Below are 143037 nucleotides of genomic sequence, written 5' to 3'. Positions count from 1 at the left end.
CGAACAGGGTGGAGTTGAACCGAGTGTCACCTCTGCAACCTGGAGAGGATGCGGGGTATGAAGTGTGTCATTTGCATTTGAAGAGACCGCCCCAAAACGAGTTGCTCTCAGAAGCGCATCAGAAAAGGGGTAGAAAAGGGGCCTGTGGAGCTCTAATAATGAGGAATTCAGACCCAAGCATTGCAGTTCCGCTTTATATAGACCACAACTGTATGATTTATATGTAAAAAGGAAGGATTTAAAAGCATGATATGTCTCCTTTAAGGCACAAATACAGACAAAAAACCAACAAACAATTATTCGACATGAGCAACATATGGGTAAGAGTAGAAAGGAAAAAACAACTTGCTCTTACCAGGAAGAAACCTTTGCAGAGCAAATTACCCACAGTATACTCTGTATGAGTCCAAAAAGACCTTAGAGGAGAATCGATGGAGAAAATAGTGTGTATATTTTATCTAGTCAGTGAAAACCATCAGTCTTGATCATTATTGGGTCTACGTGTCTATGTGACCTTAACACCTTGACGCTCAGACTTGCAACCAAGAACTCCTTTTGCTTATCTTTTTTTTTATTTTTGTTTATTTATTTATTTTACTTTGCTCTGTAAAACTTTATTTAAAAATGTTAGAAATAAAAAGTAAAAAAAAAAACAACATCCAGGATGTATTGGTCACCGACAGTTTGGAAAAGCAGGCTTGAAATCCGAGGTTTGCAGGTTCAACTCCCATGGTCAACAGGCTACCGGTGAGAATGTGAGCAACACCTCTGACCCCCAGCAGCCCACTGCAGCTCAGGTTAACTCTGAGATCAGAGAAGGGGATCTATAAATCTTTCTTTCTTGTTTATTATTAAAGCAAATTAACATTTGTTGAAATAAAACTCCTCACTCAGTTTTAGCGAAAGCGTTGAACTTAACGGAACATATACCGAAGACTACATAAAGCCTTCGTTTAATTGAAACCAGGTGATCAGACTGCTCAAGTGATCACTGGAATCATGGCGGCACGCTGAGGTCAGCAGTCTCACTCCCACAGCGAGATGGTGGCTAGACCCGCTGGCCGACGCGCCTTTCTTTGTAGAATTTGTCCGTTTCTGCCAACAAAGCTACCGCTGGCTAAGTTGACCACACAGAGGTCATGTTCATTGTAAGAGGAATTAAGGTCAATCTGTATTCGAGATTGGCCAAATCCGTCTCAAACAAAGCCACGGCGAGCCAAACGTTGAACGCCTCGTAATGACATCAAGCAGTGGGTTGGCAGGGTGATTGGCCGGTCAGCACTGTCGCCTCACAACTGGGAGATCTCACTATGAGTCTTGGTCAGGACATTTCTAACTTGACCTGCATATGTGTGTGTGTGTCTGTGATAGAGGTTGTGTGCGTTTTGTGTTAGCCTTGTGACGGACTGGTGACCTGCCCAATGTGTTGCCGTACCTTTTCTTTTGGTGTCGGACTGAAAGGATTCAGCTCGCCCCAGATGTACTGTACCGTGTATATGTTTGCACATTGCATATGTTCACAATAAAGATTTTGTTGAAAACATTGAGACATTTTATGCAGATATATGAAAACAAAGGCCGACCACTGACAATGCAATAGTCAAGTATCAAATGTGTTTTTTTGGGGGAATGCTTTTCACTTTTACTTGAGTATGGTGTCATTTATTTTTTTTTTTTACATCCGCCAAGGACACACTAACATCATTGGTGTATATTTGTTTGTCTGTCTGTATGTCTGTTCGCAAGATTACGTCAAAACTACTGCACAGATTTTGTCGAAATTCTCAGATTTCTTTTCTGACTCCAGGTCAACCTTTGGTGGACGTCAGAAATCTGATTGCTCTTGTTTGTTTGACAAATTCACTTTGAATCCTTTAAGTGTATTTGCAGGTCAAACAAGTGTGTGTGTGTGTGTGCGTGTATGCTTGTGTGTGTGGGTGTGTGTGTGTGTGTGTGTGTGTGATTTTCCTGACACATTACACCCTCCCAAACTCCAGAGGGCGACAAACCCTCATAAGCTGAGGATCTTTTTAATAGCTTGTGACCAAACTCTTCATAACCCTCATACTGTGCAGTGTCGTCCGTCCACGTCCTGGATATATTTGTGATCCTCAAACACCAGCAACCGTTAGTCGCTTGTGAAGTCGTAAAATTCCTGCGCGGTGTTTGGCATAAATTCAGTTGACAGAGAGTGAAGTCCTTTTCAAACGATCTTTCTAAGCTTAAAAAATCGGGTCAAAAGCTTCAGCAGGAGGTTTGTGATTATCTGAGGTAATGCCATGTTTCTCTTTCAACTGTAAATGACGAGCGCAGTGTTAGAAACAGAGATTCCGAAACCGCTTGTGAAGTTTAGCTATCTTAGCTTAGAAAGCTACTATATTACTGTTATTGTGAAATTTGCCAGCGTCAGATCGAAGTGTTTCCACTTATGGTTTGGTCGTTTAACCCAATGTATTTCAACTCTCGGTCAGTCATGTGTAGTAATAAAACGTGATCAGGTTCCTCATTTTTATCCTAAAGTGAGCATATGTTGTCAAATGTATGTTAATTGTATTTAAAAGTATGGTTAGTAAAACAGTGGGTTTGAAATCGGTGGCCTCATGTGTAATACATCTAAAGTATATGAGCGTTTACCAGTTTTAATGAAATTGCATTTATATTCCATTATATTCGAATTGATTGTGATGCACCAGTATTAATAAGAAAAATCACCCCAAGTGAGACAGCTGTTCTGTGACCTGAGCACATCCAGGACCTCTCAGAATTATTTCATCCACCCGTCCATCCGCCTTCCATCCACAGGCCTCTTTTTCCAGTGCTGGGTGCTGCAGCCGAGCTCATTGATGGGATAAGATTCACTTTGGAAAAGTCCTCAGTTCATCACAGGGCAAACACAGACAGTCACTCCCATTCACACCTGTAAGCTTTAAGGAAAACGTGCAGACACAGCACACATAAGCCTGGCTTTGACTTGAACCCACAACTTTTCTGTATGAGGCTGAACTGCTGTTTAGAGCTTTCCTAAACACACTGTGCTAGAAAGTTTCTATTAGCTTCTAATATATCATGTGGATAAGTATTTCCCAGGCATTTATTACATGTCAAATGTTCAAAATGCCTTTGACATGTCATTACAGATACAATGTCATTATGAATTGTATTAAGTTCTCTTTATCATTTTTACTATTTAATTATTAGTTGGTACTGTTGTACTTTAACTGGCGATCTCAAAAAAAAAACAAAAAAAAAAAAATCCAGCTTTCCTTTGGTCAAAATGTAACTACAGGCAGAGTCAACTGAATTTGTTCTAGTCACAATGACTTTGCAGTTTTCTGGATTTACGATCCACAAACACATGAATTGTGAAATGAACTGCGTTTTCTGTTAGTGTTGTTGTAGATACTAAAATGGTCATATAAAGGTTGAGTCACTGTTGTTTCACATGCAGGAATGCAGTATATTATGCTATGTTCAAGATTTTGTCTGCTTTAATATAACATGGTTAACGAGTTATATTCTTGAAGCCACTCTAAATCAAAAGCTAAAACCCTCATTATGAAAATCTGTAAGTGCTCTGAAGTGCTCACAACCAATATGTGAAACGGGACCCTTTAAACACTAGCATTTGGGTGGCTGTTGATTGTAAGAATTGTTTTTACTTTGGCCTCTTTGTTAAAAAAAAGAAAAAGTAAGACATCTGAGCTCAATATTTTCAGTTTTGTGTAATAAATCAAACTTTCCTGAGGTTTCACCATTTGAATTAAATCCTGCAAATAATTAACTTTTTTTATGTTTTTTTTTTTTTATTAGATGCAACATTAAATACCTCTAAAAGTTATGTTTTGCCTTTCTTCATTCAGGTGTTGGTAACAATGGAGAATGGTGGTGGAGAGAAGACTGAAGACGTTGAATCCAACCCTGCTCTGAGTACACAACCGCTGTGCCGTTTCTTCTCTCAAGGACGCCACTGCAATTTTGGGGAGAGATGTAAATTCGTACACGCTAGAGGTGATGGCAAGATCCATGAAAGGAAAGCTGTCCGGGCAAACAACCGGACTGAGGCCCCGCCTACAACCTCACCTGGTGGAGAAGTAGGCCATGGGCTGCCTCCCCTACATAAAGCCGTTGCTGCGCCAGCCGCTTCACGCCGACCCTGTCGCTATTTTATCTCGGGCCACTGCACCATGGAGGACAGATGTCGATTCTGGCATCCACCACAGCTCCCCTCAGTGGATGATCAACCTGTTTCTGTTCGTCGTACCAGGCCTGCACAAAAGAGTGCGCCGGTGTCTCGCCCCACCGCGTTTCAGGACGTGAAGCTTTGTGACATGACGGACAGCATCGCCAAGCAGCTTCGAGAAACGGAGATCCAGCAGCTGAAGAAGCGTTTTCCCACCGATCAGCTGATTATTCAAGAAAGAAGTGATGGCAAAGTGACTTACTACCGAGTAACTGTAGAGGCCACTGATCCTGACTGGGTAAACACTGTTTGTTTTTTTTCTTGTGCCGAGTGTTAAAAGCAAACCAAAAAAAAATTAATTTCTTTAATGCATTGGAGCTCGGTTTGGATTTAAGGAGCATCAACACGACACTTATATATTGTAGTACAAGAGCATGGCAGCCAAGAGATTAGAACAATTCATACAACACCATGAGATAAGCTGTACTCATTTCAGTTTGGTTGTGTGATTATGAATTAGGGCAGGATTTCAATCTGTGAAGTTAAATCACAGGAGACTGAACTAAGCTTTTTTCTTTTTTCTTCAAAAAAGAGAAACGAGGCAAAGTGGCACTCTTTTGAAATAAGTCACCCTGTGTAGAATAAACCTCAGTCAAAAGTTCCACTGAATTTCTATGAAGTCACTCTAATATTTCAACTGTAGGTTGACCAAGAACCATTTTTCGAATACTTTTAGTGCTTTTGTTGGTGGTTAGGTTACAGAGACAGTTACTTTTCATCTAATGATACTCTAACTTTGCATTTTAACTTTCAGCCTTTTGATCTGAAAGCAATTGATATCATGATGAGCTTTCCAGACAATTACCCCCAAGAGGTAAAGGCTTCCCTTATTACTTTGGTTTTCTTCATGGACATAAAATAAATGACTGACGTGTTTTGATGTGTTTCTCACAGATTTTTACATTGGATGTCCCACTGGATCAGGACCTACCACCGGTAATGGCAAGGTAGCATCTTTACTTTCGAGATGTTTATATATAATCTTTTATTTGACTGGCAATAAAAGTAATATGCTGTTTTTGTAAATCTTTGACCACGTAGACATGTGCAGCAATCATCACTGGAGTGGCTTCAGGCCAAGCATGCCACCAACCAGCTTTTGGGAAAAGTGGAGCTGCTTTTTCGACCTTTTCTTCGCTGGCTTGATCGCAGCTTGGAGAGGCTGTTCACTGAAGGAGCCAGGCAGGTGAGGCTGAACCCCTGTGACCAGCCTAACCCTAACCCTACCAAGTTGGGATTGTGTGTCTGGCATTTGCTGTTATTGAGATGGTTTTTTTTTTTTTTTTTTCAATCAGTTGAAAAAAGACATTGACTTGGAGAAAGCTGGACTACAGTTTATAACATATCAGGAGCTCCAGTCAACGGCGTGTGAAAAGTCCGAGCCTGCTTCAGACATGGCTGCTGCGGACGCAGATAAAGATGCCTGTGACGCGAGAGAGGCAGAGTGTCCAGATGATGAGGTGCCAGTGGAAGGAGAGGAACAGCAGGAGAGCGTCGAGTGTGATGAAGGGCAGCTGCAGGAGGAAGCGAGTCGTCTGGTGGAGAACATTAAGATTAGGGATCCTCGCAGAGGCACCGAGGTGAAGCTGCTGGGTCTGAGGCTGGGAGAGAACACCGCCACTGTATTCGCCAATCAGATCACCGTCTGTCTTCAGTGCAGTAGGTGAGGAAACTATAAAAAAATAAAAGTTAAGTGATTCATTGTCAAAGTGAAAGAAATTGTCCCTCATCGGTGTCTGCCGTTTTTTCAGGTGCAAGGTGACTGCAGACCTGACGCTCAACGGCAGGACACCCTGTGCAGCTCAGTGTGAGAATTGTAATGCGAGCATAAATGCAGCATTCAGGCCATGCATGCTCCATCATTACAGTGATGTTCTGGGATACTTGGACCTCCACAACGCCACCCCTACCGACCTTGTACTTCAGGACTGTGAACTCAGTGTCGGGTGCCTCAGCTGCTCGCTGGATGGCCCTCTGCAGGTAGCCAAACAGCCCCGTCCTACATCAGCACTGGGTGATAAACCCTGAATTTATCTAAAACTATTTCATTTGTGCCATTTTTTCCAGAATATCTTCTATGGAAAAGCCAAGGAGTTCAATTGCGAACACTGCCACAGCAAACTCAGCATCTTGGCCGAGAGCACCAGATTCCAGTTTATCCAGCCTCACAGCAACAAAACAGGTCAGGGCTCACCTACATTTGCTCTCAAAGGGGTTAGTAGTGGTCTAATTCTATATCTCACAACACCCAGCTGATATAGTTGGCTTTCTGACCAATCTTACAGAATTGAATAACTACCATTCAGTGGCTTATTTCATTGGATTGCGTCAGTCGTGCATTAATCTGCATGTTTGATGTAATTGCTCCATTGTTGTGTGGGTGTGTGCGATTGACATTGTAAAGTGCTTTGTGAATGCTCAAACAATTGAAAAGTGTGCCATGTAAGTGAAATACATTTAGTGTGTGTGTGTGTGTGTGTGTGTGTGTGTGTGTGTGTGTGTGTGTGTGTGTGTGTGTGTGTGTGTGTGTGTGTGTGTGTGTGTGTGTGTGTGTGTGTGTGTGTGTGTGTGTGTGTGTGTGTGTGGATCCATGCGCATACGTACTGTATATACAGGAACATATACAGTAGAAACTTTAGAATGTAGTTCAAACAGTGAAACCTCAGTATGTTTTAATGGTATTGACCGAAACTGAAATTATTAAACCTTTTTTTTTAATTTCCTAAAATCTTATGAAAAGACATTATCTTAAACTTCACAAGGTCAGATGCTCTTGTTATTGTTTTAACAGGAGCACTTAATGATCTCAAGTAAAATAGTTAGTAGTTATAATTTATAATATGGGTTGGATGTACAGATGTTACATATATGCATAGAAAGGATTATATTTCCTTATTTTGTTTTGTAAAACACTGGTGAAGCAATTTCAGATGCATTTTACAGACTGAAATGCGCAATATAGTATCCCAGTTAAGATATGTATACAAATCAACCTGAAAAGCCAAATTTAAAGTGATGTTTTTCTCTTCTTCTTTTTTTTTTGCAGGTCCAACTAATATTAATTACAAGACAATCCGAGATCCTGCTGTGCAAAAGGGGAAGCCACTGCCTGAAAAAGGAACATGCAAACATTACAAACAGAGCCATCGGTGGCTGAGGTATCAGCTTCCACTGTGACCCTTGAGACGTGTGCATATCAAATTTAGGATTGAATGGCGGCTCTGTACCTTTTGCTCTCAGGTTTCCGTGCTGTGGCCGGGCTTACCCCTGTGACGTGTGCCACGATGAGAACCAGGACCACCCCATGGAGCTCGCCTCCAGGATGATTTGCGGCTTCTGCGCCAAAGAACAGGTGAGTTAGAGATCTGCACTTTATTTACATTTAAGGCAGTTCACTGGGGAAAGAAAACCAAACAAACTAGCCAACAATCAAAAAAGCTAAGAGCACATAAATAAATCCAATAAATAACTCAATTTTCCTCAACAAAACTGTCCCCATAAATGTCATTGTAAAACTGATTTATGTGTATTAAAATAATAATATTATAGTAGAAGGAGCTCCTCAAATATTTGAATGTGTTTTGTTTTTTTCCAAGAGATACTCAAAAGAAAGTACAAATAGGAGCTTTTGAAGGTCTTTTGGTTGTGATCCTCCACACCCTCTGTGTTGCAGCCATACGGCAATGGAAAACCTTGCATCAGCTGTGGGAGCATGATGACAAGAGGAGCGCGCTCCTGCCACTGGGAGGGAGGCCTGGGATGTAGAAACAGAGTGAAAATGTCCAGGTACAGCTCTAATGACATCAGAGCAACATCATCCCCCCCCCCCCCCCCCCCCCAGTTGAATTGCTGCTATTTGAGCAGTAGAAAGATTTCAGAATGTGTTGTGGTGATGAGCCTGTTTTTTTTTTTTTTTTTATTATTTCCTCGACAGAAATGACCGACAGAAGTACAGCAACTCCAACAAAACGATTTCCAGGAAGGCAGCCAGTGAGAAGAACTAGTTTGGAGCCGTACTGCATGAATAATGGACAATTATTTCAATGAAATAATCTATTTGCTGAATAAATCATGTCAATGATCGTTCAGTGTGATGACTGTTTTTAATATTTAGACGTGATGAATGTTGGAGAAATTTGCCCCATTTTTTATTTTTTTTTTTGGAGACTGCCATTTAGTTGATTTTCATATTGGGTTCAAGCCCTTCCAAAGCGATAGAGGAAATGCATGCAGGTCATTTGATCCCATTACTGAGTTGGCACCCAGCCAGCTTGTTAAGGTAATCCTCTAATAGGAGCATATACGGTTTAGACGGGAGGGAGATGTTGCCCAAGATCAGTTTCTCTTCACCTTTTTTTCCCCATTCTTGGAAACTTTTCAGTTTGTGGCTGCCTCCCAAAGTCCTGATTAAGCACTTCATACCCGGTCTCAACAGATTTTTATAAATCGATTACTGTACCAGTCTTCCCAAGCAAGTGTTTTCCCCTCATGACTGAAATACTCTTGGGGTATTGCTCCTTGCAGTGGTGCCAGCTCCTCGATAATTCCCAAGTACTTGCTGACTGCACAAATCTGAGAAAGTGGGTTGTGTCCCAGACATCACGGCTTTAGTCCAGAGCTGAAAAAATGATGTTTGCTTCCTTTTGCCACATTTCCCATTTTGTCCTCAATTCTTACTGTTACATCAGATATGAAGGGGGACACCTTGAGTTGGTTTCTTTTTTTCAGGACATATTAGTCCGCAGATTTCATCAAACACTCTTTTATGAGCTCTCTATTGGTGTATTGCTTATTGATTTACTGAGAGGGGTGTCACAAAACTGCTGCTTCATCAAGGAATGTGTGACGTTTGGAAAATTCTTGCTGATTTCTTTGAACCCTTAAACAGCGCAAAGCAAACTTCACACAATAAAATGGAGGGTTTTACCTTTAACCTGTGGAACATTACTATAAAGTAATTAAATTCTACATTCTGAATCAACCTTTTTTAAACTTGGTTTTGAGGGTTAATTCATTATTTATATAGCATACATGGTAACAGCATCTTTATGGGACAAATCATGAAATCATGAGATTGTAGCTTTGTTTAAGGAAAATAATGAAAAGAGATGCAACAAGATAAATCTGTTAATTCAAATAAGAAGTTACGAGAGAGTAAAACAAATTCAAGACAACTTGGCCATGACCTTAATGAAGACATCACCAAAACAGGCTTCACTGTGGACATGTTGACTGCTGTACATGGTCAAACTTTTACGGAAGGCGAGTTTCATCGGAGATGACTCATGAAAAACAGCAGAGCTCATTTGCCAGTAGAAGAAGAAAACAGACTTTGAGGCACTTTCAAATGAAGTTTGGACATCCCAGACCTCAGCATGACGGTGACACACAAACAACATGCTGAAATACCATGCACAGCAACTCTTCAAAACCATCTGACTTAATGCTGCAAGGGTCCGGGGCTTTCAAAAGAAAGAAATCTTAAGTCTCATTATAGAGTTCTTTACAAGCGTGCAAATATGATTTTGTAAACCTCGAATCAAACAAAGATACCAACACCTTTTCCCCCACTCTGTGATATCTGGTAGCCCCCTTGGACACCAGGGTGGGAAGCATCATATTAATGTAAATGTATGTCCCAATGTTTTGTGTTGCATCAGTACCAAAAATATTGATACAACTTTCCATGTAATGTGGATTATTTGATTCATCCATTCATCTTCTACACCTTCATTCAGTCACTTGACAGGACCCTGGGCAAACAATCACACATAGAAGGAGGTTTGTGTCTCAAACTAAGATTGGAAAGCAGAAATATTTGGGGCATTGAAGATTATTAAAAAAATTTTTTTTAAATGTCTGTGTCCTCCTTTCTTGTCGAGACTGAAAAACTAACTTTTCAGCAGTTGGAAAAAGCTCTGTGTTTTGTTCTGTCTGACACATGTTCGTCTTTTGTTAATCTGCTTGTAAGGGTTTGTTTGTAGATGCGGACCTGCTGAAAACCTAAGCTGCTGCTCTGTTTGACTGAGAACAAAGCTCCTTCACTGGAAATCCACTATATAAGGCAAACGTTTGCTTGGATCATTAGAGTTGCAGCAGCAGCAGCAGCCTTCATCGAATTCAGCCGAGATGATGAACATCACAGAGCTACCGCTGGAGCTCCTGCCCTCCAGGAACTCAGACCGTCTCCTGCAGCCTCTGTGGCATTACCTGCTTTTTCACCACCGGGCCCTTGTGTCGTCTCCATTTTTTCCTGTTTTAGTGGCCTTTTCCAGCTACTTCCTCTTCAGTGTACCTTTTGCTATACTGGACCTCTTGGGAGAAAGGGTGCCGCGGTTCCACCAGTACAAGATCCAGCCAGACAGGAAGCCAACAGTGGCAATGATGATGAGGAGCTGCCGAACAGCTTTGTATAACCACATCTTCTTTGTTCTACCCTCTGTAATACTCAGCATGTTCATTCTGCCTCCACCCATAATGCCACAGGATGCTCCCACCGTGTCCAAGGTATTTATTGATGGACTGGCTGTGCTGCTCGTCTTTGACACTCAGTATTACTTTTGGCACTTTGTGCATCATAAGCATCAGCAGCTGTACCGCTGGATCCACGCAGTCCACCATGAATACAACGCACCTTTCTCGTGGTCTACTGAGCACCTCAGCATCCCCGAGCTGATGACCGTGGGCTTCTGGAGCAACCAGGACCCTCTTCTTTTGAAGGTTCACCCACTGACCACATGGTTCATCACAGTCTTCAGCATCTGGATGTCTGTAGAGGACCACATAGGCTACGACTTGCCCTGGACTCTAAACCACCTGGTGCCTTTCGGACTGCTGGGAGGCGCACCGGCTCATGACATGCACCATCAGAAGCCAAGCAGCAACTATGCACCTTTCTTCAGTCACTGGGACAGAATCTTTGGCACTGCCTTGCCTTTGAAGAAAAAAACGGCAAAAAAACAGTGAAAAGCAGTTTTGTAAAAATTGTAAATTGTTCATAATTCTCTCTACACTGTCACATTATTGTCCCTTGTAAAGTTCATTATTTTTGTAATAACTGTTGACTCGTTAATTGCATTGCACTTGCCGGATTCATAGCATGTTTTATTTTATGTCACCTCATATTGAGACTTGTGTTTTCTGTCTTGTCATTCAATAAAAGCACCACCACTGCAAACAATCTGATACTTCTCTTCATTTCTGTGGAATTCCCAGTTGACAGAAACGCACGCCAACAGACTAAATAAACTCCTTAACCCTTTATAGGGCACTCATTGAAATACTTTGAAATTCAAAATTTCAACTTTGGAGTGTTATTTGGGGACCTAACATGACATAATTACTGTTTTAAGATTTTTGACAATTTTTCATTTTCATGGAGTAAAAATGTACATAAATGAAGTTACCATATTTGGGTCCTTGCCTGTTAATGGTAAAAAAAATATCCAAGAAGTTTGTATATAAAAAATACAAGGAAAAAACATACAAGTTGAAAGGAACATGTATTTCTTTAAAATTAGAATAACTTTTAGAACAATACAACATAAGTGCTGATACAGACACCTGCCAACTTACATAGTGTAACTTTAGATAACATTAGGACACTTCTTGAAGTAACGAACAGATATGCTCACTGTCCATGCAGAGGTGGACCTTGCAGACCCTGCAGATCACATTTGACCTGAGAATGTTGCCTTTCCTGCAGCAGTACTTGCATGTCTGCCGTTTGACATGTACAGGGGCATGGAAGAGGAAGAGGTCAAACCGCGCAGCCACATTTGGGGTGTGGCTGCGGCGTCCTGGGACAGGTGTCGGGACATCAGCAGTGGTGGCCAGGCTATCAAAAGATGAAGATGAACTTCTTCTGGAGCTAGGTGTGACTGGCCTCTGGCTGCTGGCTATCTTGAACACCTGGATTCTGAACTCTTTCAGAGACTGGGTATTCACACCAAGGGCCTTGCAGTCCCGCTTGTACACGACCCAGGCATTTGTGAGGCTGACCTCAATGACATATGCAAACAGATGCAGATACCACCTCTTGGACTTCATGGGGGTGCGGTGGAGGTGTACCAGCATGTCACTCTTATCAATGCCCCCCATATTGGCATTGTAACTCTTGATGACAGCTGGACAACTCACTGGCTCTTTCATCTTGGTCTCACTGCAGTCCCTGATAACTGAGGACATCGGCTCTACCCCCATGTCTCTTGACAGCAAAGTGAGAGTTTTGTTGTCCTTCCACCTGATGGCCAGTATCCCATCATCACTGGTGACATAGTCATATGTACCATGCCGGACAACCATCGTCCCCATTTCCTTGATAGACTTGAGTGGAGGAAAATAAGGGTCTGCCACATCTTCATCTTCCTTCTTATCATCGTCACTGATGGCATGATCGGCTGGCATGACAACACTGATCCCCCATTTGCCATAAAACATCTGAGCAGACACTTGCTAAAAATGTATCCAATAGAACTGGTATTAGGTCATAAACTAGGAAAAATCTAACAAATTGCTATTTATACCTTTAGGATTTCTAAATAAATGGGTTAAAATTAAGTCTGAATCACTGTATTGCAGGTATTACTGTTTTAAAAACATTTAGCAACATTAAAACATAATGCCCTAACTTGTATTGCCTTATTTGTAAGGAAAATGTGTTAAGTATGACTGGTTAGATGCATCGGGCATATGTCCAAAAAAGGTCACACCAAGCCAATTCTCATTTTTGGGTGAATCGGGCATATGATCATATTTGGCACCCACATTTTCCATGCTGTAATTTCACTCATTTCATGAAGGTGCTCACAAATAACACTTATTTCATGACTTAGCACAACTACTCAACATTATAATGTGTGAGTTTCATCAACTTACCATGGTTAGTTTTGATGTTTCAACTGTAAATGCACAGTAACTTTTGCCAAATGGCCCCCTTTTTCTGACATCAGAGAAAAGAGGAAATTGGAGGCCTCCCAGGTCTCTGCTGATTGGTCAAATGTCACAATAATGTGGTCTGTGATATAGAGTAATCTCTGCTGATTGGCTGGGTGAAGACCACATGGTTCTTGATCTCACCTAGGCAAAGTACTGGTGCCAAATGTAATGTGTGTGGAAATTACCAAAAATGGTCACTTGCCCGATAAAGGGTTAAAAACAGCGGATCAGTTGTTGGCTCCGAGCTTGTCACGCTGGAGGCGGTGGCTGAGAGCAGAATGCTGGTAAAATTGCTGACAATCGTGGACAGTTTCTCCCAACGCCTCCATGAAACACTGGACAACCTTGAGAGCAGCTTCAGCCACAAATTCATCCAGCCTCACTGTTTAAAGGAACGCCACATGAAATCTCTCCTGCCCGGTGCCATGAATCACACTTTAGACTTCTTCTACCTCTGCCCGACCTATGCTCACTGAACCACAATAATCCCAACGCTGCAAAACACGCACAAGCCACGTTAATTGTATGATTATATAATATGTGTAAATACACCTACAAATGCATAGTTTAGTTTGAACTTTTATAGTTCTATATGAATCCTAGTCTCAGTTTTAACTTGCTTTTATTGTATTATATCTATATATGCGAATTGTATTCTGTATCTGGTTTCAGTTAGATTTGTTGATTTGGTGTATGTTAGCGTAGTCGCATTAATTTTCAAAAGGATTCAGCACAAGGCTAATTTCCATCAGTTGTCCCACACATACAAACATACAGGGTTACAGAATATAAGAACAATAAAAACAATATAGTAAAACAAAGACGATAGTAAAAAAAATTATTCTTCCCTAAAGTGCTTTTATTTAAGTGAAGTGCTTTATAGGTAGAGCCTGTCATACAGTGCAAATAGCTAAAGTGCCTGTTTTTCCTAATGTTGACATGTTTGGTTGTTAATCAGCCATGCGTTATTCGGTCTCTTAAAACCAACAAAGCTTTCTCTGATAGCTGTAGATCATTCATTCAGAGTATTCCAGTTTGAGTAAACGGCAATAGATAAAGGCGTTCTCCGCCAAGGGGAAATCTCAAAATTTGACTTCACAATCCCCCTGATATATGACCTTGTATTAGTGATTCCATTTCTCTTTTTAATAAAATCCCCCAGGGGCAGTGGGGCCATCCCATGCACAGGCTCATATATCAAGCAAGCACTTTGAAATGATTTGAAATTCTCAAAGCTTAGGAGTCGATATTTCTTTAAGAGCGCACAATGATGAAAATGATGACTGTGGCTTTTTGTGATGCCTTAATTACTCTGGGTAAATAAAGTTTCTATCTATCCATCCATCCATCCATCCATCCATCATGTGGTAAAAAAGACCCTAAGACGATTATGTAAAGGCTTATAAAAGTCATTAGCCATCATATGGAGGGAATGGTATGTTCTGTAGGCACTGTAAACATCCTAGAAAGAACAGTAATTAGCTACAGTCTAGGGAAATCTAATACAAACCCTAGTTAACAACAAAAACCTCTTTTTAATGTTCTGGCAATCTTCTTATGAATGCAAAACTGTTGAAAGAGCTTTACTCAGCAACATTTTTTGCTTACAAATTCCTCAAAGTAACAAGGAGCTCCTGAACAACTAAGGCACTGTTTGCCGAGCTTGCTCCACAGGGGTCGAGCAAAGCACAGGTGGAATTAGGGTCATTTGAGCCAGTTCAATACTGATGGAAAAAAAAGTGACACATGAAAATGAATCAATTCCAATGTCAGCCAAAGGGGAAGGCATGGTGGAAGTGGTGAGCCCATGAGGCTCACTGCAAGTGGCTTCTGGAACAAATCCAATCCAGGGCTTTCCTGTAATTTGCGCCCACGTGGATTTTCTCCAGGAACTCTCGCTTCATCCTACAACCCAAATCCATGCTTGACAGAATTCTCATGTGATGGACTCGTGCTTCTCACTATTCCATTGGTTTCATCTCCCCTAGGGCCCGAGCTTGGATAAAGATGGATGAATGAAGATGTAACCAGTGTGAATAATCCGGTTTGTACCTTCAAAGCAGCAAACGGTGGGCCTGTCTCAGGTGCAACTTGATTCGTCAGCTGGGACTGGCTCCATGTCCCATTGACCCTCAGGATGAAATGGATATGGACGATGGAAAAACTCTCCTTTTTACCGTGAGGGGCTGGTGAGCCCTCATAGTGCAAACACAGCGACAAGACAACCACACACAATCACATCTATGGGCAATTCTAGGATCACCTTTTAACCTTAAACACATGGGTTTTGTGGACCGTGGGAGGAAGCCAGAGTACCTGGAGAAAAACTTAACACACACACAGGCAGAACATACAAACTCTACACAGAAAGGCCAAGCCAGTATTTGAACCCATGATATTTTCACTATGAGGAAATAGTACTACTTACTGGACCTAAGTATCGCTCTTCAGAGAAGTTCTGGAATTTGCGTCTCACTTTTTCTAACTTTACTGAAACGAATCTACATGTGGTCCCTTCTTCCAGATGAGCTCCTTCAGCTCCTTCGATGCAATACCCGGTTTTTTACTTGTGATTGTGTTTCACCCATCCAAACAAATCTAAACCTAAAAGACTCCTCATCATTTTTGGCGTGGATCCGCCAGCTTCTAGTGACAGTTGAAAAGAAAAGTTCTGTCAAGGTTCAACAGCTCCGAAACTGACTTCATGCAAACTTTATCATTGACAGAAGCTTCCAGAGGCACAAAGAAACGTATCTGGAAAGTCCTAAGACGGAAAACTCTTTGACAGACGAGAGTGTAAATGGATTAAAAGTTGCACTTATATGACAAATGTCAGAATTTCTAACTTTTGTCTTATTTAATTACAAAGTTGACGGGGAGGAGGGTGAATCACTTTTTGATCTCTCCAGTCCATATTTTCAACAGAAGTACACAAACTAGTCACTGACCTAAAAACATCTCAATAAGAAATCTTTGTGTATATTTATTTGTTCCAGATTAAAAAGAAAACAAGCCATTTCTGTGAAATGTCAGTGGAGACTTTTATTCAAATACTGCACAAACATGTTTGCAATCTGTCCCGTGTTTTCCGTTGGGTGCAACTTCGAGTAGCTGATGAACTGACGTCGGAATTTCCGCAACTCCGCCATGTTGATGCTTCTGGTGAGCTCGATGTTTAACGCCAGGTTAAGGTTAATGGTTTTCCTATCCCACAAACCTGCTTTAGTCAGAAGTACAATTTGTAAAGCAAAAGTTTTTAGTTTTTTTAAAAGGTCGCAGTATCACGCTTCAACCTTTGGTGAGGAGAAGACAACAAAGAGCCACGAGGCTGTCACTGACGTCATTTCAAACTGCAATTATGGTTCTGTAATTAAAGTTTGACCGACTCACTGCCTAATGTGCTTTCAAATAACATTTTGCGCACGTCGACACATTCAAAGGAGGAAATCAAAGTGGTGGTTCTGAGAAGGCACGACACTGCTGCCTATAAACATCCACTCATCTGTCGATTCCGGTTATTTTCTCAATCATCTCACAGCATGCTTTTACAGGCGAGACCTTTCATGCTACTTGGTTGCTGTTTTTTTTTTTTTTTTCATTTGAGCTTCCTGATGGTCTTTTATACTTTGCCTCCCACAGGTGAGGAAATGTGACTTGGTGAAACAGATATCCAGAAAGTCATCAGCGCTCACATACACACACATTGCGGTATGGTATTGACGCCAAACTACCAAAGGACGTGAAAAGATTAATCAAAGCATTATATCAGTAATACATGTGAAGGGGTGTACATTAAGAAGGAAAAAGGATATCTTCTCTGTTGCTCCAGGAATTGAGATCAGATCCCCGGGGACACTCGTCTTCTGTGCATTAAATATTGCCTGAAAGGATTTGACAATAATTTTTCTCTCAGATTACAGAAAGAACATAATGCAGCCACCGAACAACACAACTCCGTAGGCGAACAAGCATCAAAGTAATAATTAAAATACAAACCATACATGCTGATCTCATTTTCATAATAACAATAAATACTAAAAACATTAATTCTCCATGAACATACATCAGTGTAAAGTAGAAAAGTGACCCATTACGAAATGAGCGCACTTGATAGCGAAGACACGGGTGATTTCTTATTGTGTAGCAGCCTTGACACACACACACACACACACACACACACACACACACACACACACACACACACACACACACACACACACACACACACACACACACACACACACACACACACACACACACACACACACACACACACACACACACACACACACACACACACACACACACACACACACACACACACACACACACACACACACACACACACACACACACACACACACACACACACACAGGTAGTTAAAACACTCACTTGCCTGCCTATTGACTTTGTTTATTGCTTTTTGAAGGCTAATTACTGGAAACCAGTAAGTTACTTCTCTGCTTCATTGATTTCTTACTTACGTCACATTCATGTGACGCATTCATGTGACGTGTGTGGTAGATTTGTCAGGCTCTTTGATAACGGCAATCTGCTTACGCAGTAATGGTTTAACATTATTGTCAATATTAAATCGATGGACTGAAAATTTTTATTCTGAATAATGACCCCTCCCCCAAAAAAGGAACAAAAAGACAAAGTCGATAACGGTTTAATTGCCTTAAACAAGTGCCTCTGTTGAGTGGAAGACATCACTAAGTGCCAATTCAAGCTTAACACGGTGCAGATTATTTCAAAGTATTGACCTAGAAACTTCCAGTGAGCAATAAATGCCGGTTACCTTTGTTTTGACGGCTGGAAATCAACAGCATGAAGTCAAATCTTCACACTGCTGAACAAAGCGTTTTAAACATTTGACATCTCAACCGTTTAATTTTGATTTTTGTTCTTTATCACCTGGGTCATCTTGGAAAGTGAAATATCCTAAGAGATAAATTATATCGAAGTTTGTTTTTAAAGGCACATTTAAGATCTTGTCCCACACTCATTGTGCAATTATTGTGTTTTCCTTCTGTTACTGTGTCTAACATTGTTCCTATTGTGCTGAATTCCCTTATTATCTGCTTGTGAAATTTTGACTGTAAAAGAGTGTGACTGCGTGAGTGTGAAGCAGGATGGAAAATGGCTGCATGATAAAAGTAAGAACTGATCTACTGGAATTAACCACTGGTTACAAATAAATACCGACTAATTGAGAAATATGATGGACAGATTAAAAAAAAAGATATATATGTTAGAGATTATTTTAGGGATTGACAAGTGACAAGAAATGAAAAAAGGATATGTAGACGTACCATTAACGCGTCCTGTGTGATCTTGTCCAGCTCGTACAAGAAGTTTGAAGAGGACAATGGTTGCTGTAAAAAACAAAACAAAACAATAAATCCAGTCTTAACGTCCTATTAAGACGAGGATTGCATGATACAACGAAGACTTACACTCTGAGTGGACTGGTTGGGTGGAGGTGCTTTTCTTTTGAGAAGTGCATCAGAGATCTCCTCAAAGGGAAGCGGGTCATCTTTCAGGATGGTGAAAAGCGGGCTGTCCCATCTGTTTCTGGAGTCTGGCGCTTCAAATCTCTGAACTAATGCATCAAAGCTTTAAAACACAACACAGACCAAAAGGTTTTTCCTTTTCCTTTTCCTGTCGGTGTCTTATAATAAGTTGTGTCTGTCGTGCCGATTCTTTTCACTCACATGTCCTGGTTGTACTGCCCAGCAGCGTCTCTCTTGGTGTTCCACGACGAGCTCTGTTCATGTGATGTCAAACAGTACACCTTCATCAAAAAAAACAAACAAAAAAAAAAAACAGCGGGACCTTTGAGTTTGTTTTGCGAGTATAAGATCAGAAAGCCTCTCCATGTAAGTGAATTGTTCAGCGCTCTCACCAGGCAGTGTGGCGTCTGGGCGTGTTTGATGAGGCAGAACAGTTCATAGCGATAACCTGTAACATATCTCAGTTTTGAACAGAAATCCAAATATTTGACCAAGAATCATCATCATCATTTCACTGAGTGCAGGACACTCTTTTAAAATTTACCTTTAATATAATTTAAAGAGTCCAAAATAACAATGTCATCCTTGTTGACCTTCCTAAAAGAAGAAAAAGAAAACGGTATAAGAAAGGTTTTTTGAAAATACTGTTCAAGTGTAATACTTAGACATGAACATTCACCTTTCTACTTCAGCTTTCAGAGATGCTCTGACATTTTTCTCCTTTTGAGAATCTGGAACAAACACACCGAGAAGTGCAGGATTACTTTCTAGAAACCTGTTTCACGTTAGACTTAATGGAGACTGTGATGCTGGAAAATACACATTTGCTCTCCTTTGTTGGGGGTTATCATTTGGTGTAAACATATCTGTTATATGGGAGAACTGAACTGTGTCATTGAAGTAAGAGGAATTCCTCGAAATGATGCACAGTTGTGTGTCAGAATGTGCAGATTTAAAGGGAGACTTCGTATATTGTTAGGTCAAACTCAGTTTAATGTTTCGTGAATTTAGGCTGACACACCCTGGACAGACACATAAATACACTGTCACCTGCTGCCCAACACTTCCTCCTCTTTAATTACCACAGCTCCACCTCAAGGAAGCCAACAGAGTGGTATGAACAGTAAATATATTTCAAAATGTAAATCAACTTGCCTGAGTAAACTGTGTTTCTCTCAACATCCAACCCGCCATCTCCGACAACGTGAACCTTCCGTGGGCCGCTGTTTTCAAAATACCCCTTAAGTTCTTCTGCCCTTTGTGTTTTGCCACTGCAAGGGTAGCCACACATCACTATTAATGGCATAACTGTCGTTTTTTAAAACATTAATCTCTAAAAACACACACAGCGCACGATGGTTCTAATGCCGGAAGCTGTACGCGGTGTGTTTTCTTCTTTCTTTGCTCACAGCTTGTCTTCAGCGTGAAGGTGTAACACTGCCCCCTAGAGGTAGAGGTTCGGACAGCAGCTATATTTCCCTCTCATCAACATGAAACTGAAGACTTTTTACTTAGTGAAAAATATTTCGTTTTCTAAATGTATTTCAACAAATTTCATGAAGCCTTAAAAATGTTTTTAAAAAAATAAAATGTTCATTTATTTTCCTCATAAACAGAACTACGTGAAATGATATACCTCATAAAACCGCAAACATTCTTAAATAAATTGATGCCTCGAAAATATTTAAATACCTATATGAGTATATTTATGCTTCATGTAGCTGGTGTCAGTTGCCTAATAATCTTAACATTTTCTAAACCTTTAATAGAACGTGTTCTTTAGTCTTTCAGTAGAAGTCCGTTTTTTCTATCAAATAAGTTAACATCCAAAATCTTGTTTTAGATGATTTGCATTAAAACAATTCCTGGTAATTGGTTTTTTTTCCCCCTAGTGCAATTCAAATTTTGAGGACGTACATGTCCTCTGTCACGACCGTGTCTTTACTTTTTCTCAGGTATATTACAGGGAAGGTGTTTTGAATTCTATATCCTTAAAATAGTTTTTATAATATTGTTGGCCTTTTTGCAAACTTTTGTCACTTTTATACAAGTCCAGAAAACCTGTGAACCGTCCACATCTGCAAGTCTTTAAACTGTTTAATAGTATAAATGACCTGCTCCAGTTGTTCCTTCTGATTTGATATACATTTGCACATCAGAAATTTGAAGAATATTAAATGGTTATTTCATTTTGCAAGAATTTATACACTCATATCAAGTAAGTTTCACACATTGCTTTAACTTTTAATTGGGTCATGCCCCAGGTTAGAAAAATAGGAAAAAACAACTGATCTCGTATATTTTTTGTACTTTTTTATGACTCATAGGATCAAATCATAATGAATAAAACAAAAAAAAGGCTTCAAATATATTATTCTTTAATAATTAAGTCCAAAAAGTATCAACGGAACATTCCCATCTTTGGACATCCAGTCAAAAAAATGTTCCAAAGTGTAATTTTAAAATTCCCAGTTTCTTTCCCACTCATTTCATGGACAGTCCTTTGGCCACTACGTGTAGTTGCATGAATGGAAATAAAACACAAACTTCAAATGTATAATTTGCTCTTTTTAATAGAATAAAAGTTTCAAAAGACAAAAAGGAAAAAAAAGAAAAAAAGAAAAAAAAGAATACCGTTATCAAACATGTTATATTCGACAAAAGAAAACACTTTTGTCAGAGCATTTTTATTTATTTTTTTTCCAAACAAGATTTAAAACTCTCCTCTTCATCAGTGTGAAATCAGATTATCACAGTTAGGTTGTAACATCTGTTGGATGAAGCGTTCCTCAAGCGGGATGTCCTCTAAATGAATAGAAGAAAAATATAATGAGACATGCAGCTTATCGTTCAAAGGCAAAGATAATATCAACATAAAGAATAACTCACATGTCCAGTGCCCTTTCTCTTGTTTCTTGAGCCGTTTTCAACATCTGGAGGAACTGTGCCTGAAGCTCTTCAGCTTCTCGCAAGGGGTGAACTGCTCTAACTTCACTGTCAGATTGAACATTTTTAAAGGCAGATTCCATAATTGAGCTGTCCACAACACTCTTCTTGCCCATGAAATGACCTTTTAGATCCAAATACACAAAATTAATTTAAAACCGTGGAATGGGTTCAAAAAATTTGTGTTCCATTTTCTTACCTGTTGCCCACAGATTCCCCTTGGGATTGACTTTGAGCTTTGAAACTCTGTTTCTCAGCTCGGTCAGATCAAGAGTGATCGAAGCGGTCATGACGATGTAGGAGATGAGGATGAAAGAAGACAGGAATCCTCCTCTGCAGCGCTTTGTCAGAGTGCCTTTCATCTTTCTAATGTGGCTTTCACAGCTTCTGTCAAGAGTTAATTAAAATCCCTTTGCTCCTCTCTTATTACGGGGAAAAGCAGTTATACCGAGAAAGGACGGGCTAAATATTCTAATGGCAACACGAGTTGCTGCTTATTGGACGCACGGCGCACATTAGAGAGCCATGTGCCTCGCCGACATGCTGTGACGATCGAAGAGTACATGACCTCACTGCGAAACACAGAAATACCATTAGACACCGAAGCCAATGCGCCACAGAAAATCACAAGCGGATGGTTAATTAAATGCTCCATTTTTATTTGTAAGTAAACAAAACAGCAAGGCACATAGGCCACTGCATGCTGAACAAGTGTAATGGTTTAAGAAATGCTGTGAATCCAGGTTTGGTTACTGTATGTACACATTACATTCCTGTACAAGTCCTCAGTTAGCGCAGTATCAAAAGTACAAATATCGATCAACAAACGTTACAAAAAGAACTAATGACGGACAGATAACACGGCCCCTGCAGCTGAACGGCTGCGGCGTGGACATTTATGGACTTGCAGAGAATTAAAGAGCTCATACAGCACTCTCATAGGAAAGTTCACATAGGCAAATAAGTCAATATGACCAGAAGGACGTAATATCATTCCCAAAACAATTTATAAAATTTTTTAAAACGGGGGATAATACATACTCTAATAAACTAATCTCTACATTGCATCGAGAATAAATGCAACTTCTCGAAGGCTTTCAATGTTTGAACAATCACTGCCATTTACCTTGGAGGTAGGAACTGTCACTTCGTCAATACAAAACAAGAGGAGCTGATTCACAAAGCAGAACCTGCTGAACAAGACGGAGCGTCCGCCAAACCCATTCGTCTGTATAGTCGTCGTTCCAGGTCATGATTTACAAAGCAACAGCTCTTATGACTGCTCGAGATTATCCAAAACTATGTACCCTGATTTGACATAACATTGACCGTTGGCTTGCCAGAAAAAAAACAAAACAGGACGAAACAAACAAACAAACCCATTTCTGGCGAGTTGAGGTATTTTCAATACTGCTGCAGCACAAGTGTAATACCTCCATTTCCACCCAAACACACAAAAGGCATAAAAACGCAACACGCGAACTAAAACATGCACTCACAAACATTTAGACGACACATTAAAAATAGTATTTAAATAAACAAACTAAGCTTTTGCTCGTATTTATAGCCCAACCTTACCAGGCTTTGATTGGAGGGACCACTCCATGATAGTATGTGCTCTCGCTTGAGGGCGTAACTGTTTAGCATGAATACAGACATACTGCTTTTAAATGCTCAGACTACACTTAAGTTATGTAATACATGGTGACCAAAAGTCAAGATTTGTAATGCAAAGTAACTACAACAGTTATGGCATTAAAACAAACAACAAAAAAAAAGTCAACGTGAATACAATCCAGGTATGCGTGTGTAGCTAGGATTAAATACTTCAAGCCAAGATTTAGGAGCTTTAAGTTGATTACCAAGGTGAATATCCACCCCATTCACTTATTCATCACAACTAAAAACAGACATTCCTGAGTCTCCAGCTGGGGTGGACGGAACAATTAAAAAAAGAAAAGAAAAGAAAAATCCTTCAGGCGTAGTATAGGTGTATTTGGAAGGCAAGGTTAATATGTTACCAACATGCAAGATTAAATTCATTATGAAAATACTGTTATTAGGATCTGCATCAATATACTGCACTGCCTTCAACTCTGAAAGTCCCAAAACATCTGTACCACCTTTGTAAGAAAACACTGTGTCCTTTGTAAGTTATACTTCGAGAACAGAAGACGACGGAGCAGCTTTTGAAGCGCGTCAGCACCTCAGTTTTGAGTTACAGTCTGTGTTCTTGTTGCAGTGAGGACTTTGTAGCTCTTCCTGCGGCGGCTCCGATTCATTCCGCGCCGCCGGTCCATCGTTCACTGCATCGCCCTCGGCTGATCGGACTGGGTGATTATCCTGCTCCTGCCCCCTGACGTCAGCCTGCTGCTGCTGCTGCTGCTGCTGCTGCTGCTCTTTCCCCGCAGGATCTCGGACTTTGTGCACGATAAAAAGATGTCTATTGAGAGACAGCACAGACGTGAAACACAGGCCACAGTGAAGGCACTGGGGCGTGTTTTCATCGGTTTTATGCTGAGGTATATGCTGCTGGAACTGTGCACTGTCGTCGGTGACAAAACCACACTTTGAACACCGGAACTGGGTTTTCGGGCGCTTTGATGAAGAAGCCCCGAGACCACCAGCAGGCTCCGGACCCTCCGTCTGCGTACCCACAGCCGGAGCTGCTGATTTAAGCCCCTGGGAATCATAAAAACAACAAATTGAATAATAGTAAGGACTATGGAGCATTTATATTTTTTTCACATGCATGCGTTTCGCATTGAACATTTACAAATGGCTACCTTCCCAAAAGCCTTTTTGTAGTCCTGGACGGAGGATTTTGGCATTTGCCTGAGATCAGGGTTTTTAATTCCATGCATAAGACTGATGTGGTTCTTCAACGTTACACTCTTCCTGAAGGTTTTTTTGTTGTCCGTGCAATACCTGTAAAGAGAACAAAAGAAACGCTCCTCAATACCTTCATGTCATTTAATCCACAGTTAGTTGAGCTAAACTTCCAGTTCGTCAAACAAACGCTGAAGTGCATCTTTCACAGCTTCTGTCAGGACACATGGAACCAGCAGACGGCATCATAGGGCGCTCGGTCTTTTTATGGACTTTGCAAATTGCTGCTGCCCACAGTACGTGCAGTTTCTTTTCTCATCTGGAACACTTTCTATCTATGGGGTTTTGATGGAGGAGCCATTTGAGTCCTGTTCCTCCATCCCCCTTCTTTAGCAGCGTCTTATTTCGGCCGTTCAGACAGCAAATAAAGCAGATCTCCCGTCAGCCAATCAGTTCTTCTGTTATGCCTGTATGTAGGTAGTGTTCATGCAGCTCTCAACAATAATAAATCACTCGACCATCAACAAAACAGTTTTTAAAATCTTACCAACAAGTGTAGGTTCTCTTATTCCCATTATGTTCAGTGCGAATGTGCCTCTTCATGCTGGTTGCAGTTTTGAAAGCCTTCTCACAATAGTGGCACGTAAACTTCTTCCCCGACTGTTGACAAAGAAAGTTTAATCAAATCAAAGACGGAGTGGACTTGGTTTGACGGTCTGTGTGTGACGTGAGAATGACTGAATCAATACAAAGTCAGAACTGTTTGTCTCAAAGGCAATGGAAATGTTGCAAAACATTCGCAGCTTGTCCCTTCAATGTTACTGTTTCAAGTTAGATTTATCTGAAATCCCATTGGAATCTGAAGCATTGGTGTGATCGCAGCCTCAGTGCAGTCTTTAACGCGGTTCCATGCGCACACCAAACAAGCCAGGTCTGCGAGAGAAGCGGGTCTCGGGACGCTTGCAAACACACTCCAATATAATTTGCCTTTACCTTTCTGTGATTGGCCTTCATGTGAGCGAGAAAAGAGTCTCGATCAGGGAACTTCTGCAAACACTCGCCACACGTCCAGCAGGTGAGTTTCACGTGAGGCCCTTTGTCCAGCTCGAGCTTCTTCCTGGGACTCTCGGTGCGCTTCACAAGCGAGTGACTCTTCTGCTGTGGGACGGGATGTGAATCCAGTTCCTGGTCCGTTGTGTCCATTTCATGGTTCTTCACAATTTCCGGTGTTATTATGCCGACATGGACAGCCTACAAAACAAAACACATACTTCATCTGATCTTCATCATCGCACACAAGTCGATTAATCGTTCACTTTTAACAGCCAGATGCATTTAACCGCGCAGCTCAGACTCAATGTAAACGCAATCTTTTGCACACAACTTTCACACAAATCATTGGTCTATTTTCAAAATGTTTTGAATTTTTTAACTTTTTTCATTCATCATGCAAGTTTTTATTACGGTTGCCCTAACGAGAAATGTTATTTTTGGTATGAAGATTTGATGTGTTGTATTTGAATGTCCGGATCGTAAGATTAAAAGCATTGTTTTTGATAACACTGCACACAATGTTCCAGCATTTCAGATGTTGAGTCAATTTGTAAACTGACAAAAGAGGAAAAACATCTGATCTTGTGATATATTTCCATGAGATTTAAGTTAAATGAGTCACAAAAAAACCAACAAAAACGAAAAGATTAAAATCTGAAATTTTTACTGTTTGACTGAAACAGAGGAAAAAGAAAAACTTTTCCATTGTCGTCCACATTTTTTTCAGATGCAGCTGTAAAACATCTTGTGACACAGACGTTGAGGCCATACCTTGAAGTGCTGCGTCAGCAGCTGCTTCTGTGAAAAGACCGAGTTGCATTCTGGACATTTGAAAACACAGGACAGACGCTTTGTGACACTTTGGGTGAAATGATCATGCAACGACTGCTTTTTCTTAAAAAGCATCCCGCAGGAACACTGCAACATTAACCTGCAAAATAAAAAAACAAAAAAGAAGAAGAAGAAGGAGACAACTGTTAAACATCCCCAATATAAGTAAATCTATAACTTTTAACAATCTGGTCATGAGACGTCGGCTCACTTGGGAGTTACTGTCGTAACAGGGTGCCGACTCTTCACATGCTCCTCACAGCCGTCAAAGGTCTTGAAGACCGCCGAGCAGATGGCGCACTTATGAACAGTTTCGCAGTGTTTTTCTTCCACGTGACTTTTTTGAGACTGAAGCGTCTTGAAAACGGTGTCACAATGTAGACATCTGAAAGGAAATTGGAAATATAAACACCACATCATTCCAGCGCCGTGCTGTGTATTGGGAGTTATTAACTCAGGCCCGAGATACTTGATCACTTACTTGTACCAGGCCTTGCGAGCATAATGGAGGCAGTTCTCCTTGACGTGCTTCTGCACGTCTGCAGAACGACTCAAGGCACCACACTCGGGACAGCAGTAAGGGGACTTATGGGCATGGAGACGTTGGTGAGCTCCAAAGCTGCACTTGTTGGGTAACAACATTGAGCACATTTCGCAAATCTGTGGTATGAAAGAAAACAAGTAGAAAAAATTTTTTTTTAATAAAATTAACAATGAACTGCATTAACTTTCAGCCTCGTTTCACCATCGGTCATGAACATTATGTGTTTCTGTCCGATAGACTGTCCAGTAGGATCCCTGAAGAAGGAAGGAAGTCAAGTCTGCGGTGTGTTAATTCGCTTGGAGTCTGAAATGATCTTTGATTTTTTCGTTGTTGTTGTTGTTTGCCCTAGAACGCCAAACATTGCAAGCAGACATCCGCCAGTTCTGAGTCTGGAACTTTTTCTTTTCCACTGTGGCTCGTGTGGAATGGTTGGGTTTCTCTCTGCATTTTTTTGGGATGAAAAAGTGGAGTGAGGTGGCTTTGTTCTAGTTGGTGCTACATAAATAAAACTGAATTGAATAGTTTGGAAACTTTTCCTTCCAAACGCAAACTGTTTAAACCCACTCATGAAATAGTGAAACGTCTCAGTTTAATCCTGAATCTGTACACTAAACAGAGAAGACTGTCGCTTCATCTCAAATAAAACAAAACAAAACACTTTCTTAATGCCGAGGGCCACAAGTTTCTTAATACCAGCCTGTAAAACCAAGAATTACAAAAACAGCTTTGTTCACCACCATCAGTGTCGATAACAAGATTTATTTAATCATTATTCATAATAGTTCACGATGACATGTTTCACCACTTTTGTTTTTTAATCAATGTTTAATTTACTCTCTGAACGATTTTAATCTGGTTGTTTATAATTGCTGATTTATTACCTTATGTCCTAAGCACATAATGTGTGTGTTCCTTTTAAAACTCTGAGTCATGTTATCATTCCATTTTATTTTTTAGCAAATGTATTATTTTCTCCACTGAGCATCGTAGATTTCAGAACCTTGGTTATCGAGCCATGGCTCTAATAGCATCTATGTCCTGGGAATAATCCTAAATCTAAACCTAAAGACAAAAGGTATAGTCGAACATTTTGCTTCGGATCTGAAAACTATTGTTTAAGTGCAGCACAGGCGTCATTTTGATCATTGGGTAATGTTACGATGCACGTCTATTAGTTGTAAGCTGTAGCGTTTAGGGATCGATGAACTTCAGCCATTGTTAGAAGATGATCTCAGGCTTTTTGTGGTCACATTATCATGACAACAGCGGTCTCTGTGTCACATAAAACCAAAGACCTCTACTTTGACAAATCACTTTGTCCACTGTTGTGTGATGTAAACCTAATTTATCTGTAAGTGCAAAAAAAAAGAAAGAAAAAAAAAGAAACTGCACCTCAACAGGGATTCTTTGAATTGAATGAGTTGGTGAAGATATTCTATATTTCTGCTTGGGTCAACCCATGATATGAGTGCAGTTAAAGTCACAGGAAACTTGTCACACAATGATGGATTAGAGCATTAGATTTCCATTTCTTCTGTCCATTCATCTTTTAGAGTGCTTCACCAAAGTAAGGCTCCTGGTTTGCTGCAGCAAATCCCAGCAAATTATTGTCAAAGGCAGGGAACATCAAGGACAGGTCACCGGTTCATCACAGTGGTAGTGCTGAACTAACTTCCGTTACATGACTGCAGCACTTTTTTTATTGTGTTTGAGAAAACAAAGTTGTACATCTTGAATCTCAATGATAATAATAATAATAAAAAACTTCATAGAAAACAATATTATTATTGAGTGTAATTCAGCTTTGTGTTGATATTAAACCACAAACAAGAGAGAGAAAAAAAAGCACTGCAATTTCGAAATGCACATTTAAATAGCTGAGTTGAGAGTGAGGCACCGCTTCCTTTGGTTGTTAAAATATTCTGTGTTTTCCAGTATCTCATTATTTGTAACCAAACCTCTTTCACATGATGAAGTCACTCCTCTTTTGGGAACTAACTCCTCCAATGTGATGATATGATCAAGTCAACAAGTCTGAAAGCTGCAACTTTCACAATATTTTTTTCTTTTTCTTTTATAATCATTATAAAATACAATGTTGGCAACAAAGGAACATTGACCTGCATTGTTTGTAAGTAAACTGTACTCACCAGTTTTTCAACATCTCCTGACAGCCTTTGGAAATGGCCTGCGAGTGCATTATGGTCTGGTAACTGTTGGTTACACTCTGGGCAGCAGCGTGGGTGGCGAATGACATTATCTGGATATAAAGGCAGGACGGGTTCACTGAGAGATGACGGGAGTGGTAAGGATGGGAGCAAGGTCAAAGAGCCCACATTCACCGGGTCAGTGCTCATGGGAACAAACATTTGTCCTTCTGCTATTGGGTTCATGCGGAGATGGGTGCACTGCATCATTTTGCCATTGTTCTTGTGCTCCCGTGCGTGTGCCCACAAGGAACACTTGTTGAAGAACACCATGGTCTTTGCACAGTGTGCGCACCGTACTTCGATGTGAACACTCCTCCTGTCGTAATGAAAAGCAAGACTCCTCTCAACAGCAAAGGAATCTCCACACTCGAGGCAGCGGTATCCATGCGGCGGAAGGCTGATATTGCTCTCGGAAGGGGGGTTTAAGTTGGGCACATAAGGAGGCACAGGGTTAGTTTGATGCAATAGTCTGTTTAAGGTTCCCGCTCCCGTGTTTTGGACTGATGCACGGGAATGAGATGCAGTTGTTTTCACCTGATGCACCAGTGGGACGGTACTGTACACTGTAGAGGAGAGAGTGTGTTGACTGTGCTGATGGGAGGTGGAGCGAGCCGCGACGGAAGCAGCCACGCTGTGAGGGACCAGGTTGAGACTGGCGAGGTGCATGGCTTTTGGAAGGAAGTTTGTGCTCGTAGTATGGCCCGTTGTGGCTGATGCGCTCTTTGGTTTCTTCACCTGATTTGAAACAGTTCGCTTGGCAGGACCACCGGTATTATTCAATACAGTCGAAGACCGTTTCCCACCTGTCCTCCTCCTGGGTTTGTCTTCCGACTTCCTGTGCAAATTTTTGGGTGCCGACGTGCTTCTTGGGTTACCTTTAGCCTGTTTCCCGACATTACTCTCTACAGTTTGAGGGTGATGAGGAGACACAGTCCAGTAGGAATCCTCACTAATTATGCTCTGTGAAGGTGATGATTCATAAGCTGAATGCACTTCATCCGTTTCTGAATCAGGTACTACACTAGTGGCTGTGCGTTTAATGCGTCCAGATGTGGTTTTAATCGTCTTAATCCGGACCCTTGGTATAACTGGGGGCGATCCAGATGCCACTGCAGGGGATGCTTTGCCGCTGCTGTCACTGTAGATGCTAACAGGGCTATCAGGAGGCTTCATCATTCTTTTTACTACTTCAAGTGGGCTCCTAGGACTTCGTGGAGATAGAGGCACCTTGGGACTTGGTTTAATGCTATCATTTTGAACCGCTGATGACTCTCTGTGACTAGTTGGCTCACTGGGGTCTTTTCTAGTATTCAGAGCCACCAGTGCTTCAAGACAAGATGAAAATTTAGACGTCTGAGATTTGGCAAGTGAGAAAGAGGTTGAAGCATTCATTGCAGTTCCTGAAATATAGTTGGGATCAGAAGAGTTCTGGTTTTCACCAGGGGGGGTTAAAGCACTGTGCACTGTAACAGTGTTTTCACCTTTGTAACCAACACAGATGTCACTTTGAGTACTTTCTGTACTACTTTGTTGAGTATCCTTGGGTATGACAGAGTCCTTGGTAGAGTTATCAAACACACTGAGGTCCATTTTCTTCTGATTGTCTGGGACTGAAGGTTCCACAAAACCTGAAACCTTCGGGAAACAGGGTCTTCCTTGTATTGGCTGCATTTCATCTGTATTACACAGAGTGTCTTCGCATTCAGGACTGGACACGGGACTGAAATGTAAAAGTGAACGAGAAAATATTGGTGCTCCATCAGGCTTATGTTGTATAGGTGCCTCTCCAGGAAGCTCTCTTGAACTCTCCCCATTCAAGGCAGACACGAATGATTCGGAGAAGTTGGGGTCTGTGGTATTTGAAGAGTCAGCGGAGGCCTCTTGCCCTGTGAATCCATTTTGCAATGGCGGTCCTGAGAGAAGTCTGTCGTCGAAACTTTCCAAAGACTCCTGCCGACTTGTGTTTTTCACAATAACACTTACTGCAGGGATGTCTGCTGTTGTAACAGCTTGGCTGCTCAACAGGCTGTCCTCCAGGCACATCCCTGCGTGTTTCAGCTGACTTTCCGCCTCCTCATGGCTCCCCTGGATGGGCTCTTTTGCGTCCAATCCTGTGGCATCTGGGATGTCAAAGGCTGCCAGAAGATCATCAAAATCTGGGGTTTTCATGTCACCCATGGCTGCACAGTCTCATAAACCTAAAGTAAACACACACACAGCGTTCATTTATTACAATATCCGCTCGAGCTCGATTCCCACATACGGCCTCGTAGGCTCAAATTAAATATCTGTCAACACATAAAAACATGTTTCCTCAACGTGACGAGTTGCTGCCTGAAAGCTGAGAAACACCAAATGCTAGTGTTAGCTTTGGTTAGCATGCTAAAGGTTTTTTTTAACATCTACAGCGTCTTCTGCAGATAAACGTTGTCATCTGCTGCGTGAATGTACACACTTGACGGACATGTTCACGTTAAAAACGGCCACGTCCTGATGGTACCAAACCTCCGTCTGACCACTGGACGACCAAAACAAATCGTGCTGGCTGAGCTAGCAAACAACACAGGCACGTAGCGGAGCCAAGTCAGCAGGTTAGCCGCCTCTATTGGCACAATGCTCGCGCGCAAATAACACAGAATGTGAGGAAAAGTTACAGGGAACGACTCACCATTGGATCCGGTTATGTTTCACAACTCAAATAAGTGAGCTCTGGAGCCATTTACCGTGAGCACTGAGAGTTAGCCAGATGTTTCAGGGCTTCGTAGCTAAGGCTACAAGCTACCAGCGCTTAACCTGCTTTTCCTTCTGGCCGCGGCGGGTTGTTAAAGCCCTCGGCGCTGCCTGTCAGACTCGAGGTGGCGGGCGGCAAACATTTGCAGTGAAAACACCAAAATCTGCGTCCGATGGCTGAAGCGGAGAATCACAAATTCCAGTGTTGTATCTGGTAAGCTGCGGCCGGTGGATGTGTAAAATAATCATGCTATTGTTACAGCAGCATCAAAAGGTAAACCACCAGCCATCACTGCCTGCTCACTCGATCCCCGAGGCTCCTCTTTTCTATGTTGTTTCTCAAGTTTAAAAATTCAAACACAGATAACACAAAACTCATTAGAGAGCAGTGCAAATGGGACACCGATGAGCCATTGCATGCGATTTACTACAACCACACAAAAGTAACGAAATTACTAAAATCTAAACCATACCAGGTATATTTAAGTCATATTACCTATCTACCTGGTGAAAGAATAATGGCTAGTGCTTTGTAGAATTTATCATCATATATGTCATAGAATGTGGCCCCTTTGATTAAGCAAACCACCCCTAGTTAATGCACATTATTGATGCATTTATTTGAAAAATATCAAATATGTGACCACGTGTACTTTACACAGCAAACTCTTGCAAGTGACAGTATTTTAAACAGGTGCTCAATAAGTCTCCTTAGTTGCATTTAATTCACATTATTTGTGTTCTTTGGCACATTAGTGCTCAATGATCATTTACAGGCAGTCTGGAAATCATTTAGCAAAATCTGAATATGCATGTTTTTGGTCAGTTATACACAACTCTACAGTAGAACTGAAAGCTGGCTTTAAAATCTTGACGTATGAATATACTTTTCATCAAAAATATTTATCTTTATACATATGTATTGTGTGCTCTATGAGGGTTCATTCAAAAGTGTATGTACTTGTGTTGTTATCATAGAAAACTAAAGTGATCCTTTATGTGTATTGGCAGATCAAACGTGTGTGTCAGTCATGACTCTGACTGCCACCCTGAGCAGTTATGTTCAGCCTGTTGGAAAATAATAGGATGTTGACAATGAGATTAATTTGGGTGAATGAACCAATTCTCTTTGTACTGTGCTCCAAAATCTGTTTTTCAGATCATTAACTTGTCAATTTCAGAGTCTGCAAGGCTTTCTAAATGCTAACTAGACATTCACTTTGGGTCTGAAATACTTTGTGCTCACAGTCTGCCATGTCTGAGTGTGGTGATCCCTGAATAAACGGTAATTTCAAGGAGTCATAAATCTTTATGTGTGTGACCAGCTCACCTTTGACCTGCAGGGAGTACGATATAAAGCTGCTTTTATATCCATTTCTGAACCCTCACTCTGAAAATAAAAACAGATTAGGCCATTTTCTGATTACTCGAGCAGATAACTGCTGCAAGTTATTTTGTGGATCCTTGATTATCCAGCAAAAAAAATCAGTGTGCACGTTCATCTGAAGAATACATAAAAGAAATGAGTTTGACATCAATTATAAGTTAGTTTCATCCTCAGAGGTACACACTGAAATCATGGTAGTTATTTCTGCTTTATTTAGGTTTATTACGCTCTGTACCTGTGGGATTTGTAAGGTTTCCTGTGTAATTCCTCATTTGGACAAACATATTTTCCAGCTTTAAAAAACAAACTGGAGACTGTTTTAATTCACTTTTAAATGCGAATTCAAACAAGTCTTGTTGAGGGATCCATTAATTAGGGTCCGAGCCCAAGCAGAGCTGTACGAGGACCCTATTGGAAGGCAAACAAAAACAACAACAACAACACTTAACAATAATAAATGTAATCTAATGTAGCAATGATTTATACTTCATATCTTACACTATACGACGATAAAGGATAAAGAATCCCTCTTGCGGCAGTGCGTCTGTGTGATATCTACTCATGCTTCTTCATCATGTTGATGGTTCAGATACTTGTGACAAAATCTATTTTTAGAATGCTCTCTTAGCAAATAATAGACTTTTTCCCAACTTACATGAATCATATGCTGAGAAAAACCACATACGAAGACACTCCTAATTCATTCACTATTTAAGCTTTGTTGTTGATACGGCTAGCTCAGTTGGTAGAGCATGAGACTCACAATCTCAGGGGTAGTGGGTTCGTGTCCCACGCCGGGCGTCACCTTCCCGTGGGCTCACCACCTGCAGGAAGGTTCTTAACCGGTGCATTGTGATCTGGGTGACAGTGCTCGGACTGTCACCCCCGTGACCCGGAAACGGATAAGCGGAAGAAAATGAATGGATGTTGATACATATAAAGTACTGCTATCATAGCTGTTCTGCCAAGCTGGTAAATGGATGAATGTGCAAACTCATGTTTGGCCAAGTGTTGTTAAACAAATCATTCCTGTTGCATGATACTTTTGCCTCCACCGCGTTCTTCCTGTGAAATCAGAGCAGTACGTAACGTGTCTGTTAATTAATGATAAGATATTTCATTGAGGGCAGAGAGTGTTTTCCTGCAGTGTGTTTCACAGCACAGGCATTTGACAGCAGGGTTTGGGAGGACGCACAATGAGTAAGCCATTAGCTCTGCATATCCTTGAATGAAGCTGCTTGTATTGCTGTTGTGGATTGGTATTTCTGTGCACTCCATTTTACAAGATAAATCCAGGACTTCACAGGCCTGTTTCTTAAGTCTTTTTTTTTTAATCTTGGAGTGCATTCAGACTTGTTTGGTATTCTTGATTTTTTAAGTTAACAGAATTTTCTCATTGGCTGCTGGATAAAGGTGAACTCTCATTATGTTTTCCAGTGGAAGAAAACACTTTCCAGCTCAAAAGTGTCACCAATGCCCATGGACACGGCGTGGACAATCAGGGCTTCGAATTAGAGGTTTGTATTTATTTTTGTTATTTTTTAATGTCAGTCGGAAAGCAAGATATTTTCTCTGAAAAACAACTATTTTTATTTCCTCAGGAGGACAATATTAGTGACTCTGGCAGCACGAAAAAGGAAGAGGAAAAGAAAAAAAAGGGATTGGGATCATACTTGAGGTGTGTTAGCTCACAGCTTTTTGCAAGTAAAAATGGTTTTAATGCTTCTAGTTGTAGTAATGCAGTAGGTTCACGTATCTGTATCCGTGTTTGCTCATGTTTACACTTTATTTTTTACTCTACTGCAATTATAATTTGCATACATTCAGCTAAAAAGCCTGTGCATTTCTGTCGATGAGACTGAAATCTCCTTGACTATTAGGATGTGAATGTATTTAATGTGAAAGTGGTGAAAAATTGGATAATGTATGTTTGTATTAATTTCAAAGAACAGCATTCAATACGTCAGTTGTTTTTAAAACTAATCTGACGTTACTTTTGGTTTGCTCTGTACTTTAGCAAAGTCAGTCAGCCGATAAATGCCACAGAAAACTACATCAAAGATCATTCAAGGATATTCAAATGCATTGTCTTGGGCATACTTGGAGCAGGTAATATCAACAGTCTCTTCAGTGTTTATTTTGCACACTTAAGTTTTTTTGAGACTGGATAACTAAAATTTAATAACTTTGACCAACCAAAATGTTCTCCTCTTGTAGGTTACGTGGCGTACTTCATTGCAGCCTGTGTTTTGGATTTCCAGAGAGCCATAGCTCTTGTAGTCTTAACCAGTTTGGCTGTTGCCGCCCAATCCTATGAACTTCTGAAGAAGTACAAAGGAGAAAGCATCAGCCGGTGTTTTAAGCCTGCAGTCAAATGCTTCAAAGCCAACTTGAGATGGCTGAAATGGTGAATGGATTTATTATTTCGAGTTACACTGTAACGATAACCTTATAGAACATGTCATTGAGTTCCTCCGTGTCTTTTGCAGGGTTTTCATTTTGGTGGTTGTGGTTCTGCTTGTGTTGTGGCTCGCTTTAGACACAAGCCAGCGTCCCGAGCAGCTTATCTCATTCGGAGGTGTGTGCATGTTTGTCGTGCTTGTATTCCTCCTCTCTGCCCACAGGGCAATGGTGAGTGTTTCCTCTGACACTGAGTTGAGTGAAGAGTTACTGTGGTGACGCCTGTTTCATAATAGGCACTATCTCTCGGGTTATCTCTGTTCTGTTTAGCTGAGACTTTGGATATCATTTGGCCTTGTGCCCCTATAATCTTAAAACTTACCTGAAGCGCTTCTTTGCAATAACACCGTACTTTATTGGCAGTTACCGATACACTGATGGTCAAGACACTTACTTTCTTTATTTTTTTTTTAGGTGTCATGGAGGCCTGTGTTTTGGGGGCTTGGTTTGCAGTTCTGTATCGGCCTCTTTGTCATACGCACAGAACCTGGATTTATTGCTTTCGATTGGCTCGGAACACAAGTACAGGTATAACATTTCGATGTCTACTCAACTAAGCAAGACAATAAAAATGAATCATTAATAACTGGGTGTTATCCAAGAAATTAAGGAAGGAACTCAGGTGTTGGCACTAAAAACTAGCTCACGTGTTACACTGATAAACCAAGGAACTGATTTCAAAGTTAATGATAATGGTCAGCTCCTGTCAAGTATGACCAAACAACTCAAAAAGAACAATAGTCATTTCCTTTTTTAATAATTTCAAGTAGTATACTGCATGTAATAAATAAATATACACCTTTATCCTTTACTGGGCCAGTGAACATATTTACTAACTTCCAAATAAGTGAAATACATAGCAAATGACTTCCTCCAGTCAGTACACTTGCTTGGTGGAGTGGAAAATGTAAAAGAAACAATAAAATAACAATGTAGCAATAAAAAAAAGGGGTGGTGGTGCTGTCTGTGTACACAATGGTTCACAGAAGTCATACTGAGTTTTTTGTGTGCAAATAATACATTATATAGTACATTAGTGGTGTTGAGTTATGTTAATCCTATCAATCTTATACAGGAATTCACTAAAGGATGGATTCAAATCTCAAATTTGGAAACGTTTACCCCTAGAAATGATCAATTGTGTCATTTTGGTCGGATTAATGCTTTTCAGTGGCATTCACAATTTTTTTTTTTTTAAATTACACTTCAAAGTCATTTAATCACATTTTGGAATTGATATTCTTAATTTCCAGGTAATTCCATTAGTGCCCTTCAAAAGGTAAATGTGGATGCCTGGTGGCAAATACTATCTCTTGATATGAATAGCATCCCATTTCCTTGTGTCTTACCTCAAACTACCTCCACCAGTCAAATGCACATGTCATGATTTCGCTATTGCATATATTACATGCAGGAATGAAAAACAATACAAAGAGAAGACATGAGTACAAAATGTGCAATCCAGTACTTCTTCAGAGTTTCATTATAGATGATTCAAAGCTCCTGGTTGTCACAGCAGACTTTGCTTATGCGTTTCTTATCTACCAGGCCACAGTGTTTTTACCTGAGTGCCTCATTTGTTGTTATCTTTAGAGCTACTTTATTATGCTGTTCATTTATTCTTTAGTCATGCAGGGGTCGGGTCACAACATGTGCACTGAGATTTGCTTCCTTAATCAGTTTTTATTTGTTTAGTTCTGCTCATTATCTCTACCACAGGGCAATTTTAGTTCCTGTTGTAAAATTTAATAACCACTAGTGTAATCTAATAAATATCTCGTATAAATGATGGGGGAAAAATTGAGGATTTAAACTGATTTAATTGAAGATTTCTTTATATCATGTGATTACAGATATTCCTGGACTATACAAAAGCAGGTTCAAGCTTTGTTTTTGGGTCCGAGCTGATTGAAAGCGTTTTTGCCTTTCAAGTAAGTGTATGAGTGTGTAGTTGATTCTTCTTAAAAACAAAAAAAGTTCCCCTTAAAACACTTAACTTTTTATAATTTCCTCTCAGGCTTTGCCCATTGTTGTGTTCTTCAGTAGTGTGATGTCGATCCTCTACTTTTTGGGAATAATGCAGTGGCTCATTTTGAAGGTAAATCATTAACCGCACAACATCGTGTGTGTCTTTACTGGCCTGGGTGTGTAGTGCTTACGCCTGCAGAGTTATAATGTAACCAAGAGCCATGTGTTTTTGTCTTTTCAGATCTCATGGGCTATGCAGATAACGATGGGAACATCTGCAACAGAGACCTTGAGCGTGGCAGGCAATATATTCGTTGGACAGGTACTTTGGTTAGGGTTTGATGTCTGTAAAAACACTTCGTTTTACCTGCAGTGTGAAAACACTTTTAGATAAGTCAAGGCATTAATGAACAAATTCAGAAAATAAAGTGTCTCCCATTGTTTGCGTTGATGTGATTTCTTGTGCATTAGACTGAAGCGCCGCTGCTGATCCTCCCCTACTTGAAGGACATGACCAAATCTGAGATCCACGCTGTTATGACTGGTGGATTTGCCACCATTGCAGGCAGTGTCATGGGGGCATTCATCTCATTTGGGGTGAGATAAAACTCTTTTCATTTCACTTTTTAATGTGTACTGCAAAACTAGTAAAAACTGAATGATATTAATATGAATGATATTATAAGATTGAGTTTGGGATTGGGTTCAAGGAAATTATCAGAAGGGAGCTCTGCCTCACCACATCTAATGATCATTAACTATATTCATATAATATCCAAAACGCAGTTGGTTGACATTAATATTTATAATGAATTCATTAATTAATATTTATTAATAATTTTTGTGTATCTAATTTTCACCTTTGTAAAATGAACTGTTTACTATATAGCACGTGATTTCCTGACATCGTTTGCAGTTTGCTAACAATAATTAAAAAACAAAAACAAAAAAAAAAAACATGGTACCCTGTGTATGTACCATAATGAAAGATCTTCATTGAACGATGCTTTGTCTTTGTTCAGATTGATGCATCTTCCTTGATATCTGCCTCTGTCATGGCTGCTCCTTGTGCTTTGGCCATCTCTAAACTGTCCTACCCAGAGACAGAGAAGAGCATGTTCACTTCAGGGAAGAATATCAAAGTGGCTTGTGGGTTTGTACCTATTACGTTCTCCCTATACAATGCACATTGTTTCCATTCTACCTCTGTGATTTGAATGACTTTCTCAAACTTTCAAGCAACGAGCAGAACATCTTGGAGGCTGCTAGCAGTGGAGCATCTGCATCGATTGGTCTGATTGCAAACATAGCTGCAAACCTGATAGCCTTCCTTGCTATTCTGGCTTTTATAAACCAGGCTTTGAGCTGGTTTGGAGGGATGGTGGGATATCCTTCCATCACATTTGAGGTATGTTTTAGCAAAAGGCAAACAGCTAATGGTAGAGTTTGTTTTGCGGCCCATGTTTAGCAATTGTCATTGTATAATTGATTTATCCTGACATTTGATAATTTCAACTTGAATATATTTTTGGCTATCTTTCACGTGTTTGGCTTTTACCGACAACTTAACATAGTCCGCTTCAGTCTAGTTGAATACCAGTTTCTGTTTGTGTTTTCATAGCTCATCTGCTCATACTTGTTCATGCCTCTGGCCTTCATGATGGGAATACCGTACGATGAGAGTTTCACTGTGGCTGAACTTATTGGCACAAAGCTCTTCCTCAATGAGTTTGTGGCTTATGAGAAATTGTCTGGAATGATGACAAACAGAATCAGTGGAATAGATGAAATTATAGGAGGTGAAAGACAGTGGATTTCTGTGAGTAAATGTTCTTAGTTTACTGATGAACTTCACCATAATGATAACAATGTTTTCACACGATGCAAAATCTTTCCCATTTCAGATCCGATCAGAAATAATCTGCACTTATGCTCTTTGTGGATTTGCTAATTTCAGCTCTCTGGGTATTGTGATTGGAGGCCTGTGTGAGTATTTCATCATGTCATTGTCACATTCTGTATTTCTTTTTTTTTGAGTTGAACCTAAACTGTAAGCTTTTATTTTTTGTTTGAAGCATCCATATGCCCATCAAGACGAGGTGACATCTCAGCTTTGGTTGTGAGAGCCATGCTTACTGGCACGTGTGTATCTCTGGTCAATGCCTGCATCGCAGGTAAATCTATTTTCTGTAGTCAAAATGTATCGCAGTCCTGTGTCACGGAGAAACTAAACTACTTTCTCTTTCTCAGGGCTCCTGTTTGTTCCCCCAGTTGACTGTTTGACGCTTTTTCAACAATCAGCTTTCAATACTACAAATGCAAACATTCAAACCTGTTGTGAGGATCTCTTTCAAAGGTATGCACCATCATTTCTAATAAAAAAACGGTGTTCTGGTGGCTAAATGACCTAAATACAAGACTCAGACCCCTGACGAATATTTCTAAATGTGTGCCTATTGAGTTAAATATCCCTTTGTGATATGGTTCTATTTGTATTGACTTGTGTAATTCATTGGCTTGCAGCACTGTCAACAATGGCACCATCTCATTTGAAGGATCATGGAGCACAGTCGCAAATGCAACAACGTTTCTTAGAGATTGTTGTAAGTGTTGTGGTCTTTCTGAGGCAGTTTGCTACTAGAGGGGAACGGCATGGACTCAAAGACCACATGCAAGAGCATATCAACAAAATTTCCCTTAAAATTGCAATACTTTTATCGAGAAATTTTCCCACAGACATGTTCCTGTGTAGGCCACCCTATGCTCTTAGCTGCTTGAGTTTCTTATAAATCATTTGTATAAGTCCAATAAGTGCCAGCTGTTTGTGTAGAGGTGCACATTTGTTAAACACATTTTGGTATATGGAGCCACCTTTGCCATTTTGATGAGCATCAATCCAAAACCGCTTAGGGTTGTGGCATTGAGCACCACTCAACCAGCTGAATATGGGTGAAGGCAGGGTGCACCCACAGGTCTCCAGCTCCTCAGAGTAGCAAATACAGAGAGACGAACAGCCATGAACACACACACACACACACACACACACACACACACACACACACACACACACACACACACACACACACACACACACACACACACACACACACACACACACTCATTTACACCTTGGGGGAAATTTAGAGAACAGTCCAAACTGTTAAGTATCACTAAACAATTTAATGTGTGGCTTTCATGGAGGATGATGTTTTTGTTAAAGATATTAAAATCAGCTGTCAGGGGTGCGACTGAACTCTGCCTTCAAAATAAAAGGCATTAACATGGCAGCCGATATCTCAAATTACAAAGCGATCCCTCGTGCATGCATTGCTGGTGATGATACAATAAACGGAATATTTATTTTTCATTAAAACAAATGTTTTAATTGGCTGTACTTGACTTACAAAATAATTATGTAAAACTCCACGTGGATTAATACATTGATATGACAAGTCAAATGTGTGCAGAGTATTCAGATGTGCCTTCTACTGTAGCTACATACATTACACTACCCAACAAATTTGTCTGATTCTTTTCACTCCCTTGAAGTTTTTGTTTCGTCAAGAGTCAGCGTCTTTTCTCTCATTCACATTTCTCCATATTTGTATATATTTGTGACAGTTGCCGTATGAAAGTATAAACTATATGAATGTCTTTTAAAGATGATTGTACCTGTCATGTGTAATATTTTATAAAACTTTTAAAATTAGGCTTCTGTGTAAAGCCAAGGAGAAATTAACAGCTATATGAACTGTCCCTCAGGAAATATTCATGCATCAACAATATGATAAATGTAAATACTTTATATAAAGCGGAAAAGAATAAGTGTTTATAATGTTAATAACGATAGTAATTTCATGTAAAAACAATCAAAAATAAATTATGCACATATTTGTTTGAGACATTTATTAAAAAAAAAAAAGTATTGGTGACATGGTGTAACATATCATAGGCAGCACACTTGTTACAACACACATTTATTCGCCCACTCAATCACTCATACACTCCATCATGCATGTGCAATGACTTGTCTCACCATTATTTCAGACATTTAGTCCTTTATATACACCACAACCTTTTCACCTTATTCAACAACTTCAAATCGTATAACTCCATCTGATACAATTTTCCTTAAATTGTTTTTTTGTTTCCATTCATCAGGCTTCATGCAGTTAGTGATCTCATAAATAACGCCAGTTGAGGTTTGTGAGTTTCTTTAGTGGGGCTTGCATTGAACATTAACCAAGAGTCCATGACAGGAATTCCAAAAGAGATGTTGTTCACTCATCAGTATGTATAAAAGGTGACAGAACACCACCGGAATTTGTCATGTAAACCCATGACAAAACTGAAAAGATAACACTGTTATCCCACTTCTAACTGACTATCATGGCTTTAAAATCTATAAAAAAAAAAAGAGACTGATTTAGGTCTTATCAAAATTAACAAACTGCTCTTTTCTACAGGAAATCCTTGTCATAAAAAAACCAACAACCCAAAAACATAGAGATCAATAAGTATCTTAAAGTTTGGTGTCTGCTTGGTGTGGTTATTTCATTTGGTGGCGTGTATAGAATATAGTTCCAGAGGTCAAGTCCCAGCAACTGCATGGACCTCATTTATGGTAAAAGATTTGACTGGAAATCCCCTTGTGGCTCATTGATTTGTCACCATACTCTGAAGATGTCTTAAGAGGACTCATTGCACAGACCGACATTAGATAAAACAGACAGCAGCAAAGATTTTACAGTATTCTCGAGTCACAAATTGGACTTTACATTCATGAACAAAAAACCTATCTAAATGAATCGTAAAGTGTGTACTGTGATTACTGGAATCTATATGTGAACAATTTACTGTTAAGAGGACTCGTTCCATTAACAGAGCTACAATGATAAAGAGACATAAAGTCCTGAAAAAACTAATAAAAAGTAATGCCAAAAACAAAGTGCACACTAACATTTTATATCTAAAGATTGTGTTGCGATAACTCGCAGTATGAGCCCAACTTTGCTGCGTAAAGAAAAGCCAGGCCCCATGTTTTTGATAATAAACTTTCTTCCTTGCACCCTTGCACGCATACTGTTCATCACAGATGACCATGCAATTTATCCCAACAGTACGTTCTACTCATGAAAAATACAAACACACCTTCTGTGGCTGTGGTTAACCTCACTGTTTTTGAATTATTTGGAAGATGTTGCTTGGAGAGTTGTCGACTCATAGAGCTGATAAGACTCTGAGAAAGGGGTTTTTAGTAAGTCAGTGGCCTCATTTCAGCTGGAGTGTGACCCAGTGCTTCTTTTCTCCGCTGGGTTAAAAAAGAAATAGAAAAATCTTGACTTTTGCTGTTTGTTGCTTGTGAGGTTTAAAAAAAAAAAAATGACCTCGCTCCCCACTCCAAACATCATAAAGCTTTTATTCGCCATTGTAAGAAGCTAACTGTCCAGCCAGAGGGCGGACGTCCCACAATCGGAAGTTCACAGTAATTCTTTCTTTCACAATGCTTTATGCTCAGTTAAGAAGTGGCTTTTCCTCCCCCCCGCTCTTAACTCCTTCTCTTCAAGTCCTTGTTGCCTTTCACGAGTGGAAAGAAACAACTTAAACTACACCAATAAAAACAATAAAACGTTGCTTGAAACAAACATTGTTTGAGACGCTTTTCCCCCCTCCTACCTCATTTCAAGAGCATCAGGAGTTTCTGCAGGCTTGGGTTGGGATTTACTCTCATCTGTCTCTTGGACCTTTCTACTAACCTTTGGGCTAGAATTTGTCTTTCTAGACACCTTGGGGCTTTCTCCCTTTCGATGAAGCTGTGGACTGTTAGACCCCAACTTGCGGTTGAGTAGGGGGCTTCTGGAGCCCTTTATCTTAGAGGGCTGCTGCAGACTATCCGGAGACCGGAGTGGACGCAAGCCAAGAAGTCCACAGTAGTAGTTGCACTGATGTTGTGTCAGGAACTGTTCGAATACTTCAGGAGACCCACGCTCAGTCAGTCCTTGGTATCTGAAATGCAGGAAACACCCTTTTAGGACGTTTTATTTTTAATTTTTTTTACTATTTTATAAAAAAAAAAAGGAAAAAACTTTTATTGAATGATTTTTTTACTACAGCTGTTGACACAACAATACATTTAGGATGTAATGACAGTAATACAAACCCTGTTGACTTGGTCGCGACTCTAATGTTTGTAATTTTTGTTTCAACACCTGCAAACATAAAACATAGTTGTTGTTTTTTTAATTGAGTGTGTCTATAGATACATATACACAAAATGCAACCATAACAGTTTCTTAATAATATCATGGCTCACCCTCCAGTTGAGTGACCAGCAAATTGCCATGTGTCCACTGATGGATCCAGTGCTGGAAGGTGCTGCATTTCTGCTCTACCTCCGATACGTTTTGTGTGACCAGTTTGCCCTTAGGATCCATCCATGCATACTTAAGGTAGACACCTGTAAGATCAGCCTCCACTGTTGCGTATGGTACAGAGTTTGCAGGGCGGTACATCAAATAGAGAGGAGTCACTCTGCAGGGATCACAAAATATTAGCAGTATGATGACAATATGTGCTTCATTTTATAGACGAAATAAATGATTTATTTTTTTTAATGTGCTGTACACTTACTCCAGTGAAAAACCAAAGTTGTCATTAACTCTTGCTTCAGCCGCAAAGATTTTGCAGTATTCTCGAATCATATTTTGCACTTTACATCCCTGAAAAAAGATTTGAATGAAGAAGTAAGTGTGTACTGTGATTATTGGAATTTATTGTGAGCAATTTACTTTGGCTTCCGAGACTGTAAAAACATACTCACTTGCTTTGTAATGTCTTGATTTCTCTCCGAGAGGTTTCTCTCGTTCTTGGTTCCATAAGCAATGGGGTTTTGAACCTTGATGATACAAGTGGCTCCTGACTCAAAAACAGGATCCAGACCATAAATAACTTTCGCTTTGCTGGATTTGTGAGCGTAGCCCTCGCCCATGTGCACCGTTTCAGTCATAATGCGGCCAAAGTACTTCTCACCCCAGCCGCCACAGTCGCCCAGGCCTTTAGTGAACAGCATTGGGGTCATTTCTATCTCCTCTCCAACTAAGGGAAGCACAGAAATAGAGTTACAAGCTGTAATTCAAGGAAAGTCTAAAAAAGGACTGATGCAACAAAGGCAGCCAGACAATACCTTCCAACTCATCTTTAAGTAGTATATCAGACAGAACTGGAAAAGAAAAATCACAAACCAAAAAAATCATTAGACTACTGATAGACATTTCACCTGATGTAAAATGCTGATTTGTTTCAAATATGTCAATACGGGCTGTATCTTACCGTCTGCGCTTAGCAGAAAGTCAGTGGTGTCAGTCCCGTACTCATTATTGATGGTACAGCCATACACACCACAGTCTTGGCTGGATGCCATAACAATTGCCAGTGCTACTTGACTTTCATCACCACCACTTGAGGGGTAAAATAAAACATACATACATAAACCATTAAAATGGAGAAATGTATCCTAGTTAATAGATTCACCATCAACCCACAAGGTGTCACTGTGAGACAGATGATCATGCTGTGTGACAGCGGTCTGCTGACGCTGCAACCACGAACACATATATAGACTTTTAATGCTCCCTGGGAAAATATTGTGTCGGGTTACAATTTCCGTGTCTAGCCAGATATCCACCTCACTGTGTCACAGCTGTGGGGTTCACAGTCACATGAGCTGGGCATCTCTGCAGTGAGTATATGAGCATAACACAAGGCCACGCAATGCACCCTGAGGCCCAAATAAATCTTGTTTATCCTTGAAGCATTATCATTTCCTATTTGGATCCCGCCCAGGTTCAGGTTTTACCAGTCATTTTGGCTGGAAATTCCCATAATTATAGTAGTAGAAAAGGTGAATATTGTTTTGCTAATACCAACAACAAACCCCTCCACAAAACCATGCTGTATCAGGTTAAACTAGAATAGCAATAATAAGAATTTATGACTTGCCTTCTCTTCACCTCGAGTATTTCTTCCTCATCTTTGTACCACTTAATGGTGGAGTCACTGAGCACATTGAAAAACTGGCACCAGAGCTTCAGGTGTCCCGAGGCATCTGGGAATGGCTCCCCCCTGATCTTACGGATTACCTGCGGAGCTGGTTGTGCATAGGAGAAAGGCAAAGGATGCTCAGTGTGAACACATGGCCTACCATGCTGAACAGGCATTCTGATGCTTCCACTTTCCCACTTGTTTATCACAGGCCATGTGATACATCATGAAATTTCCAATATTTGTCTGAGGCTTCTCCTTAGGTTACTGAATTCAACTGGCTTATATATTTTTTGGCATTTGGTATCTGTATGGGGCAGGCTTACTTTTAATTGCCCTACATATTATTTAGAAGACCAGTTAGGAATTATTTATTTAATTAAACTTTATCAGACAATACTAAGCAAAAGAGTGAGAGACATTATGTGCAAAAACATGGGAAGCCTGTGACAACATTAGAGTTTATGTGCCATTATTTTGAGTGTTTGTTCAGTTTCTTTTTTTGTGAAAGTATATCACATCTGATTTTGGTAGAGATCAGCCAGTTAAAGTGTATTTCATTGACTCGAGTCCCAATATTGATTACATTAATAATCACTAAAGTGAAAATTCTTAGAGTGTAAACTACTCATTCTATATTAATCCCCTTTAGGAACCCCCCCCCCCCCCCCCCCCCCCCCACCCTATTAACCAATCCTATTTTTAAGGTGTGGAGGTGAAGCCACATTGCGGCACTCCGGGGGGCTGATGGGGGTCAAGGATCTTGCTCAGTGACCCACAGTGGTTGCATGTCAACTGTGGGATTCAAACTTGCAAACTTCCAATCTGAAGTCCCTATACCTCTAGACAACCACTGCCCCAAACAAGATATTAAGTTTCCCAAACAAGCAATTATTTATTTGAAAATGTTCCTCTTTTTCCTGTACACACCATGTTTTGCATGCATGAGAAAAGATAGATACTTTACCTTTCAGTGGATCTAATTTCTTTTCAGCTGGTTTGTCCTCTCGCTTGTTATTGGCTGGCTCCTCAATAGGTGGCTCCTCCATGACTTTGGGCACCTCCAAGGTGGCCTTTCGGCGAGTCAGCAGCGGCGAGCGCCTCTCCATTGGTGGGGTGTTTTGTCCTGTACCAGCCTGGAGCAATGCTGCTCTGCGAGCCTGGCTGGGTGACATATAGGAACTCTCTTTCTTGCCTTGTGCATCTGGCACACCAAACACCGACGCCTCTGCATCGTCTTTAGCTTTTGGCATGAAGATTTTGCGCCTCGCGCCAGAGGCCAACTCCTCAGGGGTGGCGGACCGTATGAGTGTCAGACTGTCTCTGCGCTTCATCCTTGGACTGCTCTCACAGGAGAGGGATGATGTTGGTGTTGAGCCTCCACTGAGATCGTCATCTCCCTTGTCATTCAGGACCGCAGAGGCATTTGTCACAGCCTCATTGTCTGAGTCTGGCGCAGCTTTGGACATAAATTTGCGCAGACTGGCTGGACTCAGTGATGGATATGCTGGGGGCTTGGAGGTGAGCCTTTCAACAGAGCCTCTGTTTTTCTGGAGATCTTCAATGCATGTTGAATTCTCCATTCTAGTATCTTTGACGGATTTTGGTTTCAAGATTTCTGGTGCAGAGCTTTTCTCTGTCCTTTGAGAGACTGACGACACACTGTCACCAACTTTCTTTATTGTAATTTCAGATAGAGTTGTGGGGGCGTTCTCTTTGATAGCATTTTCTGACATTTCATCAAACTCCTGCCTTCCAGCTTGATTTTTTTGTGACGTTGTTATAGTATTGCCAACCTCAGATTTTGTTTCCTGTTTCGTGCCATCTGAAGTTTCTGTTTCTGTTTTCTCACTTTGAGTCGGCAGTCCCAGTTCAGGATCACTTTCATGACAAGTGATAGAGATTGGTGGCACCACAAACAATGGCATCTTTGGAGAGTCCAAATCCTGTTGTGTGTTTGGCATATCGGTGCTTACAGGTGATTCACTCTCCCTATCGTCAGTACACGACACATTTATAACTGGAATTGATGCAAAGTCCAACTGAGGGAGCTGTTTGCTGCTTTTCCCATGTAGATCCTCCCATTCCATCTTCTCTTTCTCATTACACTGAGCAGATTCCTTCACACTGCGTGTGGGTGAGAGGTGATCGTCATCCTGCATAGTTTTCTGTGTGGGAAACAAGTCTGGGGAATCTGCCACGCTCCGATCTTGATTTATTATCGCTGACACATGAGTTGCATCATATTTTTGCAAATATGTTTCCTCTTGCTGGTTTTTGGCCAATATTGTTAAAGGCAAAGTACTGTCTTTAAGCTCTGGCTCCTTTATTTCAATTTTGGGGATTATAAACTGGTCAATAGGGGTGAAATTGGGCTCAACTGGTTTAATATCTGAGCTGTAATCAGTAGCAGAAATTTGAACTGAAGGAATATTCTCTGAGGGCCGACTATCTAATCTCCCACTGTTTTCTTGATGAGGGTTATTACTGGAATCCTCTAAAACATAAGCACTAATCTCATTGCTTTTTGTTACTGAATGGATATTCGATTCATCAAGTTCCCCCACCTTCACTACAGGTTCCCCCTCCGCTTCAGTCTGCAAATGTTCACTCTCCACTTCAACACTCTTACTTCCTGTGTGTACTTGTTCTGTCTTTACACTATTAGACAAATTTCCCTTTAACCCTTTTACTAAAGTGCTACTCCGCACCTTTTCCGATTCATGATCTGATTCATGACCGTTTGAACTCTGCAATGCATCATCATTGTGGCCTTCTTTGATTTTGTCTCTTGAAGCAGGAGCACATTTATACTGCGTTTTTAGGTCACTCGTCTCTAAACTCTCCGAGGCTGCAGTTGCAGAAAATCCTACATTCATTTCCTTTACCAGTGAAGTACATTTGGTCTCTTCATCTGCATAATCTCTGTCAACCCTGCATGCTGCTACACCAGATGGAGGAAAAACGATCTCATCAGATGTTTTAGATTCTGTTGGCTTAATTTGGTCTTCTGGAGAAAATGTTGATCGGACTGATCTGGTAGCCTCAGATCTATTTATATCTGAGCATACCTGTTTGTTTGATTTCACTTCATCTTTCTCTTCCCCATGTAACTTATTAGAAGCAAGGCCTTCCTCTGTGTCTGATTCACATTTTTTGTTTCTGTTATCATCAGTTATTTCCTCCTCGTGTAAAGTTTTGGTGGGTGCCTCACCAACGCTGAGGCTTCCTGCAAGTGAGATAATGGTCTGAGGGGGGGCATTGTAATCTGCTAAACTGGTGATTGTGGCTGAGGGGTGGCTTTCTTTAACATCTTGGGCTTGGGTTTGTGGATAAACGGCATTATCTTTCCATGGTGAGGACTCATTGCTTGCAACTTGATTAGGCGGTGGTGAAACCTTTTGGGACGGTGGTACTTGGTGTGTGGGTGAATCTTTACCAGATGACACGGTTTCAAAGTGTTTCTCTTCACCCTGAGAGAAAGTGAACAAAGACAGTATGTAAGCACTTCAGTGAATCCGCAGCAAGAGCAAACTTTGTCTCTCAAAGTGAACACACTCCTAACCTTTATTTTGGATGAAATTTTCATGAAATGTAATCTAATTTTACTGAATTAAAAACATTCAGTCATATGGTAATAAGCCCAGAGTGTTTTTAAGACGCTTGTTAGAGTTAACTTACAGCAATGACCTTTGACAGTGTGACACATATAGACTGAGACAAATTCTTCTGCTATCAATCAACAAGGGTATGAACGCTGACAGATCCTGACGCACTCGATATGTCACGGCAGCCTTATATCCTCACCTGACAGGAAGAAACCTGAAGTCAGCCGACAAAGTTTACCAGTTATTAGCTAAGTAAACTCTAACTACAACAAGAATTTCCACATGGTTGTGCTGTTCACATACATGCACTGGCAGGCTGTGAATAAACAACAGATTCCATCCTGACAAAAGACAAGCCACAACAAGAATTTTCATACTGAACACACACACACACACACACACACACACACACACACACACACACACACACACACACACACACACACACACACACACACACACACAGACACACACACACACACACACACACACACACACACACACACACACACACACACACACACACTCAACACCATAAACATGTTTTTGCTCCTACAGCTCATATCTTTTGCAGCTCATGCCATTAAAATGTATACAGAATAGTTGTGCTGCCACGTGAGCCCTCGTGACAGCATGTTTGGCTGCTGGTGGCTGTCCCCCCCCCTCCCAAAAAAAAAAGAAGTTGCTGCTTTCGATGGAAAGGAACCAGTGTCACATTCAGTCTAAAAATGAAGCTGTTGTCACAACTACACCTGTGTATGAATAGATGTCACGCTCATGTGAGAAAACATTGTTCATAAAAATGCAGTGACTTCCTCAAGTTAGTCATCGATAAAGCATTAGAATTAATAACTACTGTAGTTTGGTTGTAGTTCCACATTGCAGATATTCAATTCACAGCAGGTGGATATTGAAATATTGTCACTTCACTTTTTTCCCCCACATGTCTTTGAGCACCTCATGACATGATTTAAGTATGAACACTACACACCAGTTCTAAAAAAAAAAAAGATGTCGAAAAGATCCTGACATGACAACAAAATATTGTTACTGTCAACTTATCCATGAAGGAGCTAAATAAAAGAAAAAAACAACAACCATGAAACACTTTTTGAATAGTTGAGTTTTTATAACCACTTAATCACGACATGGTCACACTATATTTCATTGCTCAGTTTAAATTAAGAATTGCTACTTAAACAATTCAAAAGTTTCATTAAAAATGTAAGAACTGCACAGGCATCTCAAAGTTACGGGTTTGCCTTGAAATGTATATATCCAAGTCATGTTTGAAAAGAAAAATGATCATACTGTCAAACCACAATTCAGAATAGTGTGCCAAGATTGTCATCGCTGCATGAACTGAAACAGCCTAACCTTAAATACAAATACAACACCGTTCCAAATTGTTCACACTGAGTTGACAGTGTGTTCCTCTTTCTTCTCTACATCAAGAAGAGGTTTATTTTGAGATAGAAGTGGGGGTGTACTGGAGAATGTTCCCACTGTTACGAGGCGATCCTCCCATGCTCAGACCTGCCACAGGACTCACTCTACTACCGCTTATCTAAACCACATAGTCGTCTGTCATACAAAGCCCTGTTTGTAACGTGAGAGCCACTTCGAACATTCAAGTTTCATCATGATCGCTGATACGCTGGGGTTCCATTCATCACAGCCAACGTGAGATATTCTACATCCTAATCTGACAGTGTGTGGTGTGACATACAACTTCCCCCACCCCCACGTGTATTAAGAGCAAGTTGTCTCGAGGCTCCTTCGACTCGTACAGCGCGTTGCTTCATGAGTCACTTTTGAGTGATGTCAGTGCCATAGAGGCATAGATTCACAGAGCGAACACAGCTCACTCCACCATCGCTGGTCGATCAAATCCAGGTGTACATTGGAAGGAAGCTGCATTGTTAAGCTTCCTTCCCTGCCCAGACATTATTACATTGAATCATGGGTGTCATATACCTTTTATACTGCCACAGTTGAAATAGCTTTTTCACCTAAAGAACCACTTTTTTAAAAAAAAATTTTTGTTGATCTTGCCACACAAATGAAATTCAAAGAGTTGAGACAAACACACAGGCAGCAAGATTGTTACAAACCTACCTGACACACCTCAGTGAGAGCCTGAGTCCCGGATGGTGTTGCTTCTTCACTTGTACAGGTGCTCTCCAGCTCCAAGGAAACCGGCAAGGCCTCTACAGCGTCTTCAGTTTCACACTGCAGCTTATAAACTGGTGGAGAGTCTTTGTCCAGAACGCTGTCTTCATTTGTAGACTGAGTTGGCTCAAGTGATCCTGACAGTTTTTCTGTAGCCACACTATCTGAGGACTCTTCAGATTTATCCACTTCCATCGGCACTGCTTCATCTGTGGAGGGTCTGCTCGACTGCATATGATGTTGGGGTTGCAGCTGAAACGATGGTGGCATTTCGGGTTGAGGAACTTGTACTGAGGTGAGTGGGTGCTCATGATACTGCTCTTCATTGTCATTAAGGGAATTACCAGAGCCATGGCACTCCTTCTTACCCTTGCCAAAGAGAAAATCTTTGACTGAATGAAACATAGAGGAGATGGAAGCATGGATGTTGTGATGGTCATGATCCTTATGACCCTTGTTGTGATATTTGCTTTCTGGAGCATGTTGGCCATGAGGGGCTGAATGAAATGCCACCAACTGCCTTTCTCTTCCTGTTTCTTTCTCTATCATCAACTCTTGTTCTCTTCTTTTCTCTCTCTCGTACTCTTCCTGTAATGCCTTCTCCAGTTCTTTCTTTTTTCTCATCTTCTCCTGATCATTATCTTTCTCTGTACTGCAGTTTACTACAGTTGTATCCATCTCTTGTGGCTTCTCCACTTGAGATGAGGCCTGTTTATCCTCATCTGCCTGGGACTGGAGGGTCTCAGACAAGAACTGGGCCAAACTCATGCCGCCATCATAACAGTTTTCACCTCCATTTCCCATCATCTGGCTTCTGCCACTGCTTGTGCTAGTACTACTTTTGATGCTACTATCTATACCGTTTGACATCTTTATTCTCTTTTTGGCCAACGTTTCTTCTGACGGGGTTTGCTTATCCTGTAGACAACTGTCTTTGGATGCCACAGTGGCTGTTTCCTCGACTCTTGAGCCAATTCCATTAGTTTCTCCAGTGGCTCCCAGCGGCTCCACAGCAGCAGGCTCCTTGACCACTGTCTTCTCTTCTCTTGAAGGAACGAACCGTTTCCTCGGGGGCGGTTCTGGGCTACTCTGTGGTTTCTCATTCCCAATGTTTTCTTTGTCCTTCTTCTTGGTCTGCCCCTCCATATCCTTCTTTTTCTTCTCCGCTTTCTGCTTTAGCTTAGCAAAGAACCGCTGGTGGATCTGGAACTCATTCATAGTGCCAACTTCCAGAACTCCCGAGCAGGAAACGATACCTTTACTGTTGCTGGCTGACACCTGATAGATGGCAGCGTCATCTAGTGTGCAGCTTAAGAAACAGAAAACAGACAGTAAGTGCATACCACAGATATTGTGACAAAAGTGAATCCTTCAGTAAAAGTTCATATTTGTATTAATCTTACTTGTAAATATGAAGAGTATGGGTTTTTCCATTCTTTCGAATTTCATACTTTGGGAGTCCACAGTACCGGTCCATTTCCATATCATCTTTATACCATTTTAGTTCAGGAGGTGGGTATCCTATAGGCATGGATATACTTCACTGAAGTAAGTTCCACTGGATTGTACCACAAACTGCTATTTGAGTATATTTGTCCCAAACACAAGTCCATTAGTGATGAATAAAAATGTACACTGAAGGGTAGTTCGAAACAAAAAAGGAGAAAACACTGTAAACAGGCTTAGGCCTGAATGCATGGTTTGCTGTTGCATCATGTTTGTGTTGTGTCACATGAGAACAGCTGCTGTCGTTGGAAGAGTCTACCCACTGGATTAGCCTGAGGCTGAACACAATTTCTAGAATTTCTTTTTTAAATACATTGCCTCCAGGGTTTAAAGAGATTTTTTTTTTTTTCAAATAATAAAGAAATTAACTGGGTGGGTTAGAATTTACATTTTCATGTGTTTTCAGCTGACTTGGATATCTTCACATCAGTGTCACATAATTCTGACAGATTTCAATAAAAACGATGGGTGATATGATGATAAACAAGACCTACCTGATACCACACAGATGAATTTCACATTACAGTTTTCTGATACTGCCTTGGACTTCAAAGTGGTTTCAAAAGACGGCTGTATGTCCTCAGTCAGCTGAGCCATGACGCTGCACAGTGTGCTCCTAGAAAGAGACACTCGTGCATTAAACAGCAATTTTCTGACACTAAATACAGTAGACAGCGTAACAGTTCACATCATTAACTTGTGTGACTTTTCCACCTTTGAACAGTGCATTCCAATCACTTACTTAAACAGGAAGAATAGATGTTAATGCAAATTTCTAGTAGTGACGAGAATAGGGAAAAAGTGACCACAGAAACTTGTGAGATGTCAAGCAAAACACGGTTTTCAATGCACCAATGAAACCAACGTAGATCACTGAAATCACTGGACAAACTAAACACTTACATTACAGTTAACATTTGTTTTGACATTCTCGGGGTACACCAGTTCGCTTTGTTAACTTGTTAGTTGGGAAGAGCGTTTCAAAGTAGGAATTACCTCGTGGGCCTGCGAGAATACCTTGAATAGCTATTCAGAGAGGAGGCAAATGAAGGAATGTCAGTGAATAATTGAGACCTGGATATAGGTAGACCTCCTAAAAATGTTTTAAAGTTGTCCTCCTCATTGGCGAAAACCGCAAATGTACCGTGTATATGCTGGAAAAATGAACATGCGACATGTTACCTGATCGATATAACGTGATATGTTTACAGTAAGTTGAAAGGCTTGCTTATTTGATGACTTTTTCAGCCTAGTGATTGAAATATAAAAAAGCATTTTGAGAATTTTTTTTTTTAGATTCCAATGACCTCTAAGATTCTTATGGTTCTTTCTTATCCAACATGCACAACAAATTCATATATTTGCACAAAAGGAAAAAAAAAATTATAAATCAACATTCCAAGAACAAAATAATTCCCAGCAAATCAATGACAAAATGAGGTTATCTACCTGTTTTCAGGCCTAACATTTGAGAGGTAGGTGTTGCGGGTTTCTGAACGGCCATTGCTGCCATCTTCGTCACTGAAGCTGCTTGTCCTCCCATTGCCAGAAAAAGAACGGGTCATTGGTCTTCTGGAAGTCATTGTTGTATGATGCAATTCACCAAAAATCTTAAATCCAGGATAAATGTATCAGCCACAGTACAGCACTGCGTTCACGTCCACGTCTTTCAAGGCTCAAAATGAATTGTGGTATCCATGTAAAAGCTCCTGGTGAAGAAAAACAAGAGACATTATGAAAGAAAGACAAAGAGAGTCTAACTGAAAAGCTAACTGAAAATACCTTGTAGAGTATTTGTTCTTACAAAACTCAAGCACACAGACAGAGTCCAAGCTTGTCCTTTTTGACCAAGCAAAGCACTTCATTGGAGCAAGTTAAAAATAGGATTGGTTATCAGCTTGGGCAAAGGCAGTTAGTGGTCAAACATTACCAGAAGACATGTCATTTACTGTTTGTGTTAGGAATACAACAAAAAAGGTTTTTTAAACCGCCCTAAAACTTAGTAAAAATTTTCAACTTACCATTAAGATGTTGCAAATGTTGCTTTGGAGCCAGAGTCTGAGAAGAAAAGCTGTAACCGCCTATCATAGACATGTGTTGCCAGCAGGACCCTATTTATAGCTGGCCCACAAATAGGTGCAAGAGCACATCCAATTTTCCAAAACTAAACTTTAGTCTTAGTTAAGAAGCCTAAAAACCAACGAGAGTTTCAGTAAATGTTAGGAAGTTAAACCACAACACACAATTCAAGAATGCTTATTTCTTGAATGGATTTGATGTGAACATTGTTTTGCTTTGTTCTGATCCAACTTGGGGTGTTGTAAAAACTGTTTTCCCATATTGGTGGGACACTGTAAAAGATTGAATGTGAACCTGATAAACATCTATAAGGTTCATGACGTAGCTGATAGCAGCCAATAGTCTGTGTCCTATGCTTTGCTGGAGTGTTGAAAGTACAGCCCCCCTCCCTCACTTTGTATTGCAACACATGGTTGAATCATGAAGATCCTCTTGCTGCTCATATTTCACTTCAATCAGACACAAACAAGCTTGCAAAAACTTTCCTGGACTGAAAGAATTAAAGAGGAAATATTTGCTGAATTTTTTTTCTTCAAAAGAGAGAATAAAGAGGTTTTGGTGGGTTTTCTTTGCTTTTGTTTTCCTTTCTTTCTTTCTTTCTTTCTTTCTTTCTTTCTTTCTTTCTTTCTTTCTTTGATTACAAAAGTTCCTATAATGTACATTTAACATACAAATATAGGCTCTTGAAAGAACCATATTCCTATAAAGTGATCTAATGACACAAATCTTCAAGAAGTTGTAACGAAATATGCAGTGAATACTTTAAGGCTTCTAAGTGATACAAAAAAGACAAGAGTAAAGTAAAGATATGGTTCAAAGATTTCTTATTCTATGTGCAGCTCATAGGAAATCACAGTCTCTTAACACTTTATAAGAAAAGTTGCCTAATTCTGTAATGTAATCATTGGTCCCCCAATTAAAAATAGCAAGTTAAATCATCTTTGATTTGCTCATTTGCATCAACATTGTATGTCTTACTTTCTTTATATTTTCAAATATTGTTTACAAAGTATTTGATTGATTTGCACTGTGATAATGAAAACAATGCACCGTGTCTATTAAGTGATATTATAGTACTTTTGTTTAAATAACACATTCGAACGTTGGACTGTTGTACTTAATGATGTATGTATATTTCATATGTCATGGTCCTGACAATTACAAACTTTTCTTAGAATATTTCTTATGATATATTCCATTCTTAAAACATTTCAAAAAAGGGTTAAATATGAGAAGATGTTATATTCTCATATTTAACAAATTTGATAAAAAAAAATGTAGTCCGCTCTTTCATTTTATGATACAACATTAAGATACAATTTATTCTGTGATTTTCTTTCTTTCTTTTTCTTTTTCTTTTTTTAATAAAACGTCATGTGCTCTGTTGAGCAAAAGAAAATCAAAGTCTCTTGTGTGAATTTAGTGGAAGAGCTTACAGGATAACCAAGTGAATACACTGTTGAACAACATAAAACTGATTTTTCTGTTCCAGTAACTCCATGTATGTGTGTTTCCAGTTTAAAGGCAGGACTTTGTAGCTCTTCATGCTGTGAAATCAGCCTTGATCCATTAGCATTGTGTGTCAGAGTGCTCATATTATTGTAATATCACCAAAACCTGCGCACCTTCGATTCATATGTCTGTGAATCAAAAGTTGATCATCTTACCTTTAGTGTACTACAAAAGAGAATTTTTAAGCAAAAATATATAAACGAAAATGTTGAAATTCCTTCATTCGTGTCCATAGCGTCGGTAAAATATGTATTTCGTGGTGCTCCTCTATTGTAGATTTTACGGTAATCTGTGCGTGATCTTCCGGGAAAGGGAAGAGTTGTCTCTATAAAACCAAAGTTATACTGGCTGAGAGACAGGATCAAAAACTGCGGCTGCTCCGAGGCTGACGCCAGGTAAAACATACATACTTACAATTATGTCCAACGGTGATTTGAGTTTGTGAATGAGTATATTTCTATTTCCATATTTTATACGGAATGCTGATTACTAGAAATTAGTATTTTGAGGGCATGAGGCGAGACAATACACGCTTGTTTCCTGACTATTAATGTCACAGCGTTTGCTAATTTCACACGATTGGAATGCGGATACTGTTTTTATTGAAATGTATTCCCACAGTCTGTTTTTAGAAGATGCATATGTGACTGGATGCCGACCCAAGCGCTGATAAAATATGATCACAGGTATGTGACATCGTCAAAGCAGCTTTCTAAGTGAAGTACAGCTTCATTGTGATTTCAGATTCCATTTATTTATTTTTTTTAAACTTGATGTGTTTCAGACATTGTCATAGTGCGCCATCCTGTCTCCATGTGCGTACCTGTGAACCATCAGGTGACTCTGCGGGTCCAGGCTGAAGGCACAGGCAACCTCCACTACCAGTGGTTCTCTGAAGGAAAGAAGGAAGTATGTGATTTACACTTAAATGCAAGAAATTGAAACAAAGCATTTCCTTGTAAGGTCTAAAAAAAACCCCAAAAAACAACTTGCACATACTGTTTTTTTTTTTTTTTTGGCCACATCTGTAGTTGAGCATTGTGTTCATGCTCCTTATTTAGAGGCATGTCTCTCTTGAAGGAAATACTTTGATCTACATAATAGACATAAAGAGTCAAATATGAGGTACAATGTCAACTAAAATATTTTCTTTTCTACCCAAGGTGTGCGGTGGTACTCATGCGGAGCTAACCTTCAGAGCTAAAAAGACTCAGCTCTATGTGTGTAGAGTGAATGACCCCTTCTGTAACTATGTGTTTACTGAATGGGTCAAGGTGAAGGTGTTGGACATTAATAAATCAGGTATTTCTTTGCGAGTTTGTGGTCATTACATAGTCTCTAACATAATTGCTGCATGGACTTGACTTGTCATGCTACACTGAAATTGATTTTCTAAATGTTGTTATTCCGTTGCTGTGTGATTTCATCTATTTTCTCCCTCTTTCCAAACACCAGGCTTGCCAGCGGACTGGCAGGGTGAGCCACACATTGCTATCAACCCTAAGCCACAGACTGTTCGATGCGGCACAAAATTCACACTCCACTGTGTTGCCTTTGGCATTCCTGCTCCACAGTACCAGTGGTACAGAAATGGAATTCCATTAACGGACAAGAAAAGCGACACACTGCAGGTAAGCCAACAACTGTTTACTGCTGCTAGGGATTGTTTACACTTTGAATCATACACCTTTCACTGAGCGCGTCATTTATTTAGAAAACTTTGTTAATATTTAACCAAGAGCCTGGTTTATGGTGGAATAAACAAACATGTGAGGGAATATACAGACACCAAGGTAAACAGTTGAATTCCGTGTTCTTTCAGATTGACCGCGCAACAGCTGAGAACAGAGGATCGTATCTGTGTTCAGTATCTAACGTGCTTGAAGAAACATGGTCTGAACCAGCTGATGTTGACATCGGTAAGTCAGAACTGAAACCTTGTTTATCAGCTCTGTAAGAGTCCGTCTTTACCCAGGTTGCAGCTTTGTATTTTCCTCTGATTTGACTTCCTGAAATGTAAGAAGTGTTAAAACAATTGTATTTCCTTTCACACTCCTTCTACACTACTGATTTAACTCTGAGGCTTGCAGTTGTTTCCATTAAACTGGAGGTACTTTCCCATTTCTTGAGCCTAAAAAAGGAAGTTGTATGACCTCAAATAGTACTTGGTCAGACTTAGACACACAACAGGAAAGATGATGTAAAGTGAAACTACTTTGGAGGTGTTACTCTGGGTAGTGATGCATGTTGTGAATTGCATTTTTATAAATAAATTGCACTGTAAGACTTGATGAGGTCTTCTTTTTTTCCCCTTCAGATGTTTGGCAAACTCATAATGACTTTGTACTGCTCTTTCGTTTTTTCTAGTGCAACATGATCAACTTCCTTCTCCAACACCCACAGGTAGAAATCAGTACACAGTGGCATGCTATTTTTGGTGTTGAGAAGAGAAAGCCTCCTACAATGTGTATTACAGGCAGTTCCCTGTATTATGAGAATTACAAATCTGCTTTTATGGTTCTTTCAGCAACTGATAAAGTCGCACTACTGATTGGCAACCTGAATTACTTCAACCACCCACCACTGATGGCCCCTGTCATGGATGTGCACGAGCTGGCCAACCTCCTGCAGCAGCTGGGCTTCAGAGTGGTTTCCTTGCTGGATCTCACAAAGGGCGAGATGCTGGCTGCTATTGACAAGTTTATTCAGCTCCTAGACAGGGGAGTTTATGGTGAGTAGGACTGGTTGACAGAAGATCGATTTGGGATGTATTGTAGTGTCACCTATCAAAATAATGGTTTATACGACTTAAATTCAGAGTGAAGAAATGTGGGTTCCAATGTAGGCGATCAGTCCATTACTTTATACAACTTGGGGACATAAAGAACAAGACTGTCTCAGCTGGCTGAGGGCAAAAGCCCCGTACAACCTGGTCAGCCATCACAAATTTGGTGACTCCAGTTTACGTAGTACACATCTAGAGATTGCAAAAGAGATGCTTAAGAGTACTTATAGATCATGCAAAGTACACACAGACAGGCCTGAGATTAAACTGTAGATATTCTCATTTTGTCATTCTCACTTTAGTCAAGTGCAAACCACTAAACCACCTTTCTGCCCCCACAATGTTTGTTTTTAACGTAGACACGCTCAACTTGTCTTGATATTGACAGAAAAGGTGGTGAGGGTGTGATTCACTCTTAGTTTCACCCAGTCCAACTGATTCACTACGATTTATCTTAAATATAACTACCTAACTACCTGTTTTCAACCTGGTTCTTAATGTCAACTAATAAGTTAGAAGTAATACATTTTTAAATAACTTGAGGTAACATGAGATTCAGGGCTAGTGGGTCGAGAAATGTAGTTTTAAATAATAGCTGGTTAGTGTTTCTGGAGATATTTGCGCAGTTTATTTCCTAGGAATGCTATATCCCTCTGTGGTTACTTTTGCTAGATGTCATGAATTTACTGCCCTTAAAAAAATGCTGATGGGTTTTTTTTCTTTGGGATTTGAAAAACTGTAACTTCCGTCTTTGTTCTGCTATTTGCTGCTGTGTGCTTGTCAGGGTTCACGAGCTCGCGGGTGATTAACCACGTTGAACTTTATACATTCTCGGGGGACCGTGTGGGCAGATAAAGACAAAAAGCGGTCGTCTGATACTTCTTGAGTTATTGTCATACTTTCTGCAATTAGGAAATATTGTGTTTACAGACCGTAACAGACCAAAAAGTAAGCCGCTTTAATTTTACTGTTCAGGACAATGAGCGATGCAATATATGAGCTAATATGCATGACATATTCCTTTACCCACTGATTGCATTGTGTGAGGAAGTAGGCAGCTCCAGTGTACAAATACTTGACAATCACTCACAGCATTTATAGTGCTGTAAAATGAATTAGTGTGGGGTGACTCGACTAAAAGAAGAACAAGTGATGCTGCTGTGATACTGGCTGATGTTGTGAATGGGCTTATTATCAACTTAATGAAGATGGTAGGCTGATATTATATATATGTCCTGAAACAAATTGTGCTGAACACATTTTTTGCCCCTTTGTGTGACGTGTCCTTGTTGAATGTGTTTCACATGATTGCATCATTGTTGCAGTACAAAATTGTACTGATTACAGCTGTTAAGATCCCAAAATGATAACGACACACTACGCTCTGTGACTTCTGACAGGTCTTTTCTACTATGCGGGACATGGGTACGAGCACGCTGGGAAGAATTACCTGGTGTCGATTGATGCTCCACAACCGTACCGGACTGAAAACTGTGTCTGTGTGCAGAAAGTCATGCTCAGGATGCAAGAAAGGCAAACTGCATTGAGCGTGATCTTATTGGACACCTGCAGAAAATGGTAAGAAAGTAGCAATTACTTGCAATAAGATACATTTAATAAAATCACGGCACAAATGTCAACAACCACATGTATTTCAGTGAATTGTATGAAATGCAGGAAATTTCATTTCGCTCTTCAGGTCATGTCTTTTTTTTTTGACTGTCTGCAGGTACAACCAGGATTGCATCCCTTCAGCCATCATGCCATTGAAACCCAGTGGGAACACAATTTATGGTTATGCTACGTATGTACCTTTTCGTGTATTAAAATGAAATCAAGTCAATATCTTATTTGCAGAGAATGAAAGTTATGTGTACTTAAAAACACTTAGATTAAACCCAATTGTGTCCATAAACTTTGCAGATGTGAAGATGCTGAGGCGTTCGAGGTGCAGGACGGGGGGAAAAGTTCTGGAATCTTCACAAAGTACTTGAACAGACATATCCTCCAGCCTGAGAAAATTACACATGTTTTAGAGAAGGTGTCTGAAGGTGAGTCCTGATGTCATTAGTTTTACTTTGGAGAATGTCAGGAAAAGTGGTTTTTTTTTTAATACATCAAAGAAGAAGTAATTTCAGATGGTATGATGGGTGTGGTTTCAGTAGGGAACGGTGGGGCAACCGGTCCTTTTTATGTTTGAGATCATTGCAATCTGAGATACATATAAATGCTTCTGTTTTTATTTCTACTCCCTTTATGAATGATGGTGAGGTGAAGGGAACAAGCGGTTCTTATAGTAGTGCTGGATGGACATCAGACAAATGGCTCGAACCCATGTTAATATTTTTCACTTCAGGACTCGTACGAATAGCAGGGGGCTGGGAATTATCAAGTTGTTCTGTCTTAGGACTGTGTTTGTCTGTGTGATGGGCGTCTGGTAGAATCATTTTTTTTCGAGGTATCATTAGCATGTGACTTCATTCTTTGGAAATTCACACTGTTGGCGAGAGAACAGCAAGAAACTTGAGAGCGACAGAGTCCAAGACAGCTGCTCTGCCGTTTGGGCACATCATGCCACTGCTCTCCAGGGGTCACTCACAAATCAGTGTGAGCAGGACGGGACACCCTGCTGACAGCAATCTGTGTGTAGCCTGACATATTTAGATGAACAAATGTATTATCGGATAAAGGAAGGTTAAAGCAGATTCTTCAATTGTATTTGTGTTTTATTGAGAAGCCACTTATCTCCCGAGCTTCATCGTGACCTTATGATACCGACTATGGAACAGTCACCTATTTCTTATTGGAGGTTTGCATTTAGAAACAAAATAAAAAGGTTTTCAATGCTAAATATTGCCAAAAGCCATCATCAATTTATGTGAGATTCTTTCAACCTGGTTGACTATTATCCTTTTAATGATGGTTTGTTTTGAATTCTGTAAAGAGGGGCTTTTTTAAATTTTTTAAATTTTTTTACAACTTAAGTGAATGTGACAAGCTTTTCCAAAGCTCACATGTTCCCCATCTGTCTGCTATTGCACAATTTTAGGCAGTTTGATGATTCAATAAAAGCGGCGAATTGACTCATTAAAAATTCACACGTATTTACAGTTCTACAGCTTCGCCACTACATTTACCTGGACATTTGCCATTTCGTTATTCCAGATCTCGGCAGAGACCCTCTGGTTACGGGAAAACAGGCGGTGGAGATCAAACACACACTAAAAGAACCTCGATCCCTCGCAGATCAAGTTCAGTCCACTGGCCACACCAAAGAACTGCACTTGCGAGATTACTGCTGGAGACAAGCAAATGGTGAGTGGAGAAAACCTTCTCACAACTGTGAGTTTTGTTTAGATTTTTTACTTTGGGGAGGATTAAATGTTGTCACAGAGAGAAAATTCTAATATAAGCGTATCACCTGAATGTAGATAGATTTTTAATCACATAAACCACTGAAGTAAGACTGAGATCATCCAGGGTTCTTCACACCTCTGACACTGCAACTTGTGACAGCTGTAGACACACGTCGACACTGTGGTCATATTTTCAGTCCCATTTAAGAAGCAACTTATTGTTTATGGAAGATCAAAACGGGAAACTGGCTCATTTTACAATGTTTAACTCTGATTAACTAAAAGAAGTTTTTTTTTTTTTTGACAAACCAGACTTAACCCCTATTATATTTTTTAAAATGGATGTTTAGTGCATTAGACTACATTCATGCCATAACATGAATTACTAAAGCGACAGTTCCTCATGTGGTTCATCAGTAGTTCTGCAAAATAATCATAAAAGTACAGTCAACGAAGAACAATGTTGTACAGATCTTTAGTCGTCTTCATTTTCATGTGTCCTTTCAGAGTTACCACGGAAGAAACGGCTGATGTTTCTTTGTGGAGTGGAAGTGGAAGTCAGCTTTTCAGCTTTGTTCTCTAACGTCATGGAAACCTTTGCCACCATCAAGACTCTCGGCAACAAAACCCAGGACTGCACCGTCGCCCTCAGTAGCATGCCTGTAAATACTTACTTTTATACTTTTACTGCAAAACTATCAGCACTTTTTACCACGAGAATTGAGCAGTGACGTTGTGCAAAGGCAGTTTTATTGGGGAGACAAAATGCAGTGTGTGTGTGTGTGTGTGTGTGTGTGGGTGTGTGGGTGTGTGGGTGTGTGGGTGTGTGTGTGTGTGTGTGTGTGTGTGTGTGTGTGTGTGTGTGTGTGTGTGTGTGTGTGTGTTAATGTCACTCTTTTTCAAAGACATCATTGGGTTTGAAAACTGCAACTTGTATCTGCATCATAAATTCCACTGTGCTCATGGTACAGCAGTCGCTTTCCATTAGCCAGAAGTGATTGCTCAATAATGACCATTCACAGTTACGTTTCACATGCCTGAGGAAGTTCTGCCCATATATAGGCTTGCAGCATGTTTTGAACACAGAGAAAGCAGGAAGTAGCAGTAAAAAAAACTGCTGCACTTCTCTTGCAATACCAGCATTGGTTTGACCACTCAATCTTGGACTATGCTGACCTCTAGTGGCTGATATGTAATTTGTTGCGGCATTATCTGTAATGATTCCATGTCAAACACACAAATACAGGAGTCCTTCATTGTTTTATGGTACTCAAACACAAACAAAATGTAAAATGATAAAACTGCTGATGCTTTGATTCCCTAGGCGATGGAAGACATATTTTCCAGGTCTGGCAGGTCAGAGGAAATGGACTCTCTACTATTGAAGTCATCTGATAACCCAGACTGCACTCTGAGACTCTGCAGTCTTCAGAAGCTCAAGGTAGGCAGTCAAGGATGTAACTGAATCATGCTTCCACTAGATGTATACTTCCATACAGTATTAATGTATTTTTTGTTTTCTTTTGTTAGGAATCGATGATCATTAAGGTGGATTTACACTATACTCACAAAGACAGTAAGCTGCGAATGACAGAAAGCCAGAAGGTGGACATAGGAATGCCTCTTGTGTCGTCCTGTAAACTCTACAGAAGAAATCAAGCCCCAACAGACAAGAGACAAGAAGGAATTTGTGCTCAAAGCATGGACAACATTTCAAACGGCAAACAACGGCTGCATCGGACTCTGGGTGGCCAGTGTCGCCCTTTCACAAGAAAGGCAGAATGTGCTGCTAAAGTTGCAATCGCATGGAGCAATGAACCTGAAGAGAACGATGAGAGTGAACTGCAACACCTCAATCTCTGATTTCAAAACTTTCTGGTCCTACTTTTGTAAATACTTGATGGGAAAATATTTGTACACATGCACATTACTTTTCTGTGATTGATGATGACTAATGTTTAATAGTTATTTTATTGGCTGGTGTAACCAATCCTCATTTCTTACTTCAGTGTTGGAAATACATTAACAATATAGACTTATTTTGCCATAAATTGTTCAATGTTTCTCAAACATTACTCATTTCACTTTTTGTTTTTAATCTGTGGCAAGCTTGATGTCCTCATTTACAAAATTAACTATTTCACTGTTAATTTATCGAATAAAGACATATACATTTCACGTTGTAATATTTGACTCTCAAAGTTCCTAAAAAGAGTTTTGTGTGTTGTTTTGTGCAACTTTCAAGACAAAGGTTTGAGGATAAATAGAGGAAATTTGTAAATTATCCAGTGGGTGAAATGTGAAATACTTAATATCTTGCTAATTGCAAACCAAAACAAATTGCCTTCAAATTAGGGTGTATTGTTACCTTCATCAAGCTGGAGTGAAGCAAATCAGCCTCCATTAAACTGGGACCAGACAGTTACACACACTCCAATGCAAAAGGGCCGGAGTCACTAATTAGTCATATCTTTAAGAATAGCAAACCTTTGGACATTATTAGAAGCTCTTTCCGATCAGTGTATGTAGCGTAACTTAAAATTACGACATCACAAACTGGTGATATACGCAGAGTAACCTCATATTTAGAGGTTTTACGCCTTAACATGATAAGGCGAGAAGAACTGCGTAATTTACTTTTGAATAAATTATTTTTATTTTTCACTGTTACAATTATTCCTTGGTTATTTTGTTGTCATTGGGTTGATCACTTCGAGAGTCACATCATCAAACGTGCTGAACTCTAAAGGCTACTACTTTGCAAGTGCTGCCAAATGATTTCAGAAGACGAGGTTGAATTAAAATGATGGAGACATTTGTTATATATATAAGGTAAGTGTGTCTGAGTGCCTTTTTGCGATCAGTACTGTATTTATGAAGACGTTCAACTGAATTTATTGTAAAGGGTATACCATGAACACAGGAAAAAAAAAATCCCACACTTGATTTTTGGTTTGTTGTATTTTCATCCATATCTTATGTTGATTGCACAAGGTGGCATTCAACAGTGTAATAATCCTCATACTGATTGTGCCAAAGGAATGTTGGTGAGCCAGAGTCCTAAAAGCACAATAAATGTATTACTTAATAAAAAAAACAAAAAAAAACAACCCCTTCCCACAAGTTGCACATAATGTAAGATATAAATGGGGGCCAGAGGAGACCTGGGACTTGGGATCAGGTTCGAATCCCACAGCTGACAGGTCAACACTGTCGGGTCCCTGAGCATGACCTTTCACCCCCATCAGCTCCTCAAAGCGCCCTAATGTGGCTGCCCACCACATTCTTGAAATAGGATGGGTAAATGTGGAGAAAGGAATTTCCCCAATGCCCTTAGGGAACGTGGATTAATGAAATGTCAATAGTTGGTTAAAAAGGGATTAAATTAACTTTTTGGCTGATTTAAACTCAAAAGTGTTTAAGTTGCATCACTTTCCACCACATAAATACTTTGTTTTGTACACGCAAGGGAAATCTGGCAAAATAAATATAACCACATAAAAAAATCAATGCAGTCAACATTTGATCAAGTTATGTTTAAGTAGCAGATCAGGCCACGGTGTTCAACGGCTCTTAAAACTAGACAATGCGTGAGCTAAAATCTGTACCTACGTTTTAGGTAGGGTCACAAACGAAGAAACAATACGTAGTAATTCATAGTAAATACCAAAAATTCCTTCCAGGTATGAAATAGTAATGGTTCACACCGCTGGACCAGTCCCGGTTAGCTCGCCGTGATCGTATAGTGGTTAGTACTCTGCGTTGTGGCCGCAGCAACCCCGGTTCGAATCCGGGTCACGGCAGGGACTCTTCAAGGGACCTGCTTTTTGATCGAAAAAATACATTTGTTATAGACTATACATTGAGTTTTACATTCATTTCATCGATATAATTCTAAAGACAGAGCACAGTGACACTCAGACGACATGTCCCGGACTTTTAACTACCCTCGCAGTAAATCATTATTGCTTGTGGTTTGTGATGTAAATTACCTTACACTATAATAATAATCATTTATTTTTTACCAAGAGCTTTTAACGGTATTTGGTAGCATCTTCCTAACGGCACAACAAAATATTGCCTGCAAACAATTTAAACGCAATGACAAGAACCGGTCTCCAGGTGGCGATATTAGCACGTTAAGAGAAAACGCACAAGGCAGAGGACGAGCTGTCTGAAACCCAGGGCCATGGTTTTCAGGCCATCTCATCGTATGTTTGGCTACTTTACAAAACCGGTGAGGAAAGCTCACAGGTTATATTAGAGAACTAGATGATCGCGACCTGACACTGATTTTGAACCTCCTAAAATTGCTTTTCAAATATTTATCCTACACATGCATTTATTTATATCAGTCAGCCTTGTGAATAAAGGCATTGCTTTGATAATTTGAGAAGTGTCACAGAAACATACTTTTATTTGAAAAGCGCAGCTGAGCATGATAGGAATTTGCTTGGGAGGGGAAAATATATTATATGCATATATATTTGAAGTTAAAAGCCAGAGACAACGCTGCACCCTCCAGTTGGTCGACTTTCACGTCAGTTTTGTTTGGGCTCCGCCCGCTTCGCTGAAGTGGAGGCGGTGAATGGTGGGAGATAATCCTCCGCTCCACCACAGACGCATAACAGGACTGAGCTGCCTCTGGACGTGGACCTGGATCTGGATCTGGATGCGGGCATCCTCCGATTCTACTGTTTGCCCGGGCCCACCGCACCGAAACTTAACGGGACTACAATGGTGCACGCCTCGGCGGCTCAATCCGTGGCTGCTGGTCGCCTCGCGGACCCGGGATCGTGGTCAATGTGACATTCACTTGCAGCGCTGCCGTTGAGTTTTATTGTTCTGGTCCCATAGACGCAGAGCGGCGATTCTCTGAGAAGATGTTGAGCCGATTCATGAGTGGCAGCATCAGGAATCTTGAGCGGGAATACAACTGCACGGTCAGACTGCTGGACGATACGGAATATACGTGCACCATTCAGGTTAGTCACCTGTTTATTCACTCTGCACAGCTCGTGCATTGTGTTGCGATAATTGCGTCTGACCTGGCAGACAGGGGAAGGAAGTGCAGGGACAGCAAGTGACTGCATGCGTGCTGGTGGTGACAACAAAAACACAACCCAGACACATATTAGAAATGTCTTCTTCTTCTTTGGACCATTCAGATTATTTTACCCCCTGGTTTAGGAAATATGCTTGCCTCACCTGATCCCTATTGCTTCGGTCACTAATGAATTTGGTGGCAGGATTTGAGACTCTCTAGTACAATTATAGTAATACCCTGATAATCAAGCAGAGGGCTGCCAAAAACACATTGCAGTCTGCTGGTAATCAGTAATCACTCAGGATGTTTGTTTGTTTGTTTGTATAACTCTTGCCATATAGCTTGTGCTCTGGTGAACTGCTTGTAGGTAGTTTCCATAGTTGCTGTGAAATCCCTGAATCCTTACAGGTGTACGCAATAAAAAGACGCTACCCAAGTTACTCAGTCGTAATACACTGATAAAAACATAGCCACACGTCCATCTAATATCAATACTGCTTTTGATGTAGCCAATCACAGCTAACAATGTTAAAGCAGGATACACCATGGACCGATTGCCAGGGCAAACACAGTGAGCTGGACAACCATATACAAACACACCTACAGGAATTTTCACATAAATTTTGTCCTCCTCTATCAATTAACCTGCTAAGCTTTCTCCTGGACTGTGAGAGAAAACCGGAGTACTCATGCATGCACAGGAAGATCATGCAAACTCCTCACATACTCGCGTCACATTCCACAATCGAACTGTGAGGTGGGAGTGCTGACCACAGTATCACTATGCAGCCCCCCATATGCAAACATGCCATTGCAGATTCACATATAATCTGGATTTGCATATTTTTCTTGTTACATTATTCACACTATTGCTATTCTCAGCAAAGGGTACATTGTTTTGAAGTTTGAAGCATCACCTCGGTCCTGTTAATAAGATGTATTCTCCTCCCTTTTGTCTCACTCCTTTGAGCCTCTCTTTGATGACTGAGTAGTTTTCTGCTCACGCTGGTTTTCTAAAAAGATGCAGATTTTGTAGGTGAGGGGGCCTGTCACTTCAATCACAAGACCGAGCGATTGTAGAAAAGGGATGTGAGGAACTCCTGGGAGAATACTCTTGACTAGTCAGCAACATGTAGACACTCCAAAGGCTCTCCTCGGCATGCCCGGGAATCATTTAACCTGTGATATGGATCAATGAAACATTAATAAGACGTACACAGTTCTTGTCACTTTAATCTCTGTTGTCATCAGCAGGCGATGTTGCGGTCGCTCCTCTGTCCGCCACCCCCTTGAGGAAGCGTGACACAGATACTGCAATTACTGTAGGACTGGGACTGTGTGCCCAGGTTGTAAACAGACCTGCATTTCTGCTTCGGGTAGCCGAGCAAGAGATGGAGCTGGGCCAGATGGACTGCGAAGCCAGCAGGTGTGCTGTTTGCAGCAGAGTCGTGTGGTTTGGGTGGCTGACGTCATGATGGTTGGAAGGAGGGGAGCGGAGTGAAACAGGAGAATGATCCAGCTCTGCTGTGACTGTCTGGCATCTTTCTGTCTAACCAGGCCCGGGGAAGGAGCAGAATAATCCACCTGACCAGCCACATCACTGCCTTTTCCCCCATTTGTTTCAAACTTTGCCCCTCCTTCCTCGAAGGCTTTAGGCCTGCCAAAAACTAAGATCACCCCCGGATACCGGGACAACCAAGCAGGAGAATGCTAAGTCACAGGCAGGTCATATACTTTCAGTCTTTCACAAGCTTTTCTCTGTCCCTTGCACAGCCCCTAATGTCCCCCTTTAACCTGTTGTTTTCCAGGGTGCGTATATTTTATTCCCACAAGAGTAGTTTTCATGACACTCTGATCCTTCATTTGAACCTTTTTCAAGGCTCCATATTCATATTTGTTCCTTTCTCAGGTTCACATTCACCCATTGCCTGATAATGATGATGGTAACGCTTTTTAACAAATCCCGTGGTATTTCACAATGAAGTCACTTAAATGGAAGATTCAAAAGCAGTAAACAGACATGCCTTAAAGCAGAGCAGTGCTTCCAAAAGAAGGACCAGAAGTGTGTATATCTTTTTAAAGCAGCTGCAGCAGTAATGCAGGAAGTTAAGTTTTGCTGTAATGAATTATGGATCTCACCACAATGTTTGGGGGAGGAAGAGTGAGCACTTATCATTACGCAGCTCTCTAGATTTACTTCACGTGTAATTGCAGGTTGATGGAAGTGCTTGAAATCCTCTTTTGCCCTCAGGCCTCTTTTGCACTGTGATTTTAATGCAAGTTTGCAGCCAAGAGTCTGGTTGAGTATTCGCTTCTTTGCTTCACATTCTTGTCACTTCTGAAAAACCGAGACCACTACTTCACCCACTCTATACTCTCACATTTCTGTGCCTCTTCTCCTGAGGCAAACTCAAACATTATTCTTATTTACGTGTTTACTGATGCATTATTGATGAATTCAAGACAATTAGAAATTGGAGTTGTTTATCCAGAACACATTTTTATAGCTTCTTTTTTAGCCACGTAAGTATATCACACACCTTGAAAGTTACTTGTGTTTTGTTGTTGTGCTTGCTTTGCATTAATTAGCAGCACAACAAAAACCCCAAACTACATCATTCGTTTGAGATACAGAGTTAATTGTGTTTTCTTTTTGTAGTCAAGACAGTGTTTTTTTTTCTGGGAAAATATCAGTTTAATGAAGTGTACCACAAAAGTAAGACATGAAAAATATATGCATGTATGCGTGAAACGAATTGGGGTTTTCTTTGTTTCATGAAAGCAATTAGAAAAAGAAAGTGTCACCAGTAGTTTTGAGATCTGCTTACATCTTGTTGAGGAGGCTGCCGGGGGATGGCGGTTTGTCTGTGTGTATTTGAGAGGTGCTTCACTTTGAAGCTTGCTGCCATCAGACCACATTGTCTTTTATTAACACTGACTGAGAAGAAAAAAGAAGAAAGAAAAAAAAAACAACAACAACAGTGAACGTAGCTGGCTTAAAACAATGATGCAGAGTGACAGTTCAGAGATATGTGACATCTGAAGGTCTCTCATTTTGCTGACTTTACACTGTAGGGGACCCTCACAAATGTCCACTCCATGGCCCGCTGTACATAACGAGTCAGTTCATGGTTAAAAGAGCGTGCACATGTGTGTGCAGGTGTGTGTCCTCAGACGATGGCTAACACTGTTGCTGTGCTTCGTATAAATGATTAAAATGTGTGCTACATCTGAATGTTTCATGAGAAGTAATCTCATGAGAACGTCGCTTGTGTTTCCCAGCATCGCTGCACTCTGGCGTCACAATTTGCTGAACCTGTGGCGCGTGGCTGGTTGTGATTAAGGATTACATCAGCGTAGTGTCTTTCTCCACGGCAGAGCCGGGCAGAACAGCCCCGACCCCATATGAGGATTTGACACGTGGGAGCAGTCACTGTAGTAGTGCCTTCTTGTTGGTGATGAAAGGGCTGGAGTGTCATCTGGATGTGATGCTTAAACCCTTGCGTTTCATTGATGATTCTCAGTGTAATGCTCCTATTGAAGCGCGACGTGGGAATTAAGCTTTTTTTCGTCTACAATGTTTTCACGCTTTAAAAAGAAAACGTAGATAAAGACAAGCTGGCAAAATAACGGTTTTGCTACGTTTGTTTCAGACTAGTTCTTGTTGCTCTAAACTGTTAGAACTGCGCCCCTGAAATTAAAGAACTACAAAGTGAGAGCCACAGACATTTCATCGCTCTTTTTAGCTGTTTTTCGCCACTGCAGCTGAAACAACTTTCACCATTACTTTCTTGAGTTAGTCTTTTCTGTATTACTCTCCACATATAAAACAAGTAAACCGATCAATGACCGTGAAAACAAATAGTCCATTTGTACTGAATGACACTATTCAGTCCTAATGGTTTCCTAAACTAAATGTGTATTCAGATTTATTTATTCTTCAAGGTGGAGTCAGCAGCTCAACAGCAGTGAAAGGCCGCAGTCACGTGGTGTTGGGAAGTCACAAAACATTGAATCTGTATGTGTCTTTATGTGTCACAACTGTACCTCAAACTGTGAGATTAGAGTCTCGTTCTAAGACGGGGCCACAAAATTAAAAACATTAACATTTTTATTCCAACACATTTTTTGTGAAAGCTACAAGGAGCGACTCCAGCAGAGCCTGAATAATAATGATAATAATTCATGTGAAGGTTGCAGACCCCCAGTCTAACCAACCAGCCCTCTCGTATTCCCCAGTGGATCTTTGTGTGTGTGGGTGCTTGATGGAGAGCATGGAGGCAGTCTGTCAGTGTGTCGGGAGCAGTCTGCTGAGCCCTCCATTGTGCTCCCTGGGATGTATTGTGTGACAAAAGAGAGACCGAGAGGGGGGCCTGAGCTTCTTCTTCACCTGCAAGCATGAATATTAAGCCCCCTGCCAGAGCACTATTTCCTTGTTGTGACTGTTTTGCCAATGAGAAAAGTGGATACCAGCAGACCAAGGGCTGATGACCTTGTCTTCCTCTCAGCACCAGGTTCAAGTTAAAAGGAGATAGCCTGCAGCCATAGTAATGCAAATAGATTTCCACAGCTTGTTGGTTATATTTACATACTTCAGTGGGCTCATAAATGAGTTCGCACGGTGCAGTGCAACTGCTGGCAGGGAGTGAAAATGCGAGAGGCCGGGATTGCTCAGCTCGTGTAAAACGGGCAGAAAACGGTGTCATGTCAAGCTTTGATCAGTCGTACATAATGAAGGCTGTTTGTAACCTGCAGTCATGATGCGCAAAACTGATGCACCATCACAACAAGCCTCAGAGTTAATCAGATAGGAATCATTTCCAAATCCGGCCTCAGAAAGTTTGTGTGTGCAATTTAGTATCAAACATAATTTTAATTGCAGTATTATGTCGGGCCTAGCATTTAGTGGAGGAGGACAAAGTATCAGCTTTGATATTGGATTATGCGCTATAATGAGACTGGTGTTGTGCGAAGCAATTTTGGTTGTGTAACTGCCCTCATGTTTACGTTTGGGGACCAGTAGAAGGTCGATCATCACAGCTTTGCAGTGACCTGCTAAAAGAGGTCACAATAATCATAATATCAGTTCCATTAGAAACCTACTCTCTGCTTATACTTTTTTTTTCTGTATAATTAAGTCAAGATGCTCAATAACAAATTAAAAGACTCAAAGTTTTAAAATCTAAATGAGTTTGGAATGTCTAGTCTAACATTTGTAAAAATATCATTTCACTACACCTGTGATCATATTAGTGGGCTGCATCGGTTCAGGAAGTTTAATGAAACAGATTTCACAAGGCTGTTTTACATAGTCAGATTTTACTTTTTGTCCTCTTCTTTCTGCTTCTCCCTCATCGCTCTACTCCTGTTTGTCTTTGTGCCTCTGGGCTCTCTGCTGTATGAGAGAATCCAGCCTTTGTCTCGCTCAGTACTTCAAGCCTCTGTGCCTCTGTGGACTAATGAGAGAACGCGCGGGGATAAGCTCAAAGTGTAAAATGCCAAAACTATGCTTGTTTTCGGTTGCAGTGGTCTTCAATCATAATTTGCAGCATAGTTTTGAGAATTTTAAAGTGTTATTATGATAATTCTTATGTCCATGCAAAGCAAAGTATTCTCTTTAATACAATCATTGATTTGTAATGGAGATTAATACGATGGGTGTCCTCAGCTCAGAGGACAGGTGCTGAGCTGAAATCTGATGCAGTCCGACAGCCGTGACAGTCTACAGTAGCCAAACCAGCCAAAGTAGTGAAGGATAATGACAATAGTTCTGACAATGAGTGAGATGTAGTTGAATTATTTGCTCTTCAGCTCTCAAATGAGGCTTTGTTGAGTTTTTTTTCAAATGATAATATATGAGACGTATTCCTCCCTCTCAGCCCTTTGTCCTCCTGCTGTGCCCCTATTTTATCTGGCCCTCACCAGCTCCACAGGTCTCCTCTCTCTACGTCTATATCATTAGGCCTGCAGTTCAGCTGCACACAGCTTCTCTGCAGGATTTTTTGAGCTAATGATGGCAATTCCACCCCTTCTTTTCCATCTGTCCTGTGTTTCCTCCCATCCCTTTATGTCTTGTTTGTCTCCTGAACAGACTCACCTACCCGTTGCACCCTTGTTGGATCTTGTCTTTGCACTGCTGTTCAGGTGGTTTGATGGGATTGTTGACATGTCAGACTTTCCAAATGTTCTAACTGGGACAGTAACAGCTCATTCCTATCGATGTTCAAACCATCCTGCGATTACACATCAATTTAAAGAGACACTTATTTGAATCCTATTTATAGAAATTCCTTGAAAACACATGCTGTATTTTCACTCGGGTTGCTTTAACAGGCCGGGTCATCCCATTTTACTAGAATGCCTCCTGAAGTGCTGTGTTCATATGAATTATATTAGTCGTTCCCTTGATTTTGCTGATACAGCTCAAATCAAGGATCCTCTGTGACCTGTGAGGTGAAGTGTTAAAAAAGAAGTGGCTGACTGAGCTCCCGACTGTCAAAAGGAGGGGGGCTGCAGATTTACCTGTCCAACAGACAGCTACGCTTTACTGGCCTCTTGCCACAACAGTTGAGTACATTGACTGAATCTGGATCGTTGCCTGATCTAACAATCCCTCTTGTCATCACTCAAGATTGAGACACTCATCCACCTGGGATAGGTTCTCCACCACTACCTGCCATGCCTTTCTATGACAACACCACGGACTCAGATTTTCAGGTGCTGATTTGTATTCCAACCAATTCACACTCAACAGCAAACTGGTCAATTGCAGGGAAGTGGCCTTAATGCCATGGAGCCAAAAGGACAGCATCATCGACAAAGTGCCGAAACGTCAAAGTTAGAATTGTATCATGATAGTTGACCTATGAACGAAGGCTGTAAAGTTGCTATAGAAGATGGATGGATTGATGCCTACAAGTCAGCAATGTTTCAATTGTGAGGGCTTCCCTAAACAGCAGCAGTAAAAACACTTCCTAATAATACTTTATTATTGCCTGGAAATGCTGGACGATTCGGTATGCGCCCAGTCTCTAAGAGGTGCTCGTCTGTATTAATAAAGATGAGTTTTCCTCTTGTGAAGCTACAAGATCCCAGTGACTGTTTCATTGGTTGGTTTTACTCACCAAGAGGACGTTGGCTGATCTTGTGCAGCATAATGAAAGTGGTCATTACGAAAAGCCATCTGTACGTTTGCCAGGGAGTGTGTCGCTCTTAGAGAATTATGTGATTTTTTTTTTCACGCATACACAGATGTGGCTGGATTCTCTGAGCTACTTGAGCTGCACAGAGAGACTAGAATGTCTGTTCATTCCTCGTGTGCTTCGCTCCTTGCTTTTAACTTTTTGTTCAAGAGAGTCCCTGGTTGGACTCACTCTGAGATGTGTCATCGCTTACAGTTGAATGAACTCGCTGATGAAACCTAAGAAAGACAGTGATTGGAGGTGCTTTGAGAGACAGCTGTTTCAGTGATGCACCAAGATGGTGAAATGAGGTGGACTGGCTGTTTCGTTTACATTGTAGACATTAAAAAACATTGAATGTTTCATTCTTCTGAGTCTACGTTTACACTGTTTAATCATTGTTGAAGTTTTCTTTGGTCAAATGGTTTTGTTTGTTTTTCTGTAAGAAGGTAGATGACAGAACTGTTTCAGGAGAGTCACAGAATGAGGGCAATATGGGTGTCTTTATATAAATATATATTCATAGCCTATCATCCATCAGTCAATATTTCATTCCATCTTGGCATCAAATAAAGGCATGGGTGGCTCCCGTTGTCCCACTTGTGTCTGGGCCGGCAGATTACACTAACGGCCATTCATGCATGCAATCAGTCTCCTTTTCCTTTGTGTGTGTCAGCGCAACAGTCAGAAGGGATGAGTGTCTCAGGAGAGGAGATAGATGAACACACACAGAAGACAAAGAGGCCGGCCACTGGAAATTCACAACAAGCCAGAGACACAAAGACAGCTGTCCGATGCAGGTTCTGGTTCTACCAAGTGTGTTTTCATTAAAATTGGTAACAGCGGTGTAGTGTTTGCTATTAAAAGCTTCTGATGCCCAGTATGTAATGATTTTTTTTCTTTGGGAGAAAGAACATACTTCCATTTGACATTTTAATTAAAAAAATTTTTAATTAGCTTTTTATTGCATACAACATAGATAGTATCAAAACTGTTGTGCTTACAACAGGATTGCTCTTGGGTTTTTACCAAGTCTTCTGTCTCACAACCGACACATAGTACCAAGCACAGAGCACAAAGCAATGTGCAGCAGCGATATTTTACGTATCATTTTGGCAAAAATACCATTCAAAAGTGCCTCATATCAACAGACATTGTCTTCAACAAATACAGAATCATAACAGAGTCAATAAATGGTGGTGCATTTAAACTAAAACAGATAAAAAACGAATGAAAAATACATTTTAGAAGAAATCATTTGGAAGCCGTCCTGCAGTCTTCTGGGTTTGTTCTGAATAGTTGGTGACGAAAAACTAACAGCAGCTTCTTCATGATTTGTTCTGACATTGAGAACAGAAAACAGGTTTAATACAGTTGATCTGAAAAGTTGATATGATTCATAACAGAAGATCAGAGATGTATTATGAGCTCTGTAGCCCGGCAGTAGTGCAGCGAAATGTATTCAGAGAGTGACAGGAACTCAGTCACTGGCTGTTCCCGTTGAACCTGGTGTTTTATCCTCCATCTGTATTGTGATGTGATAACACCTGCAGCTCTCCATTTCAGTTCCAGCCAAGATTGTGACCATTGAGAGGTGTGAGATGTGTCCAGGGTGTCAGATTCAACTCTGACTGTTGCTAACACACCATCCAGGTCACTGCATGTTTGACAGCTTTAAGGTATTTATAACTCAGAATTACCGATCTGTGTGAAAAAAAAAAAACTTTATGATGTCTTCTATGTTCATATAAATTGATGGAATGGAACATTTTCACTCAGGTTGTTTTATGACCTGTTTACACAGCGGTAATTAAGAGCTATAAATACTTTAATTTCTCTATTTTTAGTATCTATCTGGTTGTAAAATTATTTCAATAAAAATAGCTTCTGGTAGCTTTTTTCTTTAGATATAGAGAGAAGAAGTCTTTTGGAAATATCACTATTAAAGTTCTTTCTTTATAGTGAGTATACTTCATTTTTATTCTGAGAAAAACTGATTTTCTGTAAAGAAATAGCACAGTGCCTCATTAGTGCTGCAATTACTTTACCATTGAAGCTTGATAAGAAGTTATACATACTGTATAACGGCATCTTAAAGAGAAATTATGGGCAATTTGTACCTTTAACACATAATTTATCTCAATTACTTGCATGTAATGTATTTCTGAGTCATCTCTTTAGTCTCTGGAATACCAGAATAACTCCTGTCTGTTACAATATGTTTCCTAGGTTTCTCCCTGCATCAGCTGCAAGAAACCTGCATGTATTGGACCATGAGTGTCCAACCTTGGTCCTCGAGGGCACCTGTCCTGTCCCTGCTTCAGCATACAGAGAACTAAAACATATAGGACAGGGGCCCTCAAGGACCGGGGTTCGACACGTCTGTATTAGACAATAAGTCAACTTAGAAATAGTGTATTTAGGTGTCCACCTTCTCAATCCTCTCCTCCTCCTCCTCCTACTTTTAACCTTGTCTTCATTTGCTTCTTATGCACTGAATCACAAGGAGCTTTTTATTTTGTTTGGAAGACACTTTTTTTTTTTTTACCCCCATGATGTTTGGAATTATAATGTGAAACTATTTAAGCATCTAGTGCAGTATATCCCACTGAGAGCAGCAGAGCTGATCAAACACATTTCCTTCTGGAGGAAAACAGGCGATAACGTGGTTATGGGCTTGAATAGATATAACCCATGATTTACACTCTATCTGTCTCTCAGGTTGTACTTGTGTCACCCTTGCTCAGGGTAAAAATGGGCATGCTGATAGTTGCCCTTCTGTGCCATCGTACAAACACTTGATGTTAGGTTTTATTCACTGTCTTAAATTTCTCCAACCATATATCTTGTGTCAGCATTCTATATTGTCTCTGGATTTGTTTGTAGAAATGCTGCAGACCACCTCTCCAATCCCTGAGCTAATGTTGTCAGACACACCCTCTTTCACCAACACACACGAACAGAGGCCTTCGAAGGGAAAGCATTCAGCAGTTTCTCATTTCTGCTCTATATTCTATTAAGTGTCTTAATGTCTTTTCCTTTGACGCGTAAATCTAATTTTGACATCCTCTGAGCCTCTGGCCATGATTACTGGCTGCCCCCCAGGGGGGTCCTGGACTCCAGGTTGGAAAGCAATTATCTATAACATCTATGTTTGGAAGAACAGTAGAGATTTAGTAATGATATTATCATATTGGTCACTCTGTTTTTGTTTTATTTTTAAAGTAGGCATTCACACTAAAACTGAAGACCACCTGTGCAGCATTGAAGTGATTGAGTGGCGCTGAGAACAGGATAAAACAGTTTCCAACAAGATGATGGCAGAAATATACAAGATAAATATACAAGATTGCTTGTATGTTCAGTGGGAAAGAAGTTTTTCTTTTTTGTTATATTGAGACCTGTAACAAAGTAATTTTATAATTTATAGTAATTTAAATATCTTTTTAAACATTTACTGGGTGGATTGTCTAACGTAATGTGTTTTAATAATATCCTGGTGATGATAATTCAAAACAAGTGTTTACACTAATTGTACTGTGGGCGGATAAAAAAAAAACCCAACTTTGTGTGGTTTTAGAGTACTAATATGGTTAGTGGATATAGAGCTTTTTCAAGCATTTGAGGTGCATAACCCCCCCCCCCCCCCCCCCCCTTTCCTCTGGGGACCAATAATTGTCAACACATAAGGTAATGGGAGTTGTACTATTGGATGTGCTGTGAGACTGCGGACAAAGTAAGTGATCTCTCATTAATGTACACTCAAGAGTCCTACAGACAGTAATATTCAATTCACATACAGAAGTTTCACTCTTTACTGGAAAAAAATAAACAAGACCTAAAGGTGAGCCTATAAAATAAACATGGCTACATTTATTTCTGCAATATGACCCTTTAATTGTTGATTGCAGGGTTTTTAGACATGTGCTTCCTTGTTTTGTGTGTGGCGTGCTCATGGCATGAATTGTGATGGCACTGAAAAAAATGGCTAAATTTGTAGGAGGCGAATGCATTGGGAGTCGATTTCAGCATTCGGTGACAGCTTTGTCTTTGTTTTGGCTGAGTACACAGACAGAGGTGTGCCATATGGCAGCAGAATAGCAGTCTGGAGGGGATTGTTTCAACTGTGGTTCTTCCCTTTCAATAAATGCTGGTTGTGGAGCTCCCCACTCCCCCAAGGGTGTGAGGCAGGTGCCACTGAGGGGGGATAAAGAGCTGTTTGCACAGCTACTCAGCATGTCAGTCTCCCAGATCATTTGCAGAAGGAAAGAAATATTGTGTGCCTCGGGCCTTTTTGGCTCTATGGCTTGTGCAATAGCCTTCTTTAGTGTTTTTTTTAATCAAATCAATCTATTATGATGGGACCGAGATGTTGAAATCTGCAGTATTAATTGTCTTTCTAAAGGCACAGCATGGTTTCATTAGTTTTAGTGTTGTGCTTAATATACTGAAGACCATTATGAGGCAAAGCTGTAAATTGTAATTACAATGAGAGCCAGTTCCATCTATCGTAACTTTACACGCATTATACTGGCTTCCTAATTGGAATACAAACAATTGAGAAGTCTTTCCAATCAATGCAGAGATCAATGGGTGTCCTGTGGACTGTGGGGAAACTGATGATGCTTGTGGTTTGGTTTGTGGTGAGCTCAGCTATTTTTACCATCAGCTATTCTTTAGTGCAGGTACAGAGAGTGAACTCCACAGAGGAGAGGGCCTCGCCACCTCTGCCCACATGATGCCTCAAGCACAATGCAAAGCTAATGAATCATGAGCACATCTGTGACTATCAATATCTGATCTGTTGGTGCCCTGCGTACAAACGCTCGGCGAAGATTCAGCGATATATTACCGACTGATTGCATTGTTCATGCAGTGCTGCAGTTTTATTGCCTCTATAAACAAAGGAGTCTCAGAAGCTCACCGCATTACATAATATGTTGCCAGTGTCCTCCTTCTCTGATAGAACACACAACGCACATTCTCATGTTGCAGACATGTCTGTGACAAACCTGCAAATTAATGAAACACGAACAGATTAATGAAACCAGCTGCTAGTTAGACCAGACATAAATAAATGTGTGCTGTGAGACAGAAGAGCTAATAAATTATAAATGATGGTTCATTTCTTTAAAAATGCAAAACCAAGCCACTTATTACTATGATTTTTGAAAACATCTGTTGTCATCTATCTTAGTTTGATTATTGTGTTGACATCCCTGTGACACTGGAGATTTCCAATAAACCTGCCAGAGTTACAAATTTGTGGTTTCTATCTAAGTTTAGTTATCCATCAAAATACATTTCATCTTGTAGTTAAGTAATTTCTTTTTTTTTGGTTCTTCTTTTTCATGCCATGCGTTTTGTGCTTCCATTGTTTTCTGCCTCGGGTGCAGGGCAGTGCATGGATCGCTTTTTATTTCCTGAAGGTTGTGTTATTAAATTAAAATAAGAAAGATAACTGATGTCAAAGTCCTTCCATGAACCAGTGTCCAGCAGATTTTAGGTGAATTCTGGCACAAAACCTTAATTTAGATTCTCCTGTTTGCCTGTTTGCCTGTTTGCCTGCGTGCGGTCATTCACATTGTTATTTCTATATCAGTTGATCACATCAAGTGCAAACTGTTTGCCTGAACACACAATTTAGCACTCTTTATTTGATTTGATCATAGTGTGAAACTGTTGTAAACAAAACAGCTTTCAGAGTTTAGTGCTATATGACAACACAGCTGTTTTGTGACACCCTGGTCGTTACTAATACTGAGCATACTGACTAAAGTTGATTAATACCACCACTGTGTGTGTTCAGGAGAGAGTCACATTTCCCCTCTGAATTAGTTTTGCCATATCTTCAATGACCACTGCTATGACTCCCCGGTCCTTTGGTATTTCTGAAAGGCCTCTTATATGGTAGACATTAACTGGTGTCTATAATTAATGAGGGCAGCTAACAGAGGAGTGGCAGCAGAGCTTTATAGAAAACCCAGAGGAACATCTTTCAGGACAACCTTCGTATTACCTCTCTTCGCTTGTGTTCGCACCTTAAGACTTTTTTCTGCTGCCTTGCTAAAGAAGTATGGTTAAAATTAAAAATTGCTGTGATCTATAATCCCACTCAGATTATTGGCGACAAATCTTTTATAACTATTGCCAAAGCCTTAATTTCAATACCGCTTTAATATTTTTACAACACCAGATGAGTTCATACATCCATCAGATCACATCATGATGCTCCAGAACGTTGAATTAAATGTGTTTACTCTTTACCAGTGGTATTCTTTGTCAGACTCCAGTGAAGTTTTGATCTACACACACTGATACTGTACCAGTCACCGTTCCAGCCACCGGGGACAAGATGAAACAGATGATGTGGTACTTTGGCTGTTATTTTGCATTAATTACATCATCGCCTCAGCCAGACAGTTCTTAAAGTTGCAAGTGGCTAAATAATAGATGAAGGAACATATGAATTATGTATTTATTGTTGGATAAGGAGGAAGCTGAATAACACATTTCTATCTTTTTTTTTTTTATTCTTCTTTTGTTTTGTTTTGTTGAAAGAAAAGTCACAATGCACTGTTGGGTACATTAACAAAAAAAAAACACATTTAACCGACTCCACATCGACCAAGATTGATTATTCCTATTTTTGCAGAAGGTTTGCATAGTGCCTATCTGTGACATTTCACTGAGTTTTAAAGTTTCATTCATGTGAAGTGCGATGTAGGCACAATACGCGTTTGAGACTTTGCCAAGGAAGTGCCCTTCTGCAAATGGTGCAGTAATCACTCCACAGCTGTCAGGCCCCGTTGAATCTTTGACTGTTGGCTGGACTTCGCAGTCAATGCCTCACTGTCCACTTCATTCTCTCCTGACATCACCTCGATTTGATTCATCACTTCAGGAGTTGTCTTGGAATCAAAGCACCGAATATCCACACAAATACTTGATCAGGCCTTCTTTATTAATCTACGCTGAATGGCAATATTGAAACAGTCACCACTCAGGTAATTTCCTCCTTATATGTTCTTTGAGGTCATTTTCCTAAAACAGCATTTGGCTGCTTGTAGCATCACCAATAGTCACTGCAGGACAGATGTAGGTGATCTCTACAGTGCTGACGTTGGCAGTGGTGATAGTCCGGGATAGTTTTTGAGGCACAGGTACATATCCCAGTCACACTGATTTTTAGCATCTGCAACTTAAATAAGAGGACATAAGATATGTATGACAATGTGATGTGTTGAAGTATTTACTGTTACTGAAATTTACAAACCCTCTGAAATATTTCCAGATAATTACTGTTTGTCTCAATTGGTTCAGTTTGATTGATTTTAGTTTGGTTTTATTTATATAGCTGCAAATCACAATACAATAAGATCTAAACCTTATAATGAAATAGATTGAAGCCAGTTCAACAGTTCCCACCGGAGCTATCGGGGTGAGAAGTTCAGACTCATACAAATCCGTTTTACTTCCTTTGGCTTTCTGCTTCAGAAGGCCATAACTTAACATCGTACACTATATTTACACCATGAATACATTAAACATTCAGTAATCTGTCTGAAATCAGTCAATCCATTGTGTGTAAAACTGCTTACACACCACAAAACCCTAACTGGAAAGCTATCTGTCACTGAATTTCCATGTCCATTATCCTGACTACTGGCCTTCATGAACCATACTCAAAATGATATCAAATCAATTGTGTAACAGTAATTCTCAACATTTGTGTTCTAGTTTAAGTAGTTATGTTTTTTTCCGTCTAATTTTGTGCAAGTTAATGAAAATAAATAAATAATTAACAGGTGACTAACCTGTTAATTCTCAAAAAGAAATTGTTAATTTACTTCTTACTTCAAAGTAAAATTAACCTGTGGAAATAACTCGTTTTACCTTTAATTGTCACTCTCATTAAGGTCCTTCCTATTAATACTCTTATTATTATTATTATTATTATTATTATTATTATTATTATTATTATTATTATTATTTATGTGGCGCATTAACTGAGCTGTCAGCAATGTCCGGCTCATTGTTATGACTGATCAGTGGTCATGCGTTTTGTGGGTGATCTAAAACAAATAACACCATGAGTGACATCAAGTACAAAAAGCGGTTTTGTAATGAGTGTTTAAATAATAAATCAAATTTATGAACTAATGACAAGAAGAAGAAATGATAACAAATATGCTAAGTTACATGACCAATAGAACAAATGTGTGGTCTCCTCTCGTGTTATATTTTCATTCTCACCAAACGGCAACTAATCAATCACACAGAATCGTTCCACCTGAGATTTCTACAAGTTATTTAATCTTTGCTGACCACATCTTCACCCTCACAGAACTGGTTATTATTTCTGGAGGAGACCTTTTTTGGCCCAGTTCAAACATGCACAAGGATATTTGGCAGGCATGTTGCGAGCTGTACTCGTCCTGCAGGACGATGCTTGGCATATTGCACTGCTCCACTTTTCTTTCTCGCGTACTGGTGACAGATTGCGGTGGCTTTCTTTGTTTTGTTTTTTTTTTCTCCAGACTGATGCAATCTTTATTCATTTTACCATAAATAAAGAGGCATCAATGCCAATTCATTGTGAAAGACTCAAATATGAGTGACATGCTGGTCAACTTGACGGTGCTGTCTCACCAGTCGGCCAGATACAGCCTCAATTAGCCACTAGTGTTGCTGATAGTTTGGCAAAAATGCTTCGATTTGCAACAACCCACATGTGAATGATTTGTATATAACTGTTTGGAGACCGCAGATGGAAGAAAATGAAGACAGACTGCAAAGTGCTTTGTAAATCTTATCAGTGCTGCGATGCTGAGTGTGGGTGTTGGAGGTCGTTTGTCAAGGTTATTGTCTGATGAGTCACTGTGGGGAGGCAGTGAGCGAAATGAAGAGGGGGCACAGTTGACTGCCAAAGCAACAATAAAACATTATTTAAGCTTGACCACAAATCTCTCAATTTGTCAGCACCAAAGAGAAACAGATGAATGTCCTACACTTTTTATAGAATAAGGTCACAGCAAGGCTTACAATCAAGTGTGAGGGAGTTTAAAAGCTGGCTTATATTATCCTGCAATAATTAGAATTTTTTTTGCTACTTTGGAAGTTGAAGAACCCCTCTAATCATTTCACACAGACCAAGCAGATTTTCTGAGCGTCGACAGCGAGCGAGATGAAGGTAAGCTGCAGCCGTGCCGGTTTGATCCCGGTTTAGTAGCAGTTCTCCCTCCATCTTCACTTCCTTTGACAGGCAGTTTAGATCAGAACCCACTCTGCAGGTTTATTTCTCTGTGCAATGACCCTGTTCTCAAACCCAGTAGTGGATTATTTCTTCCAATCAAGATGTTTTATATAACTGCAAGCCTGAGAGGATTATAGAAAAACATTCCGCTTTTAGCATTTTGTCCAATGAAGCATGAAGATATGCTGCTACTTTTTATCGTATGTTCTGTGTGAATATTAATCCTTCTGGTGTGAAACGTGACTGGTTTTGTGATGGTCTCAAAGATGGCTGAATGTACTTAACAGGTTTTGAAAGACATGTCATGTGATCTGTCAGTCAGTCCGCGACACTCATACAAGCAGTTCACAATCAACCTTCTTTATGCCTGCTTAAATTTGTGATGTAAATTGTGCTTTTATTCCTTTTGGTGCTTTTGAGTTTCTGCATGGGAAAAATTACATCTTCCAATGCTTGCATGTCTGTGATGCTGTAGCACATCATCACCATAGCAACTGCTTATGTCGTCATTGTTCCCCAGGTGTGCTGTGCAACATTCACCCAAACTCCGTCTGTATCGTCTTTGCATCTTTCTTTCCACAATCATTATCGTTTCATCAAAACAGAAGAAGCTTTTATGACAAGTGTGGGGATAATGACTACGGTGATTTGTTTGCACTTATATTGTCTTCTGTTAGGTTTTTGTTTTCGTCATGAGCGATGGTGTGCAAGCCTTCTGACACATTTCTTTTCTCCATTTTTTTTAACTCCTGCATTGAAATTAAGCATTTCAGTGAAAACCTGGAAACCGATAGACAGTGTTCATCAGAGTGACCAATATAGCTTGCAGATGGAAATCTGCTTGTTGTGGTACAGTAATTAGTGCCCGAAGGCTACAGAATTAGCACGTTCTGCTAATCCAGCTCCAGCAGGCTCAAGGCGAGGAGAGTAGGCCCGAGTCCCAGTGGAGCAGATGGATGATGTGAGCCGCGGGAGCCTGAAAAGGGGCCCTAATCATTAAAAAGCCTGATTTCATGGCAGTAATGAGATCAGCAATTGGAGCTCAAGGCTGGTGGTTTGCTGAAGATCCAGTTCTCGCTGGGCTTCGACAGCAGAGTTTAGAGCACTTTTGCCTAGAAAGGGTTTGTGAAGTGAATTCGAGTCAAGGTTGTGTTTGTGCTGAGGGACTGTGTTAACCTTCCGCCATTGTGTTATGACATTGCCTTTATTCAGCAAGATCACAGAGCAAAAATCCCTGCAATCGCTTGACAAAAACCCATTGCTGATATTGTGTTAAATTTACCACCCTGGGATCAACTCTGGTTCGGCGTCTTAGTCAAGGGCATCACGGCATATGAGCGTATGAAAATCAGAGCATGAAGCTTTATGATTAACGACCCAACATCCAGATCTTGTAAGGAAATTTCACCTTTCGTTATTTTTATGAACAAAGAGCTGATGTTTATGATTGTAGTGTTACTCTCCGAGTGAGTTCTACGTATGATCTGCTATTATCATCATCATCATCATCTATGTTTTAATAACTAATTTCACTTATTGTGTCAGTTTGTCACATCAAGACCGATGTGTATTGGGAATTGAATAGGATATAAATCATCCTAAAGATCTCATTAGTACGGCCTCATCCATCACTGCCACTGGATGAGACAGCCAGCTATAGAGGATAGCTGTATGATTGTGTGTGTGTGTGTGTGTGTGTGTGTGTGTGTGTGTGTGTGTGTGTGTGTGTGTGTGTGTGTGTGTGTGTGTGTGTGTCTTATCCTTTAAACTAAAAATATGCATGTGTATCGCCTTTGTCTTTTCTGATCCGAGCATTGGCATACATTTGTGTATTCTTTGCGACTCTGTCAGACGCGCAACTTCAAACAGAAACTCAACAAGTGATGTCCCTACATCAGTGTTTCTCTCTTTAATTTAGATAATGACAAAGAATGGGTATGCATTTGCATTTATGCCAGAAGGATTACAGTTCAGTATGAATTATTTGTTAATTAGCGGGAATCAAAAAGAAGCCGGCCGGATTAAACAGATTATTTAGTGACTGTGTTTTTTCAGCAGGACAGAAACAACCCGGCAATGTTCACTCTTGGAAGCCAACTCTTTATGAAACCCTCAAATTACCTGTCTCATTATAATCTGCACCACAATTGTCTTTGTAGTCTTTACACAATATCCTCATGCTTCTTTAACAGCCGTTCACTTCAGATTACCTGTGGGTTGGTTGGTTTTGAAAGCAAGGTGCGATCTGGACTTTTGGATGCAAATTGACCTATTTGACCAACTACAGCCATTTTTGTGGTTATTTTAAATATACATCGTACTTTGGACACATAGATGAAAAGCTCACAATGCACTCTGCTTGTTACAGATAAATGTGTTTATATCTGTTCATTGAAGGACTTCCTTTGAGTATATTAAGAACCTGCATTCAGATGTTTTTCATCTCAGTAGACACTTTGCACTTGCACTTTATGCATGTGGTGGCAATAATAATATCATTCAATAAAATGTAAAATGAAGGCACAGCAGTATATTGTTTACACAACGACCACCTGTCCTATCTTCAGCTTTCACTTTCACTACTGCTGGGCAAGACTAACTTCATAGTGTCACAAAACTGCTGCTACTTAAAATTACACGATTTACGACTTGAACATTTAACTTAATGGATATCGTTATTTTACGATTTTTGAATACTTATTTTTCGATATATATATTTATGGTATTTGTTGAAGTACACCAAGATGTAATCCATACAGTAAGTTGATCTATTTAGGTAATTAAGGGTCATACCCAGATCACTGTTATAGAAAACAGAATAAATGCAACCCACTTGACTCATGCACAGCACTTTACATGCTGGTTTTTCATTGTTGAACAGCTTAAGTGTATTTGGATGAACTGCAATTTCTTAGTACCTTACATTCAACACCCTCTCCACGTATATGGTATATATGCCGCGAGATTCAGTTAACTTTTCAATTGTGTGAAATACTGCTAAATACGTGTCAGCATTTTCACACGTTTGAAGACTTTATGTACTTTTTACTACATTTCTCCTACTCTGTCCCTTTCTTCATGTGTGTTATTGCTGTCACTATGATGCTGTGTGCTAACCCAACAGCTGCATAATAAATTCAGATATGCTGACAGACCTATCAGCACAGATCCCACTTGCAGCTCTTTATTTTGCTGACTAGAGAGGTTCTCGTCTTATTGGTTGTGTGGTTTTCATTTTATAAGAGCTCATCCATCTTGAACAGAACAGCAGCAGCACAGTGGGCAACGAAGGTGATGATATCATTGAGACACGTGGGCTTTGGGGACCATCGTGCTTGGGTTGCGATATTGATGTGATTGATGTTCTCTGCTCTGTACAGCACTGTAAATGTCATGATCAGCTCAGTAAACCCTGCTCTTTAGTTATGTAGAAGGTTATCTCCATATTTTGTTTCTGAGAAGAGATATGAACCCCATGTTAATACTGTAAACACATGGAATTTGGAGTTTTCTTATCTTGTGTAGTTTTTCACATTGTAATTGTGCCATGGTCTTCTGAATACTATTCACTTGGATTTAAGGGAAATGATTATATGCATGTGAGCACAACACAAATATATTGCTCATTTGCATTGAGAAATTCATGGCAATGTCCATTGTTATTATTATTATTCCAGTTCGCAAAGGGAATTTTGTTTCCACAGTTTTATCCAGCATAAAATCGAATGTATATTTGAGCTTTTCTCTGCATCTCTGACTTTATGCAGTATGTTTTATGAGACCCAGTGGGGAGGCTGCCCGCAGCCTGCAGCAGTGGATGACATCATGGCTCCCAGAGCTGCATGGCTGAGTAGATGTTGCAAAGACATGGGGCAAAAGGGCCTTCAGCAAAAAGTGCACCCTCCCACAGCACCCCAGTCCCATTTACACCAGACCACATGCCACCCTGTGCGGCCAAGCCATGCCAACCCCCCCCCCCCCCCCCCTCCCCAGGCAAACAAAGACCCCTTTCAGGAAAGTCCCCACTGTGAACATGCAGAGCAGAAGCAATCTGTTCCTCTTGGCTGCTCACTGGGAAGTGACCCAGCCTTTTTCTTGCTCAACCAGTCTCGCTGGTTTCTGCTTTTTGATTTTTCTGCCTGGACCTGTCCATCCTGAAAAGGGCACCGAGGCAGAGATGAACCATTTCCTTCAATTGTCTGCTGCGGTACATTGAGGTTTTCTTGTTGGAATTTGATTTGAGAAGCTGAGGCGTATAGCTGAGATTTTTATTGAAGAAAATGCACTGGGACTAAAATTTCCATTTGATTTTATCCACAGTTTTCTTTAATTGAACAATATAAAAACAGTAGATAAGAAAACCTCACATTCAATCATGCACGCTATAACCTCCATGTCCTGCAGTCTTAGCTTTTGATGACATGGGTGGTATTAGTGAAAATGTGGCACAGTAGCTGAAGGTATTTTGCTGATATTGAGTGGCTTTCCTGAACTCGATGTATTTTTAATGGATAACTGTGCTTCAGGGCCAAAGTGTTATTTGTTAGACTGACAAGGTCCAGACTGGCCACTCTGGACCAGCATGCTCTTGCACTCCCATCACCCCTCTGGGTCCATGTCATGTCTCAACTATGTCACTTTGTGGACTTCTACTTCCGTCTACCTGCAGCATCAATCCACTGGCCTAGTTCAGTCACACGTTGCACTAATCAAGGTATTCAGGAAGTCTTGACCTACAATATCAAACACCCGTTAACGTCCAAAATGTATTTCAACACAGGAGTTTCTTTGTTTGTATTGGTTTATAAAAGTGGTATTTGTTCTTCATGTAAAGCAATGAATATTAAGAAAATTCACATGTAATCGTTTTATATTTCCTCAGAGAAGACACACATTATCCTTCTATATTGATGGGTTTTGTAGTTAATTTCTAATAATTACAAAAGCTACCTCAATCACAAAATACTCCATAACTGATAAAAAATGTATTCGTCAGTTGCCAGCGTGTTGGCCAATATCAACACCTCTCTGACCAGAGAAGCAAAAACCTGAATTATGCAATTAAGTAATGACCTTCTTTGCATTCTTTTGAATAAAATACACCCATTGCAGAATTTTAAGGCCTTCAAAAAAGACTTACCCAGCAATATACGTATTTGCATTTTGCTCTGCATGAAAACAGCAATTGTGCTGAGCGTTTGCTCATCGCCGAAGGTCTGGAAACTTTGAGATGTGCGAACATGACAAGAAAATTCTCCCTACTTATGCTTTGGTCAGTATCCAGTGATGTCTAGAATCTGTTTCTGATATTTTATTTTATTTTATCTTGGGTTAGCTATTCATAGGTGGAATATAAGAAGCTCATTTTTTTTTTTTTCATCACAATGTCAATCTACATTTTCCACTCTGCACAAAGTAGAAGTTACTCGTGATTTCAAAAGTGAGAAGACTGAGCTCCTCATAATAAGTACATTTTCATTTTAAGAATAAAAAGTAGGGATTACAGCATGAAGACTTGTTTAAATGTTGTAATTTCAAGGAAACAACCTCTATGATGTCCAATGTTTTCAATCTGATACTCTGTCAAGGCTCTGATAACATCAGAATTCCTATCTACCAGAGAACTCAGAGGGCCTGATTTACTAAAATCCTGCATAAAGCGTGCTAAATTACACGGTTTTGCTTTCACGCTTTCATTGTGCAATTTGCAGGTGATTTACTAGGAATAACACCATGAAATCACACATGCACACGAGTATTCAAATGAGAGTTTTGCCTGTTTTTAACCTATTTACGCAGCAATGAAGTGCTGGAAATTGCATTACTTCCATGTTCATTTGCTTGCATTCATGATGGATTGATTGGATGGAGTGCTGAGAGCCCACCAACACATTACAGCAAAGCAATGTCCATTTGTCAAAAAAAACAAGAGCGATTATTCGTCACAAAGTCAAAGTTTGGGGTACAACGCAGATTATATCTAATTAGGAAATCTGCAAATACTGTATAAGTCATGGGGAGCCAGTCAGAAACGATCCTCAGTGGTTCTGGTCAATAGATCAGCTTCCACAATCCTGTGTGCACAATATCACGTTTTCACAGTTTTCAAAAAAAAAAAAAAGAGATTATTAACAAGAGCATACATAGCTTTAGTAGATCAGGCCCAGAGTTAATGAGCTTCAGAAGTTGATGGGTTTAAGTGACAAACGTCACTCAAATTCTTAGGAAATAAGTTGACAGTGCTTGCATCTAATATTCTCAGTAATCCAAAAATAGAGAAAGTTGGGTGGCTTAAGCGGCAGCAGTCCTGTTCAACGTATAATGCCACTGGAAGTTGTGTTGTGTCACTCTCCAGCCCAAATTGCCGCAAAAAGCATTTGGCTGCATGCTGCGTGTTTAGAGGATGACTGGGCTGAGCCAAACGAGCATGACTGAACTTGAAGTGTGACAGAAGCTGAACAGAGAGAGAGTCTGCAAGCTCTGCCAACATGATTGTTACAGATATACAGTCCTCAAAGAGATGACATGCTGGGGTTACTTTCTTTTATGCTGCTCCAAATGACTGCCTAGGTTACTGTATTCAAACAGGATAAAAAAAAATTAATTGTATAATGACTTTTTTTAACTGTGTGTTTGTGTTTTTACATTTGATATTTTTCGATAAAATAATTTTTCCTAGTCTACTCAATTTCTATTCTCAGTTTGCCTGGGGTTATATTAATGTATTTTTATTTTTATTTTTTTTTAAGTTGACTTTTTTTATTATTATCAGGAAGTCTTTTTTAATTCAAGATCTCAAAATTATTTTGTAAAAACAGCTGTGGCATTTATAGATTTTGAAGAAGTTTCATTTCTATTTGCTTTGAAATGATGAAGAGGACTACTGCTTGCAAGTATCTATTTGTTTAACTTTTTTTTTTTTTTTTGCCAGGATGTTCCACTGAGAGCAAAATCTCTTTGCAAGGTAGAGCGAGACAAGGTGGCAATTTGTACGAATATACAATTCCAATACATAGTACAACCCTCCAAAGCATACATACAGGTATCACAGTAATGCATAGTATCACTAAACACAGCACGGATGAGCGGGGAGAAGTCTTCAGAAAAGCAGCAACATTTTTCTTTCAGGAGATTTCTAATGATTTGTATGTAGATTTGGGTGTTTTGAAGTCGCGATAACTTTGTAAATTGATCCACAACTGGAAAACAGAATTGTAAATAGTTGTTTTTTTCCTGTCTGTTCACATGTTAGGAACATTGGGTAGAGTATTCAGTCACGTAACCTCACAATTCACATTTCACTTTGGCGTACTTTGAGGTCGTCCATGTTTGGCATTTGGAAAAAATTATTTTCTTAAACTCCTTTTCCTCTGAGACGTCAGCTTCCTGTTATGGAACGCAGAAATTCCGGCTAACAAACCATTTTTTTTTTTTTTTTTGAAAAAAGAAAATCTTATTTGCAACGACTGTACCGAGTTGTGTCTTGCTCACTTGTTTTTCCATTTGAAGTCTGGCACACTCGAATCAACACGTTACGTAAGGTGTGTGGGAGACAACAGAAGATGATCCCGACACTCCATCACTTCAGAAGACCTGGTTCTATCTTTACATTGTGTATGTCCTGCAAATAGTTTTCTCTCCTCATTCAAAGGGCGTTCAGTAAAGAGTGTAGCCTTGAGTAAGAGAGGCTTGTGAGGAGTGCTGCTCATAGACACTGCTGTTGCTATGAGACTGTGTTTGAAGCACAGCAGTGTTTTGATAAAAGTTGAAATATTTTTAACGCTTAAATCTTCCTTGGTATGGGACACAATAATGCGAAGCCCTCTGCTCTCAACATGAAAGCCTGTGCTCCTTTTCAGAATCCAGGCCCATAGTAGTGCAACATGCATCCTCGTGTCAGCTCAGCTCATCTTCTATCACCTATTACATGATGAGCAGCCGTCTGATGGGCTCATGAGGAACATTATTTTCATACAACATGGACAACGGGCTGAGTAAACACTACAAGAATACGTTGTCTGTATCCCCAAAAGAGCCGTTTGTGTCACTTTGAACTAAATTCGTCTGGAGCTGCAACATATGTTGAAGACAACAGCTAATTGTGTTATATTGAAATAGTTTTGCTATAAACACATAAACTGTATCCTCTGATGCATTTCTGTGGTGTAATAGCCACAATCTAAAATGGTTGAAGTTGGAAGGTTTTTAACAAATTTTGGTTGTTTTTTTAGGGGATTTAATTGTTTCACCAATTCTAGTTATTTTAAGTGTATTTAGCCAATTTAGCAGATTTACCTTCATTTTGGCCAGTTCAAATTTTGTTTGGGCTGTGATAATCAATTTGAGCCATTTGATCTTTAATCATGGTTACCATGGTTAGTTATTAGGCAAACTCTTGAACAGGGAGGCACAGTAGAGGGGCTGAAGAGCTCCGTGTGGCACCAGAAAACAACTTATACTGTTGTTTAATGTGCTTATGATATTGTTTGAGTTACATGTGCTCCTGTGCTCAAGCATTTGGCCCTTTTTGATTGACAATTCTTTGAAAGGTCTCGGCAGTTTCTGCTTTGTGTTCATCATGTGTTTCTGGATCTCATACGATTGTCTGGATAGTTTCTAACCTTTAGTTTCAGAGAGCTGTCACAGCACCATGTCACCCTTGAGGAGAACAAGCGAAGCTATGCAAACTGAAAGGCGGCCAAAAGAGTTCTCACGGCTTTCTTTGAAAGTGCTATTTTTCACTTCCCTTCTGGAGATCCGTCCTAAGAGGCTTAATTTTTATTAGCTGTACAATCAGATTGCTCTCAAAATACCAGCTTTTAATTAAGCATGCAAACCAATTATGCTATGCTCTTTTCATTTTTCCCCCCATGGTTAACCTCAAACAAGGTTAGCTGCAGAGGAGTCCACTGTGGCTGATCGAAGTTGAAGTTGAAACAATGCCAGCTGATTGAAGACTATTGAGCTGTGCATGCAGGTGACCTACTCGTATATTAATAGTATCTGTCACTGCTCTAATTATTTTTTTTTGCCCAATATCCTCTTTGTTTGCATATGATAACACTGATTATAAAAGAACAATTTTAGTATTTTCAGTTAAACCCCATGACTATCCAGTAAGGGCATTTTCGAAATGTCACCTTGTACCTTCTAATATGACACCATTGCAAATGTAAAAAATACACCAGTCAACACTTCAGCTGGATTTTTTTTTTAGCATGCCCCATGTTCATGGTTGGTCACCAATTACAGAACTGTGCTGTTGCTCTATTCACCGTCTAAAGTCAAACTCTGTGCTAGACCTATTAGAAAAAGATCATTGTGAATTGCATTCCTTTTACAATCTCACATATCTTACAGATTTGTTTGAAACTAATACACTTGTCTTATGACTTTAACTGTTGCCCAGGTATTTAACAATACATGTTGTTTCTGGTATTTAAAAATGATTTAACCTTCACAGTGAGACTTTTGAAACCATTTGCGATCGATCGCACATAATTCTTCAGGGCTTTTGGTCTTTTTGAATCTTGAAGTGTAGATTAGAAAAGTCCCCTTTGATAAATGAGTGTATTATAAAAATACGACAATTGATTCAAAACTCCTCAGTGATTTTAGCCAATCTTCCATCCAACCACATGTTTGAAGCTTTAATGACCCAACCAGTCATGTTTAACTGCATGGGGGCTGCATCCTACAAAAAGTGTCCTTTCTCTGAATCATTTATTGACAATATTGTGCCTCCTTTGGGCCTGCATTAGAGCTCTGACACACAGGGCAGTGGTGGGCCTTTCACGCCTGTGTGCACAGGCAGCCAGCCTCCAGGGCCAAACAGCTCTCTGCGTTTTTATGGCTGAATTCACCACTGGAAAGTGATCTTATCCTGGGGCTCCAGAGACAAAAGGAGAGGGTGAAGTGTTAGCACAAAGGGCCCCTTTACTCAGCATGAGACATTTAAAACAGCTACAGGGTGCTTAGTCGGAGAAACAGCACTCACTATCTTTTTAACGGTCAATTAACTAACATGTCTGCTTGTCAGTATCGATATTTACTCTTATGTAATATGCAGAGTGAGATATTGAGATATGTGCATACTAGGGTAGATAGATGACTGGGATAACAGTGTTGGACTACAGAGATAAAACAAAGTGTGATCTAAAGTACACTGACTGCCTCTGGTGTCAACAAAAGTATGTGGGATGTCGTCACAAATAGTAGAAGGAAAACTGAGTAAAATCCAAATACTACAGTCAGGACGTCTGAATACAGTTTAAACCACATCTCCAAAAAGCCACGACTGTCAGCGATTGGAAAATAATGTCTTTGCATCAGTTTCATGCTGCAACAAAATTAATTTTCTTGAGTTTGTCCTTGAAATAGAGTCCATGAAAATGTTTTAGTTTAATGTTTAGCAGTCTAATAATACTACTGTTGGGATGCACGGTGCTGTGGTGAATGAGAGTCACATATCGCTGTCTGTCTCTGTGTTTGAACTGTGATGGACTCTGCTGAGGATTTACCCTTCATTTGCCAATATCCAGCTGGGATCAGCTCCAACATCCAACTCACCCGTCCATCTTATTTATCTAAGTTGGTTAAAGAAACGAGAGGGAATAATATTATCTTGGCTGAGGTATTTAACTATAATTTACTTTCTAAGTTACTCTTGTGATCATTTGCTATGCCTCCACAACAAGTGGCAAAACACCTGAGCGAGTCTTTCCAACGTAAATTAGATTTTAATCTTCTTTGTTGACAAAAAATAAATTACATTCTTCAACAGCGAAGCAGGAAAAAACATCAAGCTTCCTCCTACTCACTCCAGAAAAGCTTGAGCTAACCCGAAAAGATATTGACGTTTTTCTTCTTTTTTTTCCACTCACTTTAATGTTTCCTTTGAGTTTGCTGAGACAGTCCAATCACTGTGTCTCTCTGTCAAATGTTTGCTTATATTGTCTTGTCAAGTATTGAAGCTTCTTTTGTTCTCTGCATTTGAGGGAGCAGGGAATACTGCACCAGTATCTTTTTTTATTTTATTTTTGAAGGCACCCGTCAAAATGCTACAGTGCTGTCAGTGCAGCGCTTGTGCATTGAAAACAGGAAGGTTTAAGGACTTCTGCAGTAGATTCTCATTGGGTTTTTTTTAAGGTTATTGATTAGCTATAGAATTTGAAACATTTACATGGCTTTAATGTTCAATTAGTCAGAGATGTTCTTAAGCTCTCTATTATGCACAAGGAAATGAAACACTCACGTCATGCAACCCTCATATTGACATTATATAGACTGCTGTCATTGTTTACGTGCCCAGCAGTGTACCGGATTCATTGGGAACAACAAAGGTGTGTCTGCTGGTAGAGTGTGCGTCCACACCTGTTGTAGTAGACTATAATGTTCCATTTAGAGCAGACTTAAATGTACATTTTAATGCATTGTACTTAGCAAAATTTACTTTTACCACTCTGGTGCAAAAGCTAAACAAACTAGTGGAGTGCCATGTTTCCATGTCCACTGAAGAGTAGGTTTGTATTAACTCTTGCAAAATATGCCTTTTTATTTTGTAAAAACATCATCACTGGTCGCGAATCTCTCGTAATTTTAAAGAATATAGCATTATTTATGTTAAAAATAGGTGAGTCAACATTTCATTCAGTTATTTCCATAAATTATTAAGTTTAAGTGGATGAATTAAAAGTCTTTTTATCACTGTGTATCATTTATTAAAAATATATTTAAAAATAAATGATACAAAGTGATAAAAAATAGCCAATATATACAAAAGTGAGCTGGCGGAGTAAACAGTCCTAGAAAAAATGCCGGCGCGTCAGGCTAAAAAGAAAGATAGATTGTGAAAAAAGAAACAGAATGTACCCAGAGAGTTACATAGAATATGTCTTCATTGAAACAATGGACGAAACTGGAGCTGAATGCATCTTTTGTGGTGAAAAACTGGCAAATGAAAGTGTGAAACTGTTCAGTCTGAAGCGGCACCAGACCACCAAACACCCCGAGACGGTGTGTAAACCCAAAGAGTTTATCCTCAGAGAAAATGAATTCCTTAAGCAATATAACAAAGAAACTGTATTTCACATATATTGTGTTAGTGGGATCCATCTGATTTCTTTATCGCTTACGTTTACAATTCTAAAAATGAAGGTCCCTCAAGAAAAAGGTTGGGAACCACTGCTATAGAAGATGGATTGTGCACAACACAGCGTCATTCAGTATAAGACTGAAAGTTCCTTCACCAAAAACTATTTACCCAAAAGAATAAGGAAATATTATGAAATGCCCAATAAGTTGTTTTTTAATCAAATTTACAAATACAAGTCAAGAGTGGAGATGGACATATGCCTATTTCTAGTGGTTCTTGTCATTATGTTTTATATTGTCTCAATGCAAACGGTGGATTTTTTCAATGAAGGATGGCTGTATTTTGAGAAAACTGTACTAATACTGACACTAAACGCTCATATAATCACAATTCAACAACCTTGTGATACTTGTGATAATAGGAAATTTTAATCCGACGGAGATACATCAGATATGCCTGTGGCTCATGAAGCGTATCTCATTGGACTACGTAAACCTTTTTACCTGAAACTTGTGTAGTTCATCCGGTAGTTGGTCTGCATCCTGGTGACCAACTCTTCAGGCGAATGTCATGTTTACTTCAATCCTGCTGTACTCGACCAAAACTCCACTTGGTTTACCTGAAAAGGGCAAGTGTGAAAGCTTTCATTGTCAGGTATTCAGTTCACTTCAGTTTAGTTTAGTCACTACTTAGTAAGCAATGCCAATAAACCTAATTTTGGCAATAAACTGCTTTAAAAAAAAGAAAAAAAGAAAAAAAATAATATATATATATATATATAAACCTGGCCGAATCTTAACTTCATGCTCTTTTCAAACTATTTATCAAACATGCTAAAAGAAGTGACACCTCCTGTCATCGCCTCTCTGATCCGCAGTGATTCGAGGCTCTCATACATGTTAACCGTTTTCGACAAGGTAGCCTCACATTATACTAACCTGAAGTGACAGAGAAGGAGAGAACGTCGGGAACTAAAACCATCTCTCTCGATGGTGCCCCTGCAGCTCCATCTTCACTGTACATAAACTGAAGTGAAAATGTATTTTTTACAGGTTTGTAGAAGTGAAAAATATTCTAATCTGATAATTTACCAAATTAGATATTTTGTTGTCTTTTTAGGAGAAGACAAAAGAGCCCACACAGATTCATCCAGCCCACTTGACAACAGAAAAATACGCTGTGAAATATCTTTTGTATTAATGAAAAAAAGGCGACGTAATCAGAAGGGAAATTGAGGTTTGATGAGAAAAAGAAACGTGTCTAAGTAGCTTCTTTACTTCTTTTACTTGCGCTGTTTTGTGTTTCATTAACAATGTGTTGGCATCAGTTGATGGAGTGAGACACAATGCCTGAACTAACATTTTTGCTGTCAGTAAAGTCTTAAAGTAGCAGCAATAGCACCTCTTTTTAAGCTTTTTTTTTCAAACTGTTTATTATTAGTGCCATAGCACTGAAAACCCTGTCTAAAAGAATATGAAATGTAGTGGAACAATTAGTTCTGATGGGCGACCATGCTGGAAACAGCCAGCGGTGAAGACCGACCGAAGGCCTCGGGGCGGTCCGTGGCTGTCAGCGGGGGATAGCTTTGGCAAAGTGAGAGATGATGACATGGTTTTCAAAAAAGCATGGAGGAAAACTGTAAAAGTAGCAGCCTAAGAGCATTCGCAGGTACTTAGTGTTGCACTACTTGCTAAAAAAAAAACCAAACTACCTCAATGTAGTTGCTAGTTACATTAAAAGGAGTGGCGTCATTTGACCTATTATTTAAAAAAATGTCTCTGAGCTGTCAGCATTGTGTGGGTCAATCTAATGACCTTACTTGGTTTAGTTAAAGTGGCATCAGTTAGCTGGAAATTAAGTGGTTAATCAGGTCTTTAAGACACCCAGTCGCACTATGTGAGAGGGGGTTACTCAATCAGTTATTATCATCATATCATTGCATTAAAGGCTTCTCGTCACTAAACAACTGCTGTTGCTCGGAAATCCATAGTGCAGTGCTTATGGCTATTTCACAGATAAGCAGGACACATTCGACCATGTGTGAATGAGTTCCCCGCAAATATGCCTGTCTGGTACAATACTTCATGCCTGTGAGCTGAACCCAGAGGCAGATATGATAATCCAGAGGGCTGTTACACTGCCCAGTTTTCATTTTGTTCAGAGGTTAACAGTGCATGAGAATAAATGTCAAGTCTGAGGGGCTGATACAATTTAAATCACCCACACTGAGTCATTTCCCCGAGAGCCCTTTCACTGCATGTGAGAAGTGCGGACTAGTGCATCACTACCAGAACTGTGCAAATGCCAGAAAATCAAGCATTGTTTGTATGCTAATCCCAATCATTACACCGATTGTGCTGCTCATTCTGTTTTTGGGGGGCATTTGTCACACTTTTTCGTCAATGGTGTGAAATAGAGAATAACTCGAAAATCACCAAAAACGTATAGAGGCACCAGGCATACCAGTGAAACGCCTTTCCCATGATGAGGTGTTAAATTTGTATTTGTTTTATCTTTCATCATGCACTCATCGCAAGCGCGCTCTGCACAGCGGGATAAAGGGGGCGTATTGTGAAACAGACTTGTCCAAAACGTGAAGATGCATGTGCAGCTGAGAGATGTGACACAAAAGGCTATTAGAGCAATGCTGGCAATGAAATCCATCAGGGGTGGGCTGAAAGACTAACGGTTTTATAAATCCTCATTGAGAAACGTATTAATTTCCTCGCGCATGCAGGAAGCCACAGTATCGTTGGAAAACACACATCCCAGCTCTTCATCGGCTCGGCAGGTGCTCAGAAAACTTGTTTCGCCGTAGAAATTTGTGAAGAGGAACTCTTTTTTAACTTCAGGTATCATTGAACATTTTTTTTTTTTTTTTTTTACACAAGGAGAATATGTAAACAAGACAGGGCGAACACCCCTCCACTCACAAACAATCAATTTACTACCAGTGACTCAATTCACTGTCAACCATGACAATGGCTGGTTGAACATATCCTTAAGGTCCTATCTCATGTGGACATGATAAAACTATAAAAACATGAATAATTGCTGCGGTTTCTGACCGGATAAAGATGCAGTTCCACCCTACCAGGCACAGGTGGATGGCTTCCCCGTGTCTGTTGGGTTAAGTGGTGACACTAAACTGTGTGGCCAGTGACCCCCGTCATCTTTCTCATAACTCGCTGGAATAGGCTGCAGCTCTCAGTGACCATAACCTAGATGATGCAATGTAAAGTATAATAGAATACAAGTAACTAAACTAGTAAAAGTCAGTGGAAAACCTATAAAATGAACATTATCAAAGGTTTTCAGCTGTGATCACATATCATCTGTAAGCTGACTGGAAAAACTCGGTCACCTTTTGTCACTGAAATGCATCTGCTTCAGTTCATCACAAAGCCCCTTTCTTAAACTGAAAATAGCTAAATAGCATTTAAATGTGATTTAATATTTTCCTTTATAAATATCCTACATAAAATATTTGAATTTTGCAAATATATCCATTGGAAACAAAGGCGTACGGTATATCTGCAATAACAAACAACACAGCTTCGGTCTTTTTCAAAAAAAAAAAAAAAAATACTTCAATACATTTCTTATTGCACTATTATCACATGTTCCCTCCTATAACAGCTTCACATCATACTGGATAAGCTGACCCATAAAACACACCTGATGTGATTTTCCTGGTTAATGTCACATGAAGGTGGGTCACCCTTTGACTCAACTCGTGTCTGCTTTTATGTCTGATGAAGTACAGTAATGGTGGCCACATGGTTGCCGAGTTGTTGAGTTCATCTGCCAACAGTGTCATCCAAGGGCACCACCAAACATATCAATTATGAATCATGTTTGAGCCGTCTGAAGAGATGCCGCCGCATTTTGCTGAATAGAACATTCCCCTCTCATGAATTCCCCGTTAAATGTCAACTCACATTTCACCCATTCAAACGATCTTCCGTTGAAAAGCTTTAAAAGCAATTATCCATATCGCTTTATCCACAGCTTTTCTTCTGCATTACTTATTCTCTTGATTCATCTCATTTCTGGGGCAAATCCTCACACATTCCCACCGTGTTTTGATGTCCCACTTTTTCGCTGTGTGAGACTGCACTGCGAGACGTTTCCCTGGTTCACAGCATCGACTCATTACTGTACAGCTGCATCACATTGTAACAGCATGCACTCTTAAAACCACCCTGATTCTCATATGGAGCCGAATACAAAATAGGAATCTGTTTATACTCTGAGTGCACATTTCTAGGTCAGTATTTCTGTCGACTGCATGCTTGCGTTGTGCCGGGTTGCACGGCGTCCGACATCATGTCGTCTCTGTCAGTGTCATCCTTTCCATTCAGGTTGTGGTTTTGTCAATTGATGATTTGAAACTGTCTGGCAGAAGAATTTAAATCTCTCTTGAGGTATTCTGTCACTGCCTATTATGTGTTCTGTGTCTCCTTCAAATGCCCAGGGCTGCATAATCGTCGATAATAACCCTCTTTTAGGAACTGCTCACGAGCCACTACAGAGACGGCAAATGTCCAAGCATGTGCTGATCAATTTGGTTTCATACCTTGGGGAGATAAATAATTTATTTTCAGCTCTTTATGGTAACGGGGCTTCAGCACTGTTTTAGAAACTAATTGTTGCTTTTCATCTCAGCAGGATCATGATATGATAATTATTTTCACCTCAAATGTTGTATCTTCTGTTTTTATCCTCCTCGGTTCATGAAAACGGAGTGTTACAGTTGATAAAATCATAGGAAAGAGCACAGCTAATACAATCTGTATTAAGTTAAACAGTAAACAGTAAACACAATCTAGTATTTGACCTGTAAACAGGTCAAACACTAGATTGTGCGAACCCGTTCCATTTTACTCACCTTACCAACATAATACGAGGAATAAGCTGCTGTTAAAAGGGAAATATAAGAAACTAAAATGTACCAGATGCCATAGAGGTCCAAATGTGTGTGTAAATGTAGTCATGTATTGTTTTGTTCTGTGTTTAGGACCACAAATGTTTGTTTATTTATTTATACACATACATATATTATGTTTGATTTTGTTATTGTAGATGCATACACGAACTTTGCACAAATTGATCCACACAGATCAAAGCTCACTAATAATATTAGCGAGAGCTAGTTGTGGTTGAGGCATCCTTGGTTAAAATGTGCAGATTTAGTTGCCCTGGGTGGTGGTGTGTTGGACCCCAGCATGATAAGCTCCAAGCTATTTTGGGTGTCGATTATTTTCACAGTTTTCACTTATTTCATGCACAAGTCAAAATCCTTCTTTCGATGGGTGAAATTGTTAAAAAAAAAAAAAGTTCAACATTTTCTTTTTTTTCTATATGATCAAGAGAATGATGGTGATAATGAGACTCCTCTAGTTTCAGAATTCAAATGAGTTTATGCCCATAATTCCAACTTCTCATGGTTCATCTCTGAGTTTTGCAGTTGTTGCTAACAGAATATGAAATACATAACTAAGAACCCAAGACATAAATGTAGTAATATATTGATCGACTCTGACTGGTTTTGAAAAATGTTAAAAAAAAAAATCTTGCTATTGATTGTAACTTTGCCAATCTAATCTTTACAAAGCAGTATGGTGTATGTATATTATCTTGCTTAATTCCTTCTTTGTTGAGTTTCACAATTAAAAAAGTTAATACTATAATAGGTTTACATTGGAAAATAATATATATTCACAAATATTCATTTTTTTTTATTCAAACACCTTTCAGTAATGACATTTCCTGGACAAACCTGCAAAAATAACTTTCTTTTGTTTTGTTTATTGTGTGTTATGACACAAACAATTGATGGAAAGAGTCAGAGAGCTGTAAAGAGGGGCTCATAATAAATGTAAGCGACTGCGAGTTGCCCCTCGTGTGCTCTCGGTCCCAGCTGAAGCGACGGGGTCACGACTCGAACGTCAGCGACTCGGTCAGGACACTGACTCGGTCTGACATGTTAACTAGTGCTATCAGTCAGTCTCCTGGGACAAAAGAAAGTAATCTCCTTATGAAACCAAAGAAATCACCTCAGGGCTTGAGGTACCTTTCGCCACACACACACACACACACACACACACACACACACACACACACACACACACACACACACACACACACACACACACACACACACACACACACACACACACACACACACACACACACACACACACACACACACACACACACGGCCAATGGAATCGTGTTTCGACTCTCTCACAATAAAGTGAGTCAATCTTTTATTAATGGTCTGTGCTCCTGCGTTGACATGGAGACCATTTTAATGATTAATCTGAAATAAAAGTGCCTATTGTACACTGGAGGATCTTCAGGCCCACTGCGTTGTTTTCAGTCAGTGTGTCACCTCAGCATGATTTCATTAATTGTTTTGTGTCTGTTAGAGGTGTTTTCATGAGGTGCATTCCAGCAAATTATGTATCAGATTTACACTTTATTATGTGAAGATGACCCATCCATCATCCCCTCGCTTTTCCTTTTCCAAAAATACGCTGCGGACAGGTTGCCAGCCTGCTGCTCTCTTTTAAAAGGTGACCTATTGAGTAAACCTGTAATACTCAGATCTGAGTTCTACTTATGGTTTGCACTCTTATTTGTACCTACACACCTTTAGTGAATCAGGATATTGAAATAGACAAGACACAACCGAAGGCAAATGGATTTGCTCACAAACATACAGTATTGAACTTTCTTCAATATTGTTTTTGTATTTTTGGGCGTATAAATGTCCTAACGTAGGAGCAAGGATTAAAATTTGTGGTGGCACTTTGTTTTATGTACTGGGTTTAGACAGTCAATCAGACACCAGTAAAATAATAGTTCAAACACAGTCAAAATAATAGCCCACAGTGGTTGAATCACTTTCCGAAGTTTGAAAATAACCAAAGCACAGGCCTCATGTTAGTGAGAAAACTGTTCAATGCAGGACAAAGCAGCAGAATAGAGAAGCAAAATAGATTAACGTGTCTATTTTTTGTTAAAATCAATATTATATAAGCCTGTACTGTTCCACGTAAAATGAGGAAACCAAATTAAAAGTAGTAACAGATGCTAAAACATGAAAAAAAATTAATTAAACGCTTGAAAGTCATTTGAAAGCCAACATTATCACACAGTCAATCGAAATCAAGATTAAGAGTGGAGAATAGTCTTAAAACCAGCAGGCTGATTAAAAATAAGGGCATTAAGTACGTCTTAAGCTGTTCCTTTAAATTGTCTAAAGAAGATGCTTCTCTCGTATGAGCTGGTTGTTTGTTCCAAGTCACAGGAGCATTAAAACATTTCTTTTGTTGCTGCAATATTTGCTGTTGGTTTCAGTGGTATTAAAAGCTAAATGCAATATAAAATCGTTGCATGCATATCCCAATGCTCCGGGACGTGACCGTATAAGTGTTCATGTGGCCAAAAGACAGGATTGGTGGTTATAAACAGGGTCACCAGGCTTTGTTTCTGTTACAGGTCGGAACCACTAAAACCTTGCCTGAATCTTCTGGGGCTCTAATTGCGCTATATTGAGATACCAGTTCAGGCGAGGAAATTGTTCATTAGTATTAATTTGAAATTTCAGGACATCCTTTCTCTCCTGCAATCACCTCAATCTTGTAATTAGAGAGAATAGCAGGGGAATAAGGCAGATGTGCTTTGTAGGGAGCACTTCTGTGCAAGAAACGGGGGGCGTGGGAGTGAGGTGGATGGGACTGCTGTTGAATACTAACAAACTTGCTCTTTTCGTCTAACAAAAGAACAGATGTCCTTTCTGACTCTGCTGCAGAACCCTGTTTAATGTATTTGGCTTTGTTGCCCTCTGTGGTTCCCTCTTTTCAGTAACAAAGAAGTGAAGGAACAAATCAGGCTTTCCACTGAAAACGGTCATATTTTTAATATGGACTTTAAATGCCTAAAATCTAAATGAGCTTTTATGCCGTTTATGTCGTTGCCAAGAAAAGCAAATAACTTGATCATGGTAAATTGTAGCTTCGGGAATTGTTTTTCTCTCCTCACCAAATGTAAACCGTACCACTCTTATACTTCACTTTGAAAAAGTCTGATTGTTTGTGAGTCTGTCTCTTTTTGTTGTGTGCATACATTCGAGGTCCTTGAGGGGAAAAACACAAATATGTATGCACCGCTACACACTGGAGGACCCTTCCTTTCCGATTTCTTTGAGGCTCTGTTTTCAGCAGGCATGTCAGATTGTTTATTAGTCTTACAACTAAGTAATAATCTTGGAGTGACAGTGGCAAGCACCCATGAAGCCCCTCGCTCTTCGAACGGAAAGGTCAGCGACTTCCAGTAGCGGAGCTCCAATTGACGTTGGAGTCACAGCCGTTAAGCGACAAGCCCAACATTGACAGGCCTTCCTCCTAATGAAGTGCCTGTTATCTGCAGCCTGACTAATGACTGGGAGTAGGGAGCTGCCAGGGACACGTTTAGTTGCCATCACAGGGCAAGCGAGCGCACAGTGGGAGGAGGAAGGAGGAGCGACATGGATGAGTGTGGCCGTTCCCCCTTGACCTCAGCCGACCTTCTGATGAGCTATGATCAGGGCTGACACATGAGAGCCCACAAGACAGCAGTTAATACGATGTAGACACGGACACGAGCCAGGATGTTTTATAATATATATAATAATATATAATATAAATTGGGCTATCTCTCTATTGTAAGGTTTCAGGTTAGATCCCCCATACGTCAAGGTATCCCTGAGGAAGACTGGGTGAATGTGACTAACAATATAAAAGGGAATCAGTTTAAAAGTGTTATATAAGTGAAATCCATTTATGACATAGTGACTGAATAAACAAGTGACAAAATATATGATTAAAGAATTTTAAATATATAGTTTATTCTTCCCTTACAAAGCTACGTAAAAGTAGCTTTAATTAAGCAGTTATGTTTCTGCTGCCAATTGAACAAGAGGCCTCTAATATTTGCTTTGTTGTATAAGCCTTTTGTGCTTTTCATTAATGCAAATTTGACGTCTAAATGTGCCGCAGTTAAGCTTCTCCACACAACTCAACATAATACAATGAAAAAAGATTTGCGTCCAGAGTATGTGTTACATTAATGGTCCATTTCGTTTTGTTAAATCACTGGTAATATTTACAACTGCAGTCGATGCTTAAAGCTTGTAGGTAGAAAACTTGAACCAGCACCACCAGATAACCTCCAAGAAAGGCATTAGACCTCTTACATATGCAGGAGCCCTCAATATAGAATAATATAGGAAACCTTTTGCAGAGCTGAGATGAAATACTGTGCAGTTATATTACTCTGGATGTTCTAATTTTCGATCCATCCATTCATCTATCCATCATTGCATCCATCCATCCATTGCATCCAACCATCTATCCATCATTGCATCCATCCATCCATTGCATCCATCCATCTATCCATCATTGCATCCATCCATCCATTGCATCCATCCATCTATCCATCATTGCATCCATCCATCCATTGCATCCATCCATCTATCCATCATTGCATCCATCTATCCATCCATCCATTGCATCATTGCATCCATCGATAAACCTTCTGTACCTTGATCTATCCAAACAAAGGTGCCTTGAGAATGTGATTAACAATGCAAAGTGCTTTGGGACAGCTCACACAGTTGAAAAAACGCTATACAAGTGAAGTTAATTTACCACAGCCACACTATTAGTTGCAGCAGTTGGCCGAAGCCATAAAGACATAGATCACCTACATAAAGTAACTTATCTATAAAGAAGTAGTTGTTTGTAGCTCCCTGGCAGATGACTGATGCTTGCCTGAAAAGCCTCTTTGAGAGACGGGCCTGTGGAGTGGCACCAGCTTGATATCCCCACCGTGATGGTACATATTGATCATTACCAGTGAGTGCTGTTCCTTGTCTTCATTGACAGTGATGGATCACTCACCTTCTAACCTCATTACATTAAGCCCACGCGTGAGCTGATGTATTGATTCATAGCTACAGAAGTTTCAGATTCATTGTGTGAGAGAAGTGGTGTGTGTGCAGAGTGGGCATTTTCTTAGTGGATGTCACATTTGAAAGCTCTAGCTCTGTAGTGCCCGGTGGGTTTTTTTGTTTTGTTTTATAGCATATAGATGCGCTCTGCTTCCATGAAAATAAATAAATTAATAAAACAATAAAGTTAATCTAACGGTATCTTAGACGTGAAGTGTTGTAGGTGGCACAGTTTTCCCTGTTAAATTGAAGTGCTGCAGATGTTTAAAACCTCCTCCACAACATTTATTTTGTTTGCCACTCATTATTGTTTAATAACGAGACTCATATGCTATATTCTACACTGCCATAGATCTGTTCTGTACGGCAGCCTCACAGTGTTCGATGAGCGAAAAACCTCAGTATTTCACCTAAGTTACTACAGATAATTATTATTACATAATTTCTGCATCCCTATTACATTTTTAAGACTTTTTTTTTTTAAAAGAGTATCTAGTAATGCAGGACTGTGTTCCCTGTCTTAATCCAAAATATCCAGTAGTGGCCTGCAGGTTACACTGTGGGACAGTGTGAGCTGCGTTGGATACTGTACAAAGGGATCTGGATTTTCTCAGTTCTTCAGTATATGAGTATTTCTCGATGGGAATATTCCTCCCTAAGGTTTAGAATACAAAGTCTAAGCAAAATCCCTGTGAGAGCAGGGTACTTTTAATCCTTCCTGTCTTTGAGCTGTGACAGGGTTTATTCCAGACACTTCAGATGACTCCGGTTGTATATTAATTTTAGATGAATTCAGGATGTGCGTGGTGGAAACTGGACCACTTTCTGGTAGCAAGTATTTATTTATTTTTTTCTGTGTTTAATTTTCGGGCCACATGTTCACTCATGTGCTGATATTTTTTTTGCTTGTTGACATGATTGCTGAATTTTCTGTTTTGTTTCTGGTCTGTTGCAGCGGGATGCAAAGGGACAGTATCTGTTTGACCTCATCTGCCACCATTTGAACCTGCTGGAGACGGACTATTTCGGCATCAGATATGTGGATCCTGACAAGCAGCGGGTAGGTGTGTGTGTATGTGAGTGAGTGACTGGATATTCATTGTTTTTTTTGTGTACAAGCATTATGAAATTAGTTATTTTTCTTATAATTAAAAAAAACCCTCTTTTTCAGACCCATTTCTCTAAAGGAATCATAAACATTGACACCAATCATATTCCATTATTTATTCAATAATGCAATCAAACTACCAAACCACTGCTCATTTTGCAGAATAGCATTTTTCACATGAAATAATGGTGCTCTAAAGCAGTGGAAGTCCAAACCCCCTTTACTGTGTCACCAGAAATTCGAAACAAGAGACCTGACTGACTGTTTGGAGGCCATGAACTTATTACAATCGAGATAATATTATGATATATTCAAAAATAACGTGAGAAACTCACAAGCTAAAAAAGCGTGACTTATTTCAAATCCTTCATGTTACACCCACTGCATACAAACGTTTGAAAGCAGAAATTCGTTGACTATGAGCTAAGATTGACTTCACACGCACACGCACACGCACACGCACACGCACACGCACACGCACACGCACACGCACACGCACACGCACACACACACACACACACACACACACACACACACACACACACACATATTTGACCTCAATACTGTGTGTGTGTGTGTGTGCTTATGAAAATCGAAGATGGCTGACCTTCTTAAAACTGAATGCATTTTATTTAGTGAGATGTGAGATTGTGGTCCAGAGTGAAAAGCTGTGTTCTCCAGCATCTCTTATTCACGCTGCCTCTCAGGCTGAAGGTGGTCCCGTCAGGCTCCACTGCTGTGAGGCATGTAGTCGCACTGCTTGATTCATGAAGTATTAACATGTTAACAGATCATGTTGTCGTCTTGCAGACAAGAGGCAGGTCCTGCTGATGCTGCATTTACGATGCTGTCACTCAGGATTATTTTGGTGGTTGTTGCTGTGGGTGGGTCGGGTTGCTGAGAGATAAACCTGTGCGAAAGATGGAGAGAGCATATAGCTCCGCCGAGTATTGGGAACCTGAATCAGGCCTTTAGACACCATGTAATCTACCTCTCTGCGCTCATGGAGGCTGAAATGTTGCAATAAACTCAGACAATACAGCTTCAACATATTGCTCCGCACACATCTCGCTGCTGTCACCGTGTGCGCCGTCTGAACAGGTTTCCACTGGAAACTGTCACTAGTAACAGCTGAACAACACAGCAGCTGATACTCAAAGTGCGAGCAGAGTGATTTGATATGTGCATTACTCACGGAGGATGTTTTGTTATTTGCATTCATCTGGTTTCTCTTGTCTAATGCAGCACTGGTTGGAGTTCACAAAATCAATTGCAAAGCAAATGAAAGGTGAGTACTTCGTATTTGTGGTCATTGCATTGTTGAATTTGTAAGTGAACAACTGAATCTGTCATCATGCACATGGTGATTAATGATATTAAATACGAGAGGGTGTATAAAATGTAGAGGAAAGCTGTTTTAATGATTACACATAAGAAATTATTTTAAAGTCAGTGACGCAATACATCCGCCGAACATTACGGGATGTTTCTATAAAAGCACTAAATCCAATGTACTAACAGTTTTGCAATTGTTAGCAAAGTGATTGTGCTTTTAAATAGAATTTAACATACATTGGGCTGACAGACTGAGTTATTCTCATTTGATTTGAAGTGACGTATTCCTGATAATTGTGGTTATTAATGGGTGAGTCAGTAAAAATTGACAGACTTGTAGGAGAAACCAATAAAGTACTTTCATTTAGTTTCATTTATCCATTCGAATTTGCCATCTTTCCCAAAAAATATTTATTAAAAAAATGTTTTAATTATATATTAAAGTTTGTTTTTGTCGGTTTCTTTCTGCAAACACGTTTACTTATCAACATTTTAACATTTGCATTGCCGGGAACCTTTGCTAGTCTGCTTACAAATACTGTTTGAGCAGGTATAGAAGATGAATGGAGCAGGAATTTCAAGAAAACCTTTTTTATAACGTCCTTATGTACAATAAATCAAAGGCCTTTGGTAGGCTAAAAATAAAGCATACAGAGTCATCCATTTATCCATGCATATTTGCTTCATTCAGAGTAAGGTCGACTAAAGCTGAAGCCTGAACCAGCTAACACAGAGTGAAAGTCAGTATGATGTCACTACTCATTAACTAACCCAATTTATTTCATTCTCAGGATTTCAATGTTGTGAGTATTTATTTATATTAACTGCTGGGTAGTAAAACAAGTTGTGGTGAGCACAAACATACCATGCAGTTTATTTAATTTGCATATTTGACCTGATGTTGACAGATCATTAGAGGCACAGTATATAGATGAGTTTGCTTTAATTATATACTTGTCGGATGGCCCTACAAATACAAAAAGACAACACAGTACACCCACCTAGTTAGTACAGGGCAGTTAGCTAAAGTCCTCATTAAATAACTAAGGAAATACAATCTCACAAATTACTGGAATTACTGTCAGAGGACTGATCAGGACAGCTACTCTTTTTTTTTCTCTTCTCCTGATGATTGGTTGAGTTCTTAATTCAAATTATTTCTAACCATCCGCTAAATGTTTTCCTTTTGTTTCCTCCAGCTCAGCCTCCATTCACCCTGTGTCTGAGAGTCAAGTTTTACCCTCCTGAGCCCGCTGCTCTGAAGGAGGAAATCACTCGGTATGACCCCCTGTGGTGGCTTTTACCTTGGATGAGTTGATGTTTTTTTTTTTTTTCTTTTCTTCTTTGGTTCCACTTTAATATCACATTAGTGAGAAAGTGATGAAGGGACTCAAATCAATTGTCAACCCATTGAAGGGCAGCTGTGTCCCATTATTGTTTTTCCACTTCAAAGACTATTCTTGAGTAAAGATTGTGTTTCAAAGATGTGTTCACACTTCTGTAGAAAACCACTGCTATAGTATTTTTAGACAGAGCAAACATGGTTTGTTTTCAACACATAATTTATGACCTTTCATATTTAAAAAGCCAGAGTACCTCACTGTTTAAAACATTATGATAAGTATTACATGGAACATATTTTCTAACAAGAGAGTACACTTGGTAAGGGTTTTATGTATGAAGAGTCTTATGTATAAATGCATGAGTTTTTTTTTTCCGTGGTTATTTCTCCGAAATAAGGTCCTGCAATAACACTTTCTGAAGATAATTTGCAGAATTCAAAGAAAGCATGCAATGCAGTAATAGTTGAGCAGCAGCGACTTCACACCTCCTCCAGATGATGCTGAAAGCTGCCAGCTGGTGAATGTGTGTGTGCTCAGTTCAGTGGTGTATTCATTACTGACCGGGGGCAGAGGAGTCCACTCTATCTCAGAGGTGTAATGGGACGAAATGTGGACAGCATGTGGAGTGAACATAATGAACAGAGTGGATGGAGGAGCTTGGGGGGGGTGGGGAGGGTTTGGTGGTGGTGGTGGGTGGGTGTCGGGGGACTACTTGAAAGGATGATATGCAAGAGTTATACTTGAATATGAGAGAGGAGAGGGCTGAGTGTTGTGCAGACTCCGACGGGTCAGTGAGAATAAACAATTAATTACAATAACATTATGACCACTGATAGATGAAAGAAGTAACACTGATGATTGTTTTTCAAAGCATGGATTGGTGTGAGGGGTGTACTAGACAGCAAGTGAACATGTTTTCCTCAGAGGTCATGTGTTGGGAAAGGATGCTCTTGTGGGCTGTTCCCAGTCTGCCCTGGTCTCAGTAAGGAAAGGCAGTAAAACAGCAACAACTTTATTATGGGCATCCACTGATACAACTGAGCTCGTGGAGGCCTCACGTCGCCACTTAAAGCAGATACCACAGCACAGCTTCTGGGGTCTTATGGAGAGCATCTTGCTTTAGACATCTGGCTTCATGTCATTTCTTCATGAAACACCAATAAAAACACTTTCTGCCCCCCAAAAAAGAGACATTATGATTTAACCCTAACCCTGTTTAATCAACAGTGGAAATTTCACGTTGGAAACAACCCTGTTTTTTGTCATTTAAAACATAATGTATACATAACTACACGACATATGAAGGTAAAATGTGCGAGCTTTTGATTGGCTGTGTTTAAACTCATTACATACAGTTGTGGTGTAATATATATTCAGAACAAGCAAATCTGTAGCACCATGCTATCATCCATATGCATATTACTCACAGAACTTGATTGGAGTCTGTAGAACCTCCTGCGGTGTGAGAAATACGGAACATGCAACCTTTTAATGTTTGTTTATATTTTTGAAGCATCATTGTAGCCTTTGTGAAAATAGTCTCGACAGAGAGAAGCAGCTCTGACTGTCTCATCGACTAAAAACAGATGTTGAATTATCCCATTGACTGTGTTTCCTCAACGCTGACAACAGTAACAATAATGATGATACTAATTGGCATTACCATTGTCGTTATTGTCATCCTTGCAGCAAATGTTGTCTCATTAAAGTCGTTGCTTCAGGAGCTGATAGGTTGGGTGAGTCTGAAACTAGGCTGGAGGCTTTAAGAGAAGCTTAGCATCGGTAGCAGCTTTCCCCTCAGGGCTCTCCTACCCTCATTTTCCCAACACAAAACCCCCATTTCAGCAAAATCAAAAAGAAATATTCAAATCACACATAGGCAACGTGAACTCAACATACAGCATTCGAAATTTATCGGGTTCGTTGTTTTGTTGCTATTGTTTTTTTCCTTAATGTTTTTGTGAGGAAATCGAGCATTAAGTAAGGTAATGTGTATTTTCAATAGCATTACTATTATTTTAAGCAGTCAACCTGACATGATTATCCATTGCAGATATCTTGTCTTCCTGCAAATCAAGAGAGACCTCTACCATGGTCGGCTCCTCTGTAAAACCTCGGATGCAGCCATGCTGGCTGCTCACATCCTTCAAGGTAATGGAAAGTGACAGATGGAAATGACTTGTACCGCTCTGCTTCTCACTGTGCTCTAACCTCTGTTTCACTTTGCTTTGTACTTTACCATGCTGATAAATGCCAAGAGGCACCCAAATAGATTCTCTAAATAATTTCAATGTGTCTGTTTAAAAACACTTGAGGAAGGTTGGGCCTGCTGATGATCACGTTTAACATTTACTCTATGTCATGTGCTGTTTATACTGGTGTATGAGCCAAGGTTTCTCAAAGAGTATTTTGTACCTGTATGAGATTAACTCAATGACTTGTACACTCCTTGTTTTTTCAAGCGCTCATGGTAAATTATTGAGTCTTTGATGCGTTCTATCTGGCATCTTATCATCCTCTTATCACTCTTAAATACCGAAACGAATACAGCACACACGATGTCTGGCGGCAGAGCTGGTGTCGCAGAAAGCACTGAGTTTTGAGATGAGGCAGGTCTTCTGGAGGAGGGGCTGATGAATTAAAGATGGGCTGCCTGGTCAGCTCCTCCTTGCAGAGAGAAATCAGCATCAGGGTCATATGAGGAGTGCGGTGTGGCATGAAGGACCACAAGTAATCCTGGCTGTGTATACGCCATCTCCTCTGGCAAAAAGCAAATAGCAGCAGAGTCTCAAAGAAATCCTAATTCTATTTTCTCTCAATGACTTGTTTTAACATTTAACTTTATTCTTTTATTTTAGCTGAGATCGGTAATTATGACCCGGGGAAGCATCCTGAAGGTTACAGCTCCAAATTCCAGTTCTTCCCTAAACATTCGGAGAAACTGGAGCGGCGGATTGCAGACATACACAAGACAGAGCTGATGTAAGAGCCAAATTGTATGAGTGCACCTTCCCTGTCAATCTGTCCCGCATAACTGTAGAGCCCACACTTTTTCAGGCCAGACAAACAGTCAACCCTCCCTTGACATTCATATAATTGACTGCAGTAATGATGGAAGAGCACACTGATCTGCGCTGGACTAATGTGTCTGACTCGCCAGATTATTGCTGGGTGTATGAGCAGATAGCCAAGAAGATTGCTCCATCCTCCACTATCCTCTCGAATAATTCAGTCAGATTTTAGCTTGTACAAGTATAAGTGATGGGTCCTGGCCACTACTTTAACAAGGATTTAGGAAAATAAAGGTTGACTCATAAAGCAGATCTACACTCTTAACATAAGGCTCAGTGATTTCAGAGATATTCCTTTCATTGGTTTATAAAGTGCTTTATGACTTATGTTACTCCTGCATTATGATTGTTTTCAGTAACCAAAATAGGGAAAGAAAAACCAAAAGATTTTTAATAAAGGTTTTATTATGACACTGTGAGACACAAAAGCCATAGCATTGCATCAACCAGGTCCAGTTTTGATGCTGTGGGACCAGAGTGACATGCAGCATGACACTCTGCTGCCCACTAGTGGTCTCCTCATTCTTCACCGAGCTGCTTCAGTGAATCATTTATTAATTTCAAATCCACTAGAAGTCATAATTGCTTCAGCAGAATTTCAGTAAATGTTTGTTTGCATTTGGTATATTTTCCCTCTGCATATTTATCTTGTTTTCACTTTGATTAGATATAAGTTATGTTCAGAGATTGTCTTAGTTAGCACATCTTTTCAGAATTTTAGTAATCTTGTGCCTCTACTCATTATTTTTGATGATATGACACAAACATTTGCTCCCCCTCAGTGGACAAACTCCTGAAACATCAGAGCGAAACTTCCTGCAGAAAGCCCAGATGCTGGAGACATATGGTGTCGATCCCCATCCATGCAAGGTTGAGTGTTGTTTTGCAATTGCTAATGCACCATTTTCATGGGTTGACACTTGAAAATGTGCTCAATATGTGCTCAAGCTCATCAGAATCCCTTTTTGTTCTAAGTACTAATCATCATTATTGTGCGTGTTTCAGGATGTGTCGGGGAACCCAGCTTTTCTTGCCTTCACACCATTTGGTTTTGTGGTACTTCAGGGAAACAAGAGAGTTCATTTTCTCAAATGGTGAGCCGAGCGAGCATCACTCTCTTGTGTGCTTCATGCAGAGAGATCTATATATAATCCATGTTTGCCAAATTCCGTTTTCTGCAAGTACAAAGTGTGTAGTACAGCTGGTTGCCAGAGTCACAGTCAACAGACCTTCTCCATCTGCCTCTACCTGTGAGAAGCGCTGGAGGCTGGCGTGTGCACAGATGGCTGAGCAGGAGCTGCATTGACAGACAAATTCAGCCAGAAGTTTCAATCACAGTTAGATACAAGCCTCAACATAGATTCCAACTGAAATGAGTTTAGGAAAAGTCTTTGATTCTCTACGATGTGTGTTTTTCTTTATAACTAAGGAGGCTACTGCCACCAAAATGTTGCAAGGCCTATTATGTATTGTGTTTGCAGTATTTATAATGGCTGTATTTGTTTGCCTTCAACAGCACTCAGGTTTCCCTTGATCTTCATTACCTCCCTTTGGGGAATATTATCGCTTATTTGTTTTGCCAACCAAACACAGAGCTCCATGACTGTTTATGTGATTTCAGAGTGGCTGTCATGAATATTTAAAGACGCTGTGGCTTTCTGTTTCTGCCCACTTTAAAGCGTAACTGTTGCTGCGCTTTCTCCCCGAACAGGAACGAGGTGACCAAGCTCAAGTTCGAAGGCAAGACTTTCCACATATATGCAAATCAAAAGGAGGTGAGAGCATAAATTGTTGGATGTAGGATGAAAAGAGGTGAACCATGTTGCGTCGTCAATGTTTGTGCAATGTGATACTCTTGGTCTCAGTGTAATATATTGTCCTGCACCGTCTGTCATTTCCAACGTGCAGGACGAAAAGATCATCTTGACGTACTTTGCACCCACACCAGAAGCATGCAAGCACCTTTGGAAGTGCGGAGTGGAGCATCAAGCTTTCTACAAGTGAGTTCACAGCTTCCTTTCTTTTGTTTCATTTCTCTCATTACCTTGCCAACATGATGCAGTTTCCCGCGGTGCATCTCCGAGCACTCTCGGTCGTGTTACCGTCACAGCACCTTATAGTGTCCTTAAGAGCCCTTCCCCCCTGGTTGTTTATCAGCGGGAGAATTGGGTGCGGGTTGCTGTTGACCTTTAGGAAAGGAGTGTGCGTTGGCACGAGACCGTAAGCACTTCAGCGCTGCTCCTGAGATACGGCTCTCCTGTGTCAGCCATGAGTAATAGTGCAGGTCTGCTCTGCTCTCTCCAGAGCATGAAAGGTGAAAACAAGTGTGAGCAGTGTGAGCTCACTGGGAGTGGTATCGTAACGAGTCGCGCTGATGAGGGTCATGCAGAGGGTTTAAAAACAAAGAGGGGAAGCAGCAGAGATTAGTACGGGCCTGGGTGGAAGAAATATGATGTGACCTTTTGACGACTCTCAAGTGGCGAAGTGATAATTTTTTATCAGCCCTCCAGTTATTAGGATTTTCTGTAATCGGAAGTCTGGGTCATTAAAACACGAAAGGACATATGATGAAGAGGCTCAGTCTTTCAGATAGGCACACATAACCCCTTGAAAGCAAATGAAACATTAAAAATTAATGTCTCACTTGCTATGACAATATAAACATATTGAATACTGTATGGAGCTGTGATAGGGATGCTGTGCCTATAGTGTAAGGAAACAACGTGCATAATTCATTGAAAGGGCATTTGATCTCTCCCTTCTTGGACTCAGAAAACATGAATGCATCTCAAAGAAAAACAATACAATGGAAAAGGAATTTTTCCCCCAATAATTTAATCAAAATGGGAAAACATCCAAATATTTCACTTTGTTCCACATAAGCTGAAATATTTCAAGCCTTCTTTTTTGTTCAAATGTTTTCTTTTTAGCTTATGTTATATTCAATGATAACATTTGAGATGTACCTTTATTACATTTACATGAGACGTATCTGTTTTCCTGCCAGGCGTCTCTGTTGAACTGCAGTTGATTTCTTTATCATTTCTTTTTTCTTCCATCAGACTTGAGAAGTCGAGTCAGGTTCGCACAGTGTCCAGCAGCAACCTGTTTTTCAAGGGCAGCCGTTTCCGATACAGGTACAGTACACGACAAGGTCGCAGGACTTATGATGGGGGTGGGGGGACTACTGCGGATGCCCCCTCTTTCCAGCTGAATAGTATTCCCAGAAGATGTGGCCTCTTGGCTTTCTGTGCTGTGACGATAGCCCACTCGTGCCTGCAGGGTAAGACTGACGCCTCACAAGACAGAGGAGAGAGGAGGCAAATGAAAGAGACTGGTCACATGAGGTGTTATCACCTTGGATATGCTGTGAAGCTGCAGATGAAAGCTTTGCTTTGTGTTTTTATTTATTAATTTATAAAAAAAAACCTCACATCTCAATCTTATCTTTATTTGAGTGTCAAATAATCATATATGTAACTGTATACAGGCACACCACCCAAACATTTAATATAATTTGAAATTATTGGAAACTGAATCTTTGTAAACTGTAAGACCTTCATGTAATTGAGGTTATTACACATGAACACATTTTTGTTGCTGAAATGGACAATACAAGTAAACACATAATTATCACACCTAAAAATAATGTGCTCTTAGTGTAGTGTCTTAATATGAAGTTTAAGCTCCAGTGGAAACAACCCGTTTATACTGGGAATTTAAGACTTTTATATAATTATTGTCAAAAATCAAAAAGCCTGTGAAGATTAAATAGAAATAATGCCAGTTATTACACTTTAAGTCAACTGACATGGCTAAAAAGTATATTATAATTCTGATTAAGTGTCCATTCAGTGGAAAAACTGCTATGACATTTTACCCACGAGCCAAGTCAATCGAATGCAGTGTTTAGTGTTGAAGGGCAAACCATGATCATTGTTTTGATATTTTATCTTGCGGGTATGTCTGTGTGCATTTGTCTGACTGGTGGTAATTCAGTTAAACAAAGCTGAATTCACCAGGTTAATTCAATCATGATGCTCATGCACAGTACTCATCCACTGCAGGAACGGCTCTCATAGCATTGGGTGAGACTAGAGTGCTTGGTTTTGTGTGCGTGCGTGCGTGCGTGCGTGCGTGCGTGTACATGAAACTCATCCTGAGCATCGTCTTTGTGCTTTATAACAGCGGGCGGGTGGCAAAAGAGGTGATGGAGCAGAGTGCCAAAATCAAACGCGAACCTCCAGAAATTCACAGGTAGAGTTATAAACTCAGAAGAGGTCAGACTGTTTCGTCACACTTTTGTTTGATTTTCTTCCATTTTCTTAGGCACCAAGGTACTGTTGATGTCTTTATCTCAGCACTGCCTACTGACTACAGTAGGAGTTGCCTACGTTTGCAGCTCAGAGTTTCATGTTTATGCATCTGTGTCTGTGTTTGGTTCTGCAGGGCTGGCCTCGTGCCCAGCAGAAGTTGTCCGTCCATCACTCACGGGCCTCGGCTCAGCAGTGTACCACGCACACGTCGAAGAGCTGTGCACATATCTATCATGGAAGGTAATAACTGAAATGATATTTTAGTAATAAACAAACCTGTGCTTTTTTTGTGGACTTGAATTAGATTTAACAAAAAAAAAAAAGCAGGAACATAAACAGAGAGGTTTGGAAAGTAAGAAACAGACTGATGGGCAGAAAGAAAGACTGACAGGGAGCGTGAAACCAAATCAAACTCAAAAGGATATTTTGAAAAGGGGCCAACAAAACATTTCAATCAATTGTAAACAGACAGTAAAACCTCTGTAAAACCATCTTCAAAACTTTCTGGTGCAGCAGTTGCTTCTTAGATGCCCCCACTCTATTATTCCTGTATCTTAAAGAAGACTATAAAGGCAGTGTTCTTGCCGTTTTGTCCAACCAACTTTGATACCGCTGCACTTTTTTGTGAGAGCTGAGGTCTCTTAATCCAGTGAGTACTGCAGACACGTTACTGAACCTTCAATTGAGGCATTTTCATATTTTCCCTGTGAGTCTGTGGGTTTTCTTAAGGTGCTCTGATCGGTGGAATCGCAAAAATATGGACCAGGGAATTTTTTATCTGTCTTGTGGAGTGGGAATCATTTGTACTGTTGTTCTTTCGCACCAAACACCCGACGTGATTTAGACGTTGTTTTTTGGCCTAAATCTATATGTCCACCATAGCCTTGATTTAGTCCAAATAAAGCTGTTGAAATTGGGGTGTTATTGGACCATCATTGGACGGATGGTCCAATTTCAACGACTACATTTGGGCTAAATTTGAAGCCGACATGGTGAAACCCGCCACTTCCATAACTTTTGATTTTTTTAATACAACTATGTACATAAATAAATGTTTTTCAGCAATTTTTTGTCAATTGTCAAATTTCAGAGTCAAAATTCTAAATCAGCATGAATTGATGACCGTCCTTGGATTATATGATATCTACATAATGAATTTATGATGATATAATTTTAACAGCTTGAAACAGACGTAGGCTGCACAGTGGTTAGCGCTCTCACCTCACAGTGGGAAGGTTCAAATCCAGCTGGGGCCTTTCTGTGTGGAGTTCACATGTTCTTCCCGTGTGTGCGTGGGTTTCCACCCATAGTCCAAAAACATGTATGTGAGGTTAATTGATGACCCTGTATTTCCCCTGAGTGTGAGTGTGTGTGGTTGTCTATGTGTGTCCTGTGATAGACTGGTGACCTGGCAGGTGTATCCTGCCCTTGCCCATAGTACAGGGGGATTGGCTCCAGCACCTCGCAGCCCAGAACAGGATAAGCAGTGTAGAACTTGTATGGATGGAAGAAAACGACGTTGTTTAATTTTTCTTAATAGGGTCCTTTCAACGACCTGAAAAAGACGCAGTTTCTCCTTTGAGTTTTCAACCAAATATAGACCATAAAGTGACGTCTTAATAAAGACGTCTTTGCTGCGACCTGAAAAAGACGACTTTTCACTTTTCCAACAAATGTTGACGTAGTTTAGATGAAGGCAAAGGCGTCTTTTCAACATCTTTTAAACCATTTTTTGCTTGGTGGGTTGTTTGAATGGATAATGGCTGTGGCATTGTGAACCTTCTGGCACAAAATTACAATTGCATCACACCCATTCTTGAGAAGACACATATTCACTTGCTCTCCTGCGGGCTGTAATCGGAGCTGTTTGGCCTCGTTCATGCTGCTGGGGCACTTTGCAGGAGTGTGCATCAGTCAGTTGCTCCTCACTCCAATGCAATATGTCACAGATGTGCGTTTGTTTGTGTAGGCCAACACAGCAGCAGCTGAAGTCACACTTGCCGGCTCCGGGCCCAGAACAGGTGGCACTAGTCTTTCTGGGAGTGTGGTGGACACAGCAGGTGCATGGGCCTGATCAGCTTTGAGTAAAACAGTCGCTCCTCTTTCAAGTGCTGGTTTTTTTTTCCACTATAAGAGACAAATAGAAGTTTGTTGGGTATACTGAGAGTTCTTTACTGTGGGTTCACGATGTTTCCCACCCCCAGTGTGTGCTGACTGGGTGTCTTACAGTGGTATTAATACCGCAGCTGAAAATAGCCTTGGTCTTCTACTCCATTTATGTCACTGGCTTGGGTGGGGCTAAAGCAGGCCAGACCAATGCTGGTGGTCATCGTGCTGTTCCAGAGACCTGCTGGTTCATCTCTGCCAGCGGCAACTGAGGCACAAGCCTTCGACTGACCACCAACACACCGTGGCCTGGACTCTGGAGTGGGACCATAAGGACGGGATAAGCACGTGCACGCTGCAGCCATGGTGAAGTGTCTGATCCGCATCACCACCCGGGTGAACGTCCACCTGCGTATGATCAATCACTGCTACCGGGATGTGAAGGTTCGCGTGCTGAGCCTGGGGCCTCGTATGCTGGGCAAAGCCCTGGGTGTCCTGCCCCTCTACCCTGCCCTGACAGGACAGCAGGAGTCGGCCCGTGCCACTCCTCTTCCCAGCACTCCGCTGCCCCCCGAACAACTCAGCAATGCTCCAGGTAATCTCACCATGGGGAGATGCCTTTTTCTTTTTGGTTTTAAAATGAGTCTCTTTGGACATCTCATTCCTGTGGCACTTTCTGGTAATTGTTGTTGTCATGTTGAGTTTGATTGGTCGACTCTTTATAGAGCTGCTGTCCTGTTTTGAAGCATTATATTTCAGGTTGTCTGTGGATTTGGTGCATGCATTTCTTTGCGGTCGTATCATTCTGTACTTTAGCATAACAGCGGCTAAGATGAGTCAGATGACCTCAGAAGTAAAGATGGCTCCGAACACTCTTCCAGCCAGTCGGCTGCCTCCTTTCCACTTGAAAGGAGTTTCATGTCAGCAGAGGCTTAGATGCTGGACATAATCTGCCCTACTTTTCCAACAGTTTCATAAACTCCTTTTTCATGATGTGCTTCCTCATCAAAAGCTGAATGTTAATCCGCTCTCTTTATAGTGAAGGTGTAATGTTGCTGCTCTGACGTTGTGGAGAACATGATCTCGTCAGCAAAGACCTCATCTTCCCTGACATGTACACTGTGAAGGGTCTCTTGTGTACTGTATCTTTACTGCAGTTAAAACAGATCACCTGGTTTTTCTGCAGTAAATCTTACAGCTGTTACTGTTTCTCTGGTATTTCTGAAAACTGGTATTGAGCAACGTATCAATATTATATCACCACGTGAAGCCAGATGTGGAATAGTGTTAAAGCATTAAAATGTTTTTTTTCCTTTCTTTCTTCTAGATTTAAAGGTTTCATTACAGTAACAAACAGTTATGATTTCCTTCAATTACAGAGCTATTCAAAGTCTTTATCTACATCACTGAAGAGTGTTTATCAAAAACCTTGTCTGTGTATTAAGTGAAAGCAGAAGACAAAGTATTTGCTTCTTTAATTTTTGCAATATTTAAGAAAGTCTATGGCTGTATTGGAGTATTTTATAACTTTTTTATAATACTTTCTTTGGAGAATCCTGACTATATAAATGGTTAAAGGACAAATCTTAATGTACATAGTTTGATTCTTGTTAAGTCTGTGTTACATGTCATGCCTCTATTACTCATTGTTTTACTTGTGCGCTTTCATATTGATCGATATCATGACAACAAATTTGCATTAAACTGACGAGTTCACAATGAACTTTTTTTCACCTCGGTAATGTTGACGTTAATATTTCATAGGTTGTATGTTTGATTTCTGCACCTGTGGCTTACAAACTGTTTGAAAACTGCTGGTCTGATGTTACTTTCAGAAAAATAGAACCGTTTCCTTTCTTGTTTGGGTTGCATGGTGGTGTAGTGATTAGCAAATAGCAATCTTGCCTCACCGTGAGACGTGTGGATTTGAATCTGGTCCGGGCCTTCCTGTGTGGATTTTACATGTTCTCCCTGTGTGTTTATTTCCTCCTGCATTCTCAAAACATGCTTGTGAGTCTAAAATTGTCCCTGGGTGTGAATATGAGTGTGAGACTCTCTGTCTCTCTGTGTTTATCCTGTGGTAGACTGGTGACTTGTGTAGGGTGTAGCCTGCTTTTGCTCATTTGGAATGGCATCACTTCCTCATGCTGGATTCTAAAACCTGTTTTTTTGTTATTTTTTTGTTCTGTTTTATTTTTCACACTATTGCAGGTCTGATCACAATGTGGATGCTAAAGCTACTCTTGTGCCTTTTCATATTTACTCTAAATTCCAAAATGAACCCCATAAGCAAAAGCAAAACTGCATGAAGAAAATGTTCTGAACTCTACAACGTGCAAAAACCAAACCAAACCAAACAAACAAACAAAAAATAGACACAATCAGCTCTCTCAAGAAAACAAAACTCGGAGTCTTCGAAGTTACCCTGAGATAACCATCCATGTCCTGCTTCCCACCGATGTGATTCTCACAGTCAGCCAAATGGATTACAATAGTAGAGGAGTAGTTACTACAAACTCAGTTGAGATATCAGTGATGCAGCAGTATGTTCTAGTTACTCATAGCGAGCACTAGCAGGGTGAGAATAGGCGTCCACCTTAATAACATTTCATAAAATTGTTAGGATATGATGCTGTCATTTTATTTGTTTGACCCTCTCGAGATCATTGTGCATGTGTGTGTGTATGTGTGTGTGGCTGTGGCTTTCTTAGTGGACTGTTTTGTGGGTTTGTCTCTTCTCTATTTCGCTCTGTCCACATGTCAACGTGTCCTTGAGCATGACACTGAACCCCAAATTGGTCCCAATGGAGGTGGAACATCATGGCCATCGCTATTGGTGTGTGAATGTGTGCATGTGGGAATTTGACTCACAGTTAAAAGTGCTGTGAAACTGCTGAAGCTGTGAAACTGCTGTGTGAGAAAACTCCATGTATGTGACCCCTGTGCCAAAACGAGTTAGACACCCCTGAATTAAACCGTGTAATAGTCTTGTTTGACTTTCACCTGGTTCTTCTGTCTCTCTGAATCCTTCCACTAGGTCTGGAGTCTTTGCGAGACAGTGCCCACTCTACACCAGTGCGTTCAGTTTCCCATGGGGAGTGCTTTATCCCACGCCACCGGAGCCAGGCCACAGATGCCAGCGAGGGCGCGGCGGTCATCTCGGACGAGGCCTACAGCCCCTCGGACAGCGTCCTGCCCACCCCGGTGGCTGAGCACAGCATGGAGCTGGCGGTCTCTCGCCAAATCAACGGCGCACCCTGCAGCATCGAGGAGGAGAAGGAGTCCGAGGCGGGCACTCCTATGTACGGGGAAGGAGGTGATTTTGGTGCGGACGGTAGATCTGCGCATGAGGGTGGAGGGGGGGACTCGGCCCTCAGCGAGGTGGAACAGGTGAATAAGTTTGTCTTAAGTGTCCTCCGTTTGCTCCTTGTGACCATTGGACTCCTCTTTGTCTTGCTCCTCCTCCTCATCGTCCTCACCGAGTCAGACCTTGACATTGCATTTTTAAGTGATATCCGCCAGACCCCCGAATTTGAGCAGTTCCATTACGAATACTTTTGTCCCCTCAGGCGGTGGTTTGCCTGCAAGCTCCGCTGGGTGGGCGGGTTGCTCATTAACAAGTGAGAGTGAGGTCGTAGAGGCCGTAAGCCCGTTCGGGGGTCTGAGAAGACGGTTAGGACTCCGGAGTGATGGAGGGCAGCCCAGTCCCAACCATGAACCCTGCTTCTCTCATCCTCCTCCTGCAGACATACAGCTTGGACCACCCCTGGTAATACCGGGCCAGGATCTCTCTTCCTCCTTCTTTCTCTATTTTAAGTTGCACCCCGACCCACCCACCCACCTCCTCGTTTCGTTTCACTTTCGTTCATTTTTCGTCTTCTTTATTTTCGTTTTTTTTTTTTTACAAAACCACGATATTTTTTCTTCTCATTTTTTTTTTCTTATTTCAAATATTTTATTTTTACAAATAAGACAAAGGAAAATTATGTGAAACTGAAGCGTTTTAGAAAGTTCCTTTTATACCGGAACAGAAGATTTTGTAGCAACGGATGAACGTTGCCTTCATTATTTATTGCTTTTAAACATGTATTCGCATTGGAAAAGAGAAGAGATGATGAATGGTGATCAAGAAAGTTTAATTGTATTTAAAAGATGGAAGTGAGTCATGTTACAAGTCAAGAGGCCTCGTGCTGTGAAATGCATGTGAGTCAAAGTAGTTTCACACCTCTTGATGGTGATTCATCTCCATCAGAGGTGGTCCACACCAGTGGTTCCCATCTTTTCTGCCTTGGAGTCCCCCTCCCACAACCCCACCAAGACTGCAGATCCTCTGTCCAAAATCGGTTTTGCTCAAAAATTAAGTGTGAAGGAGAGGAGGGTGTCAAACACACCTTCTTTCAAAGAGCAGCATTGCTCTTGATTAAAATAAAAAAAAATAAAAAAATGTTATTGTTTATTCTTTGGAATGTTCAAATCAGGCCAAATCATTTTATTTCTGGTGGGTCAAGGGGTTCCTGGACCCCTGGCTGGATGGAAACCACTGGTCTGGACAAACAAGAGCCTCAACAGAAAACTGGAGCAGCCTGAAAGTCTGAACGTAGAAACAGTGAGTTTGGAAGACAGAGCGGACAGGGTGATTACCAAATGCCTTTTTCTTTCTTTTTTTATTTTTTTTTTATTTTTGCTGAAACGATATGAAAGACTGTCAGCATTTTTGTTTTTTTTGTGGATTGTTAAACACACATTAAAATTTTGCTATAGAATGCAAAGTGATTTGATGACACTCAAATGCATTTTCCTGACATTTTACAGTTGAAATAAAATGATCCAGTTCCAGTAGTTTTATGTGAGCCAGGGTGGATTAGAGAAATCCTCATGATGAGCGAAGAGGCACTGGCACCAATAGATAATAGTCTAGCTAGATGTGCAATGTTGATATGGTTTTAAAAAATAATGATAATTCAAAATATTTGTGCTCATTTGTTCACTTGTGTTTCCCTCCAATTATCTGGAATTTCATCATCTGATGAATTTCAATTATTTCTTTCTATAAAGAGTTCATGACTCGTTTTGGTTTCATATCAACCTTGCTCTTAGGTTCATGTATCATACGATATTATTATTGTTAGAATAAGAGTAATGATGTACTTTTTGTACAAATTAGTTTGTTTCCTAATATATATATTGACAGGTTTTCCATGTATATTTTAACAGAACTGAAATGTTATTTTGTTATTGAAGATTAAATTATACCTTTTTTAGCGCTGTGTTTCGAGTAAGGTCAGAAGCATTCATGGCAACTTGGAAAGGGGTTTGAGGGAAAAAGAAATAAATAAATACCACAGAAACAGGGCTTTTATCCAGATCTACTCAACACTGATCACACCTCTCATTGCTCCACCAGCAGTGAATCCACCTTCAGCAATTTTAATGTCCGTTATAAATATGTATTTGTATCAAATGAAATCTGGCACAAATTGCAAATAATCCACAAACACACAATTTTTCACCTTTCTAAAATTTAGTACAGCTTATTTTTACTGATAGGTACAGTGTGTATTATTTTTTTTTAGTTCGAAAAAGCAACAAACAGTGTTGTGATGCAGATAGATGTACTCAAGGAAGTGAGCTAAGCAGGGAGCGCCAGTATTTCCACTCTGTCAGAAACGTGCAGATCACATAAGAAAAACAACAGAAGATGGAACTCTTTATAAATTGTGAACAAAAAAACAATTCTGAAAAGAATAATACTGGATAGTACCATGACCTACTAATGCCACCAAATGCACAGAGGTGGCATTACATATTTTTACATACTGCACCTTTAAAGAATTTGAAGAGGCGACTGTGAGCCTGAATGTAGAAACTCACGGCCGATCCTCTTGCTTAAATTAATTCAAGCAATAATATACGAGAGGACGTCTTGTACGAACACAAGCTGTGCTGATGTTCAGTACTACAGCACGAACAAGTGTGATCTTGCTTTCATAGTCACATTAACACTATTTATTGGTTGACAGCAATAAAAAAAAAAAAAAAGATTTAGTCATTTCATTTTTTTTTTTTATTGTGTCCGCTAACATGATCATGATCATGAAGAAGACACAAGTTCCTTAAAAATCTTTTCCAGTACGTTTCTTTGTTGTGCTCCTTCCACCCATGTACATTTATTTGTACATTTCTAGAGTTTTTGCGATCAGATAAGAAAAGCACATCCATGCGACTTGTGTGCTGTTATTAGTGTCATTGAGTCAATCTGATACTGTCCCAGTGCTGTTATGTTGAATACCAGTGCTCATGTGACGTCTCCTATGTGATTGAAGCAATGTAAAAGAGAATATTCATTGTTATCAGACTGAATTGGCAGCTATTTTGAAGACTGTATAGCAAACGTTATTTTCCCAATATTGATTTACAACTGCGCCTGTTAAGGCAGAAATATTGACAGTAACTGAATGATGGGTTGAAGTCATGTACAAGATGTTTGTCATTTATAAATGAATAATGAGCTTTCTGAAGTACCTGCTGACTGTGGTAACGATGTGCATCTCAAAAAATGTGAAATCAATGGTAGTTTGTTTATTTATTTATTCATTTGATTTATTCTAACAGTCCGCATATATTTTAGATTGATGAAAACGAAATAACTAATTTTCTTTCAATCTTCATAATTTTGGCTTCCAATTCACAAAAATCTAAACTGCCCTAAACTGTTTCATATAAGTGGATATTTTCCCAAATTTCCCCCCCCTAGAAAACACGATTATCACTCATAAAAGAAAATGCTAGAAACTTTTGACCTCATACTTTGAGTATGAAAATAAGAAAAAAAACATCTCAATGGTTCTCGTGTTTTTTGAAATGCATCTTATTTGAGTTGCTCCGTTAAATTAGTTTTATATCCGTCACAATACAAGAGGACATTGATGAATCTATTATATAGGATAGTGTAGAATATGAGTCTTTATCCCGTGATGTTTCAGTCAGGCTCTTCTGCCTCACAGCTCCAGAGAGCAATAACTGTCCTGTCTGCTGGATTCTGGGTAAAAAAACCCTTTTTTTTTTGTGTGACATGTGGTCTACCTCCTGTACCAAGTGGTGCGTCAGTGTGACTGTATGAAGGCGTGGAATACTGAAAGTGATGGTATTGGGAGGTTTAGACAGGATAAGGAAAGAGAAGTCAAAGGCACAGCAAAAGAGGGGGATTCTTTTAAAAAAATGGGACTGGAGGGCCACGTGTTGACTCGTCAATCTACTGGCTGTTCTGGGTATTTATTTATTTTGTTGATTTTATTTTCTATTTTGTTGCTGCCTGTCTTTAGCTGCTCCACTTGATGGTGCTCCTTGTTTCCTTTTGCTCCTGTGTAATGTGAGCACAGTCATCGTGGACGTGACCGCAGAGTAGCATGCACTTTGGCGTTGTGGCTGGATCCACTCCTGTAGCTCATTATCTCTCACAACTAGCCATAGAGATCTGTGGCGTCGGGCAGCAACTCAAACTCCGCGGCACAGTGCTGGAGGAGACGTCATACCATTAGAGCGACTTATCTCAACTGAATAGTTTAGAACTCAGACACGCTCAGTAATAAATAGCAAATGCACAGTGAAGCACATACTTTCTAACAAAAATGGCAGCAGAGTCGGGGAGGGCTTCTGAGTGTATTCTCATACAAACTGCAAATGCTGTTCTTGGCTCTCATCGGGCAACGTCTGTACTGCACTGAGCTCCATTCGGTTCCAGGTCTAAAGAATGATATGATTGCTGGACCGGGGAGAAACATTTATTTGGTCCGGAATTCACTGTTGTTCATTTGTAAGACTGTTGCTCCAATGTTGAACGAGTGGGATCCAAATTTCAAGCAATTAACGTGAAAAGGTCTCCAATGGAAAACAGGTGTTGCACAGATCTCGTGCGAGTGTCATGTAGACCTCTAGCGAGCATTGTGCGATTGTCGTATGTCAGCTTATGTCGAGCGATTGATTCTCAATCTGCACAAGATTTTCAACCAATACCGACACCATTTCACTCGAAATGCATTCGGGGAACATTTGAGCAACAGAAGCAAAGCATCAATACAGTGTCATTCTAAGTGGAAATTGTTGCTGCTTAGTGTCTTTTCTTACTTTTTTTTTTTATGTCTCCATTTGTCAACTGAGGTAGTAGGCTTCTAACAAGAGACAGAGTAGGGCAGGTCTACTTTTTTGTGTTTTTATGTTCATCATTTTTTACTTCTCCACTAAGGTCACAGCTCATCGGTCGAGACAGCCTGAGTTGTGTGATATTGTTTGCAGAGGTGTCACTCCTACATTTATCAGCATTATGTAGCTTCAGTGGTTTCTCTGAACATGCAACACTATTTGAAAAGGCAGCAGCATTCAAGGAGCAATAACCAGAGCAAAAAGATTTAAAAACTTGCGCATAAAAATCCACTGATGAACAGTGTTTGATCGGTAAAAGATGTTCTTGCTGTTTCTGGAAAACCCCGCGTACCAAATTTCTGTTGTGCTGACTCAAAAACAAGGATGTGACCACTGGGGTGTTGCGTCATCGTTGCATTCAGTGATAATATTTCATCAAGAAAAGATATATTTCCCTTGGAGACGTCTTTGTTCTGCTGTTTTTTTTTTGCCGTCCCGTTATTAAGCGGCAGACTGTTCCCTGTGCCTGGACCACAACGCTGCAGTTTACCAAAGCAGAAAAGACGAAGGAAAGGAGGCGTCGTCTCATTCAGCCGCACATTTCTCCGACTCCACATCTCCAAGCCCGACAGAGGAAGCAGTGTCCAACTGTCAGAAACTGTAATGTTCACTGGAATGGCTACTCTTATGTCTTAGTTTCGTCTTTGCAGGTCCTTCCTGAAAGAAACATTCAATGTGTTATGTTTATGTTCTGCATATTTTACTTAATTTGTCCAGGTGTTTGACGATTCATGATCAAAATTGAAACAAAGGAAATCGGTTTTGTCTATTTAACATAAATAATCCGTTGTTCACCGAAAGGTAAAGTTTGGTTTTGGAATTCGATGGACCGCTGATGAACATGGACACGATAACGGAAACACCTGCACATTTTAACACCTGCGTTTTCAAAGTGTGGGAGCGTGAGCCTCCATCTTACAGCCTCCACTTTATAAGCTATTAATAATCGCTGCTGGGATTCATGGCCAATAAAAAGCACAACTCTTGTAATTTGGAAAAAACCTGTTGTTCACGTGAGGAAATGGCATCCTCCTGACTCTGTAGCTCAGTTTTCAGGTGTGACCCATGGGTAGCCCCCCCCCCCCCATCTGCTCGCTCCTATTAGACAGACCTACACAGCCGTGCATATACATCCAGGTATGGTTGTGTTCACTGTCCTTTGGTTTGTTCTACCCTCGGACTGGAGATTGCCATTTAATTTTGTTAGATATACAAGTATATTTATATATATATATATATATATATATATATATATATATATATATATATATATATATCTCCATGTGCCAAATCCCGTTCTTGTTGAGTCTGATCCATTCCGACCCCATGTTTGTACTGTAGGTAACCTTCTGTACAAGTCAGTATGAAATATTGTTTCTCGCCAGTAGTCCCTTGTAACTGGTGCCATTAAATAAAACTATTCAAACTTGAAATAAACTTTAAAGAAGAAAATGTGACGAGACTCAGCCTGTGGTTTTGTGAGACCATGAAAAGAGAAGCTGTGGGTTGCATTTGTAAAGGCAAATCAAATAATTACAGCAGCACAGCAGTGATGTCTTTTAATGTCTTTAATGCCTGTAGGGTTGCTTCTGACTGAAGGTAATTAATTATCATTTATAGTATTTATAGTATAGTATTACTAATTGTTAGACTGTGTTGAATATGATGGTACTGAGGACTGGATCTCCTGTAGGCAGCCTGGACCATTTGTCTCAAATTATGACGATCATGCTTGTGTGGCGTCAATTAATAGTTTGGTGATGCGTGTTTAAGTGTTTCAGAGGTTATTTTGCGCATGTTAATGCAGACTTGATTCCTTGCAGAGAGACTGACATGCTTTGGTTTGGATTCAGACATGATTCTATCACACAGGAGGTTTTGGTTCAATTCCCAGAGGAGTATAATTAGCATATCCATGTTTATCGACTTTCAAGTTAGTCTACCAGAAAAAAAATCTTTAAATATCCTTGTCATAACAGGTACCACTTCTGCACAGAAAATAAACCAATACACGAAAACAAGACCATGAACACTCGTTTCCACATATTTCTGGTCGATATGTTTACAAACAAACCAGAATTTGGAGGCATCAAACCGTTTATGTTCCGCGAACTGATGTCACCTCAGAAAGCCTTGCGCCCATGGGTTTGTGGGATATGAGCGGTGGCGTCGCGGCAGCTCAAACTGACATATCAACATCATTTGACCTATTTATTACAAAAAAAGCCAGTCTTTCTCAACGAAAGTATTCAAGCCACGAGAATAGTCTTAAATGCCGTGAAACTGATCGTTGATCATTTTTCCAATTGCAAATTGAGATCGAGTGAGATCGGCCTCTTGTTCTCACAATGCCTCGGGAATCTTCTAGAGTTTCCTTGCCCGCAAGATGTCAACAAACTAGGTATATTACGCAAAATAATAATGCTGGAAATAGTCTTTGTGTGAGTGTAATGACGAATTTCCTTCAGAAAGGTAATGGCAACGTACTAGAGATGTACATCAACAACTAAACTGGATCCGACATTCTTCATTTCTGAGTAACTTTAAAGTCAAAGATTCCTAATCTTTTTTCTTCTTTTTCATTTTGAGGTATTCGATAAATGTCCTTTGAAGGAATGAGACACAAAACATCACGCTGCCTTTTTACTGACGTTATGACCGGTTTACCTACATGTCTCCAGACAGCCTGCTCGAAGCCATTGTTACAGCATAAGTCACAGCTTGACCGCTATTAGTCCTCAACCAGGACGTCATCCAGAACCATTTTTATGAAAAGACAGTCTGAATTGTGTCTGGCGTGAGCTCCTCTTGCTCCAAACATTCCCAACCGGATCTTGGCGGATTTAGCTCCTGACAGAAACAGGCTTCCCAGGATGAGAACATTGACACACGCACAGCTTAACGGAAAACCATTCCACATGTATCACACACTTTTTTGTACGAGCAGGTGCTCACTTGTGAAGATACCCAGCAGCATGTTCAGAGTCAGTCGGTGTTTCCATCCTACAGTTGCCAAACCTCACTCCACCTTTCTGGCAGTTCTCCTGAACAAAATCCACGATTCCTCTTCACATCTTCACAACTCCAGCTCTCCAAAGACCGGCAGCAGCTGGATCCTCCTGCATGTCATCACGGCTTCACGGAAATGTACCAGGCTGTGCAGGTTGGTGTAATGAGCGGCCTCGGCATGTCCGTCACCTTCTCTGTCCACTGAGATAACGTCGCACAACATTTGAGATCGAGAACCAACAAACCCAAAATTCTAAACACACATAAATGCGTTTGTCTCTGGGCAGAACGGCGACGTATCAGAGGCACAAACAACCAATTTGATCTCGCTCGATGTGGTTTACTTACACATCAGGTTGGAATAAAGGTTCAACGGCCCAAAAACAAAAGCCGTGCGTGAAAGATGCCTCTGTATCATTCCCATGTTTGAGTAGAGTGCCGACCTGCCATCCGTGCTTATTGATCCATTTGTTCTGCAGACACTCTGCCGTCGCCATAACGTCAGAGCCAAGGTGAAGAAGGGAAATAATCTCTAAATAAAGAGCTGCGAAAGATGACATAACAAGACCAAGCTTAAATTTGTTATGCATTCAAATACACAGTTGTGACTCGCATCCATACAACTACATTTGAGTAGCATTCAACTTATATTAACACCTCCAAGCCATTTTTGTGAAATGCCAAAATTCCCAATTATTTGATAAGATATTATTGTTTCACCAACTAAGATCTGTAAGCAATCGAAAAGGAGAACTCTTTCCCTGCTTCTTCTCGAATCTGAAACTTACGCAATTGTTAGGTTTAAGTTTCACTCGAGCTCAATCGATTAATTAATGTAATTCCATTCCATTCTTCAATCTGCTTTTTTAACAACAAATAGTTTAACTCTTCAATTAATTTCTTTCATGTCGATTTCTTTTCAAAGAGGGAAATTGAAATAATCTCGCCAAGAAAGGCATGACCTTGACCCCCAGGTGTTTCCTGCATCACCCAGTTTAGGTCCTGCCCTGCATTTTAAAAACCTTCATTTAACTGATTGTCCAACAGGCTTTTTCACCACAGGCTGTGATTTCTGATTGAACTTTCCATCACTGTGATTCAGACCTGTCAGAACCCAAAGTGCTCACATCAAGCACAGCTGTATTTTTAACAAAGCAGTTACGTCTGAAATCTGAAAATAGTGTGCACTCGGATCAGAGAAAGTACCGAATTATTTATGGGGGTAGTGCTTCTCGATCCAGCTGACGCAGTCCTCGCCAACCTTTTTGGGTTTCTTCGGCAGCGCAGAGTACTTCAGGTTTGCTCTGTTGAATCTCATAGTGAACCTGAGGATACATCAGATTGGAAATGTGCAGTTACTCTGCGCTGCCTAAAAGCAAATGCACAGATACAAAAGCCCAAAATGGAACACAATACACTGGTGGCCGAGGCAAATTTAGCTGGTTGATGATATCGTTCTGAACGCGAGGCGGTGGCTGTAAGAGCTGGGAAACTTCTGACTCAGCTTGTGAAACTTTTTGTAGTATGGACGGAAAGTGTGGCCTCACTGAAAGATTCAATTGATGGGATGATTTTTCTATTAGTACTGCTGCAAACAAAAGCAGTACATGTGGTCTTTCCTGCAGTTGTAGAGTTGCATATTAACCCTGATTGATTGACACTTTTATCACCAGACAGACTTGCTGCAGGAATTTGTAATATTGGACATGACAAGATAATTCATGTGAGACAAGTGAGAATTAATCTATTACCTATTTTCTAATATGATAGTGTTGTTCTTTTTGTGAAACATCTGAATAATTTTGATTCTAGGTTTTATAGAGTCAAGTTAATGTCCTTAAATGTCGGTCCGGTCCACAACCTAAAAAAAAAAAAAAAAAGTGACAAGAATATAATACAAAGAAAAGTAATTCATCCAACCAAGAACCAATCACAGCTCGTTATTATTATCAAAAAAAAATTTTGGGATGATTTTCAAAAGAACAATGTGAAATGGGCAAAAGACTTACATAAAGGATGGTTCATTTCTGGACCTGTTCAACAGTTATTGATTTGATTGGATGCACAACCACAGTTGATGCAGGCAGGCAGGCAGCTGGTAGCACAAACTTTGACCTCCACTTCTGTCAGTAAAAGTCTTTGCAAAATGTTTAGAGTGCTTCTGGCGTCTGGATGCACTTCATCTGCGCACCGGCAGAGAGCGCTGCTTCCACTCCACATTTAAAGACTCCCCAGGTTCCTAAAACTCCCCGTCACATTTATAATACAAATTCCCAAACTGGTTTCTAAATACTTTATTGTTTGTCTAATAAACGTGCTGTGCACATAGATATTCCTCACGGTACTTGAGTCTCATTTCTAAATAGGCTTGACCACATGAACACGTTTCAGATGAAGGTTTCATCACATTGTCTTACCTTCTGCAGGTGCTGCATGCTGCGTGGATCATGGCGTGGATAACCTCCCCGAGTCATCTATGACTGGAAGTCTGAAGACGATTCGGAATATCAAAACGTGTTTGATGCAGAGCACAGAACATTGACATGAAATGATTTGAGGCCATTGCTGATCATGAAAGAGGAAAGCTTGCAAACACACGTGGACCGTTCCTATGAGAGGATTCTCTGTATTAATCGGACAGATTTACCTCGTTCAGGCGAGCGTGGAGCTGAAGTCACAAAGCCAAGACGAATCAAACGCTCCTCGTGTTAAGTTTTATAGTTTGCGGATAAAAAGTGAAAGATGAAGCAGCGCGGTCAGACCTGCTGGCCAGTGAGTCACACTGAGACTGAGGGGGATGTCTTTTTATTCAGTAGATCAGCTGAAAGAGTTTCACTTTTAATGTTGTCAGGAAAGAAGAGTCAAGACAGACAGCACCATCAGATCGGTTTTATTTATTTATTTATTTATTTATTTATTTATTTATTTATTTATTTATTTATTTATTTATTTATTTATTTATTTATTTATTTATTTATTTTTAAATGACACAAATACATTAACTGATTAAAACTATATTATTTTAATTCAACTTTTAATTGATCGAAAGTGTCGCTTGATATAACTTACTTCACAGGAACTGTCAAACAAACAAACAGACGAGACTCTCTGATTTATTTTGTTTTGAGTTTGTATCTGTCTTTTATGTAAGTAAATGTGTTAACCCTAACTCAATGCCATGAAAAGCATTTATTGAATTATTTATTCATTTATTTATTGAATTATTGAATTATTAAATTATTTATTTATTTATCTATTTATCTATTTATCTATTTATCTATTTATTTATTTATTTATTTATTTATTTATCACAATTCTTCCTGATGTAAAACATCAAATATAACTTGTCTTTAACCTGACAGCTCCCTTCTGCACATGTCTTGTATCTTCCTGAGCCTCTGCCATGTGACTTTACTCCTTACTTTACAGCGCGTGTAAGGTTTCATATTTGAACACACTATTGCCAACAGCTTTTGACCAAGAGCAGATCAATCCGTGTTTGTGTCTTAAACTGTCAATAGCAGAGTTGTGCTGAATAAAGTTGGAGAAACAAGCAGATCATGAACCTGAACGACAATCTTTTCCCACAGGTTAAGTATTCTTCCCGGCTATCTGCTATACATTATCAAACTTTATTATAATATCGTATATTCACGAGCATCTCAATTTCTACATTGGTGAAACATGTTTGTTCCACTTTATTTACAGCAGTTATATCGTGTAGCAAGTGTGTTTCGATTGTGAGCTTTAAAAAACAACAACACTGACTGTGACTGAATATATATTTTTGTATATATTTTGTAATTAAGGCCTTAGTTTATGTTGTTACTTTAAAGCATATTGTATAATACTTGAGCATGATGCCACCCGATACATGATCTACAAAAACACTTGAGACAAAATGCCCCTGAGATAAAATGGATTTATTAGCAAGAGGTACCTGGGAAACATATTTGCTTTTATTTGTTGTTATTGTCATCATCATTTTCTTGCTTTACTCGGTTTTGCTTTTTTAATTTCTTACAAAACTCTTGTAATAATATTTCTGAAGCTGTTGTCATGAAACATGAGGGTTGAAAGATAATTTTCATACCACTGGGTATTGCTAACAGCAAAATTTTTTATTTGTTTATATACCTTATAAGAGTATGTGCATGTATAAGTGTATACAGTATAAGTATATAGTATTATTCTGTCTGTGAAGGTGTTGCATGCCTACCACATGAGCTTCAAAAGTGTACTGTACATACATAGTAAAAATACATACAAATATTCACAGAATAAGCACTACGTTACTATATTCCTGCTAACAGAAATGGTTATAGACAGGATTACAGTATAAATGCAAAACATTTTGAAGTTGTCTCCTACTTCTAAAGTCATGGTTTCAAGACCACACCGCTGGAGCATTTTAGTGTTGAGTTTGAGATACAACTTGTTTTTGAAAGGATTACACTGTTCCACGTTGAGAAATATGCCAGGTTGCATGTACAAAATGTACAGCACATCTCAGTGAAGTGAATTAACAACAAAGTACAAAATACTTTCCCATGTTCATATAAAGAGCAGATCATCACTCTCTCTTATACTACTACAAAAATAGTGTTTGAATGCTGCAGGCAGAGGTCATTCACATACATTTTTATCATAGCTTTTTTTTTTTTTTAAACAGCAATGCATATAACAGTGTGATATATAGTCACGTTCCACAATCACTGGAACAGCAAAAAAAGGACAGATTGTCTTTTAATTACAGAAGAGCAACAACCTTTTACTCTACAGAAGTAGAACCTGGACCTGAAGGTACAACACTTACCATCGCATGTGATCTTTTATCATTAGTGTGAGTTTGACAACAGAATAAACATTTCATGAGAAGGAAAACTCACCGTGTTATCGAGGGTGATTCTTTTTCTTGTTATCTTTCTTTTTTTTTTTTTAATTTTCAGGAAGAACAAAAAAATAAATAAATCAGATGACTACATCCTCACATCGATGACCCTGTTTCATCACTGTCAGTTGTTACGCTGCTTGTAACTCCTACTGAAGTAGCATTAAGTGGCTCGCATCTCAACTCTCAATTTTAGCCCAATTTTTGGTCAATTTAAACATGAACAGGTGCATCGACAGCTGGAGAAAAGAAATCCCCAAATTTAATTTAAACTGTAATATATGTACTGCCTATAATTTTGATTATAATCATACACAACCGCAATAATAAAATATGATTAATATTAAAGTGGAAACCATAACGATCAGAATTTTATTTAATAATGCGAGATTATTATAAGATTATTTGAACTTAGAAATAACTGACAAAACAAACAAACCTTTCAATTATCAAATTTTTTCAGATGCACCTGTGTCATAGAGCAGAGGCTCCCAAGCTCAGCGCAGAGGGCTGCTACTACTCTTCAGCACTTTTCATTATGGGCAGGAAGGCTGAGGCTGTAAAAATAAAAGATTTGTGCCTGTTCATTCTCATACATTTTCATCATATCTGGTCTACACTTGTTATTGTCTGTTTGTTTTTAATTGTAAGAAAATTAATGTACAGATGAATTTGAAAAGTTTATACATTAGTTAATACAATAGAAAATAATTTTTTTGCCCATTATTCTCTTGAAACATTCAAATTTTAGGTGTACCACACATAAAGTGAAATATTTAAGTTGTTTTTGTTATATTATAAAACATTTTACAATCAGAAGATTTTCATATTTGTTTCGCGTTAAATGTCACAATGAAAAGGAAATTTAGCGGGGAACTTTTCAGCCGATGTAGAAATAACTGAGAAAACAATACATTTTCCATTTAGATGCACCTGTATGTTTGTTGTTTTTAAAAAAAAAACCTGTGAAATACAGTTCCATGAGATTAGGTACAAGACTTAATGTTTCAATCGAGATAATTTGAACCTCAGTAATTTCTCGACCCTTCACTTTTTGCAATGTTCAGTTCAGCTCATTTTTCTTTTCTTCTTTTAAACAAAAACAAAACAAAACGGATGCTTGAAAATCATCACCGTCTCAGGGGACATTAGTTGTACACTTAGTGCAGATGTGAGCATGCTAACAAAAAACTGAGATAAGGATGGCGTTACTAATGATCAGCATGTTCATCATCGGCAGAATTATTACTGTCTGTGAGAGACCCAACATGTCACTCTGAAAGGCGAGTGATCTCACCTCCGTTTGATTCTGTGCCTTTCTGTGTGAAGTTTGCATGTTCTCTCTAGACCTGCGTTGGTTTTCTCTTGGCAGTCCGGTTTCATTCCACAGTCTCGAAACAAATAAATATGATTGTATGTGATTTTTTTCTGTGTCTCCATGTTTGGCCTATGCTGGATAAGGAAGGCATAAAAACCCCTAATGGATGACTGGAACATGCTGATGTTAGCTTTAAGCCTATACAACACCATGTGGCTGCCAGCATGGTTGTAGTAGTGACACACACATTTTGAACTTTTGCTGTCCACTTATCTTCACACCGTGGAGCCGGTTCGCACCAACACTGCCACTCTAAATGCAGTGGAAGTGACACAAACAGCTGGGAAAAAAGCTTTGTTTTCAGAGTTGTGGGCAGAAATAAAGAGACAAATTCCTCTTGATTTGGCTGTGGGAAGCACAGAGACACTTCTGCTTTGGATACCTTGCTGTCATGTCCACTGATCATTGTTCCCTGTCTTAAATACAGGTATATTCTCTGTGCTCTTTTACCTGATTTAATGCAGTTCATTTTTTACAATGCTACATTGGTTGCAAAAAAACCCCCAGTCACCAAGAGAACAGCGGCCAGCAGCACGAGTGCTCAGAAAGTGCAAATTTGACACATATGACATGATGTCAAAATAATGTCATTGGTCACTAAAAAGACACAGCTGCATGCGACTAAAGTGACCTCTATTATTATTATTATTATTATTATTATTATTATTATTATTATTATTATTATTATTATTATTATTATTATTATTATTATTATTATTATTATTATAAATAAAATAGTCGAAGCAGGTGTCCTCTAGGCAATGGCAACAAACAGAAAATATACACTAAAATGTTTTGTGTGATCAAACAACTTTAAACACCTACTGTACAGAAGAGCAAATATCTTAAAACATGTACAACTATACAAATGATGATCTGTGTGCTAACTGATGTGTGTAATATCAACAGAGAAATTAACGTGGAGGACCACCTTCCCTATCAGTTGGGCACTTTAGGCTCAATTCTGAGTGAGGCTTCGTACATGCTTTCTTCGTCCAGAACAGAGCTCATGTCCAGTAGATACTGGGCTGACTGAAAAATGATGGAAAAAGACAAGTTCAGAACAGCTCACCATCATTGAAATAAATCTTTTTTTTCTTTTAAATACTGTGCATACTGTTGCAGCCCTCTCTGCACTCCCTCTTCGGCTGATGTATTTTCATCACAGTGGGGGATAATCTTTACATCAATTTCACAAAGGTTAAATGTACTTTACCTGCAGACTGGGCAAAATACATTAAATGAGTGTATTTCAGAATCTAAATAAAGCAGAGCTGCCAACTCTAACACATCAAAAATTATGAAAAAGAAATAGTGTTTACTGTGGTTGCCAGGTAGGGCCAATGTCACAATGCAACAGCAAGAAGCTACAATGCTCATGCAACTGACTTTTGCCATTGTGTTGTGGCATTTGTTGTTGTGTTGTGGGTTTTGTTGTGGCTGGACTGAATTAGATTTACAGATACACAGGTTGGAAAAGACAGAATCCCTTCAGACGGAGAAAACAGAAAGAGACTTCCTGGGAATGCACAGGATTAGTTACCTTTGGTTGCAGATCAATCTTGTATGCTGTTTGTTGAAACTGCCTGATTTCTCGGATGATATGAGAAATCTAAAAGAAACAGGCGACATGAAATTATCTTGTAAATGTGATTTTTAAAAGTAGGACTCTAGTTTGAAAAGCCACCAAACAACGTCTCACCATCCTCATCTTGGAGAAGTTGACCAAGTTGTCTTCGGTGTAGTTTGGCGTTCCCTCCTCGATGAAAGCGAGGTCAGTGAGGTACATTCCCAGATAGGGCACGCAGGGAGGATCACAGCTGGATAGAAGAAGAAAAAAACACTTGTTATGCAGTCGTATTGTATTTGTGTTTAACTGATCCAGTCAGTCCTTGAATGAACTTACTTCTTCAGAGCCTCCCTCAGGTTTTTAAACCTCCCTTCTGATGACACCAGCTTCTGCAGTTTGTCAATCAATGCTTTTGTCTAGAAAAAAAAAAGGAGGGCAATGAAAACGTTTTTTAAAATTTTTTATAAGCCTTTAATGGCAACACAATGAACTCAAGGTGGTGACTGCAATATACAATAGATGGAGAGATACCTGCTTTGAAACCTTCAGCCAGGTCTTCTTGAGACGGAAAACAGAGCTGCGGTTCAGCGAGGAGGTGATCTCCAGCACTGCATTGTAGTTGTGTAGACAGCGACAGATGTCGGCGACGGCCACCCATTTCTCTATGACTGATACTCTAGTGACCACGTCCTCACAGCGCAGGATCTCTGTAGCAATCAGGTTGCTTATCTGACGGAAGAAAAACAGACGATAAGTAGTTTATGTTTAAAGTAACGCTGAATAATTATAGTTAAGGCCGGGGTTGCGTTGGCACTCCTTCAGTGTGACATACATCATTGAAGTGTTTTGTTGTTCTCATGATGTACGGTGTCTTTTCATTCTTGTCATTCTTCATCCAGCCTTGACCGAAGAATTCCCTACGAAGTGAGCAGAAGAAAGAAAACAATGAGCCCATCGTCTGTGCGCTTCTTGGACGTGTCTGTCAGATGAGGAGTGGCGGCGCTCACTCGTATGGGATGACCTTGAACACCAGGTGGTCGAGCAGCGTGAGCTGCTCGGCAATTTCCAGTGCAGAGTGGCTCTCGAAGGTCTCAGCCCTCCCTTGTCCTACCTGGGAGACACAAAACTACAGAATCAATGAGGAATGCACACAGAAGGCAATATACAGCTTCACCACTAGATGTCGTTGAAAGTTACAAAACCTGCAATATATATCAGTTCCACAATGTGATCAATTTACTGCCCTTAACTAGGCAAACTATTGAATATCCTCCACTTACGAGGTCTGAAACAAACATTTCAAATCAAACAATCAAACCTTCACCCACCAGTTGTGTCACGTCCTCCAGCGTGATTTGATTGTCACCATGATCTTCCTGAGTTAAAGTCCTGACAGGTGAGAGGAGAAGGTCAGTCTCTGGAAAAGACTCAGCCCAAACAATCACTTCTATAAGTTTCAATCCTGGAATCACAAATTACCTGATGATATTAGCTGCTGCTTTTCTTTCCTGCGTCAACAGCTCCGGGTCGTGCATCACCTCCTCCAGAAAAGCAATTACTTTTGTCTTTAGCTCATTGTTGCTTTCAAAGTCCTAGAGAGGCACAAACAAATCTCAGTCAGTTCTCTAAACATATTTTGAATATTAAAGGCTGAAATCAATCTTTAAAATCCACTTTATTGAAGCTCGACAGCTATCCAATGTTGTAGTGGCCGAGGATTGCATTGGAAATGGGAATACTGCAGAGATGTAATGTAATTTATTGGTCTCACATTTACACTTTTGTAGATAATGTGGTTTACTTATGACAGACATACTCAATTAAAAAAAAAAAAGTAACATGCTTACAGATTATAAAATAGAAATATAAAAGCATCAAATCAAAGCATATGAAAGCAACATTCAGGTTGGATTATGATTTATATTTTACCGGAGAGTGTTTGGACACCCAGTGCCTCAGCACATTAAGGACTCTATTGGTTGCTGCCCGTCTGATCACAAACTCTTTATCACCATTTCTTTGATCTGTTGGAAAACCTGCAAAAACACCAAATGAGGCACATTAAAGAATAACAGTTAACAGGAGCCATTGACATGACTAGTCAGTGCAGTTTGATTTCTTAGCTGCTGAATCATAATAAAATATTGACATTACTTCTAAATACAACAGAGAGGCTTCCATAAAGGAAAAAAACAACCCCCCCCCCCCCCCCCCCAGCTCGCTCCCACCCTCTTACAGAAGGAGAAGGCCGTCTGCAGTTGCTTGGTCCAACAAAAAGTTCAACGTGGTAATGCTAAAATAAAAAGTGTTTTTGTTTTGCAACACTGAAGTTCCTTTAGGATTACGTTGAATTATACTGAAGAAACAGACAGTGAAGAAACCACTGTCACCAAAGGGACTTTTTTCCAACTTAATATTGTTGTTGACAGAAGAAGCCCTTTGCATCCTCTTCTCAAAGAGAAACAATAAACACAAGCAAGATGATGAAATAAATGCAATAAGTGAATCACTGAAAAAGGGTATTTCCAACTCGGTACTCTGAAAAGCACCTTTCATTTCTATCACTTTTGTGTGAAACCCTCAGTTGAACTCTTTGTAAACCTTTTAAAAAACTTTGGATCAGCCCAGGATTGGTGTGAATACCTGTGCTGGCAAGTGACATCCGGCGATATTTTTCCTTGGTGGGAGTGCCCTCATTGGCTCCTGCTGTGGCGATAGCGAAGGCGGAGGCAGCAGACAGAGCACTGCGGTTGCTGTCCAGCTCTCGGCATGAGGACATCACCATGCCATTGTTGTATGAAAAGAGAGAAAACTCTGAAAATGGCCAGATATTTGTTACAATTAATGATTTGCAGCCAAAAGCATCCTCCAGAAAATTAAAGCAAAGGGCAATTTACCAGGTCTGCTCTGGAATATAGAAATTGTCTAATTGTTATTTTAACATGTGCAAAACCTAACCTCAGAGCAGATAAAGCAAGGTAATTGATTAAAATTGGAAGTAAAAATCATTGAAGTAAGGTTTTGTTTTTTGGGGGGTTTTTTAGACTGCAGTGATGCATATTCTCCTTGCACAAGTGTCCACTAGGGAGCACTGCAGGACAACACATCAGTTTCCCCCCCAGACTTTCTTCTGTAAGAGGCTTTGATATTCAAGATGGTTGCAGCTAAATATAGCCACCAAATATCAGCATAACAGAGGAATCAACAGATTCTCTGCACTCTGCCGCGTTTAAATCTGGTCAACATAGATGGATCGTGAACAGCTCTGAATCCAACGCGTCTCCACAATTATACTTAAATTACATCTTCTAGCACAGGCTTTGCTTTTAATCTCTTGTGTCAGTTTTGTCAGAAGATTTAGAAGACATGGATAATCTGGGCTCCAGTGAAACCGCCTCATTACTGGGGGCGGCAGGGAAAACACGCTCTCAATGTAGTTGCTATGACACAAGTTTCCCTAACACCCACTCAAGCCAGGCTTCGGCTTTCCCCACATGTCCAGAAGCATCGATCAACTGATGCTCTTAGGCCCAATATTTTCTTTTCTATAAAAGACAATTTACCACCTATAAATACAAGATTATGATCTACATGCTGAGTATAGTTCCATTATTTCCTCTCTTTCTTTGATCAAAATATCATTGTGGTGGGAAGCGGTGTTCAGGTTAAACTTGAATATAATCCCATTTGATCTGTCATACCTGAAGAATTTTTGCATTTTATGTTTTTTGGTGTCGTTGGAGACTTGGTGGGAGATGCCTCTGCATCTCCATCATCACTCTGGTTTTGATCGTTGTCACTTTCCTCACGAACCGAGAGGTCTGTGTCGAACACAAGATGATTGGGGGGGGGGGGATGGGTCATTAAATTGAAATGAGGTCGAAAAACTTTGCTCAGATTGGCTGCAGCTGACTGACCTTGCTTGCCCACTGAGGCATCCTCCACCTTGTCCTTTTTGTCCTCGCCCTCGTCAGAGATTTTGCTGGCAATGGGGCTGGACACGTAGAGTTTGTTGATGTCCAAGGTGGTCTTGCTGAATGGGGACATGGAGGAGTACATGCTTGCATAGCCATTTGAGGAGCAGCTGAGGGCAGCCAGGTCAAGAGCTTTGCCCCCAGTGATGATGGGGATGTTGAGGGAGAGCTTGCGTCGGCGGTTGGGGGATGAGTTCTTGGCAATAGCGAGAGGAGGAGGGGAGGAGAACTTCCTGCTGGCCCTGGGGGAGCTCGGAGGCTCTCCATAAAGGAGTTTACTGTTTTGACTGCTGGCAAAGAATAACTCCAAGGACCTGCATTAAGAGGAGATAAATGCATTCGGATTAGAACATGTCCTGTGTGATCCATGTTTTAAGACCATAGTTAGACAGACAACAACACATATTCAATGATTTATGCAACCCAAGTCAATTCAGCAACCAGCAGTT

General features: G+C 40.0%; 9 protein-coding genes across 14 annotated transcripts in view; 5 read left to right on the top strand and 4 right to left on the bottom strand.

Moving 5' to 3' along the window:
- Window positions 1-2040: 2040 nt before the first annotated feature.
- LOC308117239 (uncharacterized protein) lies at window positions 2041-11015 on the top strand. Of its 4 annotated transcripts, none has more exons than XM_080475983.1 (13): window positions 2141-2271; window positions 2803-2919; window positions 3861-4478; window positions 4995-5054; window positions 5135-5187; window positions 5282-5426; window positions 5536-5903; window positions 5992-6220; window positions 6308-6422; window positions 7287-7398; window positions 7481-7592; window positions 7914-8026; window positions 8175-11015. In XM_080475983.1, exons 3-13 carry the CDS (start codon window positions 3873-3875, stop codon window positions 8242-8244), a joined length of 1983 nt encoding a protein of 660 aa, XP_080332109.1. In that variant the 5' UTR covers window positions 2141-2271; window positions 2803-2919; window positions 3861-3872; the 3' UTR covers window positions 8245-11015. The 4 variants fall into 4 exon arrangements, with proteins under 4 accessions (XP_080332108.1, XP_080332109.1, XP_080332110.1 ...); XM_080475985.1 differs by having other exon boundaries at window positions 2166-2254; XM_080475982.1 differs by lacking the exon at window positions 2803-2919 and having other exon boundaries at window positions 2041-2271.
- Window positions 8181-11412, top strand: ch25hl1.1 (cholesterol 25-hydroxylase like 1, tandem duplicate 1). Its single transcript, XM_080475986.1, has one exon. It carries the CDS (start codon window positions 10370-10372, stop codon window positions 11204-11206), a length of 837 nt encoding a protein of 278 aa, XP_080332112.1. The 5' UTR covers window positions 8181-10369; the 3' UTR covers window positions 11207-11412.
- Window positions 11413-16196: 4784 nt separating this feature from the next.
- On the bottom strand, window positions 16197-20101 carry kti12 (KTI12 chromatin associated homolog). The gene is made up of 9 exons (XM_080475981.1): window positions 19850-20101; window positions 19374-19425; window positions 19239-19291; window positions 19087-19142; window positions 18896-18975; window positions 18638-18797; window positions 18494-18556; window positions 16990-17058; window positions 16197-16350 (listed from the first exon to the last, which is right to left on the bottom strand). Exons 1-9 carry the CDS (start codon window positions 19998-20000, stop codon window positions 16207-16209), a joined length of 828 nt encoding a protein of 275 aa, XP_080332107.1. The 5' UTR covers window positions 20001-20101; the 3' UTR covers window positions 16197-16206.
- Window positions 20102-22276: 2175 nt separating this feature from the next.
- On the bottom strand, window positions 22277-31914 carry znf592 (zinc finger protein 592). Its single transcript, XM_080474575.1, has 9 exons — window positions 31776-31914; window positions 29048-31305; window positions 26835-27013; window positions 26565-26738; window positions 26294-26453; window positions 25463-25720; window positions 25017-25129; window positions 24427-24568; window positions 22277-24322 (listed from the first exon to the last, which is right to left on the bottom strand). The coding sequence occupies exons 2-9, from the start codon at window positions 31283-31285 to the stop codon at window positions 23840-23842; spliced, it is 3747 nt and encodes a 1248-aa protein (XP_080330701.1). The 5' UTR covers window positions 31286-31305; window positions 31776-31914; the 3' UTR covers window positions 22277-23839.
- A 2486-nt stretch (window positions 31915-34400) lies between these two features.
- slc28a1 (solute carrier family 28 member 1) lies at window positions 34401-40770 on the top strand. Its single transcript, XM_080475809.1, has 18 exons — window positions 34401-34424; window positions 34662-34741; window positions 34826-34902; window positions 35242-35333; window positions 35442-35631; window positions 35714-35855; window positions 36099-36212; window positions 37538-37615; window positions 37702-37782; window positions 37894-37974; window positions 38124-38249; window positions 38675-38805; window positions 38892-39060; window positions 39274-39471; window positions 39557-39638; window positions 39728-39826; window positions 39903-40008; window positions 40176-40770. The coding sequence occupies exons 1-18, from the start codon at window positions 34421-34423 to the stop codon at window positions 40291-40293; spliced, it is 1968 nt and encodes a 655-aa protein (XP_080331935.1). The 5' UTR covers window positions 34401-34420; the 3' UTR covers window positions 40294-40770.
- Window positions 40771-41546: 776 nt separating this feature from the next.
- Window positions 41547-55101, bottom strand: alpk3a (alpha-kinase 3a). The gene is made up of 14 exons (XM_080474797.1): window positions 55000-55101; window positions 54428-54687; window positions 53473-53594; window positions 52876-52993; window positions 51419-52781; window positions 46660-49165; window positions 45651-45798; window positions 44982-45109; window positions 44836-44871; window positions 44473-44747; window positions 44283-44371; window positions 43966-44183; window positions 43813-43861; window positions 41547-43658 (listed from the first exon to the last, which is right to left on the bottom strand). The coding sequence occupies exons 2-14, from the start codon at window positions 54559-54561 to the stop codon at window positions 43325-43327; spliced, it is 5520 nt and encodes a 1839-aa protein (XP_080330923.1). The 5' UTR covers window positions 54562-54687; window positions 55000-55101; the 3' UTR covers window positions 41547-43324.
- A 1744-nt stretch (window positions 55102-56845) lies between these two features.
- On the top strand, window positions 56846-64888 carry malt3 (MALT paracaspase 3). Its single transcript, XM_080476009.1, has 15 exons — window positions 56846-56964; window positions 57191-57255; window positions 57354-57478; window positions 57733-57871; window positions 58025-58200; window positions 58392-58488; window positions 58937-58972; window positions 59097-59300; window positions 60755-60932; window positions 61084-61158; window positions 61278-61405; window positions 62520-62669; window positions 63218-63372; window positions 64035-64151; window positions 64241-64888. The coding sequence occupies exons 2-15, from the start codon at window positions 57246-57248 to the stop codon at window positions 64571-64573; spliced, it is 1923 nt and encodes a 640-aa protein (XP_080332135.1). The 5' UTR covers window positions 56846-56964; window positions 57191-57245; the 3' UTR covers window positions 64574-64888.
- Window positions 64889-67334: 2446 nt separating this feature from the next.
- Window positions 67335-124399, top strand: frmd5a (FERM domain containing 5a). 2 transcript variants are annotated; one of them, XM_080476007.1, is made up of 15 exons: window positions 67335-67695; window positions 107244-107348; window positions 108642-108684; window positions 109931-110009; window positions 112128-112225; window positions 112933-113056; window positions 113928-114015; window positions 114151-114239; window positions 114857-114920; window positions 115054-115145; window positions 116208-116282; window positions 117334-117402; window positions 117595-117701; window positions 122605-122957; window positions 123137-123989. In XM_080476007.1, exons 1-15 carry the CDS (start codon window positions 67594-67596, stop codon window positions 123182-123184), a joined length of 1536 nt encoding a protein of 511 aa, XP_080332133.1. In that variant the 5' UTR covers window positions 67335-67593; the 3' UTR covers window positions 123185-123989. The 2 variants fall into 2 exon arrangements, with proteins under 2 accessions (XP_080332133.1, XP_080332132.1); XM_080476006.1 differs by having other exon boundaries at window positions 122605-124399.
- Window positions 124400-137983: 13584 nt separating this feature from the next.
- LOC308116254 (ras-specific guanine nucleotide-releasing factor 1) overlaps window positions 137984-143037 on the bottom strand; it is a gene marked incomplete at its 3' end in the record, with an annotated part of 21145 nt that continues 16091 nt past the window's right edge. For both annotated transcript variants that reach the window (XM_080474328.1, XM_080474329.1), the window contains exons 15-27: window positions 142532-142902; window positions 142316-142435; window positions 141258-141428; window positions 140544-140650; window positions 140094-140206; window positions 139939-140003; window positions 139622-139721; window positions 139447-139531; window positions 139146-139343; window positions 138951-139030; window positions 138747-138864; window positions 138588-138656; window positions 137984-138076 (exon numbers count right to left, since the gene is read on the bottom strand). In XM_080474328.1, the coding sequence (XP_080330454.1) occupies window positions 137984-138076; window positions 138588-138656; window positions 138747-138864; window positions 138951-139030; window positions 139146-139343; window positions 139447-139531; window positions 139622-139721; window positions 139939-140003; window positions 140094-140206; window positions 140544-140650; window positions 141258-141428; window positions 142316-142435; window positions 142532-142902 (1690 nt within the window). The remainder of the gene's footprint in view (window positions 138077-138587; window positions 138657-138746; window positions 138865-138950; window positions 139031-139145; window positions 139344-139446; window positions 139532-139621; window positions 139722-139938; window positions 140004-140093; window positions 140207-140543; window positions 140651-141257; window positions 141429-142315; window positions 142436-142531; window positions 142903-143037) is intronic.

The sequence above is a fragment of the Lipophrys pholis genome (assembly GCF_963383615.2).
Source record: "Lipophrys pholis genome assembly, chromosome: 11".
NCBI classification, from domain to species: domain Eukaryota; kingdom Metazoa; phylum Chordata; class Actinopteri; order Blenniiformes; family Blenniidae; genus Lipophrys; species Lipophrys pholis.
Note: the sequence above shows the minus strand (reverse complement) of the source record. Positions and strands in the feature narration are given on the sequence as shown.

Bases quoted from the DNA above. Each gene is read 5' to 3' on its own strand.
- kti12 (XM_080475981.1), bottom strand. From the start codon at position 20,000: ATGCCATTAATAGTGATGTGTGGCTACCCTTGCAGTGGCAAAACACAA. The intron at 19,143-19,238 runs GTAAATTTTAAA...GATATGTTACAG, and splicing joins CTCTTTAAATTATATTAAAG to GTTATCGCTATGAACTGTTC. The intron at 16,351-16,989 runs ATATCCTTTTTC...CTGGCGTTAAAC, and splicing joins TTCCTGGAGCAACAGAGAAG to ATCGAGCTCACCAGAAGCAT.
- znf592 (XM_080474575.1), bottom strand. From the start codon at position 31,285: ATGGGTGACATGAAAACCCCAGATTTTGATGATCTTCTGGCAGCCTTT. The intron at 26,454-26,564 runs GTGAGCCGACGT...TTTATTTTGCAG, and splicing joins GTTACGACAGTAACTCCCAA to GTTAATGTTGCAGTGTTCCT. The intron at 24,569-25,016 runs GTAAGATTTTAA...TTCTCTTTACAG, and splicing joins AAGAGAACCTACACTTGTTG to GTATTGCACGGACAACAAAA.
- slc28a1 (XM_080475809.1), top strand. The intron at 35,856-36,098 runs GTGAGTGTTTCC...TTTTTTTTTTAG, and splicing joins TCTCTGCCCACAGGGCAATG to GTGTCATGGAGGCCTGTGTT. The intron at 37,616-37,701 runs GTAAGTGTATGA...ATTTCCTCTCAG, and splicing joins AAAGCGTTTTTGCCTTTCAA to GCTTTGCCCATTGTTGTGTT.
- alpk3a (XM_080474797.1), bottom strand. From the start codon at position 54,561: ATGACTTCCAGAAGACCAATGACCCGTTCTTTTTCTGGCAATGGGAGG. The intron at 43,862-43,965 runs GTGAGCCATGAT...TTATGTTTGCAG, and splicing joins GCTGGTCACTCAACTGGAGG to GTGTTGAAACAAAAATTACA. The intron at 43,659-43,812 runs GTTTGTATTACT...CCTGCATTTCAG, and splicing joins GTCGCGACCAAGTCAACAGG to ATACCAAGGACTGACTGAGC.
- frmd5a (XM_080476006.1), top strand. From the start codon at position 67,594: ATGTTGAGCCGATTCATGAGTGGCAGCATCAGGAATCTTGAGCGGGAA. The intron at 108,685-109,930 runs GTGAGTACTTCG...TGTTTCCTCCAG, and splicing joins AATTGCAAAGCAAATGAAAG to CTCAGCCTCCATTCACCCTG. The intron at 114,016-114,150 runs GTTGAGTGTTGT...TGCGTGTTTCAG, and splicing joins TCGATCCCCATCCATGCAAG to GATGTGTCGGGGAACCCAGC.
- malt3 (XM_080476009.1), top strand. The intron at 63,373-64,034 runs GTAAATACTTAC...TTGATTCCCTAG, and splicing joins TCGCCCTCAGTAGCATGCCT to GCGATGGAAGACATATTTTC. The intron at 64,152-64,240 runs GTAGGCAGTCAA...TTCTTTTGTTAG, and splicing joins GCAGTCTTCAGAAGCTCAAG to GAATCGATGATCATTAAGGT.
- LOC308117239 (XM_080475982.1), top strand. From the start codon at position 3,873: ATGGAGAATGGTGGTGGAGAGAAGACTGAAGACGTTGAATCCAACCCT. The intron at 5,904-5,991 runs GTGAGGAAACTA...CCGTTTTTTCAG, and splicing joins GTCTGTCTTCAGTGCAGTAG to GTGCAAGGTGACTGCAGACC. The intron at 8,027-8,174 runs GTACAGCTCTAA...TTTCCTCGACAG, and splicing joins AACAGAGTGAAAATGTCCAG to AAATGACCGACAGAAGTACA.
- ch25hl1.1 (XM_080475986.1), top strand. From the start codon at position 10,370: ATGATGAACATCACAGAGCTACCGCTGGAGCTCCTGCCCTCCAGGAAC.